Here is a 144,179-nt window from a genome sequence, read left to right on the forward strand (position 1 = left end):
GTAAACTCCTGGTGTCTTCCCCTATTTGGTTAATTGCTATCTCATCAGCTATTCTATCCTCTCCCTGAGAATAAATAAAATAAGGACATAACAAGGAAAATCAAATTCTTCTCTAGTAGAGGATTCTAATAGACAATTCCCTCTTTAGTTCTGGAGTTCCCTATGAAAGACCAGACAATCATACTGGTGACTGCAGTTTTCCTCTTTGTTTAGAGAAAGTACTTTTTCCAAGAATCCTAGAATCTCAGCATGGGCATAGACCTTTAAAAGTCCTAAGCTTTATCCAATGCAAAAATTGCCTCTTCATCCAGGAATCGGTGTCTGCTTTCAGTCCTAATCATCCTAGCAACAGACAACATTGTCTGTTCCATTTTTGGACACGTCAATTTGATGGAAAGTTTAGACCTTGTATGATCTTGGTTAAGACTTTAGAAGCACTAAGCATTAAAAAGATTATGGTGTTTCCTGTCTTGTAGGCAATAGGTAATTTAAAATGTAAAAACATTGAACTCTAAAGTAAGGAAAGCAAATTTCATTCTAAATGTCCTCATAATGAAAACTTTGATGTGTTGTTTTAAATCTTAAATGTAAAATTCTTTTTAAAAAATTCTTTAATATCCTTTCAGCTTTTGATGCCTGCTTGTGGTGTCCTATGCTTATGTGTAATTTGCTGGGAATCTATCATGACCCTTCTAAGTTTTCCCTTCTTCAAACTCAACAATCTTTTTCACTATACCTCAGAGATCGCAGTTTTCAGAGTTTTCAGCTTTCTCCTCTAGCTGTGCTCCAATTCACCAGTGCTCTGCTTTCCACTATCAATATATCCAATTAGTTTGGACAGTGACTACCCACCTCCACCCCGCCTCCTATTCTGAACATGGTGTGTCAAGGATTACCCTCCCCAGCTCATTGTTGATCACACTATTTTAGTAGTTCACTGAGTTCATAGTTAAACAAAACCCCTCACTTGCATTTTCCCAAGACTTCATCCTTCTGCTTTACGGTGACTTCTTGGAAATAAGGAAAAGATACTGTCTTTGGATGGACACAGTCCCTGCTCACGTCCTCAGCCAGGCACCTGTGTGCAGGATCAGTTCAGTTCAGTTCAGCTCAGCTGCTCAGTTGTGTCTGACTCTTTGCAACCCCATGAACCGCAGCACACCAGGCCTTCCTGTCCATCACCAACTCCCAGAGTTCACCAAGACCCATGTCCATCGAGTCGGTGATGCCATCCAGCCATCTCGTCCTCTGTCATCCCCTTCTCCTCCTGCCCCCAATCCCTCACAGCATCAGGGTCTTTTCCAATGAGTCAGCTTTTTGCATCAGGTGTCCAAAGTATTGCCATTTTAGCTTCAACATCGGTCCTTCCAATGAACACCCAGGACTGATATCTTTTAGGATGGACTGGTTGGATCTCCTTGCACTCCAAGGGACTCTCAAGAGTCTTCTCCCACACCACAGTTCAAAAACATCGATTCTTCTGTGCTCAGCTTTCTTTATAGTGCAACTCTCACATCCATACATGACTACTGGAAAAACCATAGCCCTGACTAGACGGACCTTTGTTGCCAAAGTACTGTCTCTGCTTTTGAATATGCTATCTAGGTTGGTCATAACTTTCCTTCAAAGGAGTAAGTGTCTTTTAATTTCATGGCTGCAGTCACCATCTGCAGTGATTTTGGAGGCCAAAAAGATATAAAGTCAGCCACTGTGTCCCCATCTATTTGCCATGAGGTGATGGGACCAGATGTCATGATCTTCGTTTTCTGAATGTTGAGCTTTAAGCCAACTTTTTCACTCTCCTTTTTCACTTTCATCAAGAGACTCTTTAGTTCTTTACTTTCTGCCATAAGGGTGATGTTATCTGCATATTTGAGGTTATTGATATTTCTCCCAGCAATCTTGATTCCAGCTTGTGCTTCCTCCAGCCCAGCATTTCTCATGATGTACTCTGCATATAAGTTAAATAATTGTATCCTGTGTGCAGGATACAATCTGTTTAAACCTTGGAGTTGGCCTTGCAATCTGCCCACTCCTCCCGTGTTTGTGTTGTTAATTTTCTGGAACAAAGGGCAACCTTTATATTTCTCCTTTCTACTTTTTATCTTGCTAGATTTGGCCCATTGTTCAACCCTGTCAAGCTATTTTGGGTTCTAACAGGCTTGCCCTCCTACCCAGCTGCAGAGTCACCAAGAGATCTTGAGTTGTTCAGTCTCCTAGCTCCATGGGCTGACCAAATGAAAGTGAAGTCTCTAAAGGGAGTTCTTATTCATCTCATTCTAACTTAAATGAGCACCTCTCGCCTATCTACCGGCTCATAATGACAATCCACTTCAAAGTTTTTTTCACTATTAATATCAAATTTTCCACTTTGTGGTCTGCAGAGTCTATATTTCTTCCCCTTTCAGAAAACTGAGACATCTCTTTCCCATCCAGTCTCAGGGCATATTTTCTTTGCTCCACAATTCCTCAACCAGCAATGACAATGATTTTCAGTTAAATCACACCGAGCCAAGGGTAGAGGTCACCTGAAATTTCTTTTGAAGTAGCTTAACTGGATTTTTTACAAATACATGGAAAATTGCTACAATATAGGGATTATTATTTTTTTTAACTACAGTTTAGAAGCTCCTTTACTCACCTTTTTCAGGAAAGGCAAACTGCTATACATTAGCTTATTGTATTTTTTGTGTGTGTGTGCAAAGAAAAACTTCCAATAACTACAGAAACAATGATTTCATATATATATAAGTACACATAAAATTTTTGTTCCTTTTCCTGTTTGTCATGCAAGTTATTTTCCCTTATTTGGGAACCTTATTTGGAACAGTTTAAAAATATAATTAGTATCTTATCTTGTTTATGAGTTAGAATCCAGCACATAAATCTTATTTATAATTTTGTATAATCATATTGCTGTAATTATGTAGCTCTATTGTTAGTGAATTGTTTTTAACCCATGTTTTAACTATTATCAAAAAATAGAATATACTGAGCTCTTTAGATCAAAGTTGCATCACTAGATAAAAAATCCAGTCTCTACTTAGCATTGCTTCTGATTGGCATACAGAAAAAGGTGATGGAGACATTTTTTTCCTATATATGAGCCATTTTAGAACTGTTTAAAGTATACCTACAGAAAAAATAATTTCAGCTAACAAACTTTTATTTCCCACACTTATATTGCCAAAAAGCATATTATCCTGCCCATATTCTCATTCCTCTGATTGCCAAGTTGCCTAAATAAGAAATTGTGGGCATCTGTCAGCACCTTATATAGTCAAAGACTTCTCAGCTAATTCCATTTCCTTTACTGATGATGTAGTGATATTAAGAAGCCAAATGAAGATATGTGCCATTCAAATAGGAAGAATCTTTCTTCTCCAAAGTTGATATGGGGCAATCACGCAAGCCTAACCTAGGATTGAAAAGTGAAAATGGGGTACAGTGACTAGAATATCTGGAAAAGACTTATGAATTAGAACAGAACTAAATAAAGGAGACGTTGCATTTTTAGCCTAATCAGTCTAATATGGAACTATTGTTACTACTATTAATACTATTAATAATAAACTATTGCTACTACTTTTTACATGGTTGGATAATATGCAAAGAATCCTTAGTTTTTAGTACTGAAGTTCCCCAAAGCACATGAATTTTTAGTGGCCAGGGGGTGGGATGGGGAGGGAGATGGGAGGGAGGTTCAAGAGGGAGGGGACATATGTATACCTATGACTGATTCATGTTGATATTTGGCAGAAAACAACAAACTTCTGTAAAGCAATTATCCTTCAATTAAATAATAAATTAATTTAAAAAAACAATGATTACTAAATATTTCACAAATCAAAGGCATGCTGCCTGATTCAAAGGTCAGCTTGCAAAAGTTGACAAGCAGAGAAAGGCTTTTGCTTTTATAATGATGTCAGACTCAATGGACGTGAGTTTGAGCAAATTCTGGGAGTCGGTGATAGACAGGGAAGCTTGTCATGCTGCAGTCCATGGGGTCTCAAAGAGTCAGACCCGACTGAGTGACTGAACTGAACTGATTGAAACGGTTTTTTGTTTAACAGGAAATTATTAATGCATATAAATGCTGGTTTAAAACCTGGGAATATTTAATTTTATCCTAGCCATTATTCTTTAAGATTTCAGGTGCTAGTGTCCACAACTATAGTCCAAAGCGTAACAGAAACAAATCTGGTAGCAGGAAGCCCAGGGCCCACTCACAGACACCTGTTACAACTTGAACCACAAGTGGTACATATAAGACGATGCATATGGATGCCAACAAGAGAGCAGCAAGTATAACCACTGGCGATGCCTCACTAACACAGAGGGGATGACAACTCCATGGGAACAGTAGACACAGAGGAGCTGGAATGAAAGAAGTATCTGATCACTTATTAACACACACTCAGGACACTAGCCAATTTCGCTGTGCCAGGCAGCAATTCCTGTTGGATGAGCTCTCCATCAGGAGATTTCTGTCCTTAACTATCACAGAAATAGACCCACCCCTGGACAGGCATGTTCAAAAGGTGTGAAGGCCAGAGTCCACCTCGCTCACCTCGTGACCCCACACTGTGAAAGGGGAGGAGCCAGACAGAGTAACAGAGGACGAGGTCTACAAAATCACTGACCATGTTTCATTTTTCATGTTGTTCATTTTTAACCAAACCTTTTATTGAAATTCTAAACTGCCAAGTTAAATGTATCATGTAGTAGAGTCACTTGAATAGAAAGAGCCCCACCAACTTTGCAGTTACTCTTGGGGTCCCGCTAGGCAGAACATATAAGCCCTGTTCATCACAGGACAGGAATACACTGTCCTGGGGAAGCTTATCACATACAGCATCCAAAGATGTGTTTCCATGTGCTCTGAACAAAAACAAACCAAAAATAAATAAATAAATAAATAAATGTAGCATTTGTTGTAAGATTCATGTCTGCCTATAAAAACAATTTAGAATATCCATAAAAATATAAAGTTAAAATATTAAAATATCCATTATCCTCCAACATAGGAAAAAGAACTACAGATAACTTCTGATTTCTTTCCCTCCTGTTGTTATTTTTGTTTTCCTAAATTTATAAACAAACACATTCTTTTTCCTTGTTTCCCTGCCACCACCACCTCCTCCAATATTCAGATCACATTGTTCTGTATTCTGATTTTTCTTTAAGAATATATAATTGGCATTTCATTTTGTCATTATTCTTAGAAATGCAGCTTCTAAAGATTGCATAATAGGCCATGATATAATTCTCTCAAATTTTATTTAATTATTTAATTGAATATTTGTGTTTTCTTAATATTGCATCAAAAGATAAAATGTCACATGAATATACTCACACAAAAATAATTGCTACGTCTCTTATTATTCCCTTTGGGTAAATTCTTAAAAGTACAACTTTTGTATCAAAATGCAATTTTTTAAGGCTTTTAAAATATGAGTTCCAAATTGTTTTCCAGAAAGCTGTATCTATATCCCTAAAAGTATAGAGTGCCTCCCAATGCAGAACATTATAATTTTTAAATTTTGGATAATTTGATGGGACAAAAACAATATCATATTGATTTTATTTGCATTTCTTTGATTATTGAGCCTGAATTTCTGATATTTATTAGCTCTTTATATGTGGTCATTTGTCAATTAACTATAATATCTTTATTCAATACTTTTGTATCTTCCAATTTTTGTTGTTAATTCATAAAAGTCTTTTACAAAATGATAGTAATAATCAGTTACATATGCTACAATATTTTTCAAAATCATTTTGCTATTAAAAATCAATTTTAGATTTTTTATAGACATGTGAAGGTTCTGAAAGGTTTTTTATGTTTTCAAATGTAACAGTGTTCACTCTAAGGTTTCTTTTTTTTTTTTCTTAGAAAGCTTATTTCTGTTGTAAGATTTAAAAAAAAACAAACCTATATTTTCTTTCAGTTGTTTAATGGCTTTATTTTAATGTATAAATATTTTATTTTGCTCTATTTTTGTGTGTAGTATTAAGTGTGAACCTAGTGAGGCACTGCACAGGCTTGTGGAGAATGCTGCTCACCTGGGCTATTCAGTTGTTACCAGCAATCATGTTGTTGAATCTAAGGAAAAGAAACAAGAAGTTGAAAAACCAATAGCTGTTTCTGAACTCTTTACAACTTTGCCAATTGTATAGGGAAAATCAAAACCAATTAAAATTTTAACTAGATGAACAGTTACCATTTCAGATCTATCTCACTGTAATGTTTTGAGAGAAACTTCTTCAAGAGTCCAGCTGTATGATATTGTTGCAGTTTTTCCAAAGACAGAAAAAGTTTTTCAAGTTCCTTATACACAGTTAGATGTGGATTTGGTCTGCATAACTGTAACAGAGAAGCTACCATTTTATTTCAGAAGACCCCCTATTAATGTGAGATCAAGCCCCTGAGCCTTTGGAGTAGGAGCACTCCAAGACCCTACACTACCTGAGAACTAACCCTAGGGAATATCAACTAGTGAGAGCTCACACAAAGGAAACCATTTGCATACAAGACCCAGCATCACCCAACCACCAGTAGCACCCTGTGCAGGATGCCTCATCTAAACAACAAACAAACCAAAATTGCAAACCCAATCATCAGCAGAGAGCATTACCACCTCACTCAACCTTCCCCATCAGAGGAAAAACAAACAAACAACAAAAACTCAGAACAAATCTCACCCCATAAGAAGCTCATACAAACAACTGGACCAACATTAGGAGGGCAGAAACCAAAAGGAAGAAAGACATCAACCTTCTTCAAGGAAGGAATTCAACTTTCCTTGAAGCCTGGGGAAAGGAGATCTCAAACATGATAAGTTAAAAGAAAATAATGAAAAGGCAGAGAAATAATACACAAATGAAGGAACAAACTAGAAACACAGAAGTACAAATAAATGAAGAGGAAATAGGCAAACTACCTGAAAAAGAATTCAGAATAATGATAGTAAAGATGATCAAAAACCTTGAAAACAGAATGGAGAAAATGCAGGAATCAATCAACAAAGACCTAGAAGAATTAAAGAATAAACATACAGAGACAAACGACACAATTACTGAAATTAAAAATACTCTAGAGGGAATCAATGGCAGAATATCTGAAGCAGAAGAACGAATCAGTGAGCTGGAAGATAAAATGGTGGAAATAATTTCTGAAGAGCAGAATAAAGTAAAAAGAATGAAAAGAACGGAGGATAGTCTCAGAGACCTCTGGGACAATATCAAATGCACCAATATTTGAATTATAGGGGTCCCAGAAGAAGAGAAAAAGAAAGGGTATGAGGAAATTTTTGAAGAGATTATAGTTGAAAATTTTCCCAACATGGTTAAGGAAATGGTCAGTCAAGTCCAAGAGGTGCAAAGAGTCCCATACAGGATAAACCCAAGGAGAAACACACCAAGACACATACTAATCAAACTAACAAAGACTAAACACAAAGAAAGAATATTATAAGCAGCAAGAGAGAAGCAACAAGTAACATACAAGAGAAACCCCATACAATTAATGGCTGATCTTTCAGCATAAACTCTACAGGCCAGAAGGGAATGGCAGGATATATTTAAAGTACTGAAAGGGAAAAATCTACAACCAAGATTACTGTACCTGGCAAGGATCTCATTCAAAATAGATGGAGAAATAAAAAGGTTTTCAGATAAGCAAAAGTTAAAAGAATTCAGTACCACCAAACCAGCTTTACAACAAATGTTAAAGGACTTCTATAGTCAAGAAATACAAAAGAGAGAGAAAAAAAGAAAGAAATACAAGAGAGAAAAAAAAAGATCTATAAAAATCAACCCCAAACAATTAAGAATATGTCAATAAGACATATATATATCAATAATTACTTTAAATGTAAACAGATTAAATGCTCCAACCAAAGGACACAGACTGGCTGAATGGATACAAAAACAAGACACATATACATGCTGTCTACAAGAAACCCACTTCAGACCTAAAAATACATATAGGCTTAAAGTGAGAGGATGGAAAAATATATTCCATGCAATGGGAAGCAAAAGAAAGCTGGAGTAGCAATCCTCATATCAGACAAAATAGACCTTTAAATAAAGATTACAAGAGATAAGGAAGGACACTACATAATGATCAAGGGATCAATCCAAAAGGAAGACATAACAATTGTAAATATCTATGCACCCAACATAAAGGAGCACCTCAATACATAAGACAAACACTAACAGACATAAAAGGAGAAATTGACAGTAAAACAATAATAGTAGGAGACTTTAACACTCCACTCACACCAATGGACAGATTATCAAAACAGAAAATTAATAAGGAAACACATCTTAAATGATACATTAGATGAGATGGATCTCATTGATAACTTCAGGACACTCCATCCAAATGCAGAAGAATACACCTTCTTCTCAAGTGCACATGGAACATTCTCCAGGATAGACCACATCTTGGGTCACAAATCAAACCTCAGTATATTTAATAAAATTGAAATCATATCAAGATTCTTCTCTGACCACAATGCTGTGAGACTAGATACATGGAGATTAAACAACACATTTCTAAATAACCAACAGGTTACTACCAAATGCAATCTACAGATTCAGTGCAATCCCTGTCATATTCCCAATAGCACTTCTCACAGAACTAGAACAGAAAATTTCACAATTGTTATGGAAACACAAAAGACCCCGAATAGCCAAAGCAGTCTTGAGAAAGAAGAGTGGAGCTGGAGGAATCAACCTTCCTGACTTCAGATTATATCACAAAGCTACAGTCATCAGGACAGTATGGTGCTGGCACAAAAACAGAAATATAGACCAATGGAACAAGATAGAAAGCCCAGAAATAAACCCATGCACCTATGGGTACCTTATTTTTGACAAAGGAGGCAAGAATATACAACGGGCAAGACAGCCTCTTCAATAAATGGTGCTGGGAAAACTGGACAGCTACTTGTAAAAGATTGAAATTAGAACACTTCCTAACACCATACACAAAAATAAACTCAAAATGGATTAAAGACCTACATGTAAGACCAAAAACTATAAAAATCTTAGAGGAAAACATAGGCAGAACACTCAATGACATAAATCAAAGCAAGATCCTCTATGACCCACCTCCTAGAGTAATTGGAAATAAAAACAAAAGTAGATAAGTGGGACCTGATTAAGCTTAAAAGCTTTTGCACAGCAAAGGAAACTATAGACAAGGTGAAAATACAACACTCAGAATGGGAGAAAATAATAGCAAATGAAACAACTGACAAAGGATTCATTTCCAAAATATACAAGTAGCTCATACAACTCAAGACCAGAAAAACAAACAACCCAATCAAAAAGTGGGAAAAAGACCTAAACAGACATTTCTCCAAAAAAGACATACAGATGGCTAACAAACACATGAAAAGATGCTCAACATCACTGATTATTAGAGAAATACAAATCAAAACCACAATGAGATATCACCTCACACCAATCAAAATGGCCATCATCAAAAAGTTACAAACTATAAATGCTGGAGAGGGTGTGGAGAAAAGGGAACACTCTTGCACAGTTGGTGGGAATGTAAATTGATACTGCCACTATGGAAGATGGTACAGAGATTCCTTTGAAAACTAGGAATAAAACCACCATATGATCCAGTAATCCCCCTCCTAGGCATATACCCAGAGGAAACCAAAAGTGAATAAGATACATGTATCCCATTGTTCATTGCAGCACTATTTACAATAGTTAGAACATAGAAGCAACCTAGATGTCCACTGAGAGATGAATGGAAAAAGAAGCTGTGGTACATATACACAATGGAATATTACTCAGCCATAAAAAGGAATGCATTTGAGTTAGCTCTAATGATGTGAAGGAACCTAGAACTTATTATACAGAATGAAGTAAGTAAGAAGGAGAGAGATAAATATCATATTCTAACACATATATGCTGGATCATGGAAAAAGCAAGAGAGTTCCAGAAAAACATCTATTTCTGCTTTATTGACTATGCCAAAGCCTTGGACTGTGTGGATCACAATAAACTGTGGAAAATTCTGAAAGAGATGGGAATACCAGACCACCTGATCTGCCTCTTGAGAAATTTATATGCAGGTCAGGAAGCAACAGTTAGAACTGGACATGGAACAACAGGCTGGTTCCAAATAGGAAAAGGAGTACGTCAAGGCTGCATATTGTCACCCTGCTTATTTAACTTCTATGCAGAGTACATCATGAGAAACGCTGGGCTGGAAGAAGCACAAGCTGGAATCAAGATTGCCGGGAGGAATATCAATAACCTCAGATATGCAGATGACACCACCCTTATGGCAGAAAGTGAAGAGGAACTCAAAAGCCTCTTGATGAAAGTGAAAGTGGAAAGTGAAAAAGTTGGCTTAAAGCTCAACATTCAGAAAACTAAGATCATGGCATCTGGTCCCATCACTTCATGGCAAATAGATGGAGAAACAGTGGGAACAGTGGCTGACTTTATTTTTTTGGACTCCAAAATCACTGCAGATGGTGACTGCAGCCATGAAATTAAAAGATGCTTACTGCTTGGAAGGAAAGTTATGACCAACCTAGATAGCATATTGAAAAGCAGAAACATTACTTTGCCAACAAAGGTTCGTCTAGTCAAGGCTATGGTTTTTCCTGTGGTCATGTATGGATGTGAGAGTTGGACTGTGAAGAAGGCTGAGTGCCAAAGAATTGATGCTTTTGAACTGTGGTGTTGGGGAAGACTCTTGAGAGTCCCTTGGACTGCAAGAAGATCCAACCAGTCCATTCTGAAGGAGATCAGCCCTGGGATTTCTTTGGAAGGACTGATGTTAAAGCTGAAACTCCAATACTTTGGCCACCTCATGCGAAGAGCTGACTCATTGGAAAAGACCCTGATGCTGGGAGGGATTGGGGGCAGGAGGAGAAGGGGACGACAGAGGATGAGATAGCTGGATGGCATCACTGACTTGATGGACATGAGTCTGGGTGAACTCCGGGAGTTGGTGATGGACAGGGAGGCCTGGCATGCTGTGATTCATGGGATCTCAAAGGGTCGGACACGACTGAGCGACTGAACTGAACTGAACACATATATATGGAATATAGAAAAATGGTACTGAAGAATTTATTTAGGGGCCAACAATGGAGAAACAGACATAGAAAATAGACTTACGGACAATGGGATAGAGGAAGAGAGGGTAAGATGTATGGAAAGAGTAACATGGAAACTTACATTACCATATGTAAAATAGACTGCCAAAAGGAATTTGCTGTATGGCTCAGGAAACTCAAACAGGGGCTCTGTATCAACCTAGAGGGGTGGGATGGGGAGGGAAGTGGGAGGGAGGTTCAAAAGGGAGGGGATATATGTATACCTATAGCTGAATCATGTTGAGGTTTGACAGAAAACAGCAAAATTCCATAAAGCAATTCAGTTCAGTCTGTTCAGTTGCTCAGTCGTGTCCAAATCTTTGTGACCCCATGGACTGCATCATGCCAGGCCTCCCTGTCCATCACTGACTCCCGGAGCTTACTCAAACTCATGTCCATTGAGTCGGTGATACCATTCAACCAGATCATCCTCTGTCGTCCCTTTCTCCTCCAGCCTTCAATCTTTCCCAGCATCGGGGTCTTTTCAAATAAGTCAGTTCTTCGCATCAGGTGGCCAAAGTATTGGAGTTTCAGCTTCAACATCAGTCCTTCCAATGAATATTCAAGACTGATTTCCTTTAGGATGGACTGGTTTGATCTCCTTGCAAGACAATAAAGAAATTACCCTTCAATTAAAAAAAAATAAACTTTTTTTAAAAAGCAAGAACCTAGTAAGATTTTTCAGTTCAGTTCAGTTCAGTCGCTCAGTCATGTCTGACTATTTGTGACCCCATGAATCGCAGCACGCCAGGCCTCCCTGTCCATCACCAACTCCTGGAGTTCACCTAGACTCATGTCCATCGAGTCAGTGATGCCATCCAGCCATCTCATCCTCTGTCGTCCCCTTCTCCTTCTGCCCCCAATCCCTCCCAGCATCAGAGTCTTTTCCAATGAGTCAGCTCTTCGCATGAGGTGGCCAAAGTACTGGAGTTTCAGCTTTAGCGTCATTCCTTCCAAAGAACACCCAGGGCTGATCTCCTTTAGAATGGACTGGTTGGATCTCCTTGCAGTCCAAGGGACTCTCAGGAGTCTTCTCCAACACCACAGTTCAAAAGCATCAATTCTTCGGCGCTCAGCTTTCTTCACAGTCCAATGCTCACATCCATACATGACCACTGGAAAAACCATAGCCTTGACTAGACGGACCTTTGTTAGCAAAGTAATGTCTCTGCTTTTCAATAAGTTGTCTAGGTTGGTCATGTCTAAGTTGTCAAGGAGCAAGCATCTTTTAATTTCATGGCTGCAATCACCATCTGCAGTGATTTTGGAGCCCAAAAAAATAAAGTCTGACACTGTTTCCGCTGTTTCCCCTTCCATTTCCCATAAAGTGATAGGACCAGATGCCATGATCTTCATTTTCTGGATGTTGAGCTTTAAGCCAACTTTTTCACTCTCCTCTTTCACTTTCATCAAGAGGCTTTTTAGTTCCTTTTCCTTTCTGCCATAAGGGTGGTGTCATCTGCATATCTGAGGTTATTATTTCTCCCGGCAATCTTGATTCCAGCTTGTGCTTCTTCCAGCCCAGCATTTCTCATGATGTACTCTGCATATAAGTTAAATAAACAGGGTGACAATATACAGCCTTGATGTACTCCTTTTCCTATTTGGAACCAGTCTGTTGTTCCATGTCCAGTTCTAACTGTGGCTTCCTGACATGCATATAGGTTTCTCAAGAGGCAGGTCAGGTGTTCTGGTACTCCCATCTCTTTCAGAATTTTCCACAGTTTATTGTGATCCACACAGTCCAAGGCTTTGGCATAGTCAATAAAGCAGAAATAGATGTTTTTCTGGAACTCTCTTGCTTTTTCGATGATCCAGCGGATGTTGGCAATTTGATCTCTGGTTCCTCTGCCTTTTCTAAAACCAGCTTGAACATCTGGAAGTTCACGGTTCACATATTGCTGAAACCTGGCTTGGAGAATTTTGAGCATTACTTTACTAGCGTGTGAGATGAACGCAATTGTGTGGTAGTTTGAGCATTCTTTGGCATTGCCTTTCTTTGGGATTGGAATGAAAACTGACCTTTTCCAGTCCTGTAGCCACTGCTGAATTTAAGATTTTAGTTAAATAATTAATCAATTGTCCTGACATTTATTGAGGAAAGAAAAGAGAAAACATCTTCAAATAGATCCATGATGTTATTGTTATGTATACTAGGTGATCTTTTATAATATGATCTATGTCTACACTACTTTGAATCACTGGGCAGTCTACACCTCTGTGAGCACCATATGGGTTTAAAGATTATAGCTCTAGAATACAATTTAATATGTAGAAAGTTTCCCCTCAGCTCTCATATAACTATTTTCATTTTTTCAAAAAATTTTATTCCACTTTTTCCCATTTATTCTTCTAGATCTGTTCTCTATTTTAAATTGGTCCTCTGGTGGATATGAGATGCACATAAAGACTCAGTGAAGGTTAAGACAGAATAAATTTATATTCTAGCCGTATTTGCAAACTGACCTAATGATTTTAAGGATTTATTCTCCTTTATTGGGATACACATTAAATTATTGATTATTGAAATATACTAGAATTAGTTATCTGCTACCTATAATAATACAGTTGAGTAGAATGTCTTAATAAAAATGTTACCAAATTTCATTTTAGGTAATATCTCTGACTTCTTTCCCCTTAAATTCTTCACCAATGCTGTTAGAAAAAAAGCCAAAAGGAAAGCTTCAGATTTTCTCTGTTTCATTTTTTGTTTATTTGTTTTTTGATCTTCCTTTGGCAGATGGTGACAACAAATACCCAAACTGGCTGATGATACATCCAGAGACCCCTCAGACCTGTATAATCCTCCTACTTGAAAGCAATGCCCAAAAAGCTAAGAGCAGAAACTTAAAAGCCATCTTTCAAGTATTTATTTTACATTCTTTTCATAAGGATTAAAGGAATACAACATATGAGAATAAGCCATAGAGCTTTGATTGCAAAATCACTGCTATAGAAAAATAAGAAACTATAAAATGAATAGAGTCAGCTACTAGAGTCAACTAGTCACACCCTCCTCCAGGGAAGGAATCACTCTACAATATCCCATGACCAATGGACAGTTTTCTTTTGTACAGTTTACTCTTAGTGACAAGGAGCTCTCTGACCAACACTCAGACATTGGAGCAAAAGCCTAAAAATAGAAATTAGAAGCTATTCAATGAAATAACCCCAAATTTGCTTAAAGGCAATTAACTCAAGATGCTCTCAGATCCCAAACAACAACTCCTAAAATAATTGCTAACATGTTCAATGATGTTGAAATATTGGTGTTCCACAGTAGAAGCTTATAGATGAGAAGAACCTCAACCATCACCATCAATACCAGCAAACATTTAAAGGTCACAGACTGCAAGTAAGGCTCTGAACAAGACACGGAATTCAAAGAAGCCCATGACAGAAGTCTTTCCTTTGAGAAGCTAACAATCTAATTGACTGGTCAGGGCACACACAGGGCTCACACAGTTATATGAGGTCACACAGAATCAATGCCAGACAAGTATTAGAAGAAATAAATCTTCACCACTCTGTTTTGTGAACAAATTCACTTGTGGTTCCAATTTACTTCCTACCCTTAATTTCCTTTCCCTGAATGTTCTGACCTTTGTATTTATTTAGCTTTGCTGAATTATATGCCTCTGATTCAGCTACTTTACTTCTTTTGCTCAGTTGCCCTGTCATATCCAACTCTATGCAACCCTTTGGATTATAGCACACGAGGCTCCTCTGTCCATGGGATTTCCCAGGCAAGAATACTGGAGTGTATTGCTATACCCTTCTCCCGGGGCTCTTCCCAATCCAGGGATCTAACCTGCATTTCCTGCATCTCCTACATTGCAGGTGGATTCTTTACTGCTGAACTCCTTTTAGCACAAGATAAGGCACTGCTGAAGGAGTCCAGAGGAATAGTTACAAACTGGGATACAAACAGCTCATCCATCAGGGTCTATAAAATCCCCACACTGGCCCAGGGTCAAGTCTTAAAGTCTAGCCTACTGTGAGGCTATCTTCTCAAAGTCATTCCTCACCAATACCAGACACCTTAGGAACATCATATTCACTTGGCAAATATTAATCCCATTGCTCAAAATTCAGTTTCAAAAAGCTGCATGAAAATTTTGTTCTTTACACAAAAAATAAACCAGGCATCTCAAAACATTTTAAATCAAACAGATAAAAATGTGGCGATACACTATTTTGGACCTCTACAGGGTCTAATTTGCTTTGGATTCATGATTTTTACTTTTTCTAAAGGATTTATATTTCTGTGATATATATGACATTCACACTGTTCCCAAATCAATATCAAATGAAAGGCCTCCCTTGCTACCTCGTCCCCAGCCTACCAAAATAGTGCTGTCTAATCAGGCATCTCTCTGCAGGAAACAGGCCTTCCTACGCAGGAAGCACAGGAAAGGGGACTGGAGACAGCCATCCCAGTGGCTTTTTTGCCAGAAAGGACAAAATGGCTCTTCTGGCAACTCCTGACTCAGGAAATGGCTGAATTAAGTAGTCAATCTGCAGAGTAATTTAGCATGTCATCTGCTTCCTGGCAACAGATATTTGGAAGCATTTGTATTTTAATTCAACTCTGTCATCATCGGAGCTAGCACGCCTTCTCTCCGAGGACCTCAAGGTCAGAGATTTTCCTGCAGTTTCTACAGAAAAACTTCTTTTAGTTCCTCCTCCCTTTCTCCAGGCCCCAGAGTCTGGCCTCCCCTTTGATTTCTGTCAAGGTCAAGAGAACGCTTGTCTTCAGAGCTAAATATAAGTTGTGTGGAGGTGGGTGGAGGCCCCCACAGCCGTGGTTCTCCTGGAAAATACACTTGTGAGGGCAAAAAAGAGAGGGGGTGACGACAGACCCAGGAGCAGAAGGAGCATTGTTCCTTCTGGGGGACAGGGAACTGAACAAGAGGACAGTGACATCATTCCACTTGGTCATGGGCTCTGTGGGTAATTCTGCCCACACAGTTTCCCTCCCTGCTCCTCCACTTCTCCATTTTGACAGTGAACTTAACCAAACACTGCTCATCTTCTGCCTTTGCAGCTGTGAGAGAGAGGTAACACCATAAAGCCAGGGTTACCCTGAGGGTCACAAACCAATAGCCCAAAACATGCACCCAGAGGACCTCAGGAGACACATGCTGTGGGTGATAAGAACCCCACACACAGATATAGCAGTTTCTTACAACTGGTGAACACATGTACCCACAAAGTAGCTAAAAGCGAAGCATGAAAAATATAGGCAGGATCATGTAATTCTTACTGTATGCACACATCTGTAGATCTTTACCACTTGGGGATGATGATGGCTAAATCCAGATGTGGATAATAAGGCATCAGGAAGGTGATGATTTTTATCTGGGGTAGAGATCACTCTGCTCCTCTCTTGTCATAGGCTCCCTATGGTTTCAGCAACAGGGCCCTGGAAAGTGTATCCCAAAGTCATAGATAGCAGCAGAGACCTCAACCAAATACCCAAGAAACACTGGGTTTGCAGTCTCCTAGAATTAAGACCCACATCTTCCGGAAAAACTAAGCTGAGACAGGTGAGACCTTTCACATACCTTCCTGCCTTTGGCTCTCACAGCAATTCAATGAGGTCAGTAGAATTATCCCATTTTACAGATGATGAAAATAAGACCTAAAGAGCCAAGAGAGTATATCCATAGTTCATCAATGTACTAAAGGGATGATGTTGGGATTCTGAATCTATCTGATTCCTAAGTCTGTTCTCTTTCCGTTATATCATGCTTCCGCACACAAATTCTACTATCTCCTGTATACTTAGGGCTTCCCGGATGGCACTAGTGGTAAAGACCCCATCTGCCAATGCAGGAGACATAAGAGATGTGGGCTTGATCCCTGGTTGAGAAGACCCTCTGGAGGAGGGCATGGCAACCCACTCTAGTATTCTTGCCTGGAGAATTCCGTGGATGAGGAGCTTGATGGGCTATAGTCACTAGGGTCGCAAAGAGTCGGACATGACCAAAGCAACTTAACACTACATATTTAAGCTCCTTAATTTGTAAAAAGGGGCTATAATATCTAACTCTATGAAACTGCTATGAAGATCAAAAGAAATTACACATATGACAGCAATGTTTGTAATAGAAATGTAGAGCATTATTTTAATAGTAATTCTATGCAACAACATTTATGTCTCTTCTATACCTCCGCATGGAGAAAATGTGTACCAGGCCAGGAATATGGATCTTGTTTGGCACGTGACTGAAATATCATTTTGCATTTCATTGATATTAATGAATTTACATACTTTAACTTAGCTCAACAGTGGCTCAGATGGTAAAGAATCTACCTGCAGTGCAGGAGAGGCAGGTTCAATCCCTGGATCGAAAAGATCCCCTGGAGAAGGGAATGGCAACCCACTCCAGTATTCTTGCCTGGAGAATTCCATAGACAGAGGAGCCTGACAGGGGTTGCAAAGAGTTGGACATGACTGAGTGAGTAAGCAGGCATGCATGCAACCCAGTTCAACTAGATTTTGAAGGGTTACATATCCAACTCTACCTGAATCATTCATTTTCTTTTAATTTATTGCTTCAAAGTTCTAATTTAAAGATCCACCTGTACCTAAACACTACCACATTCTTTAAGGAAAAACTTGCATAGAGATCAGACTATGGCTAATTAAGTATGACTTCAAATTTCATGGCCAAATATCAAAACAGAAGCCTAATGGAAGAGAAAGATTTCTCCTTGCCCTAAATTTCTTTCCATTTTCTGTAGTCATCAACCTCCCTGTTAGGGATGGAGCAGTAAGACAGATTACCAGACTTTCTCTGACCTTCAGGAAATAGGAACAAAATATAAGTTAAGATGGCTTATTATTATTATTATTTTAATTAAATTTATTTATTTTAATTAGAGGCTAATTACTTTACAATATTGTATTGGTTTTGCCATACATCAACATGAATCCGCCACGGGTGTACATGTGTTCCCAGAGGGATGGTATGGGGAGGGAGGTAGGAGCGGGGTTCAGGATTGGGAAGATGGCTTATTATTATTCTAAACAATTTGTTATTCAAATTGCTACTCAAATTTAAAAGGAGATATTCAAATTGTTATTCAAATTCACAAAAGGGGATATTCATCAAGAAAACTATCCTAAAAAGTCTCCTTCAGTTCAGTTCAGTTCAGTTGTTCAGTCGTGTCTGATTCTCTGTGACCCCATGGACTGCAGCACACCAGGCTTCCCTGTCCATTACCAAATCCTGGAGTTTACTCAAACTCATGTCCATTGAGTCCAAAAATCTCCTATTAAGAAACAAATTCCAAAGTTTAGCATTTCAAAACTACATAATTTGAATACATTTTTGAACCATCTCATGGAATATTTGATTGATTCCACATGTGCAAAGCTTGTAAATAGCTCAGTAATTCCTTCACTGTTTCCAGACACAAACTCATGGCCTCGTTTTCTTTCCCTGATAGAAAATTAGGCTACTTTTTTCAGGGTCAGGGGGAGAACGTGGGGAAGCAAGGACTATAATGGGAAAATGTAGTTCATTCAGGACTTCAGGGCAGTATTAAAGATTATATAAATCTTTTCTTCACAGAGTATGTTCCTGTGAAGAGAAAAGATCCCACACAACTTCAGGGATCAGCACACAGTCATAACAGGCTAAATTTTTGTCTAGTTTTTTAAAATCTTTGAATTACATTGTGTGCATTTATAAAGTGATAGAAAAGAATTGTTTCAGTGAAGGGCACTAAATAAATACAAAGACAGGATTAGCCTTTCATGAAAATACTTCCATATTCAAGAGTCATTCCATTTTTCTCAGTTTGAAACTCTTTACTTGGAGAGATGCCAAATCATGAGACACGGGGGTCAGAACACCTGGATTTGATCCAGACTTTGTGATCTCAAAATTATCCTATCCCTTTGAGTCAATCCCAAAGGATCTGTTGCATGATTTCTAATGTGCAATATCCTCCCATCCCTACTATGGAACCCTAAATTGATACTGATATTTACAGGGTTATTGTGAGGATTATACAGTAATACCTAATATGTTCTCATAGAACCATGCCAAGGTGTGACATATGCACAGGAAATACTCATTTTTGTCCTTGCTGTTCTTATTATTTAGATAATGGTTGCTAAATAGTGGGATCTTCAGTTTCAATGCCAGCACCACATTATCTAAAATTTTCATCAAAATAAAGCTAATTCTTCTGCCTGCTCAAAAAGAACATGCAGATATTTAAAAAATCTTTTCTTGACTCTATTGACTCTCTAGCATCTGAGCTCCTGTGTTATCATAAATCGGCTTAATTTCCCTTATTAAGGAAGGTCAGGGACTTCCCTGGTTATCCAGTGTTTAAGACTCCCGTACTTCCATGTTAGGGGACACAGGTTCGATCCCTGGTAGAGAAACTAAGATCTTGCATGCCTCGTGACACAGCCAAAAACAAAAGCAAAATAAAGGACAGTACACCACCCCAGTATGAAAACACCCTGATTATAGTCTTCAGAAGCCTATGGATGGTGTCTTGGTACTAATTTCCTGATTTCTCGACACATTTAAAGAAGGTGCTTAGTAATTGTGAACCAGCAAGCATTCAGCCAGGCAGCAGGAACTCTCGACACTACTGAAAAGGTCCTGGGAGGGCCTGCTTCCCAGAGAAATCTGTGAGTGTGACTTGCCTCAGCACTTTGAGCAGAGAGTTTAAGAAGTCAACTGTGTAAAGCCCCTGAAGATGAGAGTGTTGACAAAGAACTATAGACATCGTCTCTGTCCTTCAGTGTCCTCTAGGCTTATGAAAGCATTTTTTCTACAAATGATACTTAAATATTATTCACACCATAAACAAAAATCTTTTGAAATTATTTTAATTAGATTTGGGATCTTTTTTCCATCTTGAGATGGAAACAGATAGACGTCTGTTCAAAGAAATTATTTTCCTCTTCAGAAGTCATAGGAAATACAGGGTAACCTGACAGAAAGGCAAACAGCCCTAGTCCCAGGAGATTCCTAAGCTGCATTCCTTGGACCAGGTACTTAGCATAAAATTTTTCTGACACTGAATCAGGTGTTATTTCAGAAAAATAATCTTTAATAGACAGAGATTGTTTTAGCAGCTTTCCTTGCTCAGTCAAAATCCTGTTCACATCACTTAACTCTTTGAGAGACCAAAAATCTACAAAGTACTTTATAATAAAGATCTTACTCTGTGCTAGGCAGTGTTCCAGTTTTAATGCATTATTAAATTAAATAGTTGAATTCTCTGGGATTAGTCCTATGAGTATTATTATTGTCCCACTTTATAGACGAGGATTAGGTTAAGAGATATTGATCAAGATCAAACATAGTACATTATGGAGCTACTATTTAAACCCAAGATGTCTGACCCCAGAGTCCTCTATCTTAACCACTCAATTATATGACCTTTTTTCCCCCAGAAATGAAAGTTAATGTCTTTAAAATTTAGAATATCACATGGCATACTTCTGGGCTTCCCTGATGGCTCAGTGGTAAAGAATTCCCCTACCAACGTAGGAGACATAGATTCGACCCCTGGTTTTGGAAGATCCCCCATAGAAGGAAATGGCAACCCAAGCCAGTATTCTTGTCTGGGAAATCCCATGGACAGAGGAGCCTGGCAGGCTACAAAAGAGCTGGACACAACTTAGCAACTAAACAACAACAATAGCTACTCGCACTACAATAGAATTCTCAATATCTTGCTTTAGAGTGTATTACTTTTAATAAGTAATAATGTATCAGGAGTTCAACTTATTAACTTAATAAGCTCTGAGTCCAATATTTTTCTGTGTGCACCTCATTTCAATCAATCCACAAGTGTTTATTTTCAGCAAATCTATCATCTACACTTATACAGCCTATATGACAGGGGATATTCTCAGCCTATGCTTTTCTTTGCAACAAATACTTTTCTCTAGCATAATCAATACCATCAGTTACACAGAAGCATGTTCAAGGCCATTCACACTGGCCTTCACAGAGGAGACAAAGTTATATGAGTTAACATTTATGCCTCAATCACCTTCGCCTTTGTTTTCAGTGTTGTAAGTCAGTTTGAAACATATTGCTGTCTAGATAGAAAGAAGTTATGTGGCTTAGTCTATAATAATTTTGTGAAACCCAAAGTACAATAGACATCTGAATGACTGTCAAACCAATGATTAATTTCCAATACATGCTGGAATATATTTATTGATGAATAGTTATATCAAATGTTGGAAATAACTGGACTAGCTATTTATAGTCACCAAAGTTCCTCAGTCACTTGAGGTTAGGGCTTCCCTTTCAGTTGCTATAAACACAACTTCCTCTCAAGACTCTGTTTATACGTCTGCTTGTCAACCCAGCGCCAGTCACCGGCACTCCCGTTTTTACTGCCACTGCCCCCTCATCCTGTTTATAGGCAAGAGGGGGTGCCGTGGATGCAGAATTATTTTAACTCATCAAAGCCTTGGAGAAACTAGCCACTTTTGTTGTGTTTTAAAATGATTCATTTTTTAGTTGGGCCTTTAGCTTAATATTGCTTTTCCAAGAGTTCATCGGCCTGAGCAAACAATTTTAAGGCAAATTATATCAAAACTAGATACCTATAGTCACAAATCTTCCTTGACCTCCTCAAAGGATAATTTACATTATCAACTCAGAGCAAAGGATCCTTTTACTCTTAAGAATGAATCTTGTTAAAATTGCCTTAGGAATTAAAAAAAAAAAAAGATGATAGATATGATAGATGTTTGAAACCCATACTAATCAATTAAACCAGTTTTTTTTTTAAAGCTCCCCTTTGATTTTGTTATACAGCCAGGATTATGAACCACTGCTCAAAAGTCAGTATCCATGACAAACAAATGACCAAATAAACGTTTTACATAGGATTGGATCACAAAGATTCCTGCTAATTTTCACCCAAACCTTCCAAACAGATTGGCATGAAGCGGCCATACTGACTGGGGACAGAAAGCAGTCCTCAGGCATAGAAGACCACACTGTGTCCTGGGACTCAGTTGTCCCCTTTGTCAGAGCCTCACTGTAACCTGGTCTCTTTAAGAATGGGACAAACACACTAAGGGTTAGCCTCCAGAACCTTGTGAGCATAAAAAAGAAATTAGGTTTTGATCCTTACCATGAAGTTCTGGTGAAAAGAAAAGTGGGACACTCTCTTGAAGTTCAATGTAGCTCCCTACACAGATCAAAAGACAGCCTTTAAAAGAAATTATATAATGTGTTGAGTGTAAGAAAGAAAAGGGAGATCAGAGATTAAAGCATAGAGGTCCTATGTCTTGGGATGCTCTCCACCCACCCAGGGTATCAAACAGGGAACTTTGATAAAGATGCAGTGTTGCTAAAAACCAATTCAATTCCATGTCGAGAAAGAGCAGAGCAGTGCCTGACAGTGGGAGCTGACCTGGTGCTTACAGGTAGGTTCGGGTGTTCCCTATTGGATGGAAAAGATTTCACAAAGCACCAGCACTAGGGAAGTCCACTCTGTAACTATGATGGATCAGCACAGACACAAGACGACGATGTTTCAAAACAAAAACAGAAACGCTGTCCAAACAACAAAAATGAACCAACTCTCTTGTCTTGCCTAATGTAATTATGGCTGTTAATTATGGCTGTGGATTTACTGATTATAGCTATAGCCTCAGTCTAGTCTCCCTTCCTTCTAGATCAGATCTATGACAATATCCCATCACAAAATTACCTCTACTTCCTGACAGTGTCCAATCCACAGCAAAGCCCTATTTCCTCAAGCCCTCACCCAAATCACCTAACACAAGCCCAAATCCCATCACTAGTCATTTCTACCACCTTCCACAGTTCCCCATGGTGTGTGTCCTCTTTCATGGCAATGAGTCATAAATAGATCTTGTCCACCCACAGGCAGATTCTTAGTGGTCTCTGCCAGGAAAGCATTGGCAATGTTTTCTTTAAGCATGTAGAACATGCCACTTCAAGAATAAAAGAAATCCATTTCTCTATTGATGGACGTTTAAGTTGCTTCCATGTACTGCTATCGTGGACAGTGCTGCAATGAAGGCTGGGGCGCATGTGTCCTTTGGATTTATGGTTTTCTCTGTGTATTTGCCCAGTAGTGGGATTGCTGGGTCTTATGGAGAGCTGAGGGAGCACTACTCAGTGCTCTGTGGTGACCTAAATAAGAAGGAAACCCAAAAAAGAGGGGATATATTCATATGTATATGTATGGCTGATTCACTTTGCTGTACAGTAGACACTAATACAATATTGTAAAGCAAATGTACTCCAATTAAAAAACTTAAAAGAAGAGAATAAATATAAGATAGGTCCTAGTATTTGAAGTGTTCAAATGAGCTAGGAAGACCTCTAGGGAGTGGAACATAAACACACAATCAAGGCTATATGTGTACACTGGCAGAGAAATACCAGATCACTCTTGAAAATTGTCAAGAAGGTGAGAATAAGCTGTGCTTTGAGAGAGAGACAGAATTAGAAGAAGTGGAAGACAGGCACAGTGGCAACAGGATAACATTACATACCATTTCACAAGTTAGGGACCCCAAGGTTTCCTTCTTTTGGTTCAACAGTTTCAACTTTTAGCATTTTATCCCATATTTTCTGGAAAGTAATTTTGGAAGAAGAAAGACACCTAATACATTCTAACTTTTCACTTGTTCCCTCTGTGTTTTGAAGAAAGAAATGATGCCCACTCCATTGTGTAGCCAAGTCCTAGAAACATAGTACAGGAATAAAATAATGCCTGTGCTCTGAGATTGTACATTATTCATGACACATAGAATTAAAATAAAAAATATATGAAAAGGTCACTGTTGACGTCAGCTGAGGAGACCCATATAGAGTGTTTGAATATTATTCAGTTGAATAGGAGACTGTCAGTGAATCAGGGCAGTAAAATAGCCCCACTTCTAACTGCAGTTGTATGACAGTTTTGTTCCTTTTTATCCCTCTGAGCTCCATTTCAGAAATTAATTGGTTTAGATGATCATCAAACAATATATCCCTGTGTTTCTCAAACAAATCATATCTGCATAATATTTTGTATATTTGGTCACCACTTTATCCTTTCTGTAGCTCAGTGTTTTTTTTTTTTAACTTTTAAGTTTTTTTTTTTTTTTTTCCTTTCAAATGAAACTTCATGGAAGCTGTGATGTAAAACAGAATTTAAAAAAGAATACTCTAGCTGAAGTGGGTGGATGTGGGGAGGTCCAGAGTCACACTCTCCACCCCACCTCTGTGCCCTTGAAGATCCCTGAGAAATTTCTAGAACTTCAAAGAACATGATGCTAAAGCAACTGCTCTGCTAAATCACCTCCACAGCTCGTGGCTCCTGCCTGTCAGTGTTTTTGAACTTGGGAAGTTCAAATTGAAACTTGAATTGAAAGTTGTGAAGTACAATTCTGTAAAGCAATTATCCTTAAATTTTTAAAAAATGAATAACTTTAAATTAAAAAAAAAAGTTGTGAAGTGACAGAATGGAGATGGAGGATAGATAAACTGAGATCCTTGGCATGCGGAGAGAAATGCATGGCAGAGGCTCATCCCAGGTGAGTGTTCAGCTGCCTTCAAAACTTCCATGGTGGAGCCACTATGGAAAACAATACAGAGGCTCCTTAAAATAACTAAAAATAGAGTTACCATATGATCCAGCAATACCATTCCTTGACATATATTCAGAGAAAACTCTAATTCAAAAACATACACCCCAAGGTTCACAATAGCACTATTTACAACAGCCAAGACATGAAAGCAACCCACGGGCCCATCCAGAGATGAATGGATAAAGAAGACGTAGTATATGCATACAATGGAATATGACTCAACCATCAAAAAGAATGAAATAATGCCATTTGCAACAGCACGGATGGAGTGAGATTATCATATTAAGTGAAGTCAGACAGAAAAAGACAAATGTCATATGATATTGCTTATATGCAGAATCTAAAAATAATGATACAAATGAACTTATTTACAAAACAGAAACAGATAGGCTTACAGACATAGAAACAGAAACTTATGATTACCAAAGGGTAGGAAAAGGAGTTCATCAAGGCTGTATATTGTCACCCTGCTTATTTAACTTATATGCAGAGTACATCATGAGAAACACTGCACTGGAAGAAACACAAGCTGGAATAAAGATTGCCGGGAGCAATATCAATAACCTCAGATATGCAGATGACACCACCCTTATGGCAGAAAGTGAAGAGGAACTAAAAAGCCTCTTGATGAAAGTGAAAGTGGAGAATGAAAAAGTTGGCTTAAAGCTCAACATTCAGAAAACGAAGATCATGGCATCCAGTCCCATCACCTCATGGGAAATAGATGGGGAAATAGTGGAAACAGTCAGACTTTATTTTCCTGGGCTCCAAAATCACTGCAGATGGTGACTGCAGCCATGAAATTAAAAGACACTTGTTCCTTGGAAGAAAAGTTATGACCAACCTAGATAGCATATTCAAAAGCAGAGACACTACTTTGCCAACAAAGGTTCATCTAGTCAAGGCTATGGTTTTTCCTGTGGTCATGTATGGATGTGAGAGTTGGACTGTGAAGAAGGCTGAGCGCCAAAGAATTGATGCTTTTGAACTGTGGTGTTGGAGAAGACTCTTGAGAGTCCCTTGGACTGCAAGGAGATCCAACCAGTCCATTCTGAAGGAGATCAGCCCTGGGATTTCTTTGGAAGGAATGATGCTAAAGCTGAAACTCCAGTACTTTGGCCACCTCATGCGAAGAGTTGACTCATTGGAAAAGACTCTGATGCTGGGAGAGATTGGGGGCAAGAGGAGAAGGGGACGACAGAGGGTGAGATGGCTGGCTGGCATCACTGACTTGATGGACGTGAGTCTGAGTGAACTCCGGGAGTTGGTGATGGACAGGGAGGCCTGGCGTGCTGCGATTCATGGGGTCGCAAAGAGTCAGACACGACTGAGTGACTGATCTGATCTGATCTGATCTGATGGGAGAGAAGGGTAAATTTTTAGTTTTGGATTAGCAGATGCAAACTCTTACACATAGAATGGATAAACAGCAATGTCCTACTGTATAGCACAAGGAACTATATTCAATATCCTATAATAAACCATAATGGAATAGACAATGAAAAAAATATATATATAACTGAATCACTTTGCTATATACCAGAAACTAACAAAACATTGTAAATCAGCTACATTTAAATAAAAGATATATAAAAAAAAAAACATCTTCCTCTGCGTCCTTCATCCAAAGTATTACTACACTTCCTCAGGTGCTTCCTAAGTGCTCTTTTCAGCTGGTTCTAAAATGTCATCAGCTATTATCTCTACTCTTCGCCCCTCCCATTACCTAAATATCCACTCAACCCTCCTTTCACTTCTGCAGCCTCAGCTGGGCACTCTTATCCCCTCTGGTGGATACCACTCCAGTGGAATCATCCTTGCAGCCCATCTCTGCACCATCCTCAGTTAGATGTCATCTGTCCATCTTTCTTATGTTACTCCTGTTAGGGTGGAACCAAGTCATACTTCTCCTGACTGCCATGTGTTACTGAACCTTGAGTAAAATAAGTCTTTAAGAGCTCATGTCAAGTTACAGTCCTTTATCATCTCTCTGGATACAACATCTAACAGGAGTCTATTTTGTTTAGGAAAGAAACTTAAATATCAAGTGTCATGTCTTAAATATCAAGTGTCATCAGTTCAGTCACTCAGTCATGTCCGACTTTTTGCAACCGCATGAATCTCAGCATGCCAGGCCTCGCTGTTCATCACCAACTCCTGGAGTTTACTCAAACTCACGTCCATCGAGTCACTGATGCCATCCAGCCATCTCATCCTCTGTCATCCCCTTCTCTTCCTGCCCCCAATCCCTCCCAGCATCAGGGTCTTTTCCAATGAGTCAACTCTTCGCATGAGGCGGCCAAAGTATTGGAGTTTCAGCTTTAGCATCATTCCTTCCAATGAACACCCAGGACTGATCTCCTTTAGAATGGACTGGCCGGATCTCCTTGCAGTCATGTCATAGAACATCCTTTTTCTCCTACCTCTCCTCTATTTGGCTATGCTTGTTTCCTAGGCGACTATATCTAGCTTTGTGGTCCTAGACACCATGCACACCCTAAAAATTCCTAAATGTATACCTCTAGCCTCAACAATAGGGCTTCCCTGGTGGCTATACAGGAAACCCAGGTTCACTTGCTGGGTCAAGAAGATCCCCTGGAGAAGGCAATGGCTACCCACTCCAGTATTCTTGCCTGGTGAATTCCATGGAAAGAGGCACCAGGCAGGCTTGAGTATATGGGTTATCCCTAAATCAGATTCACAAATAGAACTGCCAATATGATATCTACCCATGGGTGTCAAATTCATGCCTCAAACTTACATGTTTACAGATACATATATGTCCTATCCTGCTCTCCTCCCCAACCTCAGTTCAGTTCAGTTCAGCTCAGTCACTCAGTTGTGTCTGACTCTTTGTGACCCCATGGACTACAGCATGCCAGACCTCCCTGTCCAACACCATCTTCTGGAGCTTACACAAACTCATGTCCATTGAGTTGATGATGCCATCCTACCACCTCATCCTCTGTCATCCCCTTCTCCTCCTGCCTTCAATCTTTCCCAGCATCAGGCTCTTTTCCAATGAGTCAGTTCTTCGCATCAGGTGGCCAAAGTATTGAAGTTTCAGCTTCAACATCAGTCCTTCCAATGAATGTTCAGGACTGATTTCTTTTAGTATAGACTGGTTGGATATCCTTGTTGTCCACGGGACTCTCAAGAGTCTTCTCCAACAACATAGTTCAAAAGCATCAATTCTTCGGCTCTCAGCTATCTTTATAGTCCAACTCTCACATCCATACATGACCACTGGAAAAACCATAGCTTTGAATAGATGGACATTTGTTGGCAAAGTAATGTCTCTGCTTTTTAATAAGTTGCCTAAGTTGGTCATGACTTTTCTTTCAAGGAACAAGCGTCTTTTAATTTCATGGCTGCAGTCACCATCTGCAGTGATTTTGGAGCCCAAAAACATAAAGGCTGTCACAGTTTCCCCATCTATTTGCTATGAAGTGATGAGACCAGATGCCATGATCATAGTTGTCTGAATATTGAGTTTTAAGCCAACTTTTTCACTCTCCTCTTTCACTTTCATCAAGAAGCTCTTTAGTTCTTCTTCACTTTCTGCTGTAAGGTGCTGTGTCATCTGCATATCTGAGGTTATTGATACTGCTCCCTGCAATCTTGATTCCAGCTTGTGCTTCATCCAGTCCAGCATTTCTCATGATGTACTCTGCATATAAATTAGATAAGCGGGGTGACAATATACAGCCTTGACGTACTCCTTTCCCGATTTGGAACCAGTCTGTTGTTCCATGTCCAGTTCTAACTATTGCTTCCTTACCTGCATAAAGATTTCTCAGAAGGCAGGTCAGGTGATTTGGTATTCCCACCTTTTGAAGAATTTTCTACTGTTTGTTGTGATCCACACAGTCAAAGGCTTTTGCATAGTCAATAAAGCAGTAGTTGCTTTTCTGAACTCTCTTGCTTTTTTGATGATCAGACAGATGTTGGAAATTTGATCTCTGGTTCCTCTGCCTTTCCTAAATCGAGCTTGAACATCTAAAAGTTCATGGTTCACATACTGTTGAAGCCTGGCTTGGAGAATTTTGAGCGTCACTTTACTAGCATGCTAAATGAGTGCAATTGTGCAGTAGTTTGAACATTCTTTGGCATTGCCTTTCTTTGGGATTGGAATGAAAATTGACCTTTTCCAGTCCTGTGGCCACTGCTGAGTTTTCCAAATTTACTGGCATATTGAGTGCAGCACTTTCACAGCAACATCTTACAGGATTTGAAATAGCTCAACTGGAATTCCATCACCTCCACTAGCTTTGTTTGTAGTGATGCTTCCTAAGGCTCACTTGACTTTGCATTCCAGGACGTCTGGCTCTAGGTGACTGATCACACCATCGTGGTTATCTGAGTCATGAAGATCTTTTTTTGTATAGTTCTTCTGTGTATTCTTGCCACCTCTTGTTAATATCTTCTGCTTCTGTTAGGCCCATACCATTTCTGTCCTTTATTGTGCCCATCTTTGCACAAAATGTTCCCTTGGTATCTCTAATTTTCTTGAAGAGATCTCTAGTCTTTCCCATTCTATTGTTTTCCTCTATTTCTTTGCATAGTTACTGAGAAAGGCTTTCTTATCTCTCCTTGCTATTCTTTGGAACTCTGCATTCAAATGGATATATCTTTCTTTTTCTCCTTTGCCTTTCACTTCTCTTCTTTCAACAGTGATTTGTAAGGCCTCCTCAGGCAATCATTTTGCCTTTTTGCATTTCTTTTTCTTGGGGGTGGTCGTGATCACTGCCTCTCCTACGATGTCACAAACCTCTGTCCATACTTCTTCAGGCACTGTCTATCTGATCTAATTCCTTGAATCTATTTGTCACTTCCACTGTAAGGGATTTGATTCAGGTCATACCTGAATGGTCTAGTGGTTTTCCCTACTTTCTTCAATTTAAGTCTGAATTTGGCAATAAGGAGTTCATGATTTGAGCCACAGTCAGCTCCTGGTCTTGTTTTTGCTGACTGTATAGAGCTTCTCCATCTTTGGCTGCAAATAATATAATCAATTTGATGGTGCAATCACCATCAGATGGTGATTGCAGCCATGAAATTAAAAGACGCTTACTTCTTGGAAGGAAAGTTATGACCAACATAGATAGCATATTAAAAAGCAGAGACATTACTTTGTCAACAAAGGTCCATCTAATCAAGGCTATGGTTTTTCCAGTGGTCATGTATGGGTGTGAGAGTTGAACTGTGAAGAAAGCTGAGCACCAAAGAATTGATGCTTTTGAATTGTGGTGTTGGAGAAGACTCTTGAGAGTCCCTTGGACTGCAAGGAGATCCAACCAGTCCATTCTAAAAGGATCAGTCCTGGGTGTTCATTGGAAGGACTGATGCTAAAGCTGAAACTCCAATACTTTGGCCGCCTCATGCGAAGAGTTGACTCATTGGAAAAGACCCTGATGCTGGGAGGGATTGGGGGCAGGAAGAGAAGGGGATGACAGAGGATGAGATGGCTGGATGGCATCACCAACTCGATGGACATGAGTTTGAGTAAACTCCAGGAGTTGGTGATGGACAGGGAGGCCTGGCGTGCTGCAATTCATGGGGTCGCAAAGAGTCGGATGCGACTGAGCGACCGAAATGAACTGAACTGAACTGAACTGACTGATGTCCATGTGTCAAGTCTTCCCTTGTGTTGTTGGAAGAGAGTGTTTGCTATGACTAGTGCATTCTCTTGGCAAAACTCTATTAGTCTTTTACCTGCTTCATTCTGTACTCCAAGGCCAAATTTGCCCTTTACTCCATGTATCTCTTGATCTCCTACTTTTGCATTCCAGTCCCCTATAATGAAAAGGACATCTTTCTTGGCTGTTAGTTCTAGAAGGTCTTGAGGTCTTCATAGAACCATTCACCTTCAGCTTCTTCAGCATTACTGGTTGGGGCATAGACTTGGATTACCATGATATTGAATGGTTTGCCTTGGAAATGAACAGATCATTGTGTCATTTTTGAGATTGTATCAAAGTACTGCATTTTGGACTCTTTTGTTGACTATGATGGCTACTCCATTTCTTCTAAGAGACTCTTGCCCACAGTAGTAGATATAATGGTTATCTGAGTTAAATTCACTCATTCCAGTCCATTTTAGTTTGCTGATGCCTAAAATGTCGACATTCACTCTTGCCATCTCCTGTTTGACCACTTCTAATTTGCCTTGATTCATGGACATAACATTCCATGTTCCTATGCAATATTGGTCTTTACAGCAACAGACTTTACTTCCATCACCAGTCACATCCACAACTGGGTATTGTTTTTGCTTTGTCTCTATCTCTTCACTCTATAGAGTTATTTCTCCACTGATCTCCAGTAGCATATTGGGCACCTACAGACCTGGGGAGTTCATCTTTCAGTGTCCTATTTTTTTTACCTTTTCATACTATTCATGGGGTTCTCAAGGCAAGAATATTGAAGTGGTTTTCCATTCCCTTCTCCAGTGGACCACATTTTGTCAGAAAAGTCCACCATGACCTGTCCATCTTGGGTGGTCCTACACAGCATGGCTCATAGTTTCACTGAGTTAGACAAGACTGTGGTCCATGTGATCAGATTGGTTAGTTTTCTGTGATTGTGGTTTTCAGTCTGTCTGCCCTCTGATGGAAAAGGATAAGAGGCTTATGGAAGCTTCCTGGTGGGAGAGACTGACTGAGGGGGAAACTGGATCTTGTTCTGATGGGCAGGACTATGCTCAGTAAATCTTTAGTCCAATTTTGTATTGATGGGTGAGGCTGCATTCTCTCCCTGTTGTTTGACCTGGAACCAAACTATGGTGGAGGTAATGAAGATAATGGTGACCTCCTTCAAAAGGCCCCATGCATGCACCGTTACACTCAGTGCCCCCAACCATGCAGCCAGCCACCGCCAACCCACACCTCTGCTGGAGACTCCTGGACACTCACAGGCAAGTCTGGGTAAGTCTCTTGTGCGGTCACTGCTCCTTTATCCCGGGTTCTGGTGCACACAAGGGTCTGTTTGTGCCCTCAAGGAGTCTATTTCCCCACTTCTGTGTAAGTTCTGGTGGCTCTGTGGTGGGGTTAATGGTGACCTCCTCTTATAAGAGGGCTTATGCCATACCCAGGTCTACTGCACCCAGAGCCCCTGCCCCTGCAGCAGACCATTGCCGACCTGTACCTCTTCAGGAGACACTCAAATGCAGTTCTGTCTCAGTCTCTGTGGGCTCTCTGGATCCTGGTGCACAGGACTGAACTGAACTGAATTAACACGTTAAAGGAACTTAGGACCTATGACCCTGACTTAGAGAAAACTTGGAAGATCAAGGTCAAGATGACTTGTTATGGCAATATATTAAGCCAACTTTCATCTCAAGTTTTCTGGTAATACGCAAATGAAAGAGTAGCTTGCAGTGAAGCATTATGTGAAATGCCCTCCTAAAATAATGTTGAGAGATTTTACCACAATTATCCTCTTTTTTTTTTTTTCCTGGTGAGGAGAACCTGAAAGGTGTTATGAATAAGATTGTTGTTGTTTAGTCACTAAGTCATGTCCATCTCTTTTGTGACCCCATGGACTGTAACCTTCCAGCTCCTCTGTCCATGGGATTTCCCAGACAAAGATACTGAAGTGGTTTGCCATTTCCTCTTCCAGGGGATCTTCCCAACCCAGAGAATAAACCCACGCCTCTTGCATCACCTGCGTTGGCAGACGGATTCTTTACCACTGAGCCACCAGGAAGCCCTGAAGAGAATAATATACAATAAAGTGTATGTTTAAAAAAAAAAAAAAAAACAAGTGCCTCCTTCTTCTCTATCTAAAAATTATTTTTCTGCCAGGTCTCAAAAGCAAGTTTGGAATTTCCTTCAAATTGGTTGGTCAACCAACACCCACACCACCACCACCCATCCAAAAAAAAACCCACAATTACGTTCTAAAACACGAGTGTCTTCATCAGCATCATTTCAAGTCCAAGAGGATTCTTTTGGCACCAACAAGAGTGACAGCAAATATCATTTACAGAGAAAAGACTGAGGCCTAAACAAGTTCATGACGTGGCTCTGGGATGCTCTGCAGCTTTATCACCTACTCAAGTCACATTTTCTTTGGTTCCCCTTTTGGTTTGAGCCACTTTGACTTGCACTTATTTAACCAGCTTTTGCTTCTTAATCCCTTTGGGAAAACTATAGAAAACTGCTATTTCTCCTGTATTGTTTTGATTATATTTCTAATCCCCTTTCAAGGATTTGGCTGGTTGCAAGAAATTGGAAAGGTACAAATAAATAAACCCCAGATGGATCCCATGTAACATGTACACTTTCAGTTATTTGTTCTACTACTACTAATAAAGGTCTACTGCTTTAAAGGACTTAAAGTCATGCTAAACTGAGACATTGTCTCTGCCAGTCTTCTGGAAATTTCTATTTGAAAATAAGAAGAGCGTGGAGCTGATATCTCCTTACTCATGGAGCAGGGACATTTCTGGGGATGTTTCTGTGATTCAGTGACAACCTGATTTATATATTTCCATCTGAGGACATCTTGGAGCATTAGATAAAAGATAGCACAAGCTACTTTGGTTTCAGCCAAGTAGGTGGGTGAGGAAATAGTTGAATTATATCAAATTTCTAGTTGGCTGGATTTCTTTTTTCACTCAATTCAACCTTCTATGGGTTTGCTTCTCTAAATCTGTTCCTATGCATAGTCACAGCCATATTTAGGAATTAGATCCATTTTTCATTTCGTGACTCTTGATTCCTGATTCATCTCAGTCCACATACCCTGGCAGGCATCCACTTACACACACAGGCCGTGCTGCAAACGTTGCTTAGTAAATTAGATGTTTGGCATGCCAAACACACTTTCCCTATACAAACCATGTTACAGATGGTGGTTAGTTATCCAGTCCAGACAGCAAACGCCTTTATACACACCATACAGGTGAATGATGGCATTGAAGACCTTAGAGATGCTAACCCTGCTGAGAGAAGTTCAGAGTGCGTTGTTCCAGGGGACTAGTGCTCACTCACTGGGCCAGCACCCCGGGGCCCTGGGGCAGCTTTGGAGGAGGAACCAGCTTGCTCCCCTGGAGGTTCTGAACTAGGAGATGAGCGGTCGCAGCTTGTCCAGAGTGTGGGGACTCCCATAGCAGTGATGCTCACTCCAGAGCGTGGCAGGAAGAGGGTGGTGGCAGTAGAGTTGCGGCAGCATATGGCTTTTCATTCAGGCAGGCTGCTTGCTCTTCATGCTAATGCTTTCAGGGTGGAGGTCACCTCAAATCAAGTCAGGATGCTGTCACCAAGGAGGAGGGGATGCTGGGTATTCGTAGGCAACCAGCAGTCTCTGGCCCCACACATGTCATTTCAACTAATTACAAACAGATTAACTCAACTCTGTATGTTATTCATAGGGCGACGAAAATCCTGAATAAGAAAGCTTAACATAAACTTTCGCTCCTAGAAGCATAGAGCTTTAAGAATAAAGAAACATCAGCATCTGGTGAAATTCCAAAGCATTATATATGTTTCCTTTTAATAGCACTCAGGAGACAAACCAGGATGTATATATTTTCGCCATCTCTTGCATTGGGAAAGGACCTCCACTTCCACTCTTAACTGACTTGTTTAGGATTCAATTTTCCCTCTACTCTGATTTCAAACCATTAAAAACAAACAAAAAGAGCTAGGCTAGGCCAAACTTGCAAGTGTTTTCCAATGGAAAATACGTCACGCTCTCTCAGAAAGCTGCAAGCAAACCAGGTCTGACAGCTGACCTTGATTGATTTTTTTCCCCTCTTTTTAGGTGGGAGGGAGCAGGAGAATTGACTTGTGATAAAATAAGAGCATTTAATTTTAAATTTTCCCAGGGTATTATGCTCTATTGCTGATGCTTCTCCATTAGTCTATTCTACCACTGCTGGGAGAAGGAGGAGTCAAGAATAATGAGTTTCCTGTTCGGGTGCTTGGGCAGAGAGAGGAGCAAATGAAAATGAGTTCAATATTAGACACATTTAGCTCATTGAGCCTATGGGATATGCACATAGTTAAGCAAATTGAAATGAAGGCCTAGCACTCCAAAGACACAATCAGCTAGAGTCACTCTGAAAGTCATAAGGATATAAAAGTTAAAGTCTGGCACAGATGTGATTACCCAGGAAAAGACAGAAAATAGCAGAGGACAGAACACATCATTTAAAGCAGTGCTTCTCCAACTTGAAGTGCAAGCAGGTCACCTGGGCATCTTGTCAGAGGCAGATTTTGATTCAGTAGGTCTATGGGGCCTGCCAAATTCTGCATCTCTAACCAAAGCTCCCAGGATTGGTTGATGCTGCTTGACCTCAGATTACACCTAGAGTTGTAAGGATTTTGTGAACAGCAAATACAACACACACACACACACACACACACACACACACACACACAATGGACCTGAACCAAAATTGGAGAAGTTGTGTGTGTGTGTGTGTGTGTGTATGCTCAGTCATGTCTGACTCTTTGTGAACCCATGGACTTCAGCCGACCAGACTCCTCTATCCATGGAATTTTTCCAGGCAAGAATACTGGAATGGGTTTCCATTTCCTTCTCCAGGAGATCGTCCACATCCAGGGATCGAACCTGAGACTCTTGTATCTCCTGCATTGGCGGGTGAATTCTTTACCACTAGTGCCACCTAGGAAGCCCAGAGATGAGGAAAGGAAAGGAAAAAAGAAAAAGAAAAACCAGAGACTCAGGCTGAAGAAGCTGAATTAGGATATGATCATGTGTTTCAGAGGTCAAGACTAGACTGAACTGGGTATTTGGAAATGGAGAAGCCATGTGATGACCTGTAAAGCAGCTTAAAAGCCCACAGACAGACTTCAGTGTGCTGAAGAATTAAGGAAGTGAAGACAGTGACGATAACCTTTAGATGTCTTAGAGAAGCAAAAATATCAGCAGTGGCCTGAGAATCACCTTGGAGTTTCACCAAGGAGAAGTGACTATTCTGCTGTTGTCAAGGTGCCATGTGGTGCTTTGAAACTGTCACTATTAAGGGCCTTAGTACCCTGACCAAGCAGGTTTAAATGTTGCAGACCATTTGTCTGTCATGATTCCTCCCCAGATTTCTGGGAGGAGGCTTAAACCAAAGAAGTATAATAAACCTATGTGGGTATAACCTGTGGATCCTACTCACAAAATTCTAACCTATGTATACACATGTGGAAAATGGAGGCAATACATGAAAATGACAATAGCTGCATTATTATTGTGAGACTTAAGTACTTTTCAAATTTTTCTTAAAAGAGAAATAAATTATCCATTACATCCTTCACTTTTCAAATAGTTAAATATTTTGGATACATAATAAAAATCGAAAGAATATAACAAAAAGAATATAAGATGTTTACTCGCTTCTCAGCTGCTTGATAAAATACACTGAGTAATTTCTCCTTTCCTTTCCTGAATTAACATGGGAACAATATGATATTATGCATACTCTGTGATGATATATATGGACTCATTTGTTTCAGATAGTATTATTTCCTTCCTATGACAAGTCACTGCCAAGAAAATGAAGTTAAAGATTCCATTTGTAAAAGAATAAATATTCTTACTTGATAAATATAGATAACTCACATTACAATTTATTCTTGGAGTCTTTCCCTTCCTCATCCATTCATTAATACATAATGCATTTCTGATTTTTTCTCTCACTCAAAAGCCGTATTTGGAAATCAGTTAATGAACTAAACAAATCTGCAAAATTGTTTTTAATGGCATAAGAAAAACTCTTTGATACCATTATATTAATACTGGAACTTTTTCTGTTCTAACATGACGGCACAGATGTTTCTATATTATAACTGAAGGTAAATTATTTAACCAATTTTCTTGGTAATTGGCAAATGGTACTGGTGAATTCATGTATTTAATCATGGACAACTTGATGTAGGCCACTGCATATCTCTGTCTACTTTATTCTGTTAAAATCAAAAGCTTAAAGAGGAATATGTTCCTGGGAGTCTAAATGCCTTCAAGAAACTGAGTCTAGCTGGCTCAGAGTGCCTTCTACAGAGAAGTGGAAGAAGCACACAGCAAGACCGTCCACAGTATGTGAAAAGCAGTTAATGTGTCATTCATAAAGCACTACTAAATATGTGAGAAGGTTAAAATGAAATTGTCTGCTATCATATGGCTCTGACCTAAATTTCTGCCTGGAAAACCACATAGAGGATATTTAACTTCTCACTTTCTATGATGTATAGAAAATATTTATCAGTGAAAATAGAAAAAAAAATGGATTGCAAAGCCATAAATTAGCTACAAAAGAGAGAATCTATCTTACCATACCCTTTCCCAAACTAAGTATTATCGCTTCTTGAATCCTTGTCATTTGCTGACTGGCAAATGGTGTATCATCAATACTTTTATGATTGCAAGTCCCAGCGATTGTTAACTTTAATGCATTCTCCCTCCCATTCCCTTCCTTTCACTCTGCTTTGACTGATCCTTCTCAAACACTCCCTCTCTCCCATCCAAATGGCCCTACAGAAATGTTTTAATATTAATATCCCCATAATTTCTTTGGTCTCTCACAAAGCAGTACTGTAAAAATATCTCTTTCTCTGCCATGTGCTTTACCAGGCTTTATAGTTCCTAGCATCTTTTTTTATTTCTATGTTTGTCCTTATATGGGCTTCCCAGGTGGCGCTAGTGGTAAAGAACCCACCTGTCAATCAGGAGACCCAAGAGATGCAGGTTCAAACCCTGGGTTGGGAAGATCCCTTGGAAGAGGGCATGGAAAGCCACTCCAATATCCTTGCCTGGAGAATCCCATGAACAGGGGAGCATGGTGGGTTACAGTTCAGGGGGTTGCAAAGAGTTGGACATGACTGAAGTAACTTAGCCCATCCTTGTATAGGAAGGGGACTTCAAACTGCATATAAATTGTATGTTTCAATGAGTTTCAGATACATGTTTGTGTGACTGTAAACTGGTGAGAAGATCTGCCCAAAATCTACATGCATGAGGATGCAAGAAGCCTTCTACTCTAAGAGAAGAGTGAGGTATGACAATGAGTTAGTTTTCAGAGGGGAGAAATAGTTTGACTGTAATATGGTAACTACTTGGGACTTCCCTAGTAGTCCAGGAATTAAGAAACTCCGTGCGCCCAATACAAGAGGCACAGGTTCCATCCCTGGTTGGGGAACTAATGTATATCCTGCATTCTGCAGGGCACCATTGGGAAAAAAAGAAAGAAAGAAAGAGAACTAACACAGTAGTTAGCATTGTGAAAGTGTTAGTCATTCAGGCCTGTCCAACTCTTTGTGACCCCATGGACTGTAGCTCATGAGGCTCCTCTGTCTATGGAATTCTCCAGGCAAGAATACTGGAGTGGGTTGCCATTCCCTTCTCCAGGGGATCTTCCCAACCCAGGAATCAAACCTGGGTCTCCCACATAGTAGGCAGATTTTTTACTGTCTGAGCCACCAAAGAAGCCCCTAACTTCCTACAGACTTATCTTAATCTTATTGTGAACAATAACACTCAAGAAGAGAAATTAAAACTTTACTTTCCCAAAAGTTCTATTCGGTCACAAACAGAAATGACTCTGTGCCTGTTCAATAGAGAGTAACAGTAAAAGGGGAGAAAAGTACTCCTGACAGGTCACATGACGACAGAACACCACTCTGCAGGACCTATGGTCTCCAATAGTCTTATAGTACCTGTTTATTGGCCTTCGGAGAAGGCAATGGCACCCCACTCCAGTACTCTTGCCTGGAAAAGCCCATGGATGGAGGAGCCTGGTGGGCCGCCATCTATGGGGTTGCACAGAGTCAGACATGACTGAAGCGACTTAGCAGCAGCAGTAGCAGTTATTGGCCTTAGATGGATAAGAAAATGTTGGAGTGGAAAGAGAGGATAAAAATCAATGTCTGATAGAAACCAAATACAATGTATCCAATTCTCCTTGGGGACTCACAGAAGACAATCAACTTCATAAAGATCTAAAGTCAAGGAAAGAAAAGCCAGTAAAAATGCATTTCAGGAACTTCCTTGGAGATCCAATGGTTAGGACTTCATCTTCCAGTGCAAGGGATGCAGATTCAATCTGTGGTAGGGGAGCTAAGAGACCACACGCCACACAACCAAAAAAATCAAAAAGCATGAAACAGAAGCAATATTGTAACAAATTCAATGAAGACATTAGAAAATGGTCCACATCAAAAGAAAAAATCTTTTAAAAAAAGTATTTCTTTAAAAAAAAACAAAAACTCATAGGATTGATTTTCATTTTGTGCAATTAATACATTTTGGAACCAAAATCCTCTTGGTTTCTGAAATGATATATAGAAGGAAATTTCATTATGCTTAAATTTTAAGCCAGGTGTATTTGCAATTCTGGAGAAAATGTTGTTTGCTGGTTTCTTCCCAAATGACTCAGCAGGTAAAGAATCCACCTGCAATGCAGGAAATGCAGGAGATGCAGGTTGGTTCCCTGAGTTCGGAAGATCCCCTGGAGGAGGAAATGGCCACCCACTCCAGTATTTTCGCTTGGGAAATCCAATGGAAAGAGGAGCCTGGCAGGCTATAGTCCATACATTGCAAAAGAGTCAGACACGACTTAATGACTCAGTTCAGTTCAGTCCAGTTCAGGATAATGACTAAACAACAACAAAGACAGAGCAAACTAAAAGAGGGCCAAAAGTATCAGAAGAGAATATTATTTCAAGTGATAATTAAAGATCAAATTATTTTTTAAATGGGTGTTTATTTTGCTTTGGGAAAGTACTTTCAAATTTGCATTTGTGACAATAGTTATAAATCTATTCGTTATTTATCTGATCAATATCTACTGAATTTCTCTTTCTGACTTAAATTCTCATCAGCACCCACAATTCTGTAATGTTTTTAGCATGGAACTTTCCATCAAGATTTAGGGCCATTTGCCCTTGAATATTCATGTGCTCAATCCCATCAGAAATGAGAAAGTATAGTAACACAAATATTATATATGTAATTCCACCTCTGAGGAAATGGTGTTCTGTTTTATTTTGTCTTGAAAATATTAATATTTTATTAAAATATGCCAGTTTATTTGTCAGAAAAAAACATAGATTCATCATTGTGAAAAAAAGTCTAAAAATCTGTAACATTATTTGCCGCAGAGTTATATAGTTATCGAAGAAGGCGATGGCACCCCACTCCAGTACTCTTGCCTGGAAAGTCCCATGGACAGAGGAGCATGGTGGGCTGCAGTCCATAGGGTCGCTAAGAGTCCGACACGACTGAGTGACTTCACTTTCACTTTTCACTTTCATGCATTGGAGAAGGAAATGGCAACCTACTCCAGTGTTCTTGCCTGGAGAATCCCAGGGACGGGGGAGCCTGTTGGGCTGCCGTCTATGGGGTCGCACAGAGTTGGACACGACTGAAGTCACTTAGCAGTAGCAGTATATAGTTATGCTGAAGAATAAAGGTAACAGAAATCTTAAAGACCGTTCTCATTGGATATCCTTGTGCTTTACAGACAAGAAATGAGCTTATTGCTACCCTGTGATAGATCCAGCACTAGAATGTTAGCCTCCCAGTATTCAGCCCAGTGTTTTTCCCACGTTGCTTGAAAACTGAGTTCTTGGGGTTTTCCAACATCAACTTTTAGAATGATGCTTTAACTGTTTCCCCTTCGGCTCAGAGAAGAAACAAGGTTCCCTACTCTGTTTCACTACCCTGCCCAATCTTAAGCTTTGCCTTAACACACTGCATATTCTTTTAACTATTGAGTTGATAACAGGAAATAGCTCTTCAAAAATGTAGGAAAGTGAGACAAACACTACAGCAGGTGATGAGAATCAGGTGCTCACTCATCTCCATTGTTCCTGTCCACTTTGGAAGTTTTATCTCAAATACTTCTTAAGAGGAAGGACATTTGACTCATGCAACCTGGAAAAATTCTTAAGAGCGTTTGGACTTTGCGACCTTCTGCCATATTCCATTCTCTTCATTCTGAGTAAAGTTAACCACATATTGTTGACTAAAGAATTTTCTCTAGGCTTTAGATCTCTTCCTAAACTAAGATAAGTGGACCAATTTCATCTGCACTCTAACATACTACTCATCCATGAGCAAACATCCAAAAAGCTCTAAAGATGTGTATTAAATCAGAAAGTTTTCCAATTCATTAACATTGAAAAGTGAAGCATGGTCATTATATTCACTGCCAAATTTCTAGGAAATTGACCGAGTACCTGACTTCGTAGTCATTGGCTATGAAGAAGAAAACTGGAGCAGCAAAACATAAAGCAGCTAATAACTTGATAGCAGTGAAAGAAGAGCCAAAGAGAAGACTAGGGATGAATTACAGCAAGGCCATCTCACTGTATCTGGTTGAGTAAGTGCTAGAATGGGAAATCCAAGATCAAGTTCCATGTTCCATGGGTTATGTTACATAGAGTGCCAGGAGCACTTGCAGACTTAAGAAAGCTTCCATTGGCTTTCTTTTCATTCCACAACAGAGGGGAAAGAAGATACTGCCAGAAAGTGCCTGGGCACCTTTGAATTTGTATGAGGATACAAGAGGCTCCTCAGGCTGTTTATTACTGTGGTTGGATTTTCCACCGAAACCAGTTTTGCAGGTGGTTTTTCTAAAACAGCAAGCATTGAGTCTGGCTGACATTCCAAGCTCTATCCTCATTCAAGTAGATACTAAAAACTTCAGCATTGTCTAAGGACCACAGTTAGATTTCATAATATCCAGAGATTACCAAATTCTTTGTACAACCTCTCATTTTTGACATTTTCCACTGCGCTTTCAAACTTTAAATATGTCATTGCTATTTTTACCCCTTCTCTAGTTTATTTGGTCCTTAAAACTGTTGCTTAAGTTAATTTCTTCATCAATGGGAGAAAAATATTACAGAAAGAAGACATTCTCAGATAAATATTTCCTAGCTAGATTCTGTCCAGTGGAGTTACAAGAGGTCCATGATGGAGACACCTCTGAGCAAAGCTTGAAGGATACATAGACACATGGTTTATAAGGTTTGGGATCTGCGAATCATAGCTATGCCCTGGCAGAGACATCAAGATGGCACTTTTATTGGTGTGTTCCAGAAAGGCACTGGACAACAGTAGAGGGGTATGCGTCTGAAGTTCGGAGCTGACAGAGAGGTGGAAGGGGCTTACACAAGTCAAACAGGGGAGGTGACCAGGAAAAGTCAGTGGATTATATAGGTCCTCACTGTTAGGGCCTCCCTGTCCATCAGCCCTTTACCCCTGGTTTTTGGCCACTTCCCTAATATCACCTGGCCTGCCAACAGCTAGCAGAGGCTACCCCAGGGAAACACGGAGACACTGATGTGTGGAAGTCATGGTGGCAGCAAGATCAGGCTAGGTTTCAGTGAAGCCATTTAAGTCTCAGTGGAAAGATTTTTTTTTTTTTTTTCTGCTCAATAACACATTCATACCAACTGAACAGGAAGCAGACAAGTTCAGTACAAGTTCAACTTGCAACCCCACCTCTTCCCTGTGCCATGGTTTAAGACAGGCTGCAGGACCTAAACTTAGTTTCACATTACACCCACACATACTTTGGCTCCATTGTAAAGAGAGGTCAGCAGACAGCATATAAAACATGAAATACAAATCAGAGTTCTTGTGGACACATTGCCAGGAGATCTAATCACTGGCAAATTCTACCTCTCAGGACTGTAATCTTTGGCTCACCTCCGCTGCCTGCCCCAGATGGCCTGTAGGTGGAGAGTGCAAGACCAGGCCCTTCTATATCCCAGGACTCACGCTCATCACGTTCTCAGTGACAAACAATCTGAAGTGACAGTGTGACAGCAAAAGCAGATGGCAGTCATAGTTTTAGTCATTTCTTGTATTTCTCTATTTTTTTACAAACCAGGAAGATGGCTGATGGTATGTGAAATCAGATGTCAGTGACCAGCGGGGAGAACATTGCAGCAATAGTGAAGGCACAGGGGTGAACAAAGTCAGCTGGACATGACAAATGTCAGATTAGATCAATAGTCAAGTCATACACATGATAAATAGAAATGGCAGCGAAGTATAAGGAAGGGGGTAGATATGTATATTTGATGAGACCACCAGCATTTCAAAGTTCCTGACACAGAAAAGGAATTCCAGGATCAAATGGAATCAAGAAAAACTGGGTTAAACAAAGCCAGATTTCTTTGTGCAGGATTTCTCAGAGCCTTTAGTGTGCTGTTGTATATCACAGATCTCCGAGAAGCAATCTCACCTTTTATTATGGACATTTATTAACATCTCATGGGACATGTCTTCATCTGATAAATACTAAACAGTTGCAATAGTGTATGATTTCTATACAATATGAGGCTTTAAGAAAATAATTACCAACATTTCTATTCATTCCATTATTTTAAGTTCTACCATTTATTTGAGTAATGATAGCGCTAAAGGATCCAACAGACGATGTTCGAAAAAGTTATCTAAAAAAGTGAAAAATGATGTAAAGCAACTAAATTTTGATCTAACAATTGACCAATAAACCATAATCCTTATAAAGTCAATGCTTTCAAAAACAGAAAGTAATTTCTGGAAAATACTGAACATGACTGAGTAAAGATTTACAATGTAAAATAACTTGCAGGAAAACTGCCAAGGAGAATAACTTATATGTGGCTTCAGAAGAATTATGTAGTTGATGAAAGATTGTAATTGGTAATGTGCTTATTATATTATCTCCAGTAATAGCTACTTCCTCATTAGCTCGTGTATTAAGATGTTCACTTCCTTTAAATAGTCACTGATGTCTCAAATATCAGCCTTTTGGGTTTATTATTTTTTTTTACTGTAACAATATGGGGAAAGACTACCCCTGAGATTAAAAAGCAAAAGGCCCATGAACATGCCGTGTAACATACTTTTGAAAACTTGAAAATCTACAAAAGGAAATATGAATAAGGTAACAAATTTTAAATGATAATAAATTGTTCTCTTGAAAAGAAATGGAAAATGTTTTAATACTGTTAGCAAAGAAATGTTTTCAGAAATGTAGACCTGAATATTATTCAAAACTATTTTGCTATTTAATATAGTTTGTAGACAGATAGATAAGCCCTTGAGAAAGTATTTTTGCTCACTTGTGTCCAGCTCTTTTATGACCCCATGGACTATAGCCCACCAGGCTTCTCTGGTCATGGAATTCTCCAGGCAAGAATACAGGAGTAGATTGCCATTCCCTTCCCCAGGGTATCTTCCCAACCCAGGGATCGAACTTGGATCTCCTGCATTGCAGGCAGATTCTTTACTGTCTAAGCCACCAGAGAAGCCTAAGATAAGCCCCTATGAAGCATTATTACCTTAAATTAATTAAACTTTAATTAGTCAAATTTGCTTCATCTCTGAAATATAAATATGTTTGTATATTTAGTTACCAGAACAGTGGTGTGAGATTGAGATGTTGACACTGAAAAAGAATGCCTGGTTGGATTTTTAAACTTGCTCTATGGTACTTTGGTCTTCCCTGATAGCTCAGCTGGTAAAGAATCTGCCTGCAATAAGGGAGACCTGGATCGGTCCCTGGGTTGGGAAGATCCCCTGGAGAAGGGAAAGGCTACCCACTCCAGTATTCTGGCCTGGAGAATTCCATGGACTGTATAGTCCATGAGGTCACAAAGGGTTGGACACCTCTGAATGACTTTCACTTCATTTCACTTCACTTCACTTCACTTCACTTCACTTCATGGAACCTTAGGGCTTCCCTGAAACCTCAGTTGGTAAAGAATCTGCCTGCAGTGCAGGAGACCCTGGTCCAATTCCTGGGTCAGGAAGATTCCCTGGAGAAGTGATAGGATACCCATTCCAGTATTCTTGGACTTCCCTGTGGCTCAGCTGGTAAAGAATCTGCCTGCAACGCAGGAGACCTGGGTTCAGTCCTTGGGTTGGGAATATCCCCTGGAGAAGGAAAAGGATACCCACTCCAGGATTCTGGCCTGAGGAATTCCAGGAAATAAAGTTTTGGAGAAGGAAATGGCAACACACTCCAGTATTCTTGCCTGGAAAATCCCATGGACGGAGGAGCCAGGCAGGCTACAGTCCATGGGGTCGCAAAGAGTTGGACATGACTGAACAACTTCACTTTCTTTCTTTCTATGGTACCTTGGAACATGAGATTCTGACTAGCTCTCTTACATACACAGACATGTGTGTATTTATGTATAAGTGTGTGTATGTGTGTGTACATATGTGTATATGCAATCCTTGGTTCTTTCACTTAAACTGTATTGGAGGTCAAGTTGTATCAATGCATGTAAGGCTGCCTTATAATGTTTTAGATGGCTGCTTAATATTCCATTTTATGGCTATTTCATAGCTTAATTAGCTGGTTGTCTGCTTTTAAAATGATAGATTTTATTGGATTTTGTTTTCAGTATTTTGCTTTCACTATTACAGAAATGTTACAAAATATGACTGTAGATACTTGAATGTTTCTGAGTATGTCCATATGATTAATTACTAAAAATAAAACTTCCAAAGCAGAGTCTGTGCATTTTTGAGTTAGCTACATATTTTTAAAATTTATCCTTCCAACAGGTTTTTACACCAAGACTAACTACCCTCAAAACAACCTGATTCCCCTTTTCTGTATCTGGCTCTTATTTCTGGACTCCAGCCTGTTCCATAAATTATTGTAACTTTACAGTTGGCTTTATTTTCTCTAGAGTGAGTTTTCTTTCCTTATTCCTTCCCATTCTGACAATTCTTGCATGTTTATTTTCTCATATGAAATTTAGAATCAGTTCGAATAGATCTAAAAACTTAGCAAGAATTAATATACTTATGACATGGAATTTTCTATTCAAGAACAAGCTATGTCTTTCTATTTATTCACCTGTTTTATATTTTCAGTAGAATTTTTAATTTTTATTTATATAAATCTTGCATACTTTCTTTTTGTATTACTTCTAGGTATTTTATCTCTTTCTCTCTATTGTAAATGGGACATTTCCTTCCGATATATTTTTACCCAGGTGCATAAAAATTTTTTTGATTTTGGCTTATTAATTACTAATGTTTTCTTAGTTGTTTTATGGATGTAAGTTTTTCAGTTGATTATCTTGAATATTCAAGTATGTGATTATATCATTTGTAAGTAACTGTCATTTTACCTCCTTCTTTCTAATTTTATACACTCAATTTTTAAAAATTATTTAGTAGCATTGGCTAGTCTCTCTAGGACAAGAACAAAAAAACATTTTAAACTCTATGGGCCACTTGAATACCAAACTCCCTAACAATATTTCATCAATAAACACCTAGGTGGTGAAACAGAGAAGGCAATGGCAACCCACTCCAGTACTCTTACCTGCAAAATCCCATGGACGGAGGGGCCTGGTGGGCTGCCATCTATGGGGTCACTAGGAGTTGGACACGACTGAGCGACTTCACTTTATTTTTTCACTTTCATGCATTGGAGAAGGAAATGGCAACCCACTCCAGTGTTCTTGCCTAGAGAATCCCAGGGACGGAGGAGCCTGGTGGGCTGCCATCTATAGGGTCGCACAAAGTCGAACACGACTGAAGCAACTTAGCAGCAGCAGCAGCAGGTGGTGGAAAATTTTTGTCTTCCTCTCCCATAATGATGTCTCACTGTCCAGATGCTTCTCATTTCTAGGTTATTTATTATCCTAACTTTGAGGAAAAGGGAATAAAGAAGCAGTTTCTTCTTATGTAGCAGTTTTACCTAAATTGTCACCCCAAACTCTTTTTGGTAGATTAAATTTAAAGTTCATGTTTCTTTTTTTTTTTTAATTTTATTTTATTTTTAAACTTTACATAATTGTATTAGTTTTGCCAAATATCAAAATGAATCCGCCACAGGTATACATGTGTTCCCCATCCTGAACCCTCCTCCCTCCTCCCTCCCCATACCATCCCTCTGGGTCGTCCCAGTGCTCTAGCCCCAAGCATCCAGTATCGTGCATCGAACCTGGACTGGCATCTCGTTTCATACATGATATTTTACATGTTTCAATGCCATTCTCCCAAGTCTTCCCACCCTCTCCCTCTCCCACAGAGTCCATAAGACTGTTCTATACATCAGTGTCTCTTTTGCTGTCTCGTACACCGGGTTATTGTTACCATCTTTCTAAATTCCATATATATGCGTTAGTATACTGTAATGGTGTTTTTCCTTCTGGCTTACTTCACTCTGTATAATAGGCTCCAGTTTCATCCACCTCATTAGAACTGATTCAAATGTATTCTTTTTAATGGCTAAGTAATACTCCATTGTGTATATGTACCTATAGAGAAACTACAAATCTTAAAGCTCCATGAAGCTAAAGAAAACATCTGACCCTTTTAAGCATTCCATGAGATTTTAATGAATTTCCTCTGTTTTCAGTGGTTTGGATGTCTGTATGGAATACTGAAATAGAGAGCTGCTAGTGTAGCAAGATAATCGATTGAGAATTTATTTTCTGACATCTTAAGAGAATAGCTGAGCTTGAGATCCAAGTCTGGTATTCCCTAACACAAAAAGTAATTTGTGACTTTGGTGTTCAGGTATGAAACTGAAGATGTAAAGCCACCTGAAGACAATTCTTCATTTAGTGTTTTTTTGGAAATATGAACTTTCAGGAAAGGCTGATGTTGAAGTTTGAATTGAGGGAAGGACCTGACACAGAAAGGATGAATATCCTAAGACTGGGAAGAGATCAACTTAGAAGGGGCATCCCCTCCTACAGCAAAGATTCGTACTCCATTTCCATGCTTCACATGGGAATGGCTGTGTGACATCTTAACTTGGTTTTCAATATGGGAGAGCTAGGACAAAGACTAATATCGTCAAACTTTGCTTAAGAGATGCAAGCCCAGGGCAGTTAGGGTAAGGAAAACAGGGAGAGGGAGTGTGGAAAGATGAGAAACAATGTGAATTGAGAAACAATGAATTATGAACAGAATCCCACTTCAGAAAGCATGAAGATATCACAGGCTGCTCAGCAGGCATGTTCAGTTGGCATGAAGGTCTTCTCCTGGTGAGTTCGCAAGGAGGAACTACACCTTGTAAAAGTCCACACAGACAAAAAAAGACAGGTAATTGATCTCGGTTCTCTCCCATTTCTCAGTGGTCAAGATTCTCCTCCTAGAGAAGTAACTCTCTGAACTTCTGTGTTTCTCTTCCACTGGTCCCTTGGTGGCACTCAGAAAATCATATTCCATATCCTGCCAGATAGTGTATCATCCAAGCCTGAAATACAAAGGCAGTGATATTCAGATGGAGCATCAGCCAGGGGAGGTGAAGGAGGAGACAACTGGGAGAGCTGGAAAAGTCATACAAGGTTTGTGTTCCCATAGAGTGCAGGGCCAGGCCCGAGAGCAGCATCTGCAAAGACAACCACAACTGCGCTTCAGTCTCATTGTTCATACACATCTTTGTATGATCCTAGGGATCCAAACCTGACATCTCAGAGACCAGAGGTTCAGAGTCAGATTTAATAAGACATTTTTGAAACAGGGCAATGTGACATCTATTCCCATTGAAAGTTGGGAAGGAAATTCATTATCAGCTATACTAGAAAAAAATACAGCACAATCATATGGCATATAACAAGGGCTCATTTAATGATTCAAAATTCTTTCAAATTCCCATGAACCTTCCTAAAATTGTTCAAGGAGAGCAACAAAGAATTTTGTTGACATTCCTCACTTTGAATTTAGAAGAAAGGAGCAAAAATATCACAAAAAAGAACTTATCTGTTTGTTTCTATTGTCATCCTTACCTTCATTTAATTTCGAGATGTGACCTCCACTTTCTAAAGAGCAGTGTCTTAGCTCAGATTCCAACAAGAGCTTAATATGTGTTAGACATTTTCATTTTTTCATTTGATCCTCATGACAACCCCTTATGGTTGTATTACTTGTCTATATTTCATAGAATCTAACTGTAGAGAATGAGATCTTAGATTAAGTTGCTTGAAGTCACATTGCTGGTAAACAGCACAGACAGATTTTAGAAAAGATGAAAAGTACCCAAAATAATCGATCACTAATGCATGTGAAAATATCAAAGTGAAGAAAGCACTAAGAATTACATAGACTATTTTTCCTTACCTGTTATGAACCTTAAGAAAAATTTAATTATAACTTTGTACCAATATGAAGTTAATCATATGAGACTTTTTTCCTTTCAGTGAAACACTAGCATTATTTTTTTTAAAAAAAGAATTAGCACCAAGTAATAAACTTTTTTTAATATTACTCAAATTAATAAATCCATTGTCTGGAGAGGTCAAGTGTACATCACTACCAGGAATTGCAATAGGAACTGCAATTTTAAAATTTGATCAAGTTAAATGTTGTCTGTTTGTTGCAGACAAAAAAATGACATTCACAAATGAAATGGTCACATCTTTTCAGCATGAGTCCTTATTTTTCAGTATTTATTGTACAAGTATTGTGTGTCATATTATGAACTTTATTGCAGACATTCATCATCACTGGGTATGATGTTGAAAATGGGGCTTTGTTTTCTTCTTCCACGTTGGCTCAGAAAGGGCAGTCACCCACATGTGAGTGGACTGAGCATGATAATGAATCATGGAACAAAGGGCTATCATTTTATTTAGCACAAGTGGAGAAGGTTTCATTTGCATAATCACCTAACTTTTTTTTTTTGTCTCACAACTTTGATGTGACATAGAGTAGTCACTGGGATGTTTTTGTTAATTTAGAAGAGTAACTCTAACTGTGATAAGGATGCCTTGGAATGTGGCTTAAAGAGGTGCCCTTCAAGATAAAGCACTCGACCTTTTAGAAAGGGCAAGAATAGTTTTTCATTTTTATATGTAAGTTTGCTAAAAGAGAGTGCATTATTTGTCAGCATAAAGTCTATTGTACTCTCTATTCAGTCATAGAAAGCTGTAAACAACACAGTCAAATGTACACAAATGCATTAATCTCAATATTGATGTAAAATTAGTGTGATGTAAGAGTGCTTAGTCATCTCTGACTCTTTGCAACGCTATGGACTGTAGCCCACCAGACTCCTCTGTCCATGGGGTTTTCCAGGCAAGAATACTGGAGCAGGTTGCCATTCCCTATTCCAGTGGATCTTTCCAACCCAAGGATTGAAACTCCATCTCCATGTCTCCTTCATTATAGGTGGATTCTTTACCTCTGAGCCACTGGGGAAGCCAAACTCAATATTGCTCTGTCTCAAATCTATAAGACTAGTTCATATTCACCTGAAGCAATTTATTCTAAATTAGCCAAATATACACAGAAAATCCAACTCTTATCCCAACGTCCTGATGTCTTTGTAATAAAACAAGGAATCTGCTTTTTTCTTTCCTTAATTTCTGGTGAGTATTTATCATGTGTGGTATGAAAACAAAGAATGTGAAAAACAAAAAAATGATGTCTTCTAAACACAGAATCAAAAACCTCATTTTGACATTGCCCCTATAGAACAGCCAGGGTGATTTTCCTATAATATAAATCTGATCACATCACTCTTCCGAGTGAAGCCGTTTGATGACTTCTCACTTCACTTATCGAGCAAACGCGCATCCTACTTGTAGCCATATGACCACTTGAGTTAACAGTCCAGCCACACTGCTCACCTGCCATGCCACTGCGCATCGTGCTCTTTCCTACTTTTGTCCTCAGCTGATGATACTGTCCATGCCTATGACACCTTCTCTATTACTGCCTATAGAATACAGCACTTACTTGCCTTTTTACTTCTCAGTCTCCCCCTATAAGCTGTAAGTTCCTTGAAAGCAAGAACTGGAATTTGTACCATGTTATATCTCCAAGACCAGGCTTAATGCCTGAAATATAGTAACTGCTCATTTATAGAGTGAATGAATGGAGATCTTACTATCCTCGAACTACTTACAAGTGATTAACATGTGACAGGGCAACTGTCAAGGTTTCTATTAACCTGTAACAGACCAATCATATGATATTCTGATTTGCTTGACATCTGTTATGGTAAAGGATGAGTGGTTCAGTGTTCCGTTTCCCAGACTTCCCTGAAGTGAGGTGTGACTAGATATATGACCCTGAGAAGTTAATTCACCTTTCCATGCCTGAGTTTCCTCATCTGTAAAATGAAGATGCTTTCTTGTGATGTTGTTGGAAGGATGAAATGTTAATGAAGCATGAATGTTGTTTAGCACTGGGCTGGAAATATAGTAAAAACATAAGTGTTTGCCATTATAATCAGTGCTTGTCACACACGAAGACTGCCAGTAAGTTGTGTTTCACTTGAAAATTTTCACCTGCACAATTATCTCACTCTTTTTTCTCCACATAGAGAAAGACAATTTCTAAGGTCCTTTCAGCTCTAAAATAGGTTGTAAAATGTGTCCAGAAAATTATGCATTTGTACTAACCCAGAATGAAAGGGAGAAATGTGGGAGAGACTCTCAAGATGGCCTTGATGGATATAAAGAACAGGGAAGCAGTACATTCCAAAAAAAAATTTCCAAAAGAGCAGTTATGGGGGATCAAGGGCATAAAAGATGATCTGACAAAAAGCATTGCATTTTCATTTCTTCTTATTAACTGTTTCAGCTATCAGAGAGGAGATACCTTCATGATGACTTTAGCCTTTGTGTGTTGGTAATTTCAGTTATCTGCACAGACAGAGGAAGACAATAAAATAGTTGGTCTCTAGTCTCCCTGTGGAAATAGAAAGGATCCTATTGTAGAACTTACAAAACCACTGTCAAATTAAGCTGAGTCATTTAGGATTACATTTGGTGGCGTGGAACAGAAACCAACCAGGGCAGCTTAAACAAGCAGAAGGCTATAGATCTCATTTTACAAGGACTCTACAGGTGGACAGTCCAAGGCTGAAACAATTGTTCAAGGAAAAAAGCTCTTTCTGTACCATATTTTGTCATCCTTAACATGGGATCCTTTGTCTAATGATCACAGGATGGCTGCTGCACCTTCACATATAAAGTTCTCATTCCAGGCAAGAGGAAAGGGAAAGGGCAAAGGACAACAGACACATGCCATGTGAGATTTTTCACCTTTTATTAGAAAAAGTGGTGTTTTATTTTTTGGAAGCTCCACCAGTAGACTTTCTTAACATTTCATCAGCCAAGAGTGGGTCATATGACCACCACTAGTTGCAAGGAATTTTGGGCACATTGCCACTTTAAACAAAAGCATGGAATTCTTATACCACAGAGACAGATAAAATAGACTCAGTGTAGGGAATTAGCATGTCTATCACAAGCCTCCTAGTCAATAAAGTAAATTAGGCTTGACTAACACACAAGGAAACACATAATATAAATGTTGTTTGGTGACATCTGAAGTTAGATTAAGAAAAACAGGCTGACAACAAGACAACAATTCTACATTGCTTAGAAATTAATCAGATTTAACCTTCCTTCTGCTTCGACTCCTTGGCCTCGCTTCCATCTCCTGTCCCCTGCCCAAAAAGAAAATTGCATTTAGCACACCAAAAATCTATTACCACTGAGCCAAAAACTTTCCAAATGGATTTATATGCCATGTTATTTAACATTTTTCAAGTTAACAACTCTCAATTTTTTCTACTCATTTTTCTCAGATCTTTATAACACATTTTTATGTGAAATTTGTCACAGTGTTTCTCAATTTCTTTCCTTTCTACCATTACTCTTCTGAGGGTGACAGAAGTAAATGTTCCCAATTGTTAAGTCCCTGGAGATTCTAGACTGCAGGATCCACAGTTACTCCTTTGTCTTTTCAATATTTTGTGATACACAGTCTAAAATATAAGGAAGCTCAGTATAGGGAATGCACAGCATATATAAAGGAAATCTCTAGAAGTAAATACTGTGTTGACTTTAAAAGAAAAGTGAGGAAATGTGAAGGCCAGCAAGTTTCCTATGTGTAACTATGCATCTAATTCCAAATAGTTGTACAACATCATTTAGGGGATATTCAAAACATAATCCAAAGAGATAGCCCTAAATATCCAAAGCTCTAAATTTTCTAAAACAAGAAAATATCCAGAAAATTCAAAGCCAGATTTCTTGTATCAAAAATTGCCCTTGAACTTGGAATGCCAAAATAATATCATGAAAATGCGTGAAAGCTTGACACAATCTGCTGAGAGGCAAGAAGAGAATCTGGCATTTTACCCTTATATTTTGGCTATTGATTATTTCCAGATAACTTAAGGAACACTGCCTGTGCAAATCAGATTCTCTAGATTTTAGGGATGATCCAACAGGCTCCAAATGCTCCTTTACACAATCACTGAGACTATACGTTTGTGAAGGAGTGATAATCACATAGGAATTTGATCAAAATTCTAGCCTAGGATGAAGAAATATATTTAATCACTGCTGCAAAATCAGTTCCATTAATACAGAAAAGTTGTTTTCAGGTTGATAAAAAGACAAAGCAATCCATGAAATCATAGTTCAAGACTTGGATGGGTACAAGTTACAAAACCACTCAAACCATTCTCTGCAATCTAACAAGAAAAACAGGTACTTGAGCACCAGGAAAGGTGTGCACTGACCTCATGTCTTCAAGGACAAAAAATTGTTTGTTCTTGTTGTTCTTGCTGTTGCTGCTGGGGTTTTTTGTTTGTTTGTTTGTTTATTAATTTTGAATGTTCTCTTAAATTGCTGAGTAAAATGTTTTTAGTTTCTCATTCCATGTTCTGGAGGTAAAAACACATCTACTGTATAAATACAATAATCCAAGTTCCAGGATCAGTTAAAGAAAATTAATGACACATTTGTCCAGACCACATACCAGTATGGCTGGTTGAAACCAGGGTCAAAGAAAGCATACTCTGTTAATAACAGTAGAGAAAAAACAACGGAAGCTGATAATAAACCACTAGCCCATTGGAAGAGATATATTTAAACAGAACCAAAAGAAATGCCAGTCTGTTGAGAATGAAAATCTGGAATCACTTTTCAGTTGGCTGAAAAAACAGAAAATACCAGTATATGCAAATGAGAGAGTCTCTCCTAGCCCACTATCAGATTCTGCCTCTAAAATGTAACAATTTGTATTTTAAACTATGTTACAACATCAAGTCTGTGCTGTTGAGCTATTGATATTCACCATGGAAGAGACAATAGTCACTACATTTCCCAGCCATCTTTGCAGCAAGGAGGAAATGATATGACTGAGTTCCCACCAATGGGGATTTGAGTTGAAGGAAACCTTCCTACTAGCCCAAGCCAATTAAAATGTTCATGTGAGTTGTCCACACTCTTCTCTGCTATCCACGTGGCTAGAAGTAAAGCCCTCCAAAATGACAGTTTCAAAGTGAAAGCGACCCAGATCCCTGAGTCACTGTTGGAACAGAGGTTCTGAACTGACTTGTTTGACTTGTCTCATTCTGTGCCAAGAGCAGGACAGAGTTGAGTTGCAATTAGGTTTGAACTTATTTGAGTGTGTTCTCATATTTCTCTCCACTGAGAGAAATGAATGGTCACACTTGTGAAAATGGAAATTTTCTCTTTTCTTTTTTCATTTCTCTTTTAAAGAAAAAGGTTTTAAAAATTCATCAGTTTGACAAGTGAAGGACAATAAGTGCTCTTTGTCCTAACATGATTGAAAGTGAAAGTGACGTCACTTAGTCATGTCTGACTCTTTGCGACCCCATGGACAGCAGCCCACCAGGCTCCCCTGCCCACGGGATTCTTCAGGCAAGAATACTGTAGTGAGTTGCCATTTCCTTCTCCATTAATAGCATGACTGGTCACATATTAAAAAACTGATACTTGAGTTCATTCAGCAAATATTTATTGAACACTGCTGAGTATCAGGTACAGTTCTAGGCATTTGGCACATGTCGGAGAACCAAACAAATAAAGAGCACTGCCTTGAAGGAATGTAGATTTCTGTAAATTAGCAAATTATGTTAAAACAATACCTCTTTTCAAAAAAAAAACAATCATTCTCTTGATCAAATAGTTTTAAAGAAGAATTTCTCCAACAGTTCAAATTTTTTAGTTAGTGTGATCTTTATCAAATGGCATTGCCTTCACCATCCCCATCTCCATAAAGAAAACCTGCTAAATATATGTACCTCTTAATTTTCTATGAAATCAGAGCTTTGACTTTAACTGGTTACAACAATTCATATTTGTTTACCATTAAGTCTTTAAAAGTGAGTGCTATTTTTGGTCCTCACAGGTGTTCTTTTCATGAAGATGAGATAGCAGCAAATGATGTCAAAGAAATTAAAATAAATAATGAGTTTAAGAGACTGGTTATGCCCCTTCCTTGTGGGTATTTAAAGAAGAAAAAGGAAGATGTTTCTCATTGTAACACTGCTGCTGCTGCTAAGTCGTTTCAGTCGTGTCCGACTCTGTGCGACCCCATAGACGGCAGCCCAAAAGGCTCACCTGTCTCTGGGATTCTCCGGGCAAGAACACTGGAGTGGGTTGCCATTTCCTTCTCCAATGCATGAAAGTGAAAAGTGAAAGTGAAGTCGCTCAGTCATGTCCGACTCCTAGCAACCCCATGGACTGCAGCCTACCAGGCTCCTCTGCCCATGGGATTTTCCAGGCAAGAGTACTGCAGTGGGGTGCCATTGCCTTCTCCCATTGTAACACACTTGTATATTATAACACTGCTTTGCATATTACTATCAAACCTGTCGGGTGTCATTTCAATGTTCTTAGTAACTTCCTCATGTTTTGATCATAAGAGGTAGCAACCTGTTGCCAAGCTTGAGTATCTGTTCTCTTTCAATATGGAAGGACTGAAATTATCTGGTAGTTTTGAGTTCACTTACCTGTTATCTTTTTTTCCTGGCCGTGCTGCATGGCATACAGGACCTTAGTTCCTCAAACAGGGATTGAAGCCATGCTCCCTGCAATGGAAGCGCAGAGTCTTAATCACTGGACCACCAGGGAAGTCCCTCATAATCGCTCTTAACCTCAAATATTAAGTCTTCAGAGACACCTTGCCATATATTTACTGTATTTAAAATATCAAGAGAATGAAAGATATTAGTAGAACCATTAACATAGCAGAAAATTCTAAATGGTGTACACAGCCAAGCCAAACTTGTCACCACAAAATATCTCTTTGGCATGTAGACTATTTTGAGCTGAAAAATATCAAGGCCCAAAGGACTCAAGAAGGAATTTTGACCTTCCTCCTAATTGCCTTAAAAAAATTTAGATAGAGGGCCTCTTCCGGAATAGAGCTATCACCAGAGATATCTGCTAAGAATAAGGGCTAGGGTTGGTGGGGGGGAACTCAGCAGAGCCTAGAGATCAGAGTCCACTCTTTGTCCCATTGTCTCCATGAAGCCCAGCAAGCATTTAGTTCCCAAATAATTGCTTTTCTATCTTCATGTGGATAGTCTTTCTCCCCCTTGAAATCCCAAACCACTGCTGCTAACCTCCTCTTTTGTCTTTAGCTGAAGATGATATTTAAAGTGAGGGTTTCAGTCATTTTGGCAAATTTCTCAGTTCTTCTGGGTCTCTCCCATGTATACCTGCTATTAAACTTTTGTTTGATGTTTTCCTGTTAATGTATCTCATGGCAATTTAATTCTTATCCCAGACAAAATACCCTAGAAGCACAGAGGAAAATTTCTTCCTCCATGACATGAACATATTGTTTTCAGGCACATTACTACTTGACTTTATTTTTATAAGTTGATGTCAAGATTAGTAAGCAACTGAACTCAGACAATGCTTGTATTTGAATTTTCCTGTGGATTATGACAGGAAGTAGACATTGGAGGTCATGATCTCCTAAAGCTTGGAGAATAGCACAAAGCAAAGGTTGAATTAAAATGTTATCATATTAATAGTAGTTTAATTTAGTCACTCAGTCATGTCCGACTCTTTGTGACCCCATGGACTGCAGCACGCCAGGCTTCCCTGTCCATCACCAACTCCCGGAGCTTACTCAAACTCATGTCCATTGAGTCAGTGATGCCATCTAGCCATCCCATCCTCTGTCGTCCCCTTCTCCTTTGGCCTTCAATCTTTCCCAGAATCAGGGGCTTTTCCAGTGAGTCAGTTCTTCACATCAGATGGCCAAAGTATTGGAGTTTCAGCTTCAGCATCAGTCCTTCCAATGAATATTCAGAACTGATTTCCTTTATGATGGACTGGTTGGATCTCCTTGCTGTCCAAGGGACTCTCAAGAGTCTTCTCTAACACCACAGTTCAATAGTAGTAGCCACCATTTATTATGTATCTACTCTAGGCCAGGTACTTTATTATGCTACCTCATTTAACTGTAAATATTTTTACTTACTTTTTAGACAAATAAGCAGAGCTCAAAAAGGTTAAACAAGCCCTAGACTCTAAAGCATCTAGCTAATAATAGACAGGGCTGATATTTGAATTTTGGTTTAACACTGTAGCCCATATTCTTCCAAATATGCCACAAATCCAGTTCCTATAAAAGAGAACACAAAATTGGATTATTTTCAATGGCTGCCTGAGGGTCTAGACTTTGTGTCAGACAAGGTTTAAAGGCAACATCACCATGTGAGGCTGAGTGACAGACAAATTTCCAAGTTGGTGAAGGAGTAATTGGTACTACAAGGTGTCCAAAGAGGAGATTCAATGGATAGAATTAAACCAAACTAGAGCCATTGTTGTTACAGCTAAGCTCTTAGAGCCTGTAACCTCCTTAAAATAGCACCCTATTCTTTTAGCTAAAAGCCTGACACCTGTACTGCTCTGAGCCACAGGACTTTCCGAGGGGGTCCATAAGTAAAACAGGCTTCTCCTCTCATCTGAATTCCAACATTCTAAGGGGACCTAAACTTCAACAGGTTCTGAAGATGTAAGAAATCCAGCAACAGCAAGACAGGTGCCCTCATTTTTAAAACCTTATTCAAAATACCTGTCATCCTTGTCTTACCCTTGACATTGAGGGGGAAAGGAGCTGAAGATTCCACAAAGATAATAATTATGCTCTGCCATCCAAGAAGCCACAATGAGCTCCTGTATCAGGAAGCCAGGGTTTCTGCAGTATTCACTGGAATTTAAAGGACCAATTAATAACCCTCCCTTCTCTACTGGGTTCAGAACAAACTGAGAAACGAAGGGAGGGTTCACATGAAAGGTCAGAAGGTCAATTCGATTGCTGATGAAGCTGGATTTAGAGTAATATTTTAACCGAAGCCAAAAGGACTTCCTAAAATGCAGCTTTTCCAGGTATACTGACTTTCCAGAACTGTCTGCCATAGGCCCAGCTGTGCGTTCCCTGCCCCCACAGGCAGAAACTGCCCAGGAGCTCTGCCAGATAGAGAAGAAAACTTCCACTCCTTGGCAGGGCAGTTGCAAAGGGAGAGGGCAAAAAACACTGCCATATGCAGTAAGGGGCCTCTGCTCCTATGTCTGCCTTCACAGGAGGATCATGGTTGAACAAATGTCAGATTCTTGCTCTCACCAATCAGATAAACCAGTCTTCTTCCCATGGGTGGAGGAAATGGTGTAGAAAAGTCGAAAATTTAGTGCCTTCCTCCTCAAAGTCTACCCTTGGGCCAACATGGTCAACCTGGAAGCTTACTGGAAATAAAGAATCTCTGGCCCTATCCTCACTTACCTTACTTACTTACAATCTACTTTTTAACAAAGTCCTCTGGTGATTCGTATGCACATGAAAGTTTGAGAAACAGTGCTTAACAGAAGTGCTGTCACAGAGATTTCAGGACAGAGCAAAAGAATTTGCCCAATAGAATCTTAAAGGGGATGACCAGAGGGTCCAAAAGCCATCTTCAGTATTTCGCAGTGAAGCTTAACCCAATGTAGGTAACAGGATTTTAACAAATATTTGGGATTTTAAACTAAAGCTATAGTTCCAGTTGTCTCAAATTAAATGAATTAGGTAAATTCCTGGGCTACTTTGAGTGAGTCCTTGCCAAGGTAAAGACAGAAAAAATAGGAAAGAAAGTATGCTTTTTTTTAAGGAGTTCTTGGGGTCAAGCATATCAAGAACTGAGAACCACCGTCAAATGGAGGAATCTAAATGGAAAATCCTGCATAGGGTGCTTGTGTGGATAGTTCTTTGCCTATTTCTGGCTTCACTGAATCTATACTCTGTCATCTTCACTTTATAGGCAGCTTAGAGTTGCAAGTACAAGTTGAGAACTCTGTTGATGGCACAAGAGATGACACAGCTCTTTGACAGATTTTGTCTTATACAAGTCCCAGTTATTTACTCAATTCTTTGGTAACCCAAATATTATATATCATTTTCTCCCCTTGGTGGTCAGAGGTGCAATCAGTTCTGTGACATTCACACTGGTATAAACATAACCAAAAAGTTTTTTTTTTTTTTTTAATTGGAGTACAGTTTATTCACAACACCATGCTAGTTTCGGCTACACAGCAAAGTGAATCAGCCATACACACTCTTATACATACATACATACATACATACATACACTCTTATACATACATACATACATACCCACTCTTGCCAAAGAGTAATCTTAACCATGTTTATTTGTCTCTTCCTCAAATGCTAGTGGTAAATTATTGCCGGCAAAAGGCTCTTAACTCATTAGCCACAACCTGCCCTGTGTTTGAAAATTTCAACCTTGGGTTGTTTTCACAATCCTTCTAGGGCTCAGTGGAAGAACCTCTGCTTTACCGACAGCACACTCGACTCTTTTTCTTGGAGTTTGTACTACTTGTGATCTGATCTTTCTTCATGACCATTGATGGCACAAAGTGATAGATGGATGAAGCCTTCACACCCAGTGCTGACTATTAAAGAGTGCTTAGTTGATAAGAATAGAAATCATTTGCTCTTGCTCTCCAGAACCAAACAGGTATTACCTGGCACATTACAAATGAGCTATTCCATTTACTTAATGTTTCTCTTGGTTCCCTGTTAAGTATTTCAAACATTCTGATATTGCTCATGGTTCTTTCCTACAAAGTTCATTGAAATATTTTCAATGGCCATATGCCCAGTAACATATGAGTTACAGCTTTTTTTCCCCTCCCCCTTAACAGTATATATTTACACAGGGCCTATCAGCATATAACCTCAAGACACTTTGGCAATAAACTATTTCAGAAGCACACAGGGGAGAGAGAAGATGAATACCTAATTTTGATTTACTAAATGGCTTTTCTTCTTAAAATGAAATGTCAAAGGCCCACATTATGTGGGGAAAAAAATCATTTTCCTGATGTGCTGTTCCTCTTGTGTGAATCTGTCTTTGTTCTGAAACTAAGCTCACCTTAGAAGTCTTATCAGCATAGCACAAAGAAAATTAGACATTTAGTTACCAATTATCTGATTTATGGGATTAATATAAACTGCTTAGATAATCCAAGGCACAAAGAACCTTCTGAATGGTGATTTGAGTCAGTTACTCAGGAAATTAAAGAAATGTCATAAATTTTAATAGGTGGGGTACATTACTAACTTGTTTGTATAAGTTGACTGAATTTTTCTGGGGAATTTACCCGTTTTCACTTCATCATAAATTGTGTCAAACAAAGTCACCGACACCAAGCTGCTCTGATGTTTGAAAATGATTGCCTCTAATACTAAGATAATTTTATTTATAGAAAAAAAACTATTTTTAGCAATAATGACCAAATGGCTAATGGTCTATCCTCTAATATTTTGAAATAATGCATTCCACTTCCATTTGAATACCTACTTCTCTAAAGCTGTTACGTATTTTAGTACCACTTCTTGCTGACCTTGCATACAAACATTGATATAATGGTTTCATTTAAGTGTACATTTGGAAAACATACTCCCAAAATGAAAACTATCCTTTCAAATTATTTTTCCATTATAGTTTTGCTGTTGTTGTTGTCTAGTCACTGAGTCAAGTCCAACTCTTTTGTGACCCCATAGACTGTAGCCTACCAGGCTCCCCTGTCCATCGGATTTCCCAGGCAAGAATACTGGAGTGCGTTGCTATTTGTTCCTCTAGAATATCTTCCTGACCCAGGGATTGAACCTGTGTTTCCTGTGTCACCTGAATTGGCATGCAGGTTCTTTTTTTTTTTTTTTTTTTGATGTTTGCAAAGCTTTTAATTTTATTTTATTTTTAAACTTTACATAATTGTATTAGTTTTGCCAAATATCAAAATGAATCCGCCACAGGTATACATGTGTTCCCCATCCTGAACCCTCCTCCCTCCTCCCTCCCCATACCATCCCTCTGGGTCGTCCCAGTGCACTAGCCCCAAGCATCCAGTATCGTGCATCGAACCTGGACTGGCATCTCGTTTCATACATGATATTTTACATGTTTCAATGCCATTCTCCCAAATCTTCCCACCCTCTCCCTCTCCCACAGAATCCATAAGACTGTTCTATACATCAGTGTCTCTTTTGCTGTCTCGTACACAGGGTTATTGTTACCATCTTTCTAAATTCCATATATATGCATTAGTATGATGTATTGGTGTTTTTCCTTCTGGCTTACTTCACTCTGTATAATAGGCTCCAGTTTCATTCACCTCATTAGGACTGATTCAAATGTATTCTTTTTAATGGCTGAGTAATACTCCATTGTATATATGTACCACTGCTTTCTTATCCATTCATCTGCTGATGGACATCTAGGTTGCTTCCATGTCCTGGCTATTATAAACAGTGCTGCGATGAACATTGGGGTACACGTGTCTCTTTCCCTTCTGGTTTCCTCAGTGTGTATGCCCAGCAGTGGGATTACTGGATCATAAGGCAGTTCTATTTCCAGTTTTTTAAGGGATCTCCACACTGTTCTCCATAGTGGCTGTACTAGTTTGCATTCCCACCAACAGTGTAAGAGGGTTCCCTTTTCTCCACACCCTCTCCAGCATTTATTATTTGTAGACTTTTGGATCACAGCCATTCTGACTGGCGTGAAATGGTACCTCATAGTGGTTTTGATTTGCATTTCTCTGATAATGAGTGATGTTGAGCATCTTTTCATGTGTTTGTTAGCCATCTGTATGTCTTCTTTGGAGAAATGTCTATTTAGTTCTTTGGCCCATTTTTTGATTGGGTCATTTATTTTTCTGGAGTTGAGCTGTAGGAGTTGCTTGTATATTTTTGAGATTAGTTGTTTGTCAGTTGCTTCATTTGCTATTATTTTCTCCCATTCTGAAGGCTGTCTTTTCACCTTGCTAATAGTGTCCTTTGATGTGCAGAAGCTTTTAAGGTTAATTAGGTCCCATTTGTTTATTTTTGCTTTTATTTCCAGTATTCTGGGAGGTGGGTCATAGAGGATCCTGCTGTGATGTATGTCAGAGAGTGTTTTGCCTATGTTCTCCTCTAGGAGTTTTATAGTTTCTGGTCTTACGTTTAGATCTTTATCCATTTTGAGTTTATTTTTGTGTATGGTGTTAGAAAGTGTTCTAGTTTCATTCTTTTACAAGTGGTTGACCAGTTTTCCCAGCACCACTTGTTAAAGAGATTGTCTTTAATCCATTGTATATTCTTGCCTCCTTTGTCAAAGATAAGGTGTCCATATGTGCATGGATTTATCTCTGGGCTTTCTATTTTGTTCCATTGATCTATATTTCTGTCTTTGTGCCAGTACCATACTGTCTTGTTAACTGTGGCTTTGTAGTAGAGCCTGAAGTCAGGTAGGTTGATTCCTCCAGTCCCATTCTTCTTTCTCAAGATCGCTTTGGCTATTCGAGGTTTTTTGTATTTCCATACAAATTGTGAAATTATTTGTTCTAGCTCTGTGAAGAATACCGTTGGTAGCTTGATAGGGATTGCATTGAATCTATAAATTGCTTTGGGTAGTATACTCATTTTCACTATATTGATTCTTCCAATCCATGAACATGGTATATTTCTCCATCTATTAGTGTCCTCTTTGATTTCTTCCACCAGTGTTTTATAATTTTCTATATATAGGTCTTTAGTTTCTTTAGGTAGATATATTCCTAAGTATTTTATTCTTTCCGTTGCAATGGTGAATGGAATTGTTTCCTTAATTTCTCTTTCTGTTTTCTCATTATTAGTGTATAGGAATGCAAGGGATTTCTGTGTGTTTATTTTATATCCTGCAACTTTACTATAGTCATTGATTAGTTCTAGTAATTTTCTGGTGGAGTCTTTAGGGTTTTCTATGTAGAGGATCATGTCATCTGCAAACAGTGAGAGTTTTACTTCTTCTTTTCCAATTTGGATTCCTTTTATTTCTTTTTCTACTCTGATTTCTGTGGCCAAAACTTCCAAAACTATGTTGAATAGCAATGCTGAAAGTGGGCACCCTTGTCTTGTTCCTGACTTTAGAGGAAATGCTTTCAATTTTTCACCATTGAGGATAATGTTTGCTGTGGGTTTGTCATATATAGCTTTTATTATGTTGAGGTATGTTCCTTCTATTCCTGCTTTCTGGAGAGTTTTTATCATAAATGGGTGTTGAATTTTGTCAAAGGCTTTCTCTGCATCTATTGAGATAATCATATGGTTTTTATTTTTCAATTGTTAATGTGGTGTATTACATTGATTTATTTGTGGATATTGAAGAATACTTGCATCCCTGGGATAAAGCCCACTTGGTCATGGTGTATGATCTTTTTAATGTGTTGTTGGATTCTGATTGCTAGAATTTTGTTAAGGATTTTTGCATCTATGTTCATCAGTGATATTGGCCTGTAGTTTTCTTTTTTTGTGGGATCTTTGTCAGGTTTTGGTATTAGAGTGATGGTGGCCTCATAGAATGAGTTTGGAAGTTTACCTTCCTATGAAATTTTCTGGGAGAGTTTGAGCAGGATAGGTGTTAGCTCTTTTCTAAATTTTTGGTAGAATTCAGCTGTGAAGCCGTCTGGACCTGGGCTTTTGTTTGCTGGAAGATTTTTTATTACAGTTTCAATTTCCATGCTTGTGATGGGTCTGTTAAGATTTTCTATTTCTTCCTGGTCCAGTTTTGGAAAGTTGTACTTTTCTAAGAATTTGTCCATTTCTTCCACGTTGTCCATTTTATTGGCATATAATTGTTGATAGTAGTCTCTTATGATCCTTTGTATTTCTGTGTTGTCTGTTGTGATCCCTCCATTTTCGTTTCTAATTTTATTGATTTGATTTTTCTCCCTTTGTTTTTTGATGAGTCTGGCTAATAGTTTGTCAATTTTATTTATCCTTTCAAAGAACCAGCTTTTGGCTTTGTTGATTTTTGCTATGGTCTCTTTTGTTTCTTTTGCATTTATTTCTGCTCTAATTTTTAAGATTTCTTTCCTTCTACTAACCGTGGGGTTCTTCATTTCTTCCTTTTCTAGTTGCTTTAGGTGTAGAGTTAGGTTATTTATTTGACTTGTTTCTTGAGGTGTGCCTGTATTGCTATGAACTTTCCCCTTAGGACTGCTTTTACTGTGTCCCACAGGTTTTGGGTTGTTGTGTTTTCATTTTCATTCGTTTCTACGCAAATTTTGATTTCTTTTTTGATTTCTTCTGTGATTTGTTGGTTATTCAGCAGCGTGTTGTTCAGCCTCCATATGTTGGAATTTTTGATAGTTTTTCTCCTGTAATTGAGATCTAATCTTACTGCATTGTGGTCAGAAAAGATGCTTGGAATGATTTCTATTTTTTTGAATTTACCAAGGCTAGCTTTATGGCCCAGGATGTGATCTATCCTGGAGAAGGTTCCATGTGTGCTTGAGAAAAAGGTGAAATTCATTGTTTTGGGATGAAATGTCCTATAGATATCAATTAGGTCTAACTGGTCTATTGTATTGTTTAAAGTTTGTGTTTCCTTGTTAATTTTCTGTTTAGTTGATCTATCCATAGGTGTTAGTGGGGTATTAAAGTCTCCCACTATTATTGGGTTATTGTTAATTTCTCCTTTCATACTTGTTATCATTTGTCTTACATACTGCGGTGCTCCCATGTTGGGTGCATATATATTTATAATTGTTATATCTTCTTCTTGGATTGCTCCTTTGATCATTATGTAGTGACCTTCTTTGTCTCTTTTCACAGCCTTTGTTTTAAAGTCTATTTTATCTGATATGAGTATTGTTACTCCTGCTTTCTTTTGGTCCCTATTTGCATGGAAAATCTTTTTTCCAGCCCTTCACTTTCAGTCTGTATGTGTCCCCTGTTTTGAGGTGGGTCTCTTGTAGACAACATATGTAGGGGTCTTGTTTTTGTATCCATTCAGCCAGTCTTTGTCTTTTGGTTGGGGCATTCAGCCCATTTACGTTTAAGGTAATTACTGATAAATATGATCCTGTTGCCATTTACTTTATTGTTTTGGGTTTGAATTTATATACCGTTTTTGTGTTTCCTATCTAGAGAATATCCTTTAGTATTTGTTGGAGAGCTGGTTTGGTGGTGCTGAATTCTCTCAGCTTTTGCTTGTCTGACAAGCTTTTGATTTCTCCTTCATACTTGAATGAAATCCTTGCTGGGTACAATAATCTGGGCTGTAGCTTATTTTCTTTCATCATTTTAAGTATGTCTTGCCATTCCCTCCTGGCTTGAAGAGTTTCTATTGAAAGATCAGCTGTTATCCTTATGGGAATTCCCTTGTGTGTTATTTGTTGTTTTTCCCTTGCTGCTTTTAATATTTGTTCTTTGTGTTTGATCTTTGTTAATTTGATTAATATGTGTCTTGGGGTGTTTCGCCTTGGGTTTATCCTGTTTGGGACTCTCTGGGTTTCTTGGACTTGGGTGATTATTTCCTTCCCCATTTTAGGGAAGTTTTCAACTATTATCTCCTCAAGTATTTTCTCATGGTCTTTCTTTTTGTCTTCTTCTTCTGGAACCCCTATGATTCGAATGTTGTAGCATTTAATATTGTCCTGGAGGTCTCTGAGATTGTCCTCATTTCTTTTAATTCGTTTTTCTTTTATCCTCTCTGATTCATTTATTTCTACCATTCTATCTTCTAATTCACTAATCCTATCTTCTGCCTCTGTTATTCTACTATTTGTTGCCTCCAGAGTGTTTTTAATTTCATTTATTGCATTATTCATTATATATTGACTCTTTTTTATTTCTTCTAGGTCCTTGTTAAACCTTTCTTGCATCTTCTCAATCCTTGTCTCCAGGCTATTTATCTGTGATTCCATTTTAATTTCAAGATTTTGGATCAATTTCACTATCATTATTCGGAATTCTTTATCAGGTAGATTCCCTATCTCTTCCTCTTTTGTTTGGTTTGGTGGGCATTTATCCTGTTCCTTTATCTGCTGGGTATTCCTCTGTCTCTTCATCTTGTTTAAATTGCTGAGTTTGGGGTGTTCTTTCTGTATTCTGGCAGTTTGTGGAGTTCTCTTTATTGTGGCTTTTCCTCACTGTGTGTGGGTTTGTACAGGTGGCTTGTCAAGGTTTCCTGGTTAGGGAAGCTTGTGTCGGTGTTCTGGTGGGTGGAGCTGTATTTCTTCTCTCTGGAGTGCAATGAAATGTCCAGTAATGAGTTATGAGATGTCTATGGTTTTGGGGTGACTTTGGGCAGCTTGTATCTTGAGACTCAGGGCTGTGTTCCTTTGTTGCTGGAGAATTTGCTTGGTATGTCTTGCCCTGGAACTTGTTGGCCCTTGTGTGGTGCTTGGTTTCAGTGTCGGTATGGAGGCGTTTGATGAGCTCCTGTAAATTAATGTTCCTTGGAGTCAGGAGTTCCCTGGAGTCAGGGTTTGGACTTAAGCCTCCTGCTTCCAGTTATCGGTCTTATTTACAGTAGTTTCAAAACTTCTCCTTCTATACAGCACCATTGATAAAACATCTACGTTAAAGATGAAAAGTTTCTCTACTGTGAGGGTCACTCAAAGAGGTTCACAGCATTACATGGAGAAGAGAAGAGGGAGGAGGGAGTTAGAGGTGACCCAAATGAGATGAGGTGGAATCAATAGTGGAGAGAGTGGGGTAGCCAGTAGTCACTTCCTTATGTGCACTCCACAACTGGACCACTCAGAGATGTTCACGGAGTTATACAGAGAAGAGAAGAAGGAGGAAGGAGACAGAGGTGGCCAGAAGGATAAAAGGGGGGAATGAAAAGGAGGGAGACAGATCCAGCCAGTAATTGGTTCCCTAAGTGTTCTCCACCGTCTGGAACACACAGAAATTCAGAGTTGGATAGAGTAGAGAGGGGTTAGGGAGGAGACACAGGCGACCTGGTGGAGAAAAAGGAGAGTCCAAAGGGAGAGAGAGCAGTCAAGCCAGTAATCTCACTCCCTAGTGAAAAATGGGTCCTGAAGATTGGGTTCTTAAAGGTACAAAATTGGTAACAAATACATAAAAGCAAAAATTAAAAATCTAGAGTAAAGTTTGGAATTTCAAAAATATGATGTTCAAGAAAAGAAGAAGGAAAAGAAAGAGAGAAAAAACGAACAAAGAAAAACAAACAAGGTCGTGAAAATTATAAAGAAAATACAAGTACAAAATTGATAACTAATACCAAAAAGCAAAAATTAAAAATCTAGAGTAGAGTTTGGAATTTCAAAAATACAATGTTAAAAAAAAGGAAGACGAAATATAAAGAGAGAAAACACACAAACAAACAAAAACAAACAATGTCGCAAAAATTATAAAGAAAATACAGGTACAAAATTGATATCAAATACCAAAAAGCATAAATTAAAAATCTAGAGTAGAGTTTGGAATTTCAGATATACAATGTTATATAAAGGAAGAAGAGAAAGAAACAGAAAAAAAAAAAGTCACAGAAATTATAAAAAAAAAAAAACTATAGGTACAAAATTGATAACATATACCAAAAAGCTAAAATTAAAAAACTAGAGTAGAGTTTGGAATTTCAAAAATACAATGTTAAAGAAAAGAAGAAAAAAAAAAAAAAAGGTCAAAAAATTATAAAATATATATATATGAAGTTTGCTGAAGAAGAAAAAAATAGTGTCTTTTTTTTTTGCAAAGTAATAGGTTATAAAAGTGAAAATTAAAGGAACAATAGAGGACTTAAAAAATTTTTTTAATTAAAAAAAAAAAAGAAAGAATGATCGTAAAAATAGTAAAAATATATCTAGGACTTTCTCTGGTTTTGTTGTGAGTATTGTGGGTTCAGTTCATTTTTGGCTAGTTCCTTGGTCCGACTTATATTTCTCAAGATCTATAGGCCCCTTCCTATGTAGTCCGTAGTAACTACAGGGTTCCTATTGCCTGTAGCTTCCAAGGCGTTTTCCTCTGTCATAGCTTCTTCTGTTTGCTGGTCTCTTCAGTGTCTGGTTTCCACCCTGACACAAAGGGGACGGTGGAGGACACTTTTTTTTTTTTTTTAGGCTCACTTGTTCAGTCGCGCTGTGGGGAGGGAGCGAGGGATGCTGCAAACAAATAACACTGGCGTGCGCTCGCAGTGCCTCAGCCACACTGGGTCTGCCCCCACTCACGGCGCGTGTAGCCTCCCTGCCCACACTGCTCGGGCTCTAGGTTGTTCTGCCGGGAACAATCCAAGGCCGGCCCTGGGCTGCATGCACCTCCCAGGTCCAAGCCGCTCAGGTTCAGGCACTCGGGTAGTCCTCAGAGGCGCAGACTCAGTTGGGCCTGTGTTTTGTGCTCTTCCCAGGTCCGAGCAGCTCAGGTGATGAGGTGTTTGGCGAATGCCAATGCTGCGACTTACCGCCTCCCCGCCACTCAGTTATCTGGGTGTAAAACCGGTGTACCTTCTCAGGCAGATGTTGACCGTCCAGACCCCCAAGAAGTTTTAGTTAGCAAAGAAGCCTGCTTACAGTTTTATAGATAATGTCTCTCTGGGGCTGCGATTGCCCCCTTCCAGCTCTGGCTGCCTGTCACCGGAGGGGGATGGTCTGTAGCCAGCTGTCTCTGTTCAGTCCTTTGTTCCGTGCGCAGGCCTGGCAGTGTCTTAGGTTAGGGCTGGCTTTTCACGTGGTAGATATCCCACAGTCTGTTTGCTAGCCCAAATTATTTCGCTCAGATAGCGCTCAGGGTATTCAGGCCAAATTCTTACTCTCAGCGATGCAGCACGCGCTGCGCCTCCCTGCCCAGCCCCCACTTGCTAATGACGTGTGCAGGCGTCTGCGCTGCTTCTCCGCTGGGGGAGTTACCGTAGGGCTCACAATCTGCGAGTTTTAATTGTTTATTTATTTTTTCTCCCTGTTATGTTGCCCTCTGTGCTTCCAAAGCTCGGCACAGATTCGGCAGTGAGAAGGTTTCCTGGTGTTTGGAAACTTCTCTCTTTTTAAGACTCCCTTCCCGGGACGGAACGCCGTCCCTCCCTCTTTTGTCTCTTTTTTTGTCTTTTATATTTTTTCCTACCTCCTTTCGAAGAGTTGGGTTGCTTTTCTGGGTGCCTGATGTCCTCTGCCGGCATCCAGAAGTTGTTTTGTGGAATTTACTTGACGTTTAAATGCTCTTTTGATGAATTTGTGGGGGAGAAAGTGTTCTCCCCGTCCTACTCCTCCGCCATCTTGGCTCCTCCTCCGAAAACTATCCTTATTATAGTCAAGTTCATTTAAATTTTAGCAAACTATTATCAGTAATGTTGGAGGAATGATGCAGAATGCTATGCTTGAGAAGAATTTTATTAGAACTTATTAAGCGGTTTACAGGCTTCCCATGTGGCTAAGTGATAAAAGAATCCTCCTGCCTATGAAGGAGATACAGGAGACTTAGGTTCAATCCCTGGGTCGGGAAGATCGCCTAGAGAAGGATATGGTGAAATTAAAAGATGCTTACTCCTTGGAAGGAAAGTTATGACCAACCTAGATAGCATTTTCAAAAGCAGAGACATTACTTTGCGAACAAAGGTCCATCTAGTCAAGGTTATGGTTTTTCCTGTGGTCATGTATGGATGTGAGAGTTGGACTGTGAAGAAGGCTGAGCACTGAAGAATTGATGCTTTTGAACTGTGGTGTTGGAGAAGACTCTTTAGAGTCCTTTGGGCTGCAAGGAGATCCAACCAGTCCATTCTGAAGGAGATCAGCCCTGGGTGTTCTTTGGAAGCAATGATGCTAAAGCTGAAACTCCAGTACTTTGGCCACCTCATGTGAAGAGTTGACTCATTGGAAAAGACTCTGATGCTGGGAGGGATTGGGGGCAGGAGGAGAAGGGGACGACAGAGGATGAGATGGCTGGATGGCATCACTGACTCGATGGACGTGAGTCTGAGTGAACTCCGGGACTTGGTGATGGACAGGGAGGCCTGGCGTGCTGCGATTCAGGGGGTCACAAAAAGTCGGACACAACTGAGCGACTGAACTGAACTGAACTGACAGTATTCTTGCCTGGGAAATCCCATGGAAAGAGGAAGCTAGTGAGCTACAGTTCATGGGGTCTCATAGAGTCAGATGCAACTGAGCAGCACAGCAGCAGCAAGTTGCTTACATCCATTTTCTCACTTGCTTTCCACAATAATTCTGTGAGATAAGCAAATCAGGTAACATTATTCCTATTATTTTACTGTTTGGGAAACAAGCTCAGAGGGGTGATAGAACCTGCCAGCGTCATACACTTAATAATGGCTTTGGACAAAGACCCAGGTCCTCTGACTCCTTGTCCAGTTCTGTTGGGTTGTAGCAAAGACCCAGGGAAACATTTCTCACACAAAGATTGTAAAAACCCAGGAGAAATGAAAATGTTCTTATTTTACTTTTAAAATTTTCTAACCAGATTACCAAGGAATCTTCTTTAAGTTCAAGTGATCTTCTTTAAGGTAAAGTAGAAGGCAATGGCACCCTACTCCAGTACTCTTGCCTGGAAAACCCAATGGACGGAGAAGCCTGGAAGGCTGCAGTGCATGGGGTCACTGAGGGTCAGACACGACTGAGCGACTTCACTTTCACTTTTCACTTTCATGCATTGGAGAAGACAATGGCAACCCACTCCAGTGTTCTTGCCTGGAGAATCCCAGGGACAGGGGAGCTTGGTGGGCTGCCATCTATGGGGTCACACAGAGTCAGACATGACTGAAGTGACTTAGCAGCAGGAGCAGCAGCAGCAGATGTGTCAAAAAGAGGAAATTTAGGATGTTTTTAATTTAGGAAAAAATTCTTATGTAGCCTTTTAACATATACCCAAGATAAGACTCACTATAACTAGGAAAAATAATACTTTTTACTCTTTACATATACAATTTATATATAATTGTATATAGGTTGTCTCATTAAATATTCATGATAACCCTATGGTTGATAGAACAGGCGGAGAAATGGAGTCTCGGAGTGTCCAAGTGACTTGCAAAGATTTCCAGGTGGCAGAGGTAGGGTCAAAACTCTGATATATTTCCAGGATGGTGTTCTTTCCACTACTCCATAGCTTGTTGTCACCTTCTATTAGATAAGGCTTAGCAGAGTTAATCAGAGAAGGCAATGGCACCCCACTCCAGTATTCTTGCCTGAAAAATCCCATGGACAGAGGAGCCTGGTAGGCTGCAGTCCATGGGGTCGCTGAGGGTCGGACATGACTGAGCGACTTCACTTTCACTTTTCACTTTCATGCATTGGAGAAGGAAATGGCAACCTACTCCAGTGTTCTTGCCTGGAGAACCCCAGGGACAGGGGAGCCTGTTGGGCTGCCGTCTATGGGGTCTCACAGAGTTGGACACGACTGAAGCGACTTCACAGCAGCAGCAGTAGCAGCAGAATTAATCTGGTTCCCTGTGCCACTGGGAAACAATCAACAAATACTGTGTAGCACATCTGATGCTATGAAATGTTCAGTGAAGGAAGTTAAACCGTAGGTACTTCTCCCAAGGGTATGGACTACCAGTCATATCTTTAGTCCTATGCTCTGAGAGGGAATAGTCATAGTTTGTACTCAACTCTTCTTTGGAGCATATCATCATAGGCATTTTGCTGTCCTGTTTTTGGAAGCAGTCCAAATCTGATACCCATTTGATAGAAGAGATTTGGAATACAGAAACATCTTAAGAATTAACTTTCATCTGCAAACCCATTAAAAATGCCTGACTTGAAAGAATGACACTTGTAACAGACTATCCACACCCTGCCTTCATGTTGCATTTCTTCATTCTTTTTTCTTTAACCCCAAATTGCAATCTGTGACAATTTACAGCTGATAGTTTACAAAGTGAGTAAAGAAGATAAACTTGTCCAAAGTTAGTTGTACAGGGCTCCAAACTGATTGTAAGAAGAAAATGCTTGCATCTCAAGATACAGAAGGGGAAGTTTCCAGACATTATGTTATCCACATACAAGGATTTGAGGAAAACATGATTAATTAACAATTGTGAACAGAACACATTTCAAATGTCCTTTCCATCTTATTTCCCAGTAGCCTCAGCATTCAATAAGAACATCTACTATGCAGATGATAAATTTGTTAATCAGTTTCCTGCAATAAAGCTTATCTCTGTGAGTGCATTACTCATTCAAAAAGTTCTAATATAATAACCCTATGTGCAAATTTTCTTCTCCTAATAATCTTAATTATCCATTTTATTGCCATGTGCTCAACTGTCAGCGTACTATTTGCCAAGAAAAACTTTTTTGAAAATAATAAACTCCTTAAGTTTTGAGTCAATAAAGTGGATGGCAATCTTGAATTTTATTATTAAATTTCCTCAAAGCCTCCCCCCAACACACACACATCAGATGACAACTGTAGGCCTACAGCACAGTTGGTATTTGGTCTTACAATGTTTACCACCCACTTCAGACCACTTTCACAAGTATTCTGGTTACGAAACAGCCCAGTTCTGGCATATGGTAGGCTGCTACCAGCCTTACATAAGCCACTCATTGACCAATTATATATTTGGGGAAAATGAAAACAGAAAGCATGTTGCTTTATTCATTTCAAGAACAAGAACAAGGTATTTTCAAGTCTCTAAAAATCTCTCTCATTCAATCATCTATTCAATTATTTATTCAAGCATTCATTGAGTGCCCACTCTGTTCCAAACCAGCCTAGGAAACACAGTACAATCTTGCCACCCAGGCCTTCCACCCCATTCCACACTGATGTGCCATTTTACGAAAATATGAAGTTCAGTGGAAGAGAAAATAGCTAATTATGATGTTATTAAGTAAGCACTAATGGAAATACAAGCAGCAGTATGACTAAAAGAAAATTCAGTTGAGCTTGCAATGTAATTATACATATAGTTTTTGTTTGTTTGTTTAGTTGCTAAGTCATGTCTGATTCTTTTGTGATCCCATGGACTATATAGCCCATCAGACTCCTCTGTCCATGATTTTCCAGGCAAGAATACTGGCTGGGGTGGTTTGCCATTTTCTTCTCCAGGGGATCTTCCTGACCCAGGGATTGGTCTCCTGCATGTAGGAGGAGAATTCTTTACCTGAGTGGTTTTATATACCAAGCCACCCTATATATCACTCCCACCCTACCCACAAGGATTCCCAAATGAAAGCTATAAGTTTGTTCTACGCTGTCTCTGAGCCTCAATTTCTCTGCTGCTGCTGCTGCTAAGTCGCTTCAGTTGTGCCCGACTCTGTGCAACCCCATAGACCACAGTCCACCAGGCTCCCCTGTCCCTGGGATTCTCCAGGCAAGAACACTGGAGTGGGTTGCCATTTCCCTCTCCAATGCATGAAAGTGAAAAGTGAAAGTGAAGTCGCTCAGTTGTGTCCAACCCCCAGAGACCCCATGGACTGCAGCCTACCATGCTCCTCTGTCCATGGGATTTTCCAGGCAAGAGTACTGGAGTAGGGTGCCATTGCCTTCTCCGCTCAATTTCTCTACCCTCCACCATTAAGCTGCTGCTCTTGCTAAGTCGCATCAGTCATGTCCAACTCTGTGTGACCCCATAGACAGCACCCAACAGGCTCCTCTGTCCCTGGGATTCTCCAGGCAAGAGCTGGAGTGTGTTGCCATTGTCTTCTCCCCACCATTAAGCTAGTGCCTTCATTTGAGGATGTCTCAGAAAAGCTACTACTATACTATAAATCACCTTGAGTGATATACATGGCTAAACATTTTTGTAATCTTAGGCAAAAATATTTACTGATTTTATTTTTCAATGTAGAAAATAGTCAAAAGCCAAGATCATCTGCTAAATTTGTTACACATGTTTTCCTGTTCTTTTAGAATGTTTGAAATGTCTTACATATGGCAAATTCTCTCTCACTCCTTTAAAAAAGTAAATAAAGAAAATCTGATTTAAAATTAAAATTGTTTCATCCAAATGTGTTTTATAATAATTCAATTTTGTTTGAAGACTGCCATTCTTTGTTTTTATGAGGTTTAATATGAGATTAAAGATGACAGTGTCTGTGTGTGTGTGAGAGAGAGAGACAAGGAGAGAGAGAAATCTTATAAAAACAGGAAGGTGCATTGTAATGCCTGGTCAAATTCAGTGCCATGAAGATAATACTTAATCTGGGTAGTGATCTGGGTTCATCCAAAGTTTAGGCAAAATCCAGCCTTGGCCAATGCTGTGCTATGCTTAGTCACTCAGTCATATCCAACTCTTTGTAACCCCAAGGGCTATAGCCTACCAGGCTCCTCTGTCCGTGGGATTCTCCAGGCAAGAATGCTGGAGTGGGTTGCCATGCCCTCCTCCAGGGGATCTTCCCAACCCAGGGATCGAACACAGGTCTCCCTCATTTCAGGTGGATTCTTTACTGACTGAGCCACCAGGGAAGCCTGATATTTGGTTCTTTAAACCATCTTCCTCATCTTTATCTTCTTCTTCCTCTTTTTCCTCATCATTACCACCACCACCATCATCATTATCTCTACAATTTATCAAAAAATTGCTAACTCCAGGCATAATTCTGGCTGCTTTATGCATCATCTTCACAACAACCCTTCTAGGAAACTGACACTTAGATTAAGTAAACTGTCCATGCAACTAGCTAGAGAAACAGAACTAGAATTAGAATAAAATACATCTAAGTGTCAGGCCATTTCCACTAGTTTCTTAGTAAAGGCAGAGCTGTCTTCCATCTCAGCCCAGTTGCAGAACAACCCATGTGCAGGGCTCTAGGGCATGCTTCCATGGGAGCGTGGAGCTAGCAGCCCTACATCACAGCACTCACATGACCTCAGCCTTGTGACTTGCTTCTGTATCAGCTGGGATAGTGTGACAGAAGTCTAGGAGAAGAAGAGTGTGTCCTCAGACAAGGTCATCTTTAATCCTTCAATGGCTTCTCTGTGACTCTCTGATTCTAAGGCTGATTTTGCATAAGTTTCATTTTCTCTCTGTTTTTTTTTTTCCCTTCCTCTTAATTACTTTAAAAGAAGACTTAAATTTTCAGATCAGATACTGTAATTTAACAGGAATTTAAGAGGTAACTGCAGATGGTCAGAAGGTGCCAAGGGTGGTTACTATTGGCTCCTTTCCCTCCAATCCTGTAGCAAATGTTGCCATCTGCTCTCAGGGAAGAGCTCAATAAAAAATTCCATGAATAGAATTAAATTGCTTTAAATTCACTACAATTACTTCTTTTGTTGGGAAGTGTATTCAATTTATTAGATTTTTACCAATATCTTTAACGCTTAGGTACCTTGTAGAATGTGTGCTGATACAAGGCAGGAATTCAAAAGAAAACATACTATTTTTTCAATACAGATTTTAACACTTACATTACGCTCAATTTTTCTATATGGAACAAAGTCTGTAAGAACTCAATAGGTATAATATAGAAAGAAGAAAAAAAAAAGAAACCTTAGAGCCACATATACATTTTCAGATATATTGACAAACTCTAGAAATCACATTTTAAATACCATGGGCAAGAAATGGTATGGACCTAACAGAAGCAGAAGATATTAAGAACAGGCTGCAAGAATATACAGAACCATACAAAAAAGATCTTCATGAACTAGATATCCACGATGGTGTGATCAGTCACCTAGAGCCAGACAGCCTGGAAAGTGAAGTTAAGTGGGCCTTAGGAAGTATCACTACGAACAAAGCTAGCGGAGGTGATGGAATTCCAGTTGAACTATTTCAGATCCAAAAAGATGATGCTGTGAAAGTGCTGCACTCAATATGCCAGCAAATTTGGAAAACTCAGCAGTGGCCACAGGACTGGAAAAGATCAGTTTTCATTCCAATCCCAAAGAAAGGCAATGCCAAAGAATGTTCAAACTATCTCACAATTGCATTCATCTCACACGCTAGCAAAGTAATGCTCAAAATTCTCCAAGCCAGCCTTCAACAGTATGTGAACAATGAACCTCCAGATGTTCAGGCTGGATTTAGAAAAGGCAGAGGAACCAGAGATTCAATTGCCAACACCTGTTGGATCATCAAAAAAGCAAGAGAGTTCCAGAAAAACACCTACTTCTGCTTTATTGACTATGACTTGATCCACAAAACCTTTGACTGTGTGGATCGAAACAAACTATTGAACTGGACATGGAACAACAGACTGGTTCCAAGTCGGGAAAGGAGTACATCAAGGCTATACATTGTCACCCTGCTTATTTAACTTATATGCAGAGTACATCATGAGAAATGCCAGGCTGGCTGAATCACCAGATAGAATCAAGATTGGTAGGAGAAATATCAGTAACCTCAGACATGCAGATGACACCAACCTTATTGCAGAAAGTGAAGAAGAACTAAAGAGCCTCTTGATGAAAGTGAAAGAGAAGAATGAAAAAGTTGGCTTAAAACTCAACATTCAGAAAACCAAGATCATGGCATCCGGTCCCATTACTTCATGGCAAATAGATGGGGAAACAGTGGAAACAGTGGCTGACTTTATTTTGGGGGGCTCCAAAATCACTGCAAATTATTTCAGCCATGAAATTACAAGACGCTTACTCCTTGGAAGGAAAGTTATGACTAACCTAGACAGCATATTAAAAAGCAGAGACATTACTTTGCCAACAAAAGTCCATCTAGTCAAGACTATAGTTTTTCCAATGGTCATGTATGGATGTGAGAGTTGGACTATAAATAAAGCTGAGCACTGAAGAATTGATGCTTTTGAACTGTGGTGTTGGAGAAGACTCTTGAGAGTCCCTTGGACAACAAGGAGATCCAATCAGTCCATCCTAAAGGAAATCAACCCTGAATATTCATTGGAAGGACTGATGCTAAAGCTGAAACTCCAATACTTTGGCCACCTGACACGGAGAACTGACTCATTTGAAAAGACCCTGATGCTGGGAAAGATTGAAGGCAGGAGGAGAAGGGGATGACAGAGGATGAGATGGTTGGATGGCATCACTGACAATACACATGAGTTTGAGCAAGCTCTGGAAGATGGTGAAGAACAGGGAAGCCAGTGAGCTGTAGTTCATTGAGTCGCAAAGAGTTGGACACAACTGAGTGACTGAACAACAATATATGGTCAATGAATATTTGAAAATGGAGCCAAGAATAGTAAGTGGTGGAAAAGAAGGTCTTTCAAATAAGTGGTGCTGGAAAAAATGGATATCCACATGCAAAATAATGAAACTGATCCCTACCTTACACAACTCAAAAAATTAATTTGAAGTGGACTAAAGACTAAAATATAAGACATAAAACAAACTCCTAGAAGTAACCAGTGAAAGTGCCCTTTGGTCTTAGCAAGGACTTTTGGGATATGACACCAAAATCATAAGCAATAAAAGCAAAAACAAATAAGCTGGACTACATCATATTAAAAAGCTTCTACACAGCAAGAAAAACAATCAACAAAATGAAAAGGCAACCCACAAATGGGAGAAAATATTTGCAAATCATATATCTGATAAGGGATTTATATCCAAAATATGTAAGAAACTCATATAATTCAGTAGCAGAATAATGACAATAATCTGACTTTAAAAATGAGCAAAGGATATGAATAGATATTTTTCCAAATACATGTAAATGGCCAACAGGTACATGCAAATATGTTCAGCATCACTAATCATCAGGAAAATGCAAATCAAAGCTGCAATGAGATATCACTTCACACATGTTAAAATGGCTATTATCAAAGAGACAAGAGATAAAAGTTGATGAGGATGTGGAGAAAAAAGAACCCTCTGGTTCCTCTGGTTCCCATTGGTGGAAATATAAATTGGTAGTCACTATGGAAAACAGTGGAGAAGGCAATGGCATCCCACTCCAGTACTCTTGTCTGGAAAATTCCATGGACGGAGGAGCCTGGTCGGCTGCAGACCATGGGGTCGTGAAGAGTCGGACACGACTGAGCGACTTCACTTTCACTTTTTCCTTTCATGCATTGGAGAAGGAAATGGCAACGCACTCCAGTGTTCTTGCCTGGAGAATCCTAGGGACAGGGGAGCCTGGTGGGCTGCCGTCTATGGGGTCGCACAGAGTCGGACACTACTGAATCGACTTAGCAGCAGCAGCATGGAAAACAGTATGGGGTAGTTAATTCAAAAAAATATAAATAAGACTATCATATTATCGGGCTTCCCTTGTGGCTCAGCTGGTAAAGAATCCACCTGCAATGTGGGAGACCTGGGCTCAATCTCTGGGTTGGGAAGATCCCCTAGAGAAGGGAAAAGCTACCCACTCCAGTATTCTGGCCTGGAGAATTCCATGGATTGTACAGTCCATGGGGTTGCAAAGAGTTGAACACGACTGAGTGACTTTCACTTCACTTCATCATGTTATCTAGCGATCTCACTCCTGGATATAAATTGAAAGGGGGAAAAATGACTATTTTGAAGAGATATCTGTACCCTCCTGTTTACTACAGCATTATTTACAATAGTCAAAACATAGAAAATACCCAAGTCTCCACTGCCAAACAAATAGGTAAAGAAAATGTGGCATATACATACAATGAAATATTTATCAGCCATAAAAAGAAGTAAATCCTGACATTTGGAGAACACGGATAAATTCTGAGGGTATTACGCTAAGTAAAATAAGTCAAAGAGAGAAAGGAAAATACTGAATGGTCTCACTTAAATGTGGACTATTAAAAAAAACTGAATTCATAGAAACAGGGTATAGACTGGTGGCTGCCAGAGGTGACATTGTGAGGAAAACAAGTAAATGTGGTCAAAGCATGCCAACTTCCAGTTATAAGATGAATAAGTTCTGGGGATCTAATATATAGTACAGTGACTATAATTGATAACGCTGTTTTGTATACTTGAAAGTTGCTAATAAAGTAAATTTTAAAAGTTCTCACCACACAAAAAATAAATGAATAAAATTAAAATGGTAGCTATGTGAGGTGACGGATGTGTTAATTAACCATATTGTGGTATGCACTTTGCAGTATATACATATATCAAATCTTCACTATGTATAGCTTCAACTTACACAGTGTTACATGTCAATTCTTTTACAATAAAATGGGGGAAGATATTAGAGCCTGATAGGCAGGTGAGAAGCTCAGCTTTCATTTCAGTGGATACATACTTCCCTTGGAACATGATATCTCTAAAGCTGAGACCGTAGAGTCATAGAGATTAGATGAAAGACTTTAGTAAATGGTACATATTAAGCATTTCATGTAAAGAACTACTGCGTTATACATCCCTTACACACACACCTGTGTCTTCTGGTTCTAGAAGAATAGCACCGTGGACCATTGGCTGATGCATCCGGCAGGACAAACTCTGACTTGGCAAGATAGTATCTCCCAGCTGGTATTTTGGCAAAGCTTTAAGCACATTTTTCCATTGTTCTCTCAGGCCAGATACTTCCGAGAGATGGATCCACTGAACTGATGAATCTCAAAGGACATCAACCAAATATCTTATTCTATAAAGTGAGTTTCTAGATCAAAAACAATGTTGTGTGGGACACCAAGAATATGTAGAAATAATTTCATAACTCTATAGCAGAAACCTAAAAAGCGATGAAAGCAAACTAAATCCTAAATAATTGTCTATTGCAGTAATAAGGATTAATTAAAGAAGCCCTCAACATGGCTGATTAAGAAATGGGAAGAAAACTAGAACTTGATGGGTCTAGAGGTAAAGGACAAACAAAGCTGCTAAGCCAACCCCACTGCAAGGAAGCAGATTTACCATCCACAGAAGTGTCCAAGGACGTCTGGCAACCCAGGTAGGAAATGCCCACCACTTCCCAAGGGGCCTTAGGCTTGGCAAATGGGCTACAGGAGGAGTGAGTGCCTTATGGCAGAAGTAATATTCACACATCAAGCAGTAGAAACCATGGGAGCTGTCCCCTGGGGGCTGTCTCACTTGTTACAGAGGCCAGACAGTAGCTGAGTATTTGTGGAGCATGGTCATGCTCTCAGAAAAAAGGCTGGACCCAAACAAGGGCTCAGGAGTTCAGAGAAGAGCTCAGATCCAGAAGTAACGATATGGTCTGAGGAGACTGACCCCAACGTACTCAGTATGTGATTTCAGGTGACAAGACTTTTCCATATAACACATGTTGGTGAGGCCAGGGCTACCAAGGTCAAATAGAGCTGAGAAAGCAAGGATTGACACCTTTGTTTTATTTATAACTCACCTATGCTTATTAAATTCTCCTTTACTTGTGTCTTATTCTTCCATATCCTCTCATCTTGACCCACATCATTTTCTATAAGAGAACCCTACATGCCTGTGCTCTGGAATAGATAAGCCCCTAAATATTAGTTTTTCAGCCTTGGTCATCTGCATTCTCAGAAGAGTCGAACACTAATTTGTCCATAAAATTGCTCAACTGTGTATCGAACTGCATTGGTTATTTCAAAAGTATTAAGACAAAGTAACAAGGATTTACTTTCAGGAACCTTGTAATCACTCCCATATAGAGTACCACTGTAAAGGTTGCCCATTTTGACATCAATATAACATCCTGGACTCCCTTGGAGAGCATTTTATAAGCAGAGTGGTGTTGCAATTGCTAAGGCAGCTGCATTCTTTCTGGAGAATAGCAAAGAGTCTTTGAAGCAATCAAAAACATGTAGTCATTGTGTATGTTAGCACTGCCCTTGAAATAACAAAAGCCTTTTGATAGGAATTCTAAGCTACAAGTGTTTCCAGGGATGCTTGAGGATAATGGGCATAGACACACACTCCTGCATTTACAGTTGACTCATCTCTTTTGTGACTCTTCCTGGTGAACAAAAAACAAGAATGAAATAGACATGAAATGAACATATACTGTGTTGTGTGGGGGAAATTTTACCTAGTTTTCAAAGAAATGGTTTAGCACACTGAGTTCAAATATAGGGAATTGTGGGAGTTAAATGAGTTTATAAAGTACCCACGGCTGTATTCAGTCCAAATATGAGTCAAAGAATCCAACAAAACTCATATTATAAATGTGTCAAAGAGAATCAGATTAGGGCTTTGTGAATTTCTGAGGGCTTTTCAAGTTAAATCACCAATTTTAAAAAATGAATAAATGCCAAAGTAAAACCTTTTCTTAACAAAAACACTCTAATAGTTGGCAAACAAAGCAACAATTTCTAAATCTCTGCTGATCCCTTGGTAGTCCAAACCTCTTACCATGGCCTTCAAGACTGTAGTATCTGAGTTTTTATCCACATGCCAGCTTCACCTTTCTTTCTGTCACACAGGTTGCCTTGCAGCTAATTTTTTTTATATTTTGGGTTTTTGCACATTAAGTTTCCTTTTCCCTAGAAAAGTCTGCCTTCCTCCATATTCACCTTACAAGACTGGCTTCTTCTAATCCTTTAGGTCTCAGCCTAAATGTGACTTTCTAAGAGAGATCTTCCTAAAATTTTGGTTCAAAGCAATCTCCACACTAGCAGGCTTTTCATGGAAATTCACAAGCTAATTGTGAAATGTTTATGGCAATGCAAAGGGCCAAGAATACCCAAGAGAATCTTGAAGAAGATACCAAAAAGCACTAAGGGTAAAAGAAAAGAATGATAGATTGAAATACAATAACATAAGAAATCTTCAGCTAATGATACCATTAAGACTGTGAAAAAAGCAAGACACAAATGTGTATGTGTGTAGGTGTGGGTTTGTGTAGTCTTGCGTCCAGATATATAATTATTCTAAATCCATTAGAAAAAGAAAGACGACCCAGTAGAAAAATGGGCAAAACAACCTGCACAAAACTCCACAGAATAAAATAAACAAATGACCTATTAACAAATGAAAAGATACTCAAACATCTTAGTCATCAGAGAAATGCAAATTAAAACCACATTAAGAAAAAACACATACACACCCTCTAACATAGCTAAAATTTAAAACTCTGACAATATCAACTCTTAGTAAGGATGTGGAAACAACTAGTTACTGCTGTTTAGTCACTTAGTCATGTCCAACTCTTTGCGACCCCATGGACCACAGCACTCCAGGCTTTCCTGTCCTTCACCATCTCCCAGAGTTTGCTCAAACTCATGTCCATTGAGTCAGTGATTCCATCCAACCACCTCATCTTCTGTCATCCCCTTCTCCTCCTGCCTTCAATCTTTCCCAGCATCAGGGTCTTTTCAAATGAGTCGGTTCTTCTCATCAAGTGGCCAAAGTATTGGAGCTTCAGCTTCAGCATCAGTCCTTCCAATGAATATTCAGGGTTGATTTCCTTTAGGATAAACTGGTTTGATCTCTTAAAGTCCAAGGAACTCTCAAGCATCTTCTCCAACACCACAGTTCAAAAACATCAGTTCTTCAGCACTCAACCTTCTTTATGGTCCGACTTTCACATCTTTACATGACTACTGAAAAAACTATTGCTTTGACTATATGGACCTTTTTTGGCAAAGTGATGTCTCTGATTTTTAATACGCTGTCTAACCTTGTCATAGCTTTTCTTCCAAGGAGCAAGCATCTTTTAATTTCATGGTGGCAGTCACTGTCCTCTGTGATTTTGGAGCCCAGAAAAAAAAAGTCTGTCACTGTTCCATTTTTTCCCCATCTATTTACCATGAAGTGATAGGACTGGATGCCATGATCTTAGTTTTTCAAATGTTGAATTTTAAGCCAGTTTAAATTCACATTAATTTCTGTAGGAGTTAAATTCACATTAATTGCTATAGGAGTGTAAACTGGTACAACCATTTTGAAAAATAAAATTGGTACATCTACTAAAGCTGAGCATATAACATTTACAGTCAGCCGTACAGTCACTCCTTGTTATCTGCAGGGAGACTGGTTCCAGGATCCCCATGGATACCAAAATCCATGGATGCTCAAGTCCCTTATATAAAATGATGTAGTATTTGCATATAACCTACTACATCCTCCTATATACTTTAAATCACCTAAAGATTACTCATAATGCCTAAAATAATCTAAACACTATGTAAATAGTTGCTGGCATGTGTCAAATCCAAGTTTTTCTTTCTGGAACTTTCTAGAACTTTTTTTTCTCAAAATATTTTTTATCTGCAGTTGACTGAATCTGCCCATGTGGAGGGGCACCTGTACTATGATCCAGCAATTTCTCTCCTAAGTGTATAAACAAGACAAATGTATGCATATGCTTTGCAGACAGCATGAAAAAGGTACATAACAACACCTCAGAGTATAATAGCTTGAAACTGAAAACAGTGCAAATATCCACTAAGCACTGAATGGGAATGGTTAAGTAAAATGTGACTTAACCATTCATACAACAAAATACCAAAGAGCAATTTTAAAAAAGCAAACATTTAACAATATAGAGGAATCTCACAAATATATGTTGAGTGAAGTAAATTAGACACAGAAGACTATACACTATATGACTTCATTTACATAAACTGAGAAAATGAACTGATTTATGGTGCTCTTGCAGTAGTGGGAAACACCAGTTGCCCACATTAAAATTTTTTTAAATAGTATGTAGAACTAATGAAAAATGTATTTCTCTTTCCCACACTCTATTTCCATGTCTTTCTTCTCCATCTTCATGTGATTAATTAACCAGATAATTTCTAGGTCAGAACTTCCAAAGCAATGACAAGGACAAACGGTGAAGACATGCTGAGTTCAGCATATGGGTAAACGTATTTGTCCAGTAAAAACTGAATGTTTTTTTAAAAAATAAAACCATGTATTTGAAACGAAACAAAATAAAAATGTATGCACTCATGCACACTCATATACTCGAAAACACAGGATCAGCCTGGGACTTTGCAAAGATTTCATATGTATAAATAATATGAGCAAGGGTTTCCCTCCCTCTAGAGTGGTAAGTTGTGAGAAAAAATGGAATCTGGAGTTGCCTACAGTCATTTTCCCAAACCATGAGCAATAAGCCATCCTTTTTAGATAATAGATAAAAATGAGGCCAATATGTAAGCGAGGTCAAGAGAAGCAGAATGTAGAGACAGAGCCCTGAAACAAATTTGAGCCCTTTGATTCATAACTTTTTTTTTCTGCTTTAAAGAGTTTGCATTGTGTTTTCATTATTTGCAGTTAAAAGTCCTCGGGTACTCTAGACCAGAAGACAAATATATCGAAAAAACATTTGGGGATTAAAGATACCTGTCTGTGTTTAAGCTATATAGGTTTTCATCAGGAATATTTAAAAAACTTTCCAGACTGTTTTAGCAAACTTCCTATAGTTACCAGTTATTTATCTTGAGTTGGTTTAATGATGTCCGTCAAGTCTTTCACACTCAGTTCTTTCAGATAAACTCTAAATTATACATTTTTTAAAAAATACATAGGTTCCTTGCACACCCACTAGAGCCATTTTAAATGTTTTACTCATCATAGCATCTTCATCAACAGAAGTCTGGGGAAGGAAAGGGGGACAAAATTCAGAGCAACCATTTCCACAGTTTTGATTAACTTTGTGAAACAGTGTGTCAAGAGAAAATATCAGGAATTAAATTGAGTTTTCTGTATTAGTTATAGATTTTATTTACTCATAAATTTTAAACTTCATCTAAGGTGCTTATTTCACACTCCCAAATCAATATAGTTTCTTTTGCATTACTATTATTTGGAAAGGTCAAGTATTTCAAAACATCTTTTACATCATGATTTGCCCCAAGAAAAGAATATCTGTTTCTGGTCATTTTAAGGAATGTTGTTAAAAATTGTCTGCATATAAGTTCAAAGGCTGTGATTTAAAGGACTGATTTCTGCTATTGAATAACCTGCCATTTGGTTTGTGAAGAGATATCTTCTCCATGAGTTATGAATAGTCATCAAAGTAAAAGACAGTAACTGCTCCAAAGAGCAAAGCCATGAGAAGCCCCACAACTTCAAGTATCTCACCTCTTCTAGAAAGAATGGGAGGCAATGGAGTAGTATGATATTAAACTTAGAACCCAGAAAACTTGAAACTGATTTGTATACGTCAAAGAAAGAAGAGAAAATAGAAAACATGTCCTTGGGTATTGAGAATTAGTATAAATCCTGTGGGGCTTCCCAGGTGGCGCTAGTGGTAAAGAACATGTCTGCCAATGCAGGTGACACAGGAGGCACTAGTTCAAGCCCTGGGTCTGGAAGATCCCCTGGAGGAGGGTACGGCAACCCACTCCAGTATTCTTGCCCGGAGAATCCATGGACAGAGGAGCCTGGGGGACTACAGTCCATGGGATTGAAAAGAGTCTGACATGACTGAAGCGACTTAAGCACACATAAGCCTTGTGATCTAGACCAAAACTCAAGAAATAAACCTAAGGAATTCAAACTAAAAAATGCTTACATTCTTAATGTTCACAATCACTCCATGAATCTTTATCACTGAGGACCAAAACAGCAGGGACAAATAAACTATCATATGAACTTATCCAAACTACTGAGAAGTAACTCAAAATATGTATCCTGGGGATGGTTGTTCATACCCATCAGTCACACTGTCAAGAAGCAAAATATATTTATTATTGAAAACCTAGTCAAACAAGTAACCTACTTTACCTTACAGTCATAACCTAAGTGCAGCCCCTCTCCTGGTAGTGCGTATGTACATATGTATCTAGAGTAACATGTCATTGTTAATCATTTATATTTTTCAATTTTTTATACACTGCAAACAATGGTTTTCAAAAATTAAGGAGAAAATACAATATCTCCAGGGGTCATAGCAATTCATCTTCAAACAATGCAAATCCAACAACACATGAGTCATACACTAAGTGAGTGAGTCAGATCAGGGGCTGTGCTAAACTGGTGATTCATCATTAAATTGAATTCACATTCACGCTTTTCCTGTCACTCGAAGGCAAACACAAGAGGTTAAATTATTTTTTAAATGTATCTTCTTGACAAACACACCAGATTTGCAAATGAAACTGGTAACTTAGTTTGATTTCAAGCTTCTCCAAAGTAAATCAAATATTGGAAGTAAATACCTCAGCCTAGACTGAGTTCTGTGTGTCAAAATCCACCAAGAGGTATCAATACCTCAGCCTAGACTGAGTTCTGTGTGTCAAAATCCACCAAGAGGTATCAATCACACAGAAGAGAGAACCTGGAATGCCAGGTCTCAACCTTCTATAAGCACATCAGGGGCTTATAAAGGGTAATCAAAGTAAGGCAGAGGGGGCACTGAGTTCCCAGGCTCTTCCTGTGGAATGTGGGCAGATCTTTGTATTTCCCTTAATCCCAGTTTCACTGCCGATGAAATTTAAGTTATGCAAATTAGCCTATATGTCACACCAGTTAGGGTGGAGACTGAATGTATGGTTTGCTCACTAAACCCCCAGAAGAAAAATGAAAACCATCTCTACTCGGGCCCTGGGCCAGCAATACCTGTCATTCCCATTTACTACTGCTTTTGAATTAAGGCATTCATTCTCAAATATAAATATTGTCCAAGCCCAATCCCAAACCAGCTAAATTACCATCTCTGGAGGTGGGGTTGAGGCACACACTGGTCATTGTTATAAATTACCCCAGTGATTCTGATTCATTGAGATCTGTGAGAAGAGTCACACAGCTTTTATTTCATCTGGGAACTAACTTGTTAGAAATGAAATTCCTGGGCCCCACTTCAGATGGACTGAGTCAGACACTTTGGGGACAGGATCTAGCAATATGATCTGAATCTTCATAAGCCCTCCAGGGGATACTGATGTAAGCTAAACTTATAGAATATTTCAATGGAATAAGGTATTAAAGATTCCAGTTAAAATTCAATGTTATCTAGAAATAGTATCATGTTAAATCACTACACTTACTGTAGTACTTTTATTTAACCTGTTCCTGAAAGAAAAGGACAGACAATAATAAAACTTAGATGGAAGAAGAAGTAGAAAAGAAGCTGTCTGACACAAGCATAATGTGAAGCACAAATATGAGCCACTAATACAAGCCACTCTGTAGTATCACATTTTCTAGCTTTTATTTTTTTATAATTATTAAAAGATAAAAAGAGGACTTCCTTGGTGGTCCAGTAGTTAAGAGTCTGCCTGCCAATGCAGGGGACATGGGTTCGATCCCTAGTATGGGAACCAAGATTCTGCATGCAGTGGGGGCACCTAAGCTCACCCATCGCAAGTACTGAAGCCTGCTCGCCCTAGAGCCCATGCTCTGCGATAAGCGAAGCCACCGCAGTGAGAAACCCAAGCACCACCACTAGAGAGTAGCCCCTGCTCACCAACTGCAGAAAGCCTGCGTGCAGCAGCAAAGACCCAGCTCAGTCAAAAATGAAATAAATACAAAATAATAAATAAATAAATATTAAAAGACACAGGTAAAATTACACTGAATAATACTGATGCAACCTAATCAATCCAAGATGTTATCACTTCAACATTAATCAATATAAAAATTATTGGTGAGACATTTTACATTCTGTTTTAATACCAAGTCTTCAAATTCAGGCATGTATTTTGCACTTAACAGTTGCAATTTGGACCAGCTGTATTTCAAGCTCTCAATAGCCTCTTGCAGCCGGTGGCTACCATATTGGATAGAACACATCTAGATGCCTGCTTCTCAAACTTCAGCATACAGATGAATTACTTCGAAATCATAGAAAGGCACAGTCTGATTTAGTAGATCCAGCATAGGGCTGCAGTCTGTTTTCTTATAAGCTTCCAGGCCTGGCCAGCTACACAATTTTTTGAGGACAAATGCAAGATGATAATGCAGGGTTCCTTGTTTAAAAAGCAGGAAAAAATTACCTTCAAGGGTTTTAAAATATAAAATTTCTTCCTCTTTCCTATGATCTCTCTTCAACCCGTCATAGTGTTTTGTCTTTGCTAATTTATGTTACACAGCTTGGGCACTGGATGGAGAGGGGACAGGAGTGTGGAGAAGGGGTTGAGCAGAGAACTTCACAGTCAAAGAGGGGCTGCCCTGTAGTTCTACACATGAGAATGTGCCACTTCATCTGTTGTACTTTATTTTATTTATTTATTTATTTTTTGGCCACAACATGCAGCTTGTGGGATCCTAGTTCCCTGACCAGGGATTGAACCTGTGCCCTTGGCAGTGAAAGATCAGAGTCCTAACCACTGGACCACCAGAGAATTCCTTGCTGTTGTTCTTTATGTTATAAAACCTGAAACTCTACATACAGAATGAATAAATCTACATACAAGGTAGTTCTAAAATTTCCAAGATTTTATACCACAAAAGTAGGTCTTTTTGCTTCCCTATGAGGAGAAATTTCCTCTTTCAAACCTCAGTCCCTTTACCTCCTAGAAAAGGAGGCTTGACTCTGAGTATCCCTGGCTGCTGCTGCTAAGTCACTTCAGTCATGTCCAACTCTGTATGACCCCACAGATGGCAGCCTACCAGGCTCCCCCGTCCCTGGGATCCTCCAGGCAAGAACACTGGAGTGGGTTGCCATTTCCTTCTCCAATGCATGAAAGTGAAAAGTGAAAGTGAAGTCGCTCAGTCATGTCCAACTCTTAGCAACCCCACGGACTGCAGCCTACCAGGCTCCTCTGTCCATGGGATTTTCCAGGCAACAGTACTGGAGTGGGTTGCCATTGCCTTCTCCAGAGAATCCCTGGCAGTTTGACTCAAATGAGACAAAGCTGACCTTTTAAGTAAAGAGAGGTGTTTAAAGAAAAAGCCAGCATCAAAGAATTCTGACCTTTCCCTCCCAGGATCGTCCTCCTGACATGCTGACCCCAAAACACACAGAACCTGACCATTTATCAGAAATAGTGTAGATAAATTGGACATAGGAGAATGATTGGAAACTCTTATCCCAACTTTTTAATTAACTGATTGATAATCTTCCTTAAATCACAAAGGTTCTGAGGTGACTTAAAAGAATATATGCCACTGCTGGGCATACACACTGAGGAAACCAGAAGGGAAAGAGACACGTGTACCCCAATGTTCATTGCAGCACTGTTTATAATAGCCAGGACATGGAAGCAACCTAGATGTCCATCAGCAGATGAATGGATAAGAAAGCAGTGGTACATATGCACAATGGAGTATTACTCAGCCATTAAAAAGAATACATTTTAATCAGTTCTAATGAGGTGGATGAAACTGGAGCCTATTATACAGAGTGAAGTAAGCCAGAAGGAAAAACACCAATACAGTATACTAACGCATATATATGGAATTTAGAAAGATGGTAACAATAACCCTTTGTACGAGACAGCAAAAGAGACACTGATGTATAGAACAGTCTTATGGACTCTGTGGGAGAGGGAGAGGGTGGGAAGATTTGGGAGAATGGCATTGAAACATGTAAAATATCATGTAAGAAATGAGTTGCCAGTCCAGGTTCGATGCACGATACTGGATGCTTGGGGCTAGTGCACTGGGACGACCCAGAGGGATGGTATGGGGAGGGAGGAGGGAGGAGGGTTCAGGATGGGGAGCACATGTATACCTGTGGTGGATTCATTTTGATATTTGGCAAAACTAATACAATTATGTAAAGTTTAAAAATAAAATAAAATTAGGAAAAAAAAAAAAGAATATATGCCATATAAGTATACAAGGAAAATAAACACCAAGAAAGATATAAATCAGATTATATTGTTAGAATCAGAGGAAAGAGCAGGACAACACTTTATAGGCCAAAATGTCCAACTGGGTAACAATGGTTGGTTTGCAAATCATTTCTCGCCACCCAAAATAAAAATGGGAACTCTCCGTTTTATTGTTTTCATACATCCTTCATTAGGAGAAAATACCAGTTTCCCAGAGAAAGCAAAAGACTTTCTGTACTTAAATCTGAAAGAAATTACTCACCTGGATGCTAAAAATTATGTTGGAGCCTGTTTTCAACAATATTAGAAGGGGGAGAGTGGGGAAGTTGCCAAAACAGTCTTCCTCAGCTATTTTTTTATGGTTTCTTTGTAAAAGGCAAAAGCACACTTGAAAATATGAAATAGAACTAATAGGTCTGTATTCCCTGTCAATTCACTTCTATGATTCAATTCCGTATTGGATTAGTATATGTACATATGTTCTCACAGTTGATATCAATGATTGGTTGGGAATATTCCCTGGAAAAGGAAATGGCAACCCACTCCAGTATTCTTGCCTGGAAAATTCCATGAACAGAGGTGCCTCGCAGGCTACATGTAGTCCATGGGTCAAAAAGAGTTAGACACAACTGGGCACACACACACATTGTATAGAGGGCAAGTGCACGCATAGGACTTGCTGACAAGCGTCATACAAGTTCTTTGAGCTGACGAGGTCTGCTGTTGATTGGTTATCTGACACTACGATAAGCTGCAACAGAGACAGAGTGGACAGGCAAGGTTGCGTGGTCTCTGATGAAAACGGCAGGATCGCACCTGAAGGCCAAGTTCTTATAACCTACCACTATGCTTATGGCTGAAAGCCACCTTCTTCTTCTATCTCTTAGAAAGCGAGTCATGCCTTTCTTTATACACAGAGTGAAAATTGGATAATGCAAAAGAGTGCAGCCATTTACTGAACTTATACTAGTGACTACAATAACCGGTAGCCTCTTGAGAATGTTCAGATCTTCTGGATTAGTGTAAATGATTCAGCTCTAAATAAAATGTCAGCCTGCCAGTGTCAAACTGCTAATACTAAAGTGTTAGTCACTCAGGCATGTCCAACTCTTTTTGATTCTAGGAATTGAAGCCCTCCAGACTCCTCTGTCCATGGAATTCTCCAGGCAAGAATACTTCAGTAGGTTGCCATTGCCTTATCCAGAGGATCTTCCCATCCCAGGGATTGAACTTAGTTCTCCTGAATAGCAGGTGGATTCTTTACCATCTGAGCCACCAGGGAATGCTAAAGTAGTTATTAAAATAGAACCAAGATACATGACCAAATGAGGTGACTGTAACATGTGAAATATGTGAAGCCCGTTTTGAGTATGAAATGAATGTCTTCCTACAGATGCAGTATCATAGAGATCAAGAGGAAACTATCAATAAAGGGTCTATTACTAATAAATTACAAATTCTTTTATTTCAGAAATAATTTGCAGACCTTTGAAATCAAAGTGTGTAGATTAGTGTGTGAAGTAACAAAGGGATAGGTAAGCAGTAAGGAGTCAGTGGGTATGGGAGTCTGATATCAAGAGAAAGAGAAAACAAACTTTTTACAGGGTGAAGAGATGAAGAAACAATTACTTATCAATGTAAACTATGAACTTCAAGTTCTAAAATTCTTTAAGAATATGATCATAAAGCAAGTAATAGATTTTGGTCTTCAAATCAACTCTCTCATATCTGTTTTAGGTATGAAAAATTCTGGATGGCTACTTCAGTTTACAGTAAAGTTAATGTATACACTTCAGAACTTAACAAAGCATCATCACTTTTACATGCTAAGAATTTATTGTTTTGCCATAAAATTGGAACTCTGATTTCTTAGAATTTATTGAAGACATTTCTAAAATCCAACAAATGGTTAAAACATGTGTCAATAGTCACTCTTGTTTTTATTAGTTTTTTATTTTAGCTGCTATACATCATTATTTTAATTAGAGTTTTTACTACTAGTATTCACTTTAATGAACTGGATGTCATTCTTAATTGAAGAAAAGCAGTTTAGTATCATCTGAAATTTGATGGAGCCTTTGTAAAGTTCATTTTTATCCAAGGATAGATCTTAAAAGTGCTTCAACCTCATAAATTTGGAGCCAAAGTCATGTCAGTTTAACTTGAATGCTCAGTGACCCAAGAAGAAGCTTACTAACAGCTTTATTAGGCAAAGGAATATTGCTGAGTCTAGTAAAATTCTCACTGTCCAATCAAGTCTTCAGCAACTGAGTTCATTCTCATTCTCTTCAACTTCACAGCAGAAAGAATAACCTTGAGATGCAGGTCTCCCGGGGACTCAGCCTGCTGGATTCAGAGCCCAGCACCGCTATGAAATTAGCACCGTATTTCCATCTTCTGCAGAGGAATTCGTGAGTGGTCGGAACTCCCACTCCGTATCACAGGTCACAGTTTGTAATCACAGACTGATGTGATTATTTAATTCATGTCTGTTCATCCAATAGAACATTGTTGCGCACATGGTGGGCACGGGGCTTACTTTGCACACCGCACTGCCCTGCATGGTGCCAAGCCCTCACTGGCACATGATGCATGTTCGTTGACTGAATAAGTGACAGTGTATGCTGGGAACAGACTAACAAACTTCATTATGTCTGCCTTACCCTTAATCCAAATGGGGGGAACAAAGAGAGATTTGGTTCTGAATCTCATTTATACTTTAAGCTTTTCTAGTTATATTCTGTATAATATTTTAGTTAGACTGTTTTGGTTTAAAGAGTATGTTTTGATTGATAGGCATTTCCTGCATTCACCTTTATTTGGTAAACAACATATATGAGTGAGTCACTGTGTAATACACAGGCAGGTGCAAGGTGGCACAGAGCTAAGAGACAATGACAGCGAAGCTGCCCAGGACACAAGGGCCAAGAGGAGCTGAGGGCTTTTAGGAGACCATCGCCTCATAACCAAATTACATCTACTTTTGGGAGAGTTGCTGTTCAGGATATGACTGTGCACAGTCTGGAGGCTGCCATAGACGCCAACATAGAGTCTCTGATCTTCTCTCATCTCCTCATTCTTCTCTCTCACTATCACCTCCTACACCCAAAGCTGGGGAGGGCTAAGAGATCCATGTTAGAATGAAGAGATTGTATTTTCCTATTTCCTGCCTTAAGCTTTTGACAGGAAATCTTGACATTTTTCTTTCTCTTTTAGATTGATTTTTTCAACAGGATAGATTAAATTAGAATCTCCTCCCGCCCCATCTTCAATCTTTTAATGCATGTGTGTGTGTGCATGTGTGTATAGACAGATGGATGTGTGTGCTTAGTCACTCAGTCATGTCCAACTCTTTGGACTGTGGCCCACCGGGCTCCTCTGTCCATGGGAACTCTCCAGGCAAGAACACTGGAGTCGATTGCCATGCCCTCCTCCAAGGGTATCTTCCCAACCTAGGTCTCCCACATTGCAGGCAGATTCTTTACCATCTGAGCCACCTAGGAAGCCCAAGAATAATGGAGTGGGTAGCCTATCCCTTCTTCAGGGGATCTTCCCAACCCAGGAATTGAACCAGGGTCTCCTGCATTACAGGCAGATTCTTTACCAGCTGAGCTACCAGATAGATAAATAGATAGATAGACAGATAGATGTTTAGGTTGTTAAGGGCATTAGAACTCTTTTTTCACTCTAGGGAAACAATCCGGCGAGGTAATCAGACAAGCACTGCTCACTCAACCACCCCTGATCTAAAGGAGAAGGTCAGCCCACACTGGGTGGGGGATGGGGGGGACGGGGTGGATTGTGAGGCAGGGTCAGTCCTTCTGGTTGTCCCAGAAAGGGTTTCCTTTCTCAGTGCTCTTTGGTCAAACTCCGGGGTGCATCTGGCACCAAGTTCTTATGCTGATCACAGCACCTTCTGCCTACTTTGCCCTTCATTTCCATGTGAAGAATTTCAGGTTCCCAAATCATCCTCTCCATTCCACTCACCCCCACCCAGTCTCTCTGTACCCAGATCCAGGAAGCCAGACGGCAGACCTACAATGCTGATACACTGGTAAGAGTTAAAGTAATTACACTTTTTATATTATATTTATATTTATAATATATTTATATATGTAACCAGAGCAGTAATATATTTATGTCTGAAACCAAATGTAATGCCTTAAGCAGAGAGAAGTGAATCTCTACAGGTGGCATTTGAAAGAGCACAGGGCAGGAAGATGCCCTGAGCCAGTAAAGGTGGGAGAATATTAAAGGCTAACAATGGTGACGATTGGATTAGGGGCTGCAGTTCTTGGAATACACAAATACATATAAGCAGGTCAGCTTACTTGGTAATACATATAAAACTGGTGAGACAAAAAATCAGACACAAGCATTTGGGAAACATGATGGAAGCAAGCCAAAACGAGCTGTTTAGTTGGTGACATTCCTTCCAGTTTGGGTCAGAGGGTCACTGTACAAATACACTGTGTTCACACTCCACCAGCCAAGCGTTCACCACTTGATCCCTCAACCACTGCTCCCTTAAATCTAGGTCACTAAAACAAATTCCTCTCCATGTATGCCTTTTCTGAAAACCTGGATCTTAGTGTAGATGGTCTGTTTATTAACCTAAGGCACAGAGAAATGCCTTACTGTCCCATGCTCTGAGGGCATGTAGACTTAGATTCCTTTTCCCCTTTAGCTTTCCTCAGTGAATTTTCCCAGTAATCCACAAAGAGAAGTAGGAGTCACTCTAAACAATTTTTTCAATTTTCATCTCTCAGTGACCTTGAGCCATAAAGTTAATCATTACTATTAAAGAAGCTCTCTATCACTTACAATTGAGAACAGAACTGAACTTTTTCTCAAAAGCATCTTAACTCTTCAAACCCAGCCAAGTTTTACAGCAATCAGAAAAAGCTTTCCCTTGGTCAGGGGAGAGGAATGGGCAGGCCCAGGTGAGGCCACAAGAAGCTAGTGATGGGCCAAGCAATGTGGGGAAAAGCAGCATCACCATGATTCCAAGATGGGCCCCACTGGTTTTCGAGGCCAAATGCTACTATGGCAGCAGCTCTGTATTTCTTCTTTGCTGCCATTCCTCTATCTTACCTCTTCTTCCTCTTCCTTGCCCTTTTTATTCAGAAGAAAAACAGCATGATGAACCATCGCACAGCATCTTATCTTCAGTATTTTAGTTTGCTAACTATGTAGGCTGAGTCCCTGGTCAGCATCCTGTGTGTCACATCTACGCCCCTCTCCATGGTTTGGTCTCCCTGGGCTTCTCTGATGGCTCAGTGGGTGAAGAATCCACTGAAATATAGGAGATACAGGAGATCCACGTTTGATCCCTAGGTTGGAAAGATTCCCTGGAGAAGGGCATGGCAACCCACTCTAGTATTCTTGCCTGAAAAATCCCATGGATAGAGGAGCCTGGCAGGCTCGGGTCCTGGTGTCCCAAAGAGTCAGACCCAACTGAGCAACTAAGCAAGCACAAAAACCTCAAATCTAATCTAACCTAGCCTTTTCCCTCCCAAATTCCTCATCTTCTGTCCTCCCCAACATGGAGACCTACTTATCCAGGGTCTAATCATGTAACCTCCTTGGTTCCTAAGAGGATGAGTCTCATGAGGCCACATCCAATAGTTTTTAATTGTTTCAGAAAATCTGCAAAACAAGGCTGTCAGATGCAAACAGGGAGCAATTTTATGAAGAAATGTGCTTATGGAGACAGAGAAATCAAGAAGTTGTAGCCTTAGGCATCAATACGGGAAGAAGAGAAATCCAACTGTGAGAGCAAATGGCTACTGGAGCGTTACCAGTCCACCTGCAGTTGTAAGATATTCAATAAAGAGCAAGGACACAAAAGGGGCTACCACCACAGGTCACACATGCACGAAGTATTTTAAATACATTAATTCAATTCCATTCCACAAATATTAAGAGCTGACAATGAACCAGGTGCTATGACACATGCCAGAGAAACAAAACATATGTTTCCTGTCTTCACAGAACCTGTAGCTTAATGGGCAAGAGACTTATTCTATGGAATGAAAAGTGATCTGATGGGAGAAATGGGTGAAATCAGGATCCCCAGGAGGATTCCTATGTAGCCAAGGTCCTGGAAGCTTCTGTATACATTAACATCTCAGCTGGGAACTGAAAGCTGACCAGGAATTACCCAAGCAAAACTGAGAGTTTAGTCTTGGCCACAGCCCTGTGAGATGGGTCCTACTTTCCCAGGAAGATAATCAAGACTTGCAGGGTAAAATAGTTACTCGAGCTCCCAAATCCAGTCAGGGGTGGATAAGGGCTGGGTCCTCGGGACACTCGAAGCCCAAGGCTGGGCTGGATCCTTGTACCACACCACACCTCTCACCGGACCTCACTTCTTTATCTCTTCTAGCCACCTGTCAGGATGGGAATATCTGGCGAGAAAGGGAGGGAGGACGAGGCTGACCTGTGGGGATCTTATCACTAAGCAACCAGGTTCCCCGAAACAGCATCCTTCCAATCACCTCAGAGTTCCTGAACATTCTCTCTCCCCAGGACAAGTTCGAGTGTTCAAGTAAACAAGTGCCTGGAAAAGGGCATGCAGAGGGTTTTCAAAACCAAACAGAAGCTTTATTTGGAGCAGAATTATTCTGAGGCCCTTCAAAGCGAAGTCTTTTGCAAACACTGTAACATCTCTGTTCTTGTAAAAGGAGGTGCACCTGGATTATTGGGAACTGGCTTTTCATATCACAGCAAACCTCAGGAGGTCAGAGACTGTTCAGAGACCATAGGAGAAAAAAAACTTTCTTAAAATGTTGGCTTTAACTCTGACCTCATTCATAGGCTCAAAATCCGCTGAGAAGAACATAATAAGGTAATTGACGTAAATACCCACTACTAAGTATATTTATTTAAAACCTGAGTGGCAAAAGGTAAACATTGTAAGATATTAATGAAGAAATAAAATAAATATTTGACTTTTCTTATTCAGTGATATCAAGCTTGTTTGGAAACCTGCTTGCCAGATTTGAGCCCAACATCTTGTAGGTCACATGAAAGTCTGCTGAAGTAAAGAAAATTTTCTTTTGATGTGAAAGAAGGTGAGAGGCAGGTAGCCTGTGCTGGACACATAGAGGTAGAGAAGTCATCGCCACTGGAAGTCTGTTTGCTATGCTGGTGACGAAAAGAAACACAGGCTTTACTTTGCACTCAGAGACCAAGATAGAAATAAATATCCTTGCAACCATTCTAGGCAAGGAAGTCTTCCGAGGATGCTAGCTGAGCCTTCAAGGAGATTCATGTAAGCTGAGAATGTGCACAAAGCTCACATACCTGCTGACTGGCCTGGATATCTCTGGCAGACACCTGAAAGCCTCATTTTGGTGAGCTGCGTTTCTTTCTCAGCTCTCTGCCCTTCTTCACACAGCAAAGTTCAAAAAGCCCTCTGTTGGGAGAAGCCTTTCTGGCTGCAGCCTTTTTAACTGTTAGCAGGTTGCTACTGGGAGCCTGGCGCCAGGTGAATGCCAACTGCCAGTTCTCTCTCTCTTCTAACACCAGACATTCACCCTGACCTAGTGCTCATCTCACACTTTACTATTCCGACTGAAATTATCTCAAGTCACCCAAAGATTAGTTCCAACTTTCTTAAATCTAGAAAATAAAGATGTTCTTTAGTTCTGCCATTCCACCAGGATTTCCCACATCTCCATTCTTGAAGAGACCTGATCTGAATTCATTCCGAAGTAAGCCAGAAAGAAAAACACCAATACAGTATACTAACGCATATATATATGGAATTTAGAAAGATGGTAACAATAACCCTGTGTACGAGACAGCAAAAGAGACATTGATGTATAGATCAGTCTTATGGACTCTGTGGGAGAGGGAGAGGGTGGGACGATTTGGGAGAATGGCATTGAAACATGTATAATATCATGTATGAAACGAGTCACCAGTCCAGGTTCAATGCACGATACTGGATGCTTGGGGCTGGTGCACTGGGACGACCCAGAGGGATGGTACAGGGAGGGAGGAGGGAGAAGGGTTCAGGATGGGGAACACATGTATACCTGTGGCAGATTCATTTCGATATTTGGCAAAACTAATACAATATTGTAAAGTTTAAACATAAAATAAAATTAAAAAACAAAGAAAAGTAAGTGCTAGTCACTCAGTCATGTCTGACTCTTGGCAGCCCCATGGGCTATAGCACACCATGCTCCTCTGTCCAAGGAATTCTCCAGGCAAGAATACTGGAGTGGATAGCCATTCCCTTCTCCAGGGGATCTTCCCGACCCAGGGATAGAACCAGGGTCTCCCGCATTGCAGCAGATTCTTTACTGTTTGAGCCTCCAGGGAAGCCCCCCAATATCAGATACCAGTTACTATTTCTCTCTCCCTCCCTCTCTCTCTCTCTCATTGCATCCCTCTCCGCCACCACCAGGGTGAACTTGGAAGTATTAATAAGTTGGAGAAAAGTCAATGAGCTAAGAAGCCGGCCTGTAATTTATTACATTGAGAGAGCTCACATTTCTATTGTCATAATCCGGGGTTCCCACTGAGTTAAATAGCTTCCTGTTCTCTGCCTTCACCCTCTCTCTGCCTTTAGCTCCCAGTACACTCGCACCCTAGAGCCCCTGACCAGAGAATACTAAGAACGCTGTGTGTCATTTCAGTTCTTACATTTTGTCTATAACTTGCTTCTCATGTTCAAGGCTGAGGTAGTGACTGGAAATAGATCAAGACTTGAGAGGCAGAAGCCAACTGGCTCATAACCACTCACGTTGGCCCTGTTGCTTCTTCTAACCTAGGGTTGTGGTCAAGAGCACGAATTCTGGAGGTGCATTATTCAAGTTCATATGCCAAAATTTCACTTGCAAGCTTTGAGACCTGGGTCACTTTACCGGTCCTCTGTGCCTCTGGGTCCTCATCTGTAAAACAGGGAAAGAAACAGTGCTAATCTCTCAGGGTTGCTTCAAGGATTAAATGATTTAATAGGTGTGAAGCACTTAGCACCTTGTAAGCCACAATAAACTCTAGCGATTGCTACACCAGGCAAGACAAGCTCTGATCTTAGCCAGTAAAGGCTAAGATGCTTTCCAAATTTTTTTTCAAATTTGATGCTTTCCAAATTTTTTTTTTAAAGGAGACAGAATCTAAACAGTTTTTTAAATTTTTCCTTGACACTGCTTTCAAGTGTTTAGCTTAATGTTACAAGGGAGGCCTGGGAGGTATTTTGAGGTAAAACTCATCATAGCATAGTGTAGATATAGAAAAGCTTTGCATGATTGAAAGATTTCACAAAGTAAATATAAAGTGAGATGGATCCTCCCTCTGTGGATGTGGATAAACTCAAAATGAGACAGATTCTTCTGAAATTTCTTTGTGAAACGATGAATTGTGCAGCTGTATCATAAGCTCTGGTAACCTATAAATAGATCTCTTTCTTCAAATCACGTTGTTTGAAGACAGCTTTTTATGTTGTAGCTTTTCATAGAAATAATTGATGCTGTTATGTTTCTAAAATCCTTCATCCTAAAAAGAGAAGACTTCATCTCTAACTTGCCATCATATTTACATTCTGTCCCTGTCTAGATGGTATTAAATGTCTAGTCACCAGGAAACAATCAGTGCAAATGCAATCTTCAAGCACATGAAGGCACCATGCCTGCTGAACACGGTTAAATGCTGAGTGAATGAATGAATGAAACAGTTCAACAGTGAAGCACTGAGCTGTTGTAGCAGAAAACCTATTTCTCTTGGGAATAATAAGAAATAATTTCCCAGATGACACTTAACCTAAGAGTTACCATTTCCACCCATAAAGCCTAGCAGTTACGCAAAACCTCTCCCCGCCACAGCCATAGTATGATTTCACAAACATTCACAGTCATTTTATAACAGACATCTGAGCAAAAGTCTCCCATGGCACCAATTTGCATTGCAAAGAGTTGCCTTTGCAACCTTCCCAGTATTTGCTCAGTCAAGTGGTAGGACAACCATGGTCTTGTTTAATCAGTAATTCTTTTTTTCTAAAATCAAGAAAATTAAACCCTGACTTTTCTAAGCTAATGAGTATCTAAAAGCAAAACTCAAGGACTTCTTAGATATGCTTTCCTTTCATCTCCAATCTATGCTGTTAACCCTTGGGATGTGGATAACCTTTAAGTGCCCCAGTTTCCACATTTTTTATGTCTGAGCCTGACCCTGAAAAGTGCTTCTGCTATTCTGGCTACTGGCTAGGTCGATGGTTTGGCTTAACATATATTTATTACCTTATGATGGGCTCAGTTTCCCTCAAGCTCTCTTTTTTGTATCCTCTCTGAGAAGCATTACCTTTGGCTCTTTCCACCTAAAGACAAAATGTCAGGCTATCTGGTCAACCAAAGAGCCCCACCTTGGACTGGACTCCATAGGGTCCAAGTCTTCAGTGATCAACCTTCTCTTTCCTGTTGCTGACTCCCAGATATTCTGGCTGAAATACACAGAAACCACACATTGATCTATTTCATTCCAGGACTTATCTTACATTGTTCCCTTCCTCTGGTCTTGCAATTCCAATGGTCACCACCGTCAGTAACAATTATTATCTTTCTATAGAGTCTGGGTTCAATACTTGCTTGACCTTTGATAGCATAGGTAAAGGTGCTATTTATCTTGTCTCTGTGGATTTAAAGAGGGAAAAAACTGCTTCAGTTCAGAGTCTTATTACAAAGATTATCTGCTCCTTTCTCTGTGGGATTTTTTATTCCCGCATTTCTTTTTACAAAACTTCTCCCTTTACTCTTATCTACCAGTGTAAATAAAAGGCCATCTCAGTCTGTTTCTAACTGAAGTCTATCTCTAACTGACAGTCTGTCTCTAACTGAAGAAAAATCTAATGACACTTTTAATATCCATCAGCATAGTGCAGTCACATCCATTATTATGGATCACACATAAGAAGATGGAGCAGTTTTTGAAAGACATGCTTAGAACCAACCAATAAAAATAGAAGTATCTACAATATTTGACATTTTCCAGCCAAATAATAAATGACTCACAATCAAGAATGAAACAGTTTCTAGTCCATGTTCTGGATACGCTTCCTGGTTTTTTGTGTGTGATTTTATGCAAGAGTGTAGAAGATCTCAAAAGTCAGAGAAATATTCCAAAACCAGATGCTAACATCTGCCATTAATGTGCATGGACGAAACTGAAATCAAACAGATTTTTTTTAGACTTGCAAATCAGACACCTCAAAGTGTACCTGAACTAATTTGAAAAGAGACTAGATTCAGCAACTAAAAGGCTAATGCTGTCTCTAAGATGCAGCCAATTGCAAATGAATCTTGCCCTTCCATTCCATTTTCCACTATTTTTTTTTCCAGTTCTGAGAACTCTTAGGATACCAGTGTCATGTTGGAAGCCCAATACCATGAAGAGTCTAAAGAGGAAAGATAGGCCATTGATTAATAACAGTGACTCTTTAAAAGCCAAATGCTTACTTAAAACATTCCACAGGAATGCAGTGGAGTTCTCTTTTACATACTACTCAAATTTAATACTTAACCATATCATGGTCCGGTGCTTTCAGATCTGTCCTGCCCTGCAGCATGTACCCAAGCTTCACAAGTTAATGGGTCATTCATCACAATGGATTTTTCTTAGCTCACCCATTTGCTTAGAATTCAGGATATACTGCCAACATTTCACTCTTTCATAAAATTAATATAGTACTATTAGGACTTGGTGTACTCTGAAAAAATCTAGCAATCTTAATTCCACATTCAAACCTTTGAATCCAAGAAATTTATCAAAAAGATAAGAGGCAGACCAAAGGAGAACACTGTGTATAGTTCCAGTTAATCAATTTTAACTGTTTTCCATTTACAGAAATTTAAAGATAGTGACTCAATATAAATTAAAATATTAGAAGACTAAGAAAGAAATGACCTTTTAATGAAGGCTTGTTTAATTCCAGTGGCTTTGCTAAGTTATCCAATTTAAATCTCCCAACAAAACTGCAAGAAAGGCATTATTATCCTCACTTTACAGATAATGAAATTGAAGCTCAGAAAGGTTACCTGCCCCAACTTACATTTATTAAGTGGCTATATAAGCATTAAAAGTTATATATGGAATCAGAATTCAAATCCAGGAACACCCACTAAACACATACTGCCTTCCTAAAATCAATAGATGGTGCTGTTATTGGAACCATCAATCAATATTTTCTCTTTCATGTGAATAACAAAGTTAAATATACATTATTGAGAGTGGTCACTCATAATGAAGAAATTTTCCAAGACCGGTAGTTCCAAATCTGGCTAATCACCTGGAAAGCATTAAAATATTTCCTAGGTCCAGCTGCAGACCTACTGAGTCGGTAGTCTCCATAAACACCAAGTACGAGGCAATTTTTATAAGCAGCCCATCAGGGAACTATTGACTCTTATAGCAGTAACAATAAAAAAGAAAACACTACCACCTGAAGACACAGCATCAGTGTTTTCAAATTATAGCAACAACCTTTGTTTCATTTAATCCCCATGTCAGGGACACTTTCTGGGTTGGTTGTGGGGTTTTACCCTTTATGACTGTAAGCAGAAATCAAGTCTGATGGGGGAGGGAAACTTGAAGGAGCTTCCTGTACTTTCTTAGGTAAATATGAACCACCTAGGAAAATGAAACCAGGTTTCTATAAACACCATTAAGAATATACATTTCACTTACGAGATGTTCCTCCTTCTCCCCTTTCTCCAGGATCACTCTTTGGAGAGTTTTAGGAGATGAATTGCCTCCACACAAAATTCATATCCTGATGTCCTAACCCCAGACTTCAGAATGTGACCTTATAGGTTGCTGCAGATGTCGTTAGTAAGATGAAGTCACACTAGAGCAGGGTGGACCCCTAATCGAATATGACTAGTGTTCTTCCAGGAAGGAGAAATTCGGACACACATTCATGTACAGAAAATAACATATGAAGAGGAAGGCAGAGATTGGGGTGATCCAATAAACCAAGGAAATGCCAAAGACTGCCAGCAAACCACCAGAAACACGAGGAGGGGCATGGAACAGAGACGCCCTCCTTGCTTTCAGGAGGAACCGACTCTGCGGACACGTTGATAATCAGACTTCTTCCCTCCAAAACTATAAGACAATACATTTCTGTTGTTTTAACACCACCCTGTTTGCGGTACTTTGTTACGGTCGCCCTAGCAAACTAAGAGATAGAAAACATCCCCCACCTGATGACTAGATTGCTTTTTAACGTTTTCATCAGAGGAACAAAAAATTCAAAAAATCAATAAATACATTATCAATAGATTTCTGAAAGGCAGTTATGATAGTCATAGCTCTTAGGAGAAACAAGTATCTTCTCTATAATGAATTAACTCAGAGAAATTGCTAACTTAGTCTAAATGTGTTTTTTGGGGGCGGTGGGAGGGTGTTTTGGTGTTTTGAGGAAGAAAAATACTAGCCAAAAAATAATAAAATGGAAAAAAATGTCCTCACCCATCCTACGTTTAGGCTTTATCTCCCCTCTAATTAGTAGATAAATACCAGTTTCATGGCAGTCATATAAGATAATATGCAACAAAGATAATCATGATCCAAAGCTTCATTCCACCTAGCCCCAAATGTTATGTGCTCACACTCCCAGGATTCTAGGATAAGGGGGCTTCACACCGTTTCCATCATCTCCATGGGGTGTAGAAGTAGTTACTATTCAATTATTCAGTAAACATCATATGATGTCCCAAAGCCCATGTAGATATTTCAGGAAAAAAACTTGCTCCAAGATGCAAATAATTTAAGGAAATAAATTGAGCCTAACATGTCTTGGTCTTTCAAACAAAATCACTGCAGAGTAAGAGCTACAGGGCTTGGTCATGTATTTACCAAGTTCTACCTCCGATAGTTCATGATGCATCCTGGCAGCCACACACCGTTGTTTTGGTGGACAAGTCCTTTGGACTAGTTTTTATTCAACTAATAAGCACACTTTCTAGTTTTGACTAAAAGATTTTGTAAAACCAGTCATGTATACATATTGTGATTGTTCATATTATATAACCTCTTTTAAAGGGCACATCTCATGGGTGATTTTTATGATGCAAAGATAGGGTATGTGACAAATTAAAAGGACTTACAAGAGTACAAACATCATGTCAACATAACTAGTGTTCAGTCAGTTATGTAATATTTCCAAATATCTGAATATTAGGCCACATATTGACCAAATATACGTGTGTCTTCTCTTAGTGTGACATATCAAGGTTATGCCTTATTTCAAAGGAACCCAACATGAGTTACTAAATCAAAAACATGGTCCACGCAATTCAGCATTTGGTCTGAAATGGTAACCCTGAGAGAGGATACATAGGATTCTGAGAGCTAAGCTGAAAGTCTGAACTCATTCCCCTACCTACTTCAGCCCAAAGTGCATGGATGGTACTTCATGCTTTACACTTACCTGTGTAACAACAGATCAAGCCTAAATTAGGAGAACATAGAGAGGAAAAAACCAAAGGAATAATCTGGAATTATGCCACAGATTTCACACGCAGTTGACCGAACAAGTAAAACTTTCCCATGGAGAAACGAAGGCTGTGTGTATACAAGTGCAGTTAAATCAAACAGAATTACATTTTTGGGTTTTGGCTGATTCACTACTGCTTATCTACAAAGCCACAGGATGGCAATAGAGAAATTCCTGTTGTGCAACTATTGTCCAAATGGTTTTATGGAAAAAAAAAGGGGGGCCAAGTGCTTTGGTTCTAGTCCAACTTGCCTGAGATCTGGGCATAAGTGTGTTTTAGGGAAGCCCTTGCTCTTTCTGGCTAACATAGCCACGGTCTTTCATGATCTGACTCTGTCTTTTCAGCCCCCACTGCCACACCAACAATCACCCCACTCCTGTTCCAATCTATGGTCTTCCAAAACTAAAGAAAAATAAATACAAATATTCATTGGAGACCTACCTGAAGCCAAAAACCATTGTTGGTCCCAAAGTTACAAGAGGGAAAGAAACAGAAAGAGATCCCTTTTCCACGGCACTTACATTCTAACAAACGGACACTGACACTAGACAAATAAATGGATAGTATGTGTGGCAGAGATGGCCTTCTGTCCAGCAATATTTCCACTGGCTGTTGACCCAGACGAGGATTACGTTTCCTGGCTTCCCTTTCACCCAGCAGTGTCCATATGACTAACTCTTGCCAATGTCATGTGAGCAGAACTGATGTTTGGCACTCCCAGAACAGAAGTTTTAAGAATCTGGCACGCATTGGAAGGACTGATGCTGAAGTTGAAGCTCCAATACTTTGGCCACTTGATTCAAAGAGCCAACTCATTGGAAAAGCCCTTGATGCAGGGCAAGATTGAGAGCAGGAGGAGAAGAGGGTGACAGAGGATGAGATGGTTGGATGGCATCACTGACTCAATGAACATGAATTTGAGCAGGCTCCAAGAGATGGTGAAGGACAGGGAAGCCTGGCATGCTGCAGTCCGTGGAGTTGCAAAGAGTCGGACAGAACTTAGTGACTGGACAACAACAATGCCTTCTCCACTTATTATTCTTCTTCTGGTTCCTGTTGGATGCAGAAGACCCTGAAGTTCCAAAGGCAAAGCCCCACGATAGAAGGGTCTGGGTCCCTGCCTCCAACATGAAGGCGACTCTTTGCAGCTTCCTCTGATCCTCCAATTTAAGATTATTGCTTTATCTACTGTGTCCCTATAATGTGTCTTATTCACCTTTCATATGAAACTACCACATCGTATCATCATTCTCTGTTTACAAGTCTGACTCCCCACAGCATGTGCTCTTGAAGAGATGAGATAATATTCTACTCACCTCCATGTCCCCAATTTACAACCAAGAGACTGGCTCCTAATAGTCTAATCACTGCCTCTCCAGGGCAGCAGGCACTCTTGCCTAATCTAATCCATTTTCCAGACTCCAGTCAAAGTAATTTTCTTAAAAGTGTAAATCGGATCATGTTATCCCCTGCTTAAAACCCTTAATAGACTTTCCAATTGCTCTTAAGATAAAGACCGAATTCTTTCCATGGACTCAGCTTGGGCTTTCCTCTCTACCTTCATGGCTCACCAGTCTCCCTCCACCCTTGACCCTCAAGCTACCTGGCCTCCCTCTCCTTCCAGAGTGCCAGTTTTCTCCTTGAAATCAAGCTCTTCTCTTTCCCTCATCTGACACTCTTCCTGACCTTCAGATATGAGTTCAAATATCATCTCCTCTGGGACACCTTCTTTGACTTCAAGCTACTTGGGAACAACTTATGAGATGCTCTCAAAGTACCCAATCTTTTTTTCATAGCACTTGTAGCATCTGTGATTACCGAGTCACATGCCTGGTTACTTAGTTAATGTTTGTTCCTATTTAAATCTGGAAGGCCTACAAAGACACAGACCACCACATAGCTTTGTCTTTACTGTATTCACAGCGCTGACCACAGCATCTGACTCATAAAAGTACTCCATAAATCTTTCTTCACTGAATGAATTTCTGAAATTAGTAGTTTGATGGTTCAAAAGTTTTACTTAATATTCTGTAAAATATAACCAGTTCGGTTCCTCCATATACTTATATTTCCTGCACAAAAAGAGAACACTAACAAAAAAAACACAGAAACACACAAACATATGTACACACAAAACCAGACGTAATGAGTTTTCATACAGATCTTTAAAATACGTAACCAGACACATCAGGTTGTGGTTTGTAACCTCAAGCTATACCTAATCATTAAAAAGAAGAAGATGTATATGTGGCTAAACCAAGGGCTATTCCCGCTTGAACATGAGTTATCAGGATATCTTGCTGCCTGAATATTTCAGAGTGCACTGTGGGGCTGGAATCGATGTTCATTGAAGATTTCACCAAGATAGTGAAAGGCAAGTGTGTGCAATTTTGTGTGTGTGGATTCAACTAAGAATCATTTCTTAGGCCTATCCCACAAAGTGAAAAGTGAACTCTAGCTATCTACTTGCTATATCTTAATGGAATTTTTTTGACTATAAGTACCATGAACTTCCAGATGTTCAAGCTGGTTTTAGAAAAGGCAGAGGAACAAGAGATCAATTGCCAACATATGCTGGATCATGGAAAAAGCAAGAGAGAGTTCCAGAAAGTCATCTATTTCTGCTTTATTGACTATGCCAAAGCCTTGAACTGTGTGGATCACAATAAACTGTGGGAAATTCTGAAAGAGATGGGCATACCAGACCACCTGATCTGCCTCTTGAGAAACCTATATGCAGGTCAGGAAGCAACAGTTAGAACTGGACATGGAACAACAGATTGGTTCCAAATAGGAAAAGGAGTATATCAAGGCTGTATATTGTCACCCTGCTTATTTAACTTCTCTGCAGAGTACATCATGAGAAATGCTGGGCTGGAAGAAGCACAAGCTGGAATCAAGATTGCCGGGAGAAATATCAATAATCTCAGATATGCAGATGACACCACCCTTATGGCAGAAAGTGAAGAGGAACTAAAGAGCCTCTTGATGAAAGTAAAAGAGGAGAGTGAAAAAGTTGGCTTAAAGCTCAACATTCAGAAAACGAAGATCATGGCATCTGGTCCCATCACTTCATGGGAAAAGGATGGGGAAACCGTGGAAACAGTGTCAGACTTTATTTTTGGGGGCTCCAAAATCACTGCAGGTGGTGATTGCAGCCATGAAATTAAAAAACACTTACTCCTTGGAAAGAAAGTTATGATCAACCTAGATAGCATATTGAAAAGCAGAGACATTACTTTGCCAACAAAGGTCTGTCTAGTCAAGGCTGTGGTTTTTCCTTAGTGGTCATGTATGGATGTGAGAGTTGGACTGTGAAGAAAGCTGAGCGCCAAAGAATCGATGCTTTTGAACTGTAATGTTAGAAAAGACTCTTGAGAGTCCTTTGGACTGCAAGGAGATCCAACCAGTCCATCTTAAAGGAAATCAGTCCTGGGTGTTCATTGGAAGGAATGATGCTAAAGCTGAAACTCCAATACTTTGGCCACCTCATGCAAAGAGTTGACTCATTGGAAAAGACCCTGATGCTGGGAGGGATTGGGGGAAGGAGGAGAAGGGGACGACAGAGGATGAGATGATTGGATGGCCTCACCAACTCGATGGACATGAGTTTAAGTGAACTCCGGGAGTTGGTGATGGACAGGGAGGCCTGGCATGCTGAGATTCATGGGGTCACAAAGAGTCGGACACAACTGAGCGACTGAACTGAACTGATTAGTGTGGTAAAGGAAAATATATAGTCTCTTTAGGGAAAACACCCACTTGCTCACTTTTCCTCTCTTACACTCTAGAGAAAAACAAATATAAATGGGCAAAATGGGCAAAATACTAGGCACATATAACTAAGCATGCATATTTCTCTTTTTAAAGTTGGTTTTCAGGAATTCCCTAGTGGTTCAACTGTTAGGGCTCTGTGCTCTCACTGCCAAGGGCCTGGGTTCGATCCCCGGTTGAGGAACTAAAATCCCACAATCTCTATGGTGTGGCCCAAAAATAGTAATAATAATAATAAATTAATTAAACAAAGTTGGTTTTCATTAAGAAAACCAATAAGAATACAAGAATTCCTTACACTGTTTTCTTTTTATTAAAAAAAACTATTTCTAGGATACACTTTGAAGAAGTATTTTAACTTTTATAATAGACAGTTTTAAACAAAAGTGAAGATAGTATAATGAACCCCCGTTTCTACCATCAAACTTCAATAACTTTCCTCAGAAGAAATTTCAGGAGGATATAATACACGTCAAATTTAAGTTGTCCACCAGATTTGCCCCAGTTGCCTCACCATCGGCACTCTCCACTCCTAGCACTTCTCTGGTCCAACCAGAGATTACTTGCTTTTTGTGATCTAGAATAAGCTGTACTGCTGTCATCATGGCAAATGGCAGAGAATTTTTCAGTGATCTACTCAAGAGGATTCCCTAATTAGAACATCTCCAAAGTAATCCCACTCTTTAGTACTAGGCTCACATCAGAAGCATCCTGAGATGACGCTGACATGAACATACTCAAGATCAATTTTTAGAAATCAATGTGCCACTCAGATTCTGACACAAACATGTTCATGACTCATAATCTCTTTTTGCACAGGCTGCTTTATAAATCCATGCAAAATGTAGTTCAGTTGCAGCTATTAAAATTTACAATTAGACTTCTTTTTTATGATGCTGGGTTTGGACTTACACTGGTATACTCTTCCTTGTTTTTCTATTCAAGGAGCAGTCTAATATTTTTATACTTTGTCTTGTATTTTAGAAATTACTCTGAACCTGGCTATCATCCTGGTTTTTCAATAGCTTTGAGCCAAGCACATGAAAAATTTGGCTTGACTAAAGGAAGACAGAAATGAATATTTGAGTCATCCACCATTAAAGCAACCCAGGGAATAAATGGACTTTCTGCCTTGATCCAAGATAGAAGAGAGGTCTTTGGGTCTCAACTTGAACTTGGTCTAGTAATCTTGATAAAACTGTTTCTGCTCTGAACTTGGAGTCCACGGCCACTAATGGCTTTGAACCCTGCACTCAATCTCCTAAGGAGTGATCTTGCTGGCAGAAACAAAGTTTCAGCTTGCTGCTGAAAGACTGGGAGTTGCATTCCAAACCCCACAGCATCCCAGCCTCTCTGCCCCCTTTACTTTAAACACATCTGCAGAGATGACCTGCACTGATTCCCACTTAGACATATCTTCAATTGGTACTATTACATCTGCTTTGCTTATGTACACATGTCCTTACCTATTAGAAAGTATTGATATGATATACACTCTCTTGAGGTGCTATCCAAATTTTCTACTTTTTAAAATACTACCACACACAAAGCTGAGCTTTATTACCTCTTGATGTCTCCTTGGACTTGACAGATACAGTCAATTCCACCAGCTTCCTAGTCTTGAAGCTGAGAAAGTCCTAGGTCCTTATAAGGCCCTTCTAATCTCTGCTCATTAATTCATTCAATTAATGGTAATATGTTCAAGGCACTAGATGTTAGCTGTTCTCCACCTGCTTTCCTTTAGTGATAAGGCCTCTTTCCCAAGGACCTTTCTTCCTGTAGCCTCTGACTAAGGCCTGGCAATGCCATTTCATCTAGAAATAATTGACTGTTCCTGTTTCAGATATCTTTAATTCATCAAGTATAAAGCTCAAGAAATGACACCTGAAGTGGCAGGTGTCCCCTCCACCTGGCATCCCCAGGAATGTCATAAACACCCATCGTGCCCTGAAATCGCTCCTCCCAAGTGTTCAAATGTCCTCTTGCGCTGTGCTGTGCTTGGTCACGCAGTCATGTCTGACTTTTTGCAACCCCATGGACTGTAGCCCACCAGGCTCTTCTGTCCATGAGATATTCCAGGCAAGAATACTGGATTGGGTTGCCATGCCCTCCTTCAGTGGATCTTCCCAACCCAGGGATCGAACTCAGGTCTCCCACATTGCAGGCAGATTCTTTACTGTCTCAGCCACCAGAGAAGCTCAAAAATAGTGGAGAGGGTAGCCTGTCTCTTCTTCTCAAATGTCTGCTTAGTCATAGAGAACTCAGGCATGTTCTTGATTTCCCTGAACCTCAGAAAGCAGGGACACATCTTCCCATACCCACAAGACGGGCAGGGTGTGATGAATGAACCAGCCAGTGCAGTGTCCCCTGGATTTCAGACAGGCGGTGAAGCTGCCTTCCTGACAATGACCTTGGTCCTAGTGAGACAGGAGCATCAAAAGGAATTCAAGGCAGATTCTGAGAAGCACCATTATTTAACCTCTACTCAAGACTGTGAAGGACGCACTAACCACACTAAACTCTGCGCCTAGAATGTGAGTGGAAGACCAGCCTCTAAACCCTCTCCCCTTCTGGGCTTGAACTCTCCCCCAGCCATAGCAGTCATTGTCCCCAAAACTCCCTATGCTCCCTGTTGAGGCAGGGAACCAAGCAACAAGGCAGGTGACTAGTTTTCCAGAGCTGCTAGTTCAGTTCAGTTCAGTCGCTCAGTCGTGTCCGACTCTTTGCGACCCCATGAATCACAGCACTCCAGGCCTCCCTGTCCATCACCAACTCCCGGAGTTCACTCAGACTCATGTCCATTGAGTCAGTGATGCCATCCAGCCATCTCATCCTCTGTCGTCCCCTTCTCCTCCTGCCCCCAATCCCTCCCAGCATCAGACTCTTCTCCAATGAGTCAGCTCTTCACATGAGCCTGGGCTAAAACAATCTCTGTCACCTTAAGAGCCCTCTCTAGTTCACACACTTAGAAAAACACTGCCAAGTGCATACAGATCTCTTGGATCATTTTCAATTACTAAGGGAAGGTAACAATAGTTAAAGAAAACTAAAAAATACCCAGGGCGACTGTGAAATCTTTTCCTTCCCCATTCTTTTGGTAATTTGTTCTGATTGCAACTATTTCAAAAGACAAGATTACACACCAGGGAATCAAAAAGATAAAAAAGAGAAAGCTGTTCCCTGCTGGAGCCCTATCAGAGCTCAACTCATGTTTGGAAGCAAAGGCAAAGTGTTTTTTCATCCCTAATGAAACCTTGTTAACTATGAACACAGAGCCTGCACTGATCTAGTAAGAGGACTTGCTGGGTCACAGGGAGGTTGTAAAGGGGGTCATTGGTAGATTCAGGAGTCACTGCATTCATGTCTATTTTTTATTAAATATTTACTAAGAACTTCTTCATTAAGACATATAAAAAATGGAAGAATAAAATTGAAATCCATCATCTTTCTCAGATAGAAAGCTATTTCACTGATATTTATAAGACAGAGACTAAAACATCTGAGTTTTCAAACCTTGTTTCATTTGCCCTATTTCGCCAATTCTCTTTCACAGTCAGCAACTCCCTTGTCCTACTGGGATGATGTTTTAACAGTGGTATGTAGGTTAAGGGTATGCTATTTTGTTTACAAGAGATAAATTGTTGTTACAATTACTGTAGGAGACAGCAGACCAATGACCTTGAGGACTCACCAGGAAAAGTGAGCCCTTCTGTGCATTAAAATGATCTGGGTTCCACTTATGGTATCAGAGGCAAAACTGTGGAGCTGGGTACTTCCTCTGGGTTTGGGGGGAAGGGATGGACACAGTTATGGCACTTGACCCCCCACAATCTTCTGGACTTGCAGTTTAATTTCCACCTAACTGAACACCTGTGAAGCAAACACAGAGCAAAGCACTGCTTTATAGAGCCCTGTTCCTAGAGTAGGCAAGGAAAGAAGCTCAAACACAATAGCTAGGTGTTCTGTGTCATTCATTTTATTCCATGATCCAGTAAGTCCTAGCAGAGCTTCAAAACCCATATGCAATATTGAATAGACTACACAAGAGAATGAAGTTCAGAGCTGACCTGGAAAATAGGTACCTACATCCAGAGCTACGGCCCCTAAAAGGACTGATAATGGGAAAGATCACAATTCCACCGTTCTCTCCCCCAGAGGAATGTATGCTTAGACATTAGACATGAAAATAAAGGCTAGAAGTGTACACCCTCTAAGATTCTTTCAGAAATAAGCTTCAACAGGAGAAATGTGGTCTGGGCCCAGGAAGGCTCCCAATCCACACAGGTGCACCATTGTTCATTTGATTCCTGCCCCATATCTTTTACCGAGTTTAAGCATATAAATGAGATTTAGTTAAAGAAGAACTGGTATGTCTGTTCAACGAGTATGTTTACATAAAGGCATTGCTGAGGCTTGAATTCTAAAAATGAAAAAATTTTTAAAGGAATCCAATCCAGGATTTTTTTGTTTTACAGATGAGAGATCCTGGCCAGACTCAGAAGTCTTCTCCTCCCAGGCCTCGTTCTCCTGAGAGGCCGAGCTGGAAGCAGATTCCTGGCCCTAAGGCCAGCACTCTTGCCTCTGTGGTGCAGGACACCCGAGTGACAAATCCCATTTGCCTAATGAGGAAACAGCGTCATCTAGTGGCGATTTATCCTTTTTCTAGGTGAGCTGCACTTCAGCTCTTATACAAGGGGATGAAAAAGTCTCCCTCTTCTATTGCTGCTGTCCTTGATTGCCCAGGACAATATTTCTGGACCTTTTGCCTTCTCCATGTTTTCCAATACCCAAGAATTTCCCAGTGAACTGACATATATACACTATGTATTAATATAAGATAGATAACTAATGTTCTTTAGTTGCTAAGTCGTGTCCAACTCTTTGCAACTCCATGGACTGCAGCAGGCCAGGCTTCCCTGTCCTTTCCCATCTCCTGGAGCTTACTCAAACTCATGTCCTTGAGTCAGTGATGCCATCCAACCATCTCATCTTCTGCCATCCCCTTCTCCTCCTGCCTTTAATCCTTCCAAGCGTCAAGGTCTTTTCTAATGAGTCGGCTCTTCGCATCGAGTGGCGAAAGTATTGGAGCTTTAGCATCAGCATTCAGTCCTTCCAATGAATATTCAGGGTTGACTTCCTTTAGGATTGGCTAGATAGTTAATAAGAACATACTATATAGCACAGGGGACTCTACTCGGTGCTCTGTAGTGACCTTGCTGCTGCTGCCGCTAAGTCGCTTCAGTCATGTCCGACTCTGTGCTACCCCATAGACGGCAGCCCGTCAGGCTCCCCCATCCCTAGGATTCTCCAGGCAAGAACACTGGAGTGGGTTGCCATTTCCTTCTCCAATGCATGAAAGTGACCTTGCTGCTGCTGCTGCTAAGTCGCTTCAGTCGTGTCCGACTCTTAGCCACCCCATGGACTGCAGCCCACCAGGCTCCTCCGTCCATGGGATTTTCCAGGCAAGAGTACTGGAGTGGGGTGCCATTGCCTTCTCCGGTAGTGACCTTAATGGAAAGGAAATATAAAAAAGAGTGGATGTATGCATATGTATGACTGATTTACTTTGCTGTACAGCAAGAAATGGACACAATATTGTAAAGCAACTATGCTCCGATAAAGTGCTCACTTTGGCAGCACATATACAATGCTCCAATAAAAATTAATTTTTAAAAATCTGTACAAACAAGAAAACACTGGACTTGAGTTTTGAAGGTAGGTAGGCCTTTGGTTTGTGAAGAGAGGTGGGAATGGGAACAGCAAGAACAAGGACCCAAAGTCAAGAAAGTACATGGTATGATAAAGGATCAGCAAAGAATCTACAGTATTCACAAAATAAAAGGTCCAAGAAGACAAAGAGAAGTGATGTAGAAAGGCACTTTAGGATAAAATACAAAGATGCTTAAGATGCCATCCTAGAGAATTTGGACTTTATATGCAATAAGATACCATGAGAGTATCTGCTATATACAGCAAAGAGATAATTTTGCGAATCTCCAGGAAACAAAGTACTTTATTCATTCCAGCTATTTTGAAGCTGTTTTCCTCATAAAAAAATAAAGAGTTCCCTCACTGAACGGCTGGTGGAATGGAAACCCTGTACATGAACTATTTGCCAGTGTTGGGACAAGAATTCAGATCTGTCGGCTCCTGATCTATTTCTTCGTAATAAAGACAGCTACAAGCATGAAGTATTTATCGAAAGGAAAAAATAATTTTAAATTAGAAACTTTGGGGGTTTTCTTTCTATTTTTTTCCTGTATAAATTCTCTGAAAAGTACATTTAAGTATTCACAATCATCCTTTTTAATCACCTCATTCTCATTCAACAAGGGGCCTGCTTTGTAAATGGGGAAATAACTTGATACGCATTCTATTTCAAAGCACTCAGAAGAAATAGGCAGAAACCTTGCAGACTACAAGATGTAATAAAACAGAATAAGGCACATGTAAATCACCATAGGCTGAAGAATAAAGAAGTAAGAAAGGCCACCTTAAGAAGCATCAGAAAAACAGAGTGATGAAAAGATTTCTAGAAAAGTCCATCAGCTTTGTGAGGACATCAGCCTCATTGGTATCAGAGAAGATACTATACTAGCAGGTGTTATTGAAAGACAACCTTGGCAATCCTTTCTAACTTGTAAGCTAGAGACCAACGTTTCTTTTTAAGAACTTTCTGTTTCTGAACATGGGTCAGTGTTTTCTGTTTCTGCTTTGCTTATACAAGTAGAGAATCTACCTACCAAATATTGCTTCAAAAGATGCTACTGCTGTTATTTCTGCTTTGAACTACATTCATTCAAGTATCGGGTCTTACAAAGCTCTACCCCTTTATCTGTGCCTTTGCCTTAGATGATATAAGATATGTGTCTGAGCTGGCATTTCTCTCCCAGTGAATGTCAGACATTTCACGTAGAGCTAAAAGCCAAAATCGTATGATACAATGATTGGCCAATGCCATTATCATAGTATTTTATGTCAAGACTGACATTCAGTCATCAGGTGGACAACCAACGGGATGGAGAACAAAACGGACAGTCATGCTTCGGGAGCTGCCAGACCACAAAGAGTAATTAGACGCGAACGCAGCTTCACCTTGGCCCAGCTCAAGTCAGCTTATAGATTGCGGTGTGTCATTTCTAAATTCCCCTCTCAGAAGAATGGTAACAGGGTGGAGCACAGAAGGTGGGAATGACCCAGGACCACCGAGAGCTGCCACCAAGACTTCCCTCTCTCACACAGCCAGCTCCCTTGGCACTTCGCTCCGCTAGGAGCTGCCTCTGAGGCCTGGAGCTTTCAGAAGGCGGATTATGGAGCTGTCAGCCTGAGGCCCTGTTGGCTTACCTGTGTCAGTGTAAACAGAGCCATATGTCCACTGATGCCTCAGCTGGACAATTTCCTGTCCATATCTAGCCTTCTGAAAAAGGATGTCTACTTTGTGGTTATCACTGCCTAACAATAAAAAACGAAAATTCTAAGCATTCAAAAAAGAGGGCAGAACTGAGGAGATTGAGATTCTGTGTCTGTGGAGAGCCCTGGCTCCTGATGCCAGCACACCACAAGGCAGGGTCTCCAGACCTCAGGGGGGCCTGTGACAAGGTGGGTGCCACCACTAAGTAGAATAGTTCACACTCACTGGGGCCAACAGTTGTGAGAAGAAAAAGTTCCCACAACTCTTTAGACTCTCTCTAAATATAGACAACTATGTCTCTCTATGTATAGACAACTCTCTATACATACTCTCACACGTATAGAGAAAGAGTTCAACTGAACAAATGTAAAAAATCTCAAAGCATAAATGGCCAGTGACCACAAGCCTAGCACTGGGCTATGGAATGATCTAGTTCCCCTCTTATGGAACTTACGGGGACACAAAGCAAAGAGAGCTCGTCAACCCTTGGGTCTGAATCAGTAAGGGCCTCCCAGAAGAACTGGAATTTAAACAGAAATTAAGAGGAAGAGGTAAAGGAAACCAGAGATCTTAAGGCATAGAAGTAAAAAGATAAAGTTCAGAAACAATTGGATGTTTTTGATCTATGTGGGAAGGACTGTCCTTCTGAAGGGGCTTCCCAGGCAGTTCGGTTCAGCTGCTCAGTCATGTCCAACTCTTTGCACGACATGGACTGCAGTGCACCAGGCCTCCCTGTCCATCAGCAACTCCTGGAGCTTACTCTAACTCATGTCGCTTGAGTTGGTGATGCCATCCAACCATCTCATCCTCTGTTGTCCCCTTCTCCTCCCACCTTCAATCTTTCCGAGCATCAGGGTCTTTTCAAATGAGTCAGCTCTTTGCACCAGGTAGCCAAAGTATTGGAGTTTCACCTTCAACATCAGTCCTTCCAATGAATATTTAAGACTGACTTCCTTTAGGATGGACTGGTTGGATCTCCTTGCTGTCCAAGGGACTCTCAAGAATCTTCTCCAACACCATAGTTCAAAAGCATCAATTCTTCAGCACTCAGCTTTCTTTATAGTCCAACTCTCACATCCATACATGACTACTGGAAAAACCATAGCTTTGACTAAATGGACCTTTGTTGGCAAAGTAATATCTCTGCATTTTAATATAGTGTCTAGGTTGGTCATAACTTGTCTCCCAAGGAGCAAGCATCTTTTAATTTCATGGCTGCAGTCACCATATACAGTGATTTTGGAGCCCAAAAAATTAAAGTCTGTCACTGGTTTGCATTGTTTCCCCATCTATTTGCCATGAAGTCATGGGACCAGATGCCATGATCATAGTTTTCTGAATGTTGAGCTTTAAACCAACTTTTTCACTCTCCTCTTTCATTTTCATCAAGAAGCTCTTTAGTTCTTCTTCGATTTCCACCATAAGGGTGGTGTCATCTTCACATCCAAGGTTATTGATATTTCTCCCAGCAATCTTGACTCCAGCTTGTGCTTCATTCAGCCTGGCATTTCGCATGATGTACTCTGCATATAAGTTAAATAAGTAGAGTGACAATATACAGCCTTGACCTTCTCCTTTCCTGATTTGAAACCAGTCTGTTGTTTCATGTCCAGTTTTAACTGTTGCTTCATGACCTGCATACAGATTTCTCAGGAGACAGGTAAGGTGATCTGGTATTCCCATCTCTTGAAGAATTTTCCACTATTTTGATCCTCCCAAAGGCTTTGGAGTAGTCAATAAAGCATAAATACATGTTTTTCTGGAACTCTCTTGCTGTTTCAATGATCCAAAGGATGTTGGCAATTTGATCTCTGGTTCCTATGCCTTTTCTAAATCCAGCTTGAACATCTGGAAGTTCACAGTTCATGTACTGTTGAAACCTGGCTTGGAGAATTTTGAGCATTACTTTGCTAACATGTGAGATGCGTGCAATTGTGCGGTAGTTTGAGCATTCCTTGGCATTGCCTTTCTTTGGGATTGGAATGAAAACTGACCTTTTCTAGTCCTATGGCCACTGCTGAGTTTTCCAAATTTGCTGGCATATTGAGTGCAGCTCTTTCACAGCATTATCTTTGAGGATTTGAATAGCTCAACTGGAATTCCATCACCTCCACTAGCTTTGTTCATAGTGATACCTCTTAAGGCCCACTTGACTTCGCATTCCAGGATGTCTGGCTCTAGGTGACTTGATCACACCATCACAGTTATCTGGGTCATAAAGATCTTTTTTGTATAGTTCTTCTGTGTATTCTTGCCACCTCTTCTTAATACTTCTGCTTCTATTAGCATTTATGTCCTTTATTATGCCCATCTTTGCATGAAATATTCCCTTGGTATCTCTAATATTTTTGAAGAGATCTCTAGTCTTTCCCATTCTATTGTTTTCCTCCATTTCTTTGCATTGATCACTGAGGAAGACTTTCTTATCTCTCCTTGCTATTCTTTGGAACTCTGCATTCAAATGGGTATATCTTTCCTTTTCTCCTTTGCCTTTCACTTCTCTTCTTTCCACAGCTATTTCCCAGGCCACTGGAGAAGGGCATGGCAACCCACTCCATTATTCTTGCCTGGAGAATCCCATGGACAGAGGAGCCTGGTGGGCTACAGTCCAAAGGGTGGGACAGAGTAGGACACAACTGAAGCAAGTTAGCACACACACCCTTCCAAAACAGTTGATGTCTTCTCTTTCTGCCGTGATATGGCCTGTTTACCTTTACAAAACACAGCCTGAGACTCTGCTCAAGCCTGACTAGCACATTTCTCAGAGAAGCCTGGAAGGGATGCTGCAGTATCTCAGCAATCTGTAAACACTGGCTCACCACATGAGTTTGTAAATAAGTTTTATAGGAACACAGCCACACCCAACTTTTTTTTTTTTTAATTTATTCCTTTATTTCTCATGTGTTCCCCATCCTGAACCCTCCTCCCTCCTCCCTCCCCATACCATCTCTCTGGGTCGTCCCAGTGCACCAGCCCCAAGCATCCAGCATCGTGCATTGAACCTGGACTGGCATCTCGTTTCATACATGACATTTCACATGTTTCAATGCCATTCTCCCAAATCTTCCCACCCTCTCCCTCTCCCACAGAGTCCATAAGCCTGTTCTATACATCAGTGTCTCTTTTGCTGTCTCGTATACAGGGTTATCGTTACCATCTTTCTAAATTCCATATATATGCGTTAGTATACTGTATTGGTGTTTTTCCTTCTGGCCTACCTCACTCTGTATAATAGGCTCCAGTTTCATCCACCTCACTAGAACCGACCCAAATGTATTCTTTTTAATGGCTGAGTAACACTCCATTGTGTATATGTACCACAGCTTTCCCATCCATTCATCTGCTGATGGACATCTAGGTTGCTTCCATGTCCTGGCTATTATAAACAGTGCTGCGATGAACATTGGGGTACACGTGTCTCTTTCCCTTCTGGTTTCCTCAGTGTGTATGCCCAGCAGTGGGATTGCTGGATCATAAGGCAGTTCTATTTCCAGTTTTTTAAAGAATCTCCACACTGTTCTCCATAGTGGCTGTACTAGTTTGCATTCCCACCAACAGTGTAAGAGGGTTCCCTTTTCTCCACACCCTCTCCAGCATTTATTATTTGTAGACTTTTGGATTGCAGCCATTCTGACTGGTGTGAAATGGTATCTCATAGTGGTTTTGATTTGCATTTCTCTGATAATGAGTGATGTTGAGCATCTTTTCATGTGTTTGTTAGCCATCTGTATGTCTTCTTTGGAGAAATGTCTATTTAGATCTTTGGCCCATTTTTTGATTGGGTCATTTATTTTTCTGGAGTTGAGCTGTAGGAGTTGCTTGTATATTTTTGAGATTAGTTGTTTGTCGGTTGCTTCATTTGCTATTATTTTCTCCCATTCTGAAGGCTGTCTTTTCACCTTGCTAATAGTTTCCTTTGATGTGCAGAAGCTTTTAAGTTTAATTAGGTCCCATTTGTTTATTTTTGCTTTTATTTCCAATATTCTGGGAGGTGGGTCATAGAGGATCCTGCTGTGATGTATGTCAGAGAGTGTTTTGCCTATGTTCTCCTCTAGGAGTTTTATAGTTTCTGGTCTTACGTTGAGATCTTTAATCCATTTTGAGTTTATTTTTGTGTATGGTGTTAGAAAGTGTTCTAGTTTCATTCTTTTACAAGTGGTTGACCAGATTTCCCAGCACCACTTGTTAAAGAGATTGTCTTTAATTCATTGTATATTCTTGCCTCCTTTGTCAAAGATAAGGTGTCCATATGTGCGTGGATTTATCTCTGGGCTTTCTATTTTGTTCCATTGATCTATATTTCTGTCTTTGTGCCAGTACCATACTGTCTTGATAACTGTGGCTTTGTAGTAGAGCCTGAAGTCAGGTAGGTTGATTCCTCCAGTTCCATTTTTCTTTCTCAAGATCGCTTTGGCTATTCGAGGTTTTTTGTATTTCCATACAAATTGTGAAATTATTTGTTCTAGCTCTGTGAAGAATACTGTTGGTAGCTTGATAGGGATTGCATTGAATCTATAAATTGCTTTGGGTAGTATACTCATTTTCACTATATTGATTCTTCCAATCCATGAACATGGTATATTTCTCCATCTATTAGTGTATGCTCTAAGGCTGCTTCTGTTCTCTAGCATCAGAACTGAATAGTTGCAAGAGAGAGAGTATGGCCCATAAAGCCTAAAATATTTACTCTGGTTCTTTATAGAAAAAGTTTGCCAGTGCCTGCAATGGCTCATCCACACTGGATGAGCCAAATTTGTGAAATAATAGTCAGGGATTCCCAAGAAGACCACCACCTTTCAAACTGGGAGCCCACATGCCAAACATTGAGCTTAAAACAGTCAAGGATGAGCAAGAGTTGCATGTTGGCTCTAAGAGACAGACAGCCTGATGAACCCCCTCCATGAGCTGGCATACATATACCAGTGGAGGCCATTAATATCAGATTTGGAAGAGTACATTCCACTCAGCAGAAAAATAGCCTATAACACGAGTGTGATTTCACAATAGCACTTCTGACAATGAATCGATTTTCCTTCCTCTATAACAGGAAATGCTTTTTTATGAGGGGCATGCTTAACTGGAATCCCTGGCACGATGGCTTCAGAAAGACTGGAAGTGACCTGGAGACAGAAGCACCACTGATGACAAAAGGTGACAGTGTGATAAGATAGCTGGGTCATCAGAGGGATCAAAGAAATACATGGGCAGCTCATGACAGAACACTGTGCTGTAGTCCTCTGCGGGCCACGGCTTTCCTCAAGCAGGAAGCAATGGGGTCCATGCTGACCAGGAGCTAGGAAGCTGTCTGACTCAACAGACCTTGGTTGATGACACCACCCAAGTCTCACACTTCAGTGCAGTGGGACACACTGTTTTCCCAGGTTAAGAACTAGAGTATGATCAGGACAGGAGCCAGTGGGGTAGGGAAACTGCCAAGGGCTAAGCGATGAAGAAAGACCCCTTACCTAGCTGAGGCTGGCCACCCAGCATGGCAATGGGTCCATACAGTGGGTGTTGGAAGGCTGTGGACACTTAGAGCCAGGAAGAAATCCCCCCCTGTAAGAGGGAAAGGAGCAAGGAATCACCATGTCTGTAGAGGATAGATCAAGAGGGTCAGGTGGGGCCTTTATTCACTAAATATGAGCTTTGGAAAGGCTGCGAAGTCCACAGTGTTGGGCTACTCTCCAAATTTTTCTGAGGTCTTTCCAGGGTTTTCCCTGTGGTCCCAGCTTGTACTCTGTTTTTACTTCAAGGCTTGATGCCATGGTAGTGCATCCACGCAGCCCCTGATGGAGCCTGTGGATGATACGGTTGGCCTTCTCTTGCCAGGTGGAGCCATGGCATTTTTGCAGTCCTAGGGAGAAGCTGGCTTCCCAGTAACTGAAGACACTGGTAAACCCCTGACAGCATGAGTCCCATCCTCATCTCTGGCTGACAGTGGCTGCTATGAGGAAAGGACAGTGGGGACCATGCCCACCATGTTCCCTTGAGCTTAGAATACTCAGCCATGTGGGGAATCAGCCAGGGTGGCAGGTGGACCCAGGGAAGGAATGCCATAGCAGCCCAGGGACAACATTCCAGCCACAGTCAAAACACGGGCAGTAAGTTATAATAAATTCACAGAAATGGTGATTCAGGGGTTGACTGTCTTCCAAGACAAATAAGGATCTGGATTGTCTGACACAGGCCAGGTGGGGCTAGCAGTGATTTGGGATTAGCCCACAAACTGAGGAGCTGAGGACGACCCTGGGCAAAATGAACACTAAGCAGATGGTTCACATGAAACAGCAACTGAAATAGACAAGGAAGAAGCATGACCCTTAAATATCCAAGGCCAAAGTTTAGAAAGCAGAGAAGCTAGACAAGTGCTAGAGGGGAGAACTGGGAGAGAGCCCCAGGGCTGCAGTGCATACCCGTGGCCTTTGCTAGAGGAGAGGGGGCAGGCTTTAGAAGCAGGGCTAGTCAGAGACCTGGGTGAACCATGATCTGCTAATCCCACCTGACATCATGAGTGTTAGTGAGTGGTTAAACTTCAGTTTACAGGTGAGTATGTTGGGCAATGTTGGACAGAGATCTGGGCTAGGAAGATCAGATGCACCTCAGGAGGAGGCCGGTCTCACCTTGAAACTCGAGAAGAACTCCAGGGGTCGTGCCACCATTCGAAAAGACCCCGATGTCCCCGTCCACTCGAGATAAGGCCTCATCCCCCAGAGACTGTGAGTGTCTCACTGAACAATTTCTGAACCCAATCTTAATGGTCTCTGACCTAGAGACTCAGCCTCATTGGTGAAACTTCATAGAAGATACTGCCAAGAATATCTGAAGGACACCTGTAGTGAGCTTCTTGGGGAAATGTTTTCTATTATTGACCTGTCAGATTTTCACAGCTGTATCTAAGATACAGATTCTGTTGATGAAAGATTCCATATGTTCAGTGGAAGGCTTTGCAGAAGGAGTCAGAACAACTGACCCTGGCTGTGCCGCTGATGAGGTCCTCCAACTTCCAATCTGTGGTTACTTCCAAATCCATTATCCTACAATTATTCAGAAATCAAACAGTATATCGTGATGAAGCATGCTGGCAAAAGACAGATCCATGTGGACTTGTACAACCCTGCTAAAATCAATTATTAATGAAGTCTTTGGCTTGCAGGCTCTGTATACAGGGATTGGTCTGGTGCCCAAGATGTGATCATCTGTACCCATGTACAAATCAAGGCTATTGTGATCAATAGAGCCTTGTTAAACATTACTGAAGGAGTGGACAAACAGCACAAAATTAATAACCTATTACCCGTGCTACTGTTTTTCTCTTGATCCAAAATGTCCCTTTTCCCTTGTGCTTGCAGTACATGATTGCACTAAACATATTCTGATTCATTTAGCTCTAAAATCCAGCACTATTTATTTATTTATGTAAAAATTCAGAGAGAGAGAGAGTCATTTCACACTGATTTCCTAAACTGGACCCACTAAAATTATAATGAGAGTTTAGCCAACATGAGTAAATTGGAAAGCCTGACATTTTAGTTAAGACCTAGAAATGCTAACTAAACTGCTTATGAGCTTCTTGTGAAAGCAATTATTTGAGTAAAAACATCATGTATTTTGATATTTGTTTAGTCAGAAAAATCACCATCAACTAATACTACAAAAAATTCTCACATTAGGTGTTCTGTATTCAGTCACAGACAGCTGAGGATTAACTTGGACCAGCCTTCACAGTAGACTCTCATTCATCAGGACTCCTCAATATGAATATGTGGTTATTTTACTGCAGTTAAGATACTGTTAACTTAGCACCACGGGCTCTCTGCATCCATGGATGCAGAACTCGTGGATAAGGAGAACTGGCTGTATTGCACCATTTTACACAAAGGATATGAGCATCCCTGAGTATTGGTGTCCATGGGGTATGCTGGAGCTAATCCCCCATGGATACTGAGGGATAACTGTCCAACTAAGTGCCCAGCTAATAAGAGTAACAGCTAACCAAACTAGAGGGCTTACTTCTATCAGGCCCTGGTCTACCATCTTTACATTATTACCTCATTTAATCCTTATAATAACCCTGTGAGATGCATTCTACTACACTATACACATGTGAAAATTGAAAGCATATTGTCTCATAAATAGGAAATCCAGCCAGCCTAGTTCCAGAACCACAGAATTACTCCACGTGCCTCTGTTATGTGCACCTCAACTGTTTTTGTAAGGAGTCCATTATAAGTGAATCTTGGCATAATTAGAGATATAGAGGATGTATTCCTTTTTACTACCAGAAGCAGAGGATCTTGATGTTGAAAGGTTCTGCCAAGACTGTCCAGTTCTATCCCTATGGAATCTGCCAATGGGAGCAGCCACCCTCTCTGCTCACTCCCAGAGAAAGGGAGTCACCACACCTTGTAGCAGTCCCCTCCCACTTCAGAGAGCCTAGACCACTGGAAGGCTTCCTTTCCTTAAGGCCAAAGGTACTTTTCTATAAATCCACCTGCTGCCCAGAACTCTGCTGTCTGAAGCCAAGGTAGCAACGTATATCCCCTTCTTCTCCCAGTAGGGCCAGCAAACATCTGGAAGAGTAACTGTGCACCAGCCCAGATGGCATCCTTCCTTCCCACCTTCTTGCTCAGCACTCAGGATCCACTATTTCAAGTTCTCCTTCTCATTCAATCATCCTTCTCATTCAAGTTTTCTCCAATCATCCTCTCATTCCACAGTGGGCTTTCTAAGTTTGGGGCAAATTCCATTTGAACTGTGTGTGTCTGTGTGTGTGTGTGTGTGTGCTCAGTTGTATCCAACTCTTTGCAACCCTGTGGACTGTAGCCCTCCAGGCTCCTCTGTCCATAGGATTTCCCAGTTAAGAATACTGGGGTGGGTTTCCGATTCTGTAAGGCCTGGCAACAAAGACAGTTGTAAGAAAGCCTGAAGATGCCATGGTGATCTCCCCGAGACACCCCTGCACGCCATTAGGACCCCCAACAGTTCACTCACAACTGGCTTGTAGCCCACCGCAAGTCCAGAAGGACAGTTTTTCCCTATGAAGTTCATTAAATCAAATCTTCCCCATTGTATACTTTTTGCTACTTTCTTAAACATAAACTTAGTATTTAATATTTTTCACTAATGAGTTGGACCCCTCCGCAAGTCCACAGACAGAGAGAAATAGAGATTATTTGGTATTCATTCCACTCCACAGATTATTTCTATGGACAGTAAAGAAATTCAAAAGGCCTGTTAATTAGCTCACTAGACATGAGTTATTTTAGAAGAAAAAAGAGGGGGAAAAGATGATATTAGCACAGAGCTAAGATAAAATATAAAAATATTTTATACTCTAAAATACATAAAAGCCAAACCAAAAAAAAAAACAAAGAGAAAGCTTCAAGAGTGTTCATCCAGGGGCCACTGCTTCCCTTGATGGAAAAGTTACCAATCAAATGCTTTAATTTCATTTACTGAAGCAAGAGTCAGGCCAAACGTCATAGAGGCTGTTTGTGGCATGTGGGTCATTGTTTCGTCACATATGACACTGTTTTCATGAACAACCGGTTGAACCTGGGGAAACTTACTAATTGACTCTGTCAGTTTCAGCCAAAATTCTAACCAAAAGGCAAAGCAGAACAATAGGTTTAAAGTGAATAAAGGATTCCTTCATAATATCCACAGCACCAGTGAATTTACAGCACCGAAGGAAGAAAATGATTGTTTATATTTTTTGACAATTGTTCTTTATGTTGCATAAACTTTGTTTAAATAATTCATAACCACAGAATCAAGATCCCACACACAAACTCAATAGATTTTATCTGTGCATACCAAAGGGGTTTAAAATATTTGAAATAGTGTGTTCAAAGATGCTTTTCTTTTTCCTTCCAAATCTCTTCATATTCTTTGTCACAAAACAGATTTCAAGTCAACAAAGGACAAATTGAACACAGACTTCGATAAGAAATAAACTGTCTAACATGGAGAACAGCACCCCCCATTTTTTATTGCAGGATGGACCTGGTTTGTCGCAAACTAGAGAGCAAATGATTAAATTATGGTGTTAGTGGGTCTTATTCGATGCTTTGAAATTCAATGAAATGATAGGAAAAGTGAAAGAGACTTTATAGGAAAGATCTTACTATTGTGTTGACTGAGGTATCAAAGATATCTAGGTGGACCTTAGGTCTCCGTAACACTTACTTTCCCCAAGCAAAAGGGAAACTGAGTCAAATACAATAACATTTTCCAAGGACATTTAAAAGGTTTGTGGAAGAATTATGAGAATCTATTTTTTTCTGACACCTCGCTCCCTTTCTTCAAGGGCATTTTGAATAAGGAGTTAAGAAAACTTAACATTTCCCTGATATAATAATAAAAGAAATGAGATCACAACCACTGGTAAGCTGGCAATCAGGATGGAGTTGTGGGGCAGGGCAGAGGCAGTTTTTCCCATGTGTCCCACAGTGATATTGACTAAGACATCAATCTCCTTAGCAAAGATGGACAACCTCTGTTTTCTATTTCCCCAGGGCACAAAAGCATCCATATCTATGCCATCCCACTGGTCACAGAAATAAAAGAAAGAAAATGAGATTAGTACTTAACACACATGATTTATTGTAATCAATTTTAATGCAGTGCCCACAAATGGAGGGAGGAAAAAGGAAAACTGTCTTGGTATTATCTAGAGAATTTAATGATGATTACATGGAGAAAAGACATGCTGAAAATTCACGGTATTCAACAAAAGGCATATAAGCAGACCTTTTTTCATGAATAATCTGTCCATGGACAATAAATCTATCTACCAGCTAAACAGCAGTGTGTTAATGTGTGTACCTTCTATTTAAGGTTACCCAACCTTCTGTCCTGCTTTGTTCTATCCATCCTTTCCTCAACTTCTATATCTACTAATTCCACAGGGCTGTGATTTTCATTTTATATACATTTTGAGTATCCAAATACTATCCTAAAGATGCAAATCAGAAGTAGTCTACAAGTTCAACTAACACAGTCTTATTTTTTTAATGAGTTTGTAAGCCCCAAAATAGTAAAAACATGTATTCTATTCATCTTCTTGTATTTAGCAAAGATATCTCCTTGAGATTAATGACCTACAAGAAGTTTTATTTGCTGTTCACATGAGTTAGGAACCTAGGAAGGAATGCTGTTGGGGGAGGTTTTGGCAAGGATTTTTGAGTACAAAACATAAAAATACACAATGGAAGTCTGAAAATATTTGGAAAACTCAAAAACAACAGCTTGTGCTAATTCTCAGTTGATTTGTGGCTAGCGTTCACTTTTCACCTCATTGAGACTGATGGCAAAAGAGCAAGCCAGACCCCGTGCAGCTTTGGCTGCGGACGTTTTATTCTAGTTCCATCGTTAAGAGGAACATGGACCATTGTGGGTGTAATGTATGTTTCTTGGGAAACAGAAATATGTGGCAATTAAAACAATCCTATCTGCAATTAAAAACAAGTGGGCTCAATATACTAGATTTATGGACAAGATTTATCCCCTGGCATGATCTCCATTTTTCAAGATAGAAGCAAACAATAAACAAGAACAAAACAGAACAGAGAAATACCTTACCACACAGAACTGCAGCCAAGCACTCACATTTAAGAAAACAGATTGTATGAGTTACCGATCTTTAGACCTGAGATTTCAGAGGTAATTAAAGCTCTTTCCCCAGTGGAAGTCCAGTGTTAGGACAAGTAAGGGCGCTGCCGCTGCTTTGGGTGCAGCCGAGAGTTGGCCAGACACCTGCCAGCCCAGGCCTTCCTTGTTCCTAGGAGAGGACTCAGGCCATAAGACTCTGAAGAACCTGGGTCAAAGAAACAGAAGCTTGGAGAGTTTGACTCCATCAAAAGGATTTTTTGAAACATATCTCTGATGCCAAAGTATTTAAATATTTAGAAGGCAATACACGCAAAAAAAAAAAAAAAAAGAAATTTTTAAGGGAAAGATTTTATTTAATTCAATGACTACATAAAAAGAAAATTCTTTTGCCTACTGTTGTATCCAGATCATTATTTCTCCAAAGGGGATAGTATATACCCCAAGCTCAATCAATGGCACAAACCTTCACTTATCTTCTTCTGTATCTCTGTTCAGTGATGGCCTCTCATTTATTCAATTATGAAGTTCTGTCTGTTCTATCCTTGAGGATCTATCAGATCCATCCCTTCTTATTCATTCACTCAGCAGCTGTCTTAACTTAGTCTCTTATCAATTCTCTTCCTAAATCTTAAGGTAATCATTCTAAAACCCAACAATACTGATGACTTTATTTATCTGCTCAAACTCATCTACTGGTGCTTCAGTGTTATGCAGTAAAGCCCACACTTACTTTTGGAGTACCCCTAAATCTGTCCGGACCCGGACATTTGCTGCTTCTCCAATTCTCCCCCACTGGGAACCGTACCTAGCACGCCTTGTTCCCCTGCCTCTGTGCTTTGCACCTATGTGTTTGTTGCTTCAAATGCCCTTCATTCTGAACACTTCCACAACTCTGAAATCATTCCCCATCTTACCTTTTCTGCTTGGCCTCTATGCTTCCTTCAAGATCCAGCTCCTATCTCCTCTTGTAGAAACTCCCTTCTTTATACTGCCTTCCTATAGTACATAAAACACTTTTATAGCATATATCTCAACATATTATAATCATCTACTGACATGTATTCATTATACATCTATATTGTGACCTCTTCAAGGATAAGAATTATTTTTATTCACCTTTGCAGTCACGGAATTTAGCTGGGACTTAGTAGCAGTCAAGGCATGTTTAAAGAATGAATGAATGAGGGAATGAATGAATACATGTGCTGGGAAATCCAAGGAGGAAGTTTATCAGATAAGAGGTGAAGATTTGTGTCAACTCATTTTGGTGAAGCTGATGGGTCTGTTCAGCCCTGACCCTGTTCCCACACTTGATGTGTTCATTTGCGTACTCATTCATTGATTGAACAAACATTGGTTGAGTATCCGCCAAGTTTCAGGTACTAGACCAAGCACTGTAGGTCATAAATAATAAAACATACTTCTGCTTTCAAAAACTGTATTTCCCAGAGCAGGCATCAGGTGTGTAAAACATAAGCACCATCAAGACCTGTAGGAGCTACAACAGAAAGGTTGGGCAGGATAGAAGTTGAAAAAGTGCCTGGTGTATCTGACCGGGGCAGGTTTCCTCATGGAAGTGCTTCCTGAGAGGTGGGCATGAGGATGAGGAGGAAGACATAGCCAACAAAGGAAAACCATTTGTGAAAATATCAGGGAGATAAAGAAGGGATATAATTAAGTGAAATGGACAGAATGCAAGGCAAACCCAGACTCTAGAAAGCAACTTGTGAGAAAATTTCAGTTCTGTACCTGTGTGACCTTGGGAACACTCCACCTGCCGTCAAGGGAAATAGTAATAAGAGTATCTACCTGGTAGGAGAGCTATGAAAATTAAGGCAAATCAAGTGAAAAGCAGGTGAAACAGTTGGCACGATATCTGGGGCTTGATGACAAGGATGCTGATTGTTGGTGCTACAGCACAGAGGCATCGAGCAGGATGAGTCTGAACAGCGAGAAGGGCCCAACTAGAGGAGAGCTGTCTACAACACACCACAGAGTGGACCTGAATCCATAGTAGCTGACAGAAAACCATGGAAGAATTTTAATTTTCAAGTACTTAATCATCAGATTTGCATTTTTCTTTTTTTTTCTTTTTTTAATATAAATTTATTTATTTTAATTGGAGGCTAATTACTTTACAATATTGTATTGGTTTCGCCATACATCAACATGAATCTGCCACGGGTGTTCACGTGTTCCCCATCTTGAACCCCCCTCCCACCTCCCTCCCCATACCACCCCTCTGGGTCATCCCAGTGCACCAGCCCCGAGCATCCTGTATCATGCATTGAACCTGAACTGGCAATTCGTTTCACATATGATATTATACATGTTTCAATGCCATTCTCCCAAATCATCCCACCCTTGCCCTCTCCTACAGAGTCCAAAAGACTGTTCTATACATCTATGTCTCTTTTGCTGTCTCCCATACAAGGTTATCATTACCGTCTTTCTAAATTCCATATATATGTGTTAGTATACTGTATTGCACTTTAAGATTTCTTAAGTAGCTGTATGAAATGAAAGTGAAAGTATTAGTCACTCAGTCCTGTCCCTACTCTTGCGACCCCATGGACTGTAGCCCGCCATACTCCTCTGTCCATGGAATTCTCCAGGCAAGAATACTTGAGTAGGTTGCCACTTCTTCCTCCAGGGGTCTTCCCAACCTAGGCATCGAACCCAGGTCTCCTACATTACAGGCAGATTCTTTACCATCTAAGCCACCAGGGGAGTCCCCAGCTGTATGAAGACAAAATTAAAAGTAGCACAAGATGACCAGTGAGGGCTGGATTAAGACAACGGTTGGGGGTGGTGGGTGGATGGTGAAGAGAGGACAGACTATCAGATCAGATCAGTCGCTCAGTCGTGTCATGGGGACTCTGCGACCCCATGAATCGCAGCACGCCAGGCCTCCCTGTCCATCACCAACTCCCAGAGTTCACTGAGACTCACGTCCATCGAGTCGGTGATGCCATCCAGCCATCTCATCCTCTGTCGTCCCCTTCTCCTCATGCCCCCAATCCCTCCCAGCATCAGAGTCTTTTCCAATGAGTCAACTCTTCGCATGAGGTGGCCAAAGTACTGGAGTTTCAGCTTTAGCATCATTCCTTCCAAAGAAATCCCAGGGCTGATCTCCTTCAGAATGGACTGGTTGGATCTCCTTGCAGTCCAAGGGACTCTCAAGAGTCTTCTCCAACACCACAGTTCAAAAGCATCAATTCTTCGGCACTCAGCCTTCTTCACAGTTCAACTCTCACATCCATACATGACCACAGGAAAAACCATAGCCTTGACTAGACGAACCTTTGTTGGCAAAGTAATGTCTCTGCTTTTGAATATGCTATCTAGGTTGATCATAACTTTCCTTCCAAGGAGTAAGCATCTTTTAATTTCATGACTGCAGTCACCATCTGTAGTGATTTTGGAGCCCAGAAAAATCAAGTCTGCACTGTTTCCCCATCTAATTCCCATGAAGTGATGGGACCGGATGCCATGATCTTCGTTTTCTGAATGTTGAGCTTTAAACCAACTTTTTCACTCTCCACTTTCACTTTCATCAAGAGGCTTTTTAGTTCCTCTTCACTTTCTGCCATAAGCGTGGTGTCATCTGCATATCTGAGGTTATTGATATTTCTCCCGGCAATCTTGATTCCAGCTTGTGTTTCTCCCAGTCCAGCATTTCTCATGATGTACTCTGCATATAAGTTAAATAAACAGGGTGACAATATACAACCTTGACGAACTCCTTTTCCTATTTGGAACACTTAGTCACAGACAGTAGATGGGAAACAAGAAAGATAAAGGGTGGAAAATAACCCTTAGATTTCTGTCTGAAGTAAACAAAGTGGAAGTGCCATTGGCCAAGAAAGGAAGCACAAGAATCAGAACCAAACTGAGGAGGAAATACAAGTTTCACTTTAGATGTCAAGTCTCCCAGGATATGGAAGATCCAAGCGGGGCTGCACGACAGGCTATTTGGTAGACAAATCTGGTGCCGGCTGGACTTATCAATGAGAAAAGCAATAGCATATTATTAACTGATACTTGGAGCTACAGAAATAGACATATTCATCTAAAAAAAAAAAAAGTAAAAAGTCTGAAGAGAAGTTTAGTTTCCCAGTGAATAAAAGAAGTTTACATTATACTGTATTCTACTAATTATGCATTAGCACAATGTCTAAAAAACAATGTATGAACCTTAATTAAAAATACTTTATTGCTTAAAATTGTTCATCATCATAGGATGCTTCAGCAAATTGTAGTAGTAATATCAAAAACCACAGATCACCATACCAAATATAATAACAATGGAGAAGTTTGAAATATTGTGAGAATTACCAAAATGTGACCCAGACACAAACTGAGTAAATGCTGTTGAGAAAATGGTGCTGGTAGACTGGCTGGATGAAGAACTGCCACAAATCTTCAATTTATCATTTAAAAATGCAATATTTGCAAAGCACAATGTCACAATATGTCTGTATTTTTACTGCCATTTATACGTCTTAACTATTTTTTCCATTCACCAGAAGATACAGATTTCAGAGACAGGATAAGGTTCCCATGAAATCCAGCCCAACACTATAGAGCCATCAGCTCTGATTTAACTGTATTCATGGAAGGTCTCGCTTTGTTGAACCATTTTTTCAATCAGGCCTAATCAAAGAAGACTCAAGGAATAAGCAAAGTATTAGTGGCATTGGACCTTGCTTGTTTTGTCTCAAATGAAGGTTCTGTCTCCACAATAGTTACCTGATGTGTCCACTCTTAGCCAAATCTTTCATGTCCCAGAAGGGCAAACTTGTTCAGAGAAAAATAGACATAACTTCTGAGATAACATTATTCAAGTACTATATGGTAAATAGCGCTCCTTAAGTGTCACAACTCACTTTTGAGGTAGGTTCTTTAGGTTCTTATTTTTAATCCTTCGTTTTACAGATGAGGAAACTGAGGCTCAGAGAAATTAAATAACTTACCCCAGGTCACACTGCTAGTAAATATCAAGGTCAGGATTTGAACCCAAGCAGTCTGATGGCATCAGAGTTGCAAATGTAAACTATCAAACTTAATACTCTGTGTAATATCATTAATGCTCATTGGTTAACAGTCATTTTGTCTTGTGCTCACAATTTCTAACTGTCCCCTCTGTGGTTCTGATTCATTGGTAGGAATAGTAAGAGGATGGAAGGAAGAAGACAGCATGTGAAGTAATGAAATAAATTTCCCAGCCTCCAGCTCCTGGATTTCCAAGAAGAACTCGCACAACCCTGTATGCTTCAAAATGCAGAGTGGTTTATCTCCCGATTTACTTGCTCTTCACATTAGTAACTCACCTATTTTGTAAATATTATTGTTTTAAAGTGGCCACTGCAGATTAAGTCTCCTGAATGAGTCCGAGATAAAACTCAGTCACTCATCTCTAGAGAGACAGAAGGCAGTTGCAGCCGGGAACAGGTTCAGGATAAACTGATGAATTCACATACTTGGAATAGAAAACACATTTGTGCAGTGAGAGAAGAAACAGTCAGTTTGTTTCTCCGGAGAGACCTTGAACGACATTGCAGCCTCTGCCTGGACCTGCTGGCTGAGACTGAGATGTATCTGGACCAAACAAATGTAAGCATCACAAACCGCTGGGGCCCTTGACACTGATGCATCCGGTCAGCCGAGCAGCCCCGCGGTACAGCTTTCTGGAGCCCCTTCTATGCACAGAGCACTATGCTCAGTGTTGGGAACTCCATAGTGAACAAAAATAGACAAGAACTTCCCCCTTCTAGCATAACCATTTTGTGTCAGAGACAGAAATTTCATTAAATAATCTCACACATGAATGACTAATCCAAATAAGTGCTATGAGGCAAAGAAGCAGGGCTTTGTGAGAAAATAAAACAAAGACCCTATGAAAGAATTGACACTTTAATAGAAACGTGAACAGAAATAAATCTGTCAAAGGGCACTGAACTTCCAGGAGGCGGGAACAGCATATGCAAAAGCCTCATGACAATAAGGCCGCCACTGGCTGAGAAACATTTTTGCACAAATTAGAAAAAAGGCACCACTTCCTCCAGACCTTTGGCCACAGTTGGAAAATTGTTCTAATTCACTGATTTTGTTAGAACAAGCCTCTTTATTGATCAACTTCCAGAAATCTTGTTTATACAATGCTACATGATCTGGAATGCCAATGGTACAATTCCTAATATCATAGTAACTAGTCACATTTGACTACTGAGCACTTAAAATATAGCTAGTTTAAGTCAAGATGTGCTGTAAATACAAAATATTCTGGGTTTTGAAGAGTCCATGTGAAAATATAGAGAGAGAGTACCTCAATTATTTTTATTTGACTATATTCAAATGGTACTATTTGGGCCTATTGGGTTCAATAAAATATTTGTATTAATTTCACTTGCTTCTTTTAATTTTTTAACATTGCCACAAAAAAACTTAGAATTCCATGTGTGACTCAAGTCTGTGGCTCGTGTGGCATTCTTACTGGCAGCACTGGCAAAGCCTTTGGTGGGGTGGCCTTGTGTACTGCACAGCCTGGCAAACCATATCGTGTGCCCTGAGTGGCGGGAATGGACCTGATGTGCATGGGAAATGAAAAGACAGCAGGGTCATTGCCACCCAGAAGCCAAAGAGGAGTGACACAAGATAAGACAGAGGCCAAGTCGTGCCAAATTCTGCCTTCAATGACTGGAAAGTTCAATAAGGTTCATCCTTTGCTTCATATTCATGGATGCCTCCCTTGCTATGAAGTTGATCTCAGCAGTAATTTATTTTAAAAGCATTTACTGAGCACCTATTGTGTCGGGAAGATCTCCCAGAGGAGGAAATGGCAACCCACGCAAGTATTCTTGCCTGGGAAATCCCATAGACAGAGGAGCCTGGTGGGCTACAGCCCCTGGGGTTGCAAAGAGTCAGACATGACTGAACACACAGTTGTGTGCAGAGCACTGGGCTTGGAGTTATAGATGTAAAGGTAAACAATAAAATCTCTATTGACATGAGGCCTACAGTTTATGGGAGACACAAGCAAGCAAGAAGACCATTCAGGAATGTGTAAGTCTTGTTTACTGTGCTGAGCCCTGAATGCTACATAACTGGGTGCTGCTGATGAAATGCTGGGCAAGCGAATGTGGAGAATTCATCCAAGACTGAGGAAAGCATATGCCCAACTGCTCATGCGCTCCACATCCAGAGCGCAGCTCAAGGAAGAGTGTGGCCAAGAGTAACAGAACCTTATCCTGTTCTGCTTCCTAGGGCTCTCTCAGTGTCCACATTGGGGATGCTCCCTTTCAATAGGAGGCCTGCACAACTCTCTTTAGTATTCTAGATGAGTATAATTTATGCCTATCATTATATCTTCTAATGAGAGAAGAAATGAAACCAGTGACTTTAGGAATTCAACAATAAGAGGCTAGTGAAATTTTCACCCAAGAATACTGAGAACTAGAGTTGGGTAAACCAGAAAGGAAGGATTCTGTAAACCCAAGACAATGGGATGTGGTGTCTGTGCGTTCTCAGTCGCTCAGTCATGTCCAACTCATTGCAACCCCAAGGACTGTAGCTCACCAGGCTCCTTTGTCCATTGGATTTTCTGGGAAGCAAATCCCTTGTCCCCAGTGCTATCTTCAAGTGTTTCCACTCATATTAAAAGGAGTCCAGGGACTTTCCTAGTGGTCCAGTGGTTGAGTATCTGCTTTCCAATGCAGGGGACACAGGTTTGATCCCTGGTCAGGGGAACTAGATTCCACATGCCACCAAAACAGATCCTGCACATTGCAACAAAGATTTGATGCAGTTGGGGGGAAAAAACTGAAGAGCAGTAATAATAATTGCACTGTCAACTATACTAACTATACACCAGACATGAAATTAGATATGTGTATTTGCTCATTCCATCCTCTTAAATCCTTACAAAATGGGTAGAATTGTATTTATTTTATAAGTGGGGAAACTGATTCACAGAGAAGTTAATTGATTTGCCTAAATCTGCTAGTAGATAGCAGAAAAGATGCAGCAAAAACTTGAATATAGCAGAGAGAAAGCTTAGCTGTAATCCCAGAGAGGAGGGCAGTTGTGTGCTCTTTATGAACCTCTGGCTTTATAAAGCACTGCAGGGGACCGCTGCTCCCCATGCCCACCTCCCCCATACCTGGAGAGGTCTTTCCAAGGGGCCACTTACAGGACAGGGAGAGGAATAGTCTATTACTTGGTTCTGATATAGTCTTGGGAGCACTTAAAGTGAGTCTTCACCTGTGAAGCAGAATTGGTTTAAATAGAAAGATGACCAGACTTGGAACTAGACCAATATATTAGATTCTTAGGTTTTAAATTTACTTCTTTAGCAGAATTAATAAAGTCATACCAGTTCTCTGGAAATGTTTCCTAATCCATAAAATGAAGAATTAATATTGATTATCCTTAATATTCCTATTACTGCAAACAAAGGCTTCGCTTGTGGCTCAGACGGTATACAATCTGCTTGCAATGCAGGAGATTCAGATTTGATCCCTGGGTCAGAAAGATCCCCTGGAGAAGCGAATGGCTACCCACTCCAGTATTCTTGCCTAGAGAATCCCATGGATAGAGGAGCTTGTTGACCTATAGTCCATGGGATTGCAAAGAGTCAGACACAACTGAGTGGCTAACATACACTTTTTTTTTTACCTTAAACAATCTATAATCCACAAACAAACACAACAGAACAAGATCTGGAAGCTGTGGAACTAACTAGAAGATGGGCTCTGGCCTCAGCTTCTTTTCCTCAAATAATGCATCTTTATTATCTTATCTTTAAATATTATTCAGTCTTAAAACATATCTTCATTTTTTAGAATTTCTCACTAAAAATTCGTGATAAATTATATAGAAAAATTATTTTCAAAAATAAATAAAACTGGTTTAAGAATAAGGAGAATGAGCTCTAGACCAAGTTAAGACATTAATTCCTTGTGGAATCCTAAAGAGATACTTTGCATTTCCCCTTGTGTCAAATGGGGACCATCTTAGCATCCAAGAGACAGCAAAGGAAGCATGCTGTGAAGTTGGCCAGGACTGGTACAAATACATGACTTCCTGATGCCTTTTTAATCATTAATGTATCAGACTGAAGTTCCCAGATTTCATATAAGTAAGCACAGTGCATGCCTTCTGCTGTCTCCTCTCTACATGCTTTCCACTGGTTAGGCCATTGAAACCTCATGCCACCAGTATGGGGTAGGTGTTACGATTGTCCCATTATATGCAGGAAACAGAAACACAGAGATGCTAAATATATCTCAGAGGGTGGCTGCTACAAGGCCAGGCAAGACTTCCAACCCAGATAGGGAGGTCTTATCCAAATCCACAAGTCTTAGAGCTCTAGGTGCCAAACACCTACCTGCTCTGCTCAGGTGCTCAGTCATGTCTGACTCTTTGTGATCCCATGGACTCTAGCCCTCCAGGCCCCTCTGTCCACAGAATTTTCCAGGCAAGAATACTGGAGTGGGTTGCCATTTCCTACTCCAAGGAATCTTCCCAACCCAGGGATCAAACTCCCATCTCCTGTGTCTCCTACATTGGCAGACGGATTCATTACCACTGCATCACATATCTACCTATGTTTCACTTATTAGAAAAAAAAATACTTCTAAAGATATATTAAAACAGTAAAATTACATGTTTTAAGTATTCAACAAAATAGAAATAACTAGATCCTTATGTCTAATGTATTATTACTTAAATTGAGGATCATTCTAAGATATCCAAAGTGACTCATCTTTTTCTTCATTAAGAGATCAGTATACTTGATTTTAAAACATAAAATAGCAGGGACTTCCCTGGTGGTCCTGTGGTTAAGACTCCGCACTTCCACTGCAGGGGATATGGGTTCAAGCACTGATGGGGAAGTTAAGATCCCGCATGCCACTCAGTAAGCGCAAAAAAAAGCATAAGTCAGTATGCAAATTTGCTTTAAAAGTTATTTCTTACCAAAGACCTAAGTTGGATGTTATTGTGTGCACACATTAACACTCAGGGTCACAAACTCTGAGACAGTTGACAGTATTGCATCAGAAGCGAGCTCCAAGCTTCCTCCATCTCGCCCATTGGGAGGCATCTGAAAGAGGACAGACAAGGTGTGTCCACACAGACCAATCTACAGCAAGTGACGCCTGTGTCCTTTGGGTCTGAACAAACAGAAGCCAGAGGGGCCTGACGTCAGTTCACAAGGTTGGCACGACAGCCAGGTGAACTAATCTGTTTGTGCAAATAACCTCTGCTGGAGGCCCATCTTGTGCCAACATTCAGACTGGGCCACCCTGGGCTCCTGCACATGCATGGCTTCTCTGATTGTTTGCTGATTCAGTGCCCTGCAGTGACTTTGCTAGAAACCAGGCAGGAGCAAAGCACTGGGATACAGGCTCCAGAGCCAGACTGTCTGGTGGGGAGACATGCCCCAACTGTGTGACCTTGAACAAGTCACCTGTCTTCCTTGCACCTCCATCATCCCATCTGTAGAGTGTGAGTGACGACAGCACCATCTCAGGGCCTGCTGTGAGGACGACATGGGTGAGCAACCGTAGGGCCCTCAGAAGAGAGGCATGAGATGCAGTTATCACCCAGACCTTGGCAGGATCTGCCCTTGTCACTTTCCACCAATCCTCATCTTAAGATGACACACTGTATGCTTTTTAACTGAGACATAATTCCCATAACATACCATTTCAAAGTAGACAATCAGTGTCTAGTATATTTGCCATGCTGTGCCGTTATCACCGCTACCTGATCTGGGATGTTTCTTATCAGCCCAGAAAGAAACCCTCCCCAAGGGTTGTGTGTGTTCAGTCGCCTCAGTTGTGTCCGACTCTTTGCAACCCCATAGACTGTAGCCCGCCAGGCTCCTCTGTCCATAGCATTTTCCAAGCAAGAATACTGGACTGGGTTGCCATTTTCTCCTCCAGGGGATCTTCCCAACCCAGGTATTGAACTCACGTCTCCTGTGTCTCCTGCATTGCAGGCAGATTCTTTACCCACTGAGCCACCTCTCCTTGAACCCCTTCCCCATCCCCTCACACCCACGAACCCACCTTCTGTCTCTCTGGATTTGCCTTTTCGTGATATTTCATATAAAAGGAATCTTAAAATACGTGGCCCTTTGTGAAGATGACACACTCTAAAAGAAGCCCTTACACTTCAGAAGCAAAATAATAGGATCCTACCAACCTCCCTCCACAAGACAATGTAGCGTCAACCACAATTTCCTTGTTGTGACAGCCTCTCAGTGGTCTGCCAGGAGGTGGCGCGGCTTGATGTGGGCTTTTGAAACGGTTTAACCTCTGAAGTTCGTTTTCTATTCCACATCACACAGCACAGACGCAGAGCGGTGGACCTATTGTCCCAGCCTCCTTTTTTCCTGGTTCCTTTACAAAGATCAGCAGAGTAGCCTGAGTGTCACTGCCAATCAGTTATCTCGCCTGGCAGGAGACTTCAGACTTCCACACCTGACCAGCGGGAGGAGACTCATGACAAAGTTTCTTAAGATGACAAATTCTTCCTTAAGCTCACAGAAGCCCAGGCTAAGAAGGCCTCTGGGCTTAAATCACACCAGCAATGTCTCCTGCTTTAAAATATACTGAGGTCGCCCTTTGGCCTGAGAGGTGCTACTTAACTGTTTATGAGGAAGAAAACTCCGACACTGCTCTAGAGAGAAACAAATAATGCAGGATAGCTCATACTGGCTGTCTCATACTCATTCCCAGTTTGAGAAGAAAACAAAGGTATATTTTATTCATTTCTCAAATCTCTCAGATTTTATGGCATATATTGCTGGCAGATGGAGAGGAGGAAGTAGATTAATACACTCAGCCATAACGTCACAGAAGAAGGCAGCATGAACCTCTGGACTCTCTTGGTGGCCAGGGAGCCTCAAAGAGCTGTGACGAGCAGCCCACCAATCCAGGCATTGCAATCAACTAAGCGGTCTGGTTTGAGGAAAACCCATTAAAGCTGTATGTTCATGGAAACCATGCTAAACTAAATTTCTATCTTGTAGCTGAGTCTTTTGGACATCTGGGTATAACTTACTGTTAATGACTGCATTATGACGATTGCATTATCCACCCATGGGACTAGATAATTTCGTTCCGAATAGCTTAGTAAAAAGAGCTGTGAACCTGGCCCTAAACACCTCAAGCGAATCTCTTTTTAAGTTGCTGTTCATCTCTATTGTTATATCTCTTTCTTTGAAAGTATCTGTGCTTTTGCATATTTTAGTGGACTATGTATCTTTTATTGTTGAATTGAAGGAGTTATTTATATATTCTGGATACAAATCTTCCGGAAAATATATTAATTGTAATTACAGTCTCTCAGTCAGTGCTCGTCTTTTTATTTCTTTTTTCTTTTTAAAGCTTTTATTGTTGTACACCTTAAATTTACACAATGTCATATGTCAAACAGATCTCAATAAAGCTGTGGGAAAAAAGGATTTTCAAAAAAGAAAGCATTGTTTGGAGAAACGGGAGGAAAAGTTTTATTGAGGTATGAAAGTGAAAGTATTAGTCACTCAATTGTGTCTGACTCTTTGGTGACCCCATGGACTGACACCCGCCAGGCTCCTTTGTCCATGGAATTCTCCAGGCAAGAATATTGGGGTGAGTTTCCATTTCCTTCTTCAGGGCATCTTCCCTACCCAGGAATCGAACTCTGGTCTCCTACATTGTACGCAGATTGTTTACCAACTGAGCCACCAAGGAAGCCCATTATTGATGCATAACTGGTATACAAAATTTGCATACATTTAATGTACACATCTTGATGAGTTTGGACTTATGTATATTCCCATGATACTTTTCAAGGTACTAAATATCTCCATCACATCCAAAAATGTCCTTGTGTCGTTTCATGAATAGCTTGGTGCAGGTTGGGTTTTTTGTGGTCCTTTTTGTGTGTGGCTTGGTGTGGATTGGGTTTTCTGTGTGGTAAAAACACTTAAGATGAGCTCTATCCTCTTAACATATTTTAAAGTGCAAATCTTACTTTCCTGCATTCAATATCCTTGTGATTTTAGATAACGACTCCTATTTCTTTGTCTTGGACTTCTTCAAATGTAAAACAGTGATGACCCCAAGGCCTCTCCAGCTCTAAGGATCTGACAAAGTTTCTCTCAATAATCCATTAACGTACAAGTGAAGCACTGACACCACCAAGATAGCTCCCAGAACTAAGCGCTTTCTTGTAGTCAGACTGAATTTCAAGGAAGGAAAAGTAAGTGGTAACTTCTGGCTCACTGAGCTCCTGCTCATCAGTAAGAGGTTTGAGAACTGGATAAAAATTCTGGACTGTCACTGGTCTTCAGTCAAGCAAAGGTATGATTAAAACGGAAAGTATTGTTTTGAATGTCATAATAGGAATAAAGAACACGGGTGTACTTATCACCCTTGCTTTTAAATTGTGGCTTGTGAAAATGTTCTAACATCTCTTATAGAAAAACCAACATTCTAGTGAAGGTGTTAAGCTCCAAGCTGGCTAACAGTCAAGCAGCAGGAAAGAGCACAGAACATCTGCTGGGGAATAAGCCCCTGAGTAACAGAGTGCTAATTATATAATACGCCCAGTGCTGGGCCCCATCGTTATGGGTTACTCCCTGCCTTCCCTATTGGATGACCTGGGAAAGGCTGCTTTGTTACCAGAGTAGATTCTGCCTACTGTGCCAGATGCTAAGTGTCCCAGTGCCCGTGTGGTTTCTCTGATTACTTGATTTCTCAAGCTGGCTGGGATTTCTTTCTTCTAGATCAGTTCTTTTCATCAAAGGACCCAATGACGATCTCTGAACATTCATTCCTTTAAGGTACCAAGGCTATCAAAGCAGTGAGATCACATTACACTCTGGCCAGTCTGAAATGAGGTAAGAGGTCTACCATATGTACTGTACCTACTTCCGTGGCTGGGACTTATCTTATAAGTTCTCTAGAACTGAGACTCAAAAATGCACTGTAAAAATTCAGGAACGGATCTGTAAATCACACATGTGCTAAAACCACCTTTTGGAATTAAGGCAGCTTACATTTCCAGTTTATACACAGTTACCTGTATCAATAGAACTCACGAATTAAAAGCACATCCTAATCCATTTGGACTTCTTTTCTAGCCCCAAGATTTTCACATGGTTTTATTTCCCAACCCACTTGAGCCAAACAGCGTAGATTAGCTTTCACTGTAGTCCAGACATTTTGCAGGAGCTGACAAAAAATTATCATGAGGCAGATAAGAGGGTCCACGTGATGTCCAAACAAGGTCAAGCAAACTTCAAGCTAAGCACATATGCCTCCTGTTTTGAACATCCCTTCTTGCTAAGTTTAAGAAACACAGTTTTCAGTGCTCTGTGACAGCCTAGAGGGGTGGGATGGGATGGGAGGTGGGAGGGAGCTTCAAGAGGGATGGGACATATGTATCCCTATGACTAATCAATGCCGATTTATGGCAGAAACCAAAACAACATTGTAAAGCAATTATCCTTCAACTAAAAATAAATAAATTTTAAAAAAGAAACATGGTTTTTAATTTTCTAATTTTTAAATTGTTTTCTAATTTTCAGTTTTTAATTCTCCTCCTGAAAATTCCTCTAACCTGAACGTCTTCTTTTCTTTGTTTATGTTTATAAGCTTCTTGCTATTGGAGCAGCCCAGGTGGACCAGGAGAAAACACTGATCGTGGTTAGAGGAAAGGGAATGGGGGAGTCAGGGAAGAAAGTCTGCCTGAAGGCAGTCCTTCAATAATACTTACCGATCACCCGCTAAATGACACCTTTTTTGCCACCTGCAGGGAGTCTGGCCACCACGGCTGGAAAGACATAGCACAAAGGTTCTCCTTGAATCCCTGAAGGACAGGGCTTGTGGGTGGGTGTTACCATTTACACTGGAGCAGGTGGTGGGATTTTATGTAAACTGGTCTCTGTTTTTCAAAGAATCAAGGTGATCATTTTTTATTAAGTATCAGATGAGCACTGTCAACAGTGCCACAGTAAAGGTCAATGGAGGAAAAATGTGAAGTCCCAAATAGCCTTTTATCATGGTATCCATGAATCTGCCATTCTCACTGTTTAGACATTCCTTGATCAGTATTTTCTGCAGTCCATGGGGTCCCAAAGAGTCAGACATCACTGACCACCTGAACTGAACTGAACTGATCAGTATTTTCCCTTCCTGAGAAAAGTTATTTGCAAGGACTAGAGGGACTTGATTTCAATATTTTAAGAATATTTTCAAGAGGGGCAGCATTTATCATTTGAAACTAGCCTATATACTTGCCTGAAAATTTCTCTGCTGAGGTTGTGGAGGCTATTTCTCCTATTTTCAAAGCAAAGACGGCATTGAAAGATGGACAGTCCAACAGATACCAAATGCAAAATGAGCCTGGATAGATCTATTTAGAGCAGGATTTCTCAACCTCAGAACTGTAGTTATTTGTTGTTGTTCAGTCACTAAGTCATATCCGACTCTGCGACCCCAAGGACTGCAGCACGCCAGTCTTCCCTGTCCTTCACTATCTCCCTGAGTTTGCTCAAACACATGTCCATTGAGTCAGTGATACTATACAACCATCTCATCCTCTGTTGCCTCCTTCTCCTCCTGCCTTCAATCTTTCCCAGCATTAGGGTCTTTTCCAATGTGTCAGTTCTTCACATCAGGTGGCCAAAGTATTGGTGCTTCAGCTTCATTTGGGGCCAGACAATGTTTTGTTGAAGAGAAATCTCCTGTGCATTGTAAGCTATTTAGCAGCATCCCTCTCTCTCCTCTAGATGCCAGGAGCACTCCCCCAGTTGTAACAAACAAATGTCTCCAGACACTGACAAATATTACCCAGGGGGCAAAATCACCCCTGGTTCACAGCTACTGACTGATCTAGATGAAAAAAGATTGGGGTTTTCTTTGTTAGTTTTTTCTGGGGAGGGGATGGGGGACAGTATGGTGATTAAGTCTGCTGCTGCTGCTACTAAGTCACTTCAGTCGTGTCCGACTCTGTGCGACCCCATAGACAGCAGCCCACCAGGCTCCTCTGTCCATGGGATTCTCCAGGCAAGAACGCTGGAATGGGTTGCCATTTCCTTCTCCAATGCAGGAAAGTGAAAAGTGAAAGTGAAGTCGCTCAGTCGTGTCCGACTCTTAGCAACCCCACGGACTGCAGCCTACCAGGCTCCTCCGTCCATGGGATTTTCCAGGCAAGAGTACTGGAGTGGGTTGCCATTGCCTGCTAAAGGATCTAAAATGGATTTCTAGCAATCAAAATGACATTCTAAATTATACAAACAAAAGGATACTGAAGTTTGTATAGAAAGCTAGGAGTTTCCAACCTGAAGCCTCTGTTAACATACCTCAGTCTTGTTTGGCAAGCTCCTGAGGAAGTAACTGACTTATCCGAAAGAGTGAAATAAATTGTACTTACTCTTTAGAAGATATAGTGTTTTCTAGACTAAAGAATCAAGTAAATAATAATTAAAACTAAATTAATTTTAGTTAATTACTAAATACTGGATGCTTGGGGCTGGTGCACTGGGACAACCCAGAGGGAGGGTATGGGGAGGGAGGAGGGAGGAGGGTTCGGGATGGGGAGCACGGGTATACCTGTGGCGGATTCATTTCGATGTGGGGCAAAACTAATACAATATTGTAAAGTTTAAAAATAAAATAAAATTTAAAAAATAAACAAATAAAAGCAGGAGTCTCACACACACACACACAAAAACTAAATTATAAACTAAATGGTCCATCTGGTGCAACTTTTGCTCTGGTGTTCTAGATCATATTGCTGATAGAAATGAGAAAAATTAAAGCATTAATTTCTGAGGTTTCTGCTTTAAGCCCAACAAGTTGGTGGCTAGTTTGTGACTTTCTGAGAATCTATACAACTTATACAACTGTGTTTCATTTTGTGAATTACAGATTTATAATAGATAAGACTCTGTAAGCAGATCTGTTGGCAAATCAAATGATCTTCTTGTATCACCTCTCTCTCCTTCCTTCTCCCCCACCCCCAAAACACAAGCGCACACACACATTCTGAGCTTTCTTAATCTAATTTGGATTTTCTCTCTGACTAGTCATTTTAACCTAAGACAGTAATTTTCTTTATTAAAAAAAAAAAAAATCAGGGAACCTCTTTCTTCCAACAATTTTTAGGCAGAAACTCAATTCATGAAACAAGACACCTCCCTTTCTCTGCCTCTGGAGCTATTCCTGAAGCTCCAAACTGACCTAGGGAAGGAAATTGAGCTTGTCAGTTCTTAGTTATTATGGACAACATGAGGCATAATTACATATGTAAGTTTCATAAGCATTTTAAGGTTATGAACTGCCTTTATATGTGGTAAATTTTCAATCAGCCTCAAAAAATATGTGTAGTTTCCAAAGACAGGCATAGATTAATGTTATAAAGGAAGAGCAATTCTCTCAAGTTCTTATAAGAGCAAAAAGTACTGCAGTGAAAATTCTGTTTATTGTACAAAGCTCTTGGTTCACGTATTCAGTTAAAAGTCTTCATTAAACACCAGTTCTCTGCCATGAGAAGGTGTCCCTCAATTCAAAACATCATGAGGTTTTGAGCTGAATTAAGCTGAATTCATATTCTGCCATTCCACAATCCACTGACCTGTTTTTCAGCAACTTCTC

The sequence above is a fragment of the Bos indicus x Bos taurus genome, chromosome 9, assembly GCF_003369695.1.
Source record: "Bos indicus x Bos taurus breed Angus x Brahman F1 hybrid chromosome 9, Bos_hybrid_MaternalHap_v2.0, whole genome shotgun sequence".
Classification (NCBI taxonomy): Eukaryota; Metazoa; Chordata; class Mammalia; order Artiodactyla; family Bovidae; genus Bos; species Bos indicus x Bos taurus.